Raw genomic sequence first — 141,689 nt, forward strand, 5'->3', positions numbered from 1 at the left:
TGGCTATTACCTGAACAGCACCTGTGGACTTCATCTTCTCTTGTCATTTACACACGCAACACACACGGGTGCGCGCGCGTCACGCGCACTCTCCGCGGACTCGGGATCGCATTGTGCTGAGTTGACCGGATAGCTCCTTGTTCATGTAGGTTCGGCGGCTTAAATGGGAGCACCTCACACGTTTGGACGACTTGCACCTTCCCTTCAGTAACTTTGATGGGGACTTGGATATTAAGCAGGGAAAATGCCTGTGATGAAGGGATTATTAGCGCCGCAGAACACGTTTCTGGACACTATAGCAACACGGTTTGATGGCACTCGTAAGTTTGCTTTTAATGATTTTTAAACCCTAAAATCTTTTCAGCATCTATAATAGTTTTTTTTTTTTTTTTTTTTTTTTTTTTTTTAAGTTTTCGGTGAGCTTGTCTCCACTGGTTTGTGAAGAGCTTGGCAAAGCAGACTGCAGCCTATTTCTCGATCACTGAGTAAACAGCCTAAAATCTGTAAAATAAATCCAATAACGAATAGAAGCCTCTTGGTTTATCGTCTTTGATGCGAATGGCCTTTCAATTAAATGTATCACATCAGGGCACCACATATCGTTTGTTTTCTCCTGAGATGAACTTTAAGGTAACTCCACACTCTTTGATGTCTTCGGAGCAGACAGCGAAAGGGGGCCGGAGAAGCTCCCACGGCAGCAATTAGCAGGCTGAGGCTGTCGCTGTCCGCGGTGCTGAAAGCTCAGCGCCACAGGCAGCGATGAAGGGTTAACCGTGCGCTCAGGCTCCCACCCGCACGCCGCACATTTAACCGACTTGTTCACAAGTTGCAGCCTGTGTCGTCTATTTGATCCATATATTTGTGAAGACACCTGAATAAATCCAACTTTTTTTCCCCCTTAGCTGTCCGCACGTCATTTTTCCCTGAGGTTAACCTTTATTATCTCTGCTCCTTGGCAGACAAGTCCTCCCGCCGGTCTGCGACCAGCAGTCGCATTTATCAAAATTAATTGGTCGGCGGCGGCATTACAGCAAGTCTTTCCCTGGGCAGAGGCGCACACGGGCATTTCTAAACGACAACTTTTGTCTGAACTCTCGCCTCTTATCTTAGAGGTCTTCTTTCTCATAATGAACAGTCTGTACTGCTCTTGGAAGATTCTTGGAAATCAGCAGCTGATGTTTACTCCTATCCTCTAGGCCTGTCTCTCTTTCTTTCTCGCTGGCAGCCATACACATCCGTGGACATGCATTTTTGCAATGATTTCCTTGGTTTAAAGTCATGCCATTGCTCTTTGTTTCAGATATCAGAAGGGATGCAACTAATGAAGATTTATCGATTTATCAGCAGATAATTTTCACGATTCGCCAGAGAACAGTGAAAAATGCCCAAAATGTGATGTCATTAAATGTTTGGTTTTCACAGTCCAAAGCCTGAAGATATTCAGTTCATACAGTTAAGATGAGGAAAAGCAACACATTGTCACATTTGAGAAGCTGAAACAAAATGATACTTTTTTTTTTTTTTTTGGCATCTTGGCATTGATTATCAAAATATTTGTAATCAAATTTCTATGCATCAGCAAACCAGTTAATCAACTAGTCATTTCAGCTCTATTCAGTGTGTTATAGTGCTCCTAATTAGAGGGGGCTGGTATATAGTATACTGAGTTTTTAGGGAATCAGTACTGTATATTGTAATTAGTCAGACACACACAAACAGGACCTTTTGTGTAATTATTGGTGTCTAAAAATAACCCCAAAAAAATGCCACCACAACCTTTGTAAATACTTCTGCCTGTGGAATATTTAGTCCTTATCATAGATCTTGATCCTGATATTAATACATTCTGCATTTAGAGGCTGACTCCAGCCCTTAACTCGCCACCTGACCCCACTCACACCCTCCTGACTGGGACATTCTACATTTTATCCAGTATGTTCATCCCACTCAGAGAGGCACTATAATAGCCACAGACATGCATCCTTATTTCAGTCCCTCCATCCACTGGTCGAGCACCACTGTACAAGCAGGAACAGGCTATATGTCGAGTGGCAACAAACCCCCAGCTGCCTGGGCAGGAGCTCTGTTCTAACGCAAAGCAATTGGAGTGCTGATGCCTGGCACAAGTGGCTTGTCTTTGAGCTGTGAGGTGGAGGAAATTAACACTGATTTTGAACTGCACGGTGGGGCAGACTGGAAGCAGCAGAGCTTGACGGGACAAATTGGGTCTGATGGCCTGGCCGGGAGCAAATATAAAGGAAGTGCTAGATTCACTGCTGTGTGATTCCCTTTGACGTCACCCAAAGCCGGGGGGGGAGGGAGGGGGTCGGACCTGGAAATAGTGTTTGATAAATAAATGGATGAAAGTGAAAGGAGGCGAGTCTCTGCCTTGATCTGATTTGTACTCAGAGAAAAGTTTGATGCAGTGGCGGGAAGTAATTAAGTACATTTACTGCAGTCAAGTACAATTTTGAGTTAGTTGTACTTCATTAGAGTATTTAAATTTTGTACTCCTTTATTCTTCTACTCCAGTACATTTCAGAGGGAAGTTTTGTACTTTTTACTCTGCTGCATTTGTTTTATAAATTTAAATTACTTTGCAGATTCAAATTAATAACATAAAATATAATAAATACAATGTATTATTATGTAAATTTTGACGTTTATTATGGATAAAGAGAAAACTTTATTGATCCCTGAGGGGAAATTCACAAGCTACCCAGCAGTATATAAAGTAATTAAAGTCAGCACCACAGCTGCAGCATTAAAGTGGTGAACACATTAATGCGTGAACTCATTCATCATTCTGAAACGGGCTGCACTGCATAATGGGCACTTTTACTTTTGGTACTTTGGCTATATCTTGATGCAAATACTTTTGCATGTTTACTTAAGTGAAATACTGAATGCAGGATGAGGAAGAAAATAGAGCATCCCACAGCTCACAGCTCAGCTGATGACGTTTCAAAAGACCAGCAGTGTTTGTGTGTTTCACTGTGCGTTTTGTCGACTTGGCTGACAGATAAACACCTCTGATCACTGCGGTGGGATCGGTGTGTTCCTGTTTGCCCCACACTGTAACTGAAATAACAGAATCTGTACTCTGCACTGTGAGGACTGTGTGAGAGCGCTGTAACACCTCCTGTCATCACTACAACACAGTGTCATCCAGACGACTGATCTAACCACCTGTCCATCACTGGAGTGCTGCTCATTACAGTCACACTTTGTCACTTGTGACATAGTGTAGTAATGTGAAACATATTAACATTTTTTTAGCTGCAACTAATTATTATTTTCATTATTATTTATTTAATTATTTGGTACTGAAAATATCAGAAAATAGTGAACGAAAACTCCCATTGCAATTTTCCAAAGCTCAATATGACTTATTCAGATTCCTTGTTTTGTTCAACCAACAGTCAAAAACCCAAAGATATTTAGTTTGATATCATAGGAAAGAGGAAAACAGCAAATTGTTAAAACTTTTTGTCGTTTTAGTTTAAAAAGTCACTTAAACAAGCGATCAAATATCAAAATATATGCTTACTTATCAAGTAATCGACTAACAGTTGAAGCTTTTTTTGAGAAAGACAGCATATATTACAACACATTTAAAGTGAACGTGTTGTCATTTTGCTAAAATCAGTTGGAATTAAAAGTATATCAGTTCATTCAAACATAAATTCAGAGTAAATTTTGTAATTGGCCTTCTGTAGAGCTGGCCATATCCCTGGAGTGCAGCTAAATGTACCCATATGTTCTCTGGATAGCAAACTGTCGCCTAATACTTCTGAACTGAAGTCACTGCTGCAGTCACCAGAATACTTGCTGACTTGACTTTCTGTCAACCAATGATGGCCTTCATTGGGGAGATGAAGACAGTATTGAGCTGTCCTTCTGCCAAATTAAGCAGACGGTTTGGTGGTGCTGCTGTAGCAGAGGGCTGTGTACAGTCTCCCAGTGTGTGCTGCGTGCTCCCCATCCTGCTCCCACTCTTCCAGATAGCTATTTTCTCGCTCTCAACACACACTAGTTCCACCTCCACTAGGCAGGTAATTACTGTCACGATCACTGATGCCAAGAGCTGGAACAGCTGTGTGTTGAGTCAGTATGTTTAAGTGTATATGTGAATGAAAGAAGGGGAGAGAGAGAGGGAGAGAGACAAAGGATCTGTGTAAAGACAGTGGAGGAAGAGAGTAGAGCAAGAAGAAAAAGTGTGCAGCATTTACAGCACTTTGCTGGTTTGTGTCACATAACTTTATGTGTGTGTGAGTGTGTAGCTCTGTGTGTGTGTGTGTGTGCTCAGCTGTCTCCGTCTTGGAGCATAAGGGTAGTAAAGCAGAAGTTTCCTCTCCACTGATTAACTTTCTTTAAATGCAGCAGCACATCTAATTATGCTGTTAAAAAGTGGCGGTGGGATCCCACATCGTGATCACCACTTGCTGCCAGGTGAATGTGTAAAAACCCATCCGGGTATAGCGCACAATAGAAGAGGCTGTCGCTTTTAGCTCCTGCTGTCTCAGAGAAGACAGAGCTTATAGTGTTACAGTCCTATATGGCTCAGCCTTAGCAACCTTATGACCCACAGGAAGATTCAGGGAGCTAATTACCGAGTATTTAAAGCCCACAGACCACATGCTGACGCACATCAATAAGGTTTATTAAAGCAGAGATAACATGGAGTATTTATTGCGATCAGCCAGGATGCCATACAGATGCCAAACATCAGCAATTCTTTCATTTTTCTTAATAGACGCTCAGTACGTTGTTATTTTACCATTTGATTATGATAAGTTGTGAAAAGGCAGGATTTATGTTGTTCTCGCCGAAGGAATGACTGTCAGAGAAGTAATGAGTGCATTTATGAGACTGTGAGGGAGTAATCAATCATCATTGACTGTAGTGCTGCAGGGTGCAGAGGGGGCACTCACTTACTGCCAGTTGATTGGCACTGCTGTTCCCATTTTCTCCAAAGCCCACTTAATATCGAGGCTGTTTTGTTTTAGGGTAAAAGTAAACAGAAGGCATGGAGCCATGCTGTATGCTAGTCAACAGTGTAGAATAAAGAGGGCCTGTTTTTCACAAAGTTGTATGGTTTGGTGATGTAGTGACTGCTTGCAGGGCTGCTTAAACTACAGCTCGTGAGCTAATCAGCAACCTGTCAGTGGTGGACAGTAACTAAGTACTTTTACTCAAGTACCAGCTTACTTAAGTGCAGTTTTCAAGTAATTGTATTTTACTTGAGTTTGCAAATTTGTGCTATTTTATACCTTTGATCCACTAGATTTATACTTTTTATGCCACTAAATTTATTTTAAAACTTCAGTAACTAGTTACTTTGCAGATTCACATCATTAATGCAAAATACAATCAACAAAGTCTGATACATGATACATTATTGACTGCTAAGATATATCATTTTATATATAGGGGGAGAAGGGTCCAAGGGGAAATCCAAGCCTTTACTCACAAGGTAGACTGGCAGGACGAGGGCTGGCAGGCACCTGAGCACAGAGGACAGGGCAAATCAGAGAGGCAGGTGACAGACAGATAAAAAGGCAAAAGGATAACTTGACTGATCACTGTGTTACCACATAGGTGAGCAGACGGTTGGGAGACCTGTGCTTATATACTGCTTATATATACTGTAGTTGATGAGGCTTGATTGAATGATTGAAGTCAGATGTGCTGAGGAGAGGAGGCGGCCCGGGCCAGACCTGTCAGCCACACCCTGCAGTTAAACACATACATGCACAGAACAGACAGGGACAGGCACGAGACAGGAGGAGAGGGAAACACAGGGGGACACCAGGCGAACAGGGAGGACACCTGCAGATCACGACGTTACAAGCCTGTATCAGGAAAGTCACAGCTGGTCAAAGGGTAGAGTGAAGCGAGCTGGCTTCCCTGATATCTATAGATAATGTGTTTCAGAGCTTTGGGGCGTAATTTTCTTTCAGCTGTTGCTGGAAACCTCCAATAAACCAGCAGCTGATGATCGCAGTGTTCTTGGAGGCAAATAGTAGACAAAGGAGTCAGTGATGTAGCTTGGTCCAAGCCCATTAAGGGCTTTGTATTCATCGGCAAGACAAAGAGGAGGACTTTAAAATCAATCCTGAATGTTACAGGAAGCCAGTGCAGAGCAGCTAAAACTGGACTGATGTGCTCTCCCCTCTTGGTTGTGGTTAACAGCCGAGCTGCAGAGTTTTGAATGAGCTCAAGTCTGTCAGTGTTTTTTTTTAACCCTTCTAACCCTTTTTTTTGGGGGAGGCTAGTAAATAATGTGTTAAAGTCATCGAGTCAGCTTGAAATAAAGACATTGATTTCTAAATGGCTGTACTTTGCCTGTGTCTCTAAGGTGGAACTATGAAGTGTTCGTCACCTTGCTGATGTGGAGTGTGAACCTTAGATCTGAATCTAGGGTAACACCTATATTTGTATCCTCAGATTTAATCCAGGGAGTTAATTTCTCCAGGTTATTATATAGCATTTCTCTTTTTGTTTCAGGGCCACAGAGTTGGATTATCGCTCATCCATTTATTTATTGCAAAAAGAAAATGAGTAATGGAGTCTAAAGCTGCAGCATCATTTGATTCAGCAGAGATGCGTCACCGTACATCTATGGAAACATAGATTATACTCTGATGACTCTGAAGTGATGAGATGAAACTTGCCTTTAGTGTTTACCAGAGGTTTCGGCTGAAAATGGCTGCCTGCTTCTCCACTATATACACTTATGTGCCTCAAGACGACATGTTGGAACTTGTATTAATCAGAAACGGGCTGTTTCCTAAAAAATCACTTCCACGTCTTGTTAAAAGAAGCAAGATTCTCATTGTCTCCGTCCTCATTCACTGTAAACCAACATAGCTCGAGGCATCGGCTGAGTGTGGAAAATGTAAATGAGTGTTTTGCATTAATTGCATTCCAGCAGTATCCTCTGGCTTTAACAAGGTGTTGACAAAGTATTCAGTTGAGACTACACAGCCAGCATCATCCGTAGCCTACAGTCTCAGCAGGCAAACGCTGTCCTCGCTGTAAGGTCACTAGACTTGATTATTACTGTGCACTTAAAGGAGGCGAGTACTTCGGCTATTCCACCGAACTTCTGGGACTTCTGCATGCGAGCCTCCCCATCACCGTGGACGTTCTGCCTTGTTAAACCGCCTAATTAGCAAGATTCCTCCCCTAATCACCGTCTCTAATGGCCTGTCCAAAACGATCGACAAACGGGGGTTTCACCGGCGGAAGCCTGGGCCAAGTCGCTCATTTTTAGACTTAATTAATTTTTCAAATGAGGGGACCGGGTTTTGGGAGACAGATAGAGCGAATATGACAGAAATTTTGAGGAAGCAGAAAGGAATGCAGACAATGGAGGGTGAGACAGATACTGACCAAGAGAGATAGAGGGAAGAAAGCAGGGAGGCGGGGTTGCAAATTACAGGAACGTAATGACTGGTGTAATGTTTCAGCTGGTGAGCGCCTGGAGGACTGTATGATAAAGAGCCACAGAAGTGATTAAGCCTGTGGATTTGTCTAATGATTTTCTCTCTTCAGTGATATGGTGTGAGAGGATTACCGCTGTTGGAGCGGCTGTGTGGGTCTGTGCACGCGCGTCCTGCTTGTGTGCGCGCACATGCTCTGACTTGACCACAAAGTGCGAATAACTGACGAACCTGCAATTCTTCGATGCAATGCAGGAACTTCGGTTTGTGACAAAAGTCTCGTACTCCCATGTGTCGATGAGATTCGGCATCCATGGCTTAGATTGTAACCTTGGTTGCTATGGTGTGTGTCCGCGGTTGCTATGGGAACTCTGGAGTGACTTTTTTGGAGTTATGCGACGGCTCTGTGGCAGTTTCTCACAGGCTCTCATGAATTCGGGCAAAGGGGGGTGAGGAGGTCTTTCCATCCGTCTCTCCTCTTCCCCGCCAATTTTTACCACTCTCCATCTCCATCTTTCATCATTCCATCTCTCCCAGCTCCATCTCACTTACTTTCAACTTTTCACATCACCCCATCGCCCTCTGTCCCTTTGCACACCCTCATCCGTCTGCCTCGGTATATTTCTCAGCCTCCCCTTCACTTCCCCTTACCTTTCCACATCCCCCCTCATCTTTCACTTTCTCACCTGCTGTGCCATCCATCTCTTTCTCTCCCTGCTGTGCCTCTCTGTTGGTCCCTGCTCCCTCTCTCTCTCCCTCTCCACATCTCCATTGCTTCCTCACACTTTCTCAGCCATCATATGGATTGTTGTGCCGTAAATAGCTCAGGGGTTACTCCGGTTGGTGTCACAGGGCTGTCGAGGAGCTGGCGAATGTGCATACGGAGCATTTTTGAGTGTGTTCAAAACCAAAAATCTGGGGCAAAGCAGTGTGTGCACGAGGTACCACGAACACACACTCACCTCTTCTCCACCTCTTCATTTGTTTAGGAGAGCTGCAATTTGTGGCTTAGATTTTTCTTCTGACCCACCTTGTAGCACATAAAGCAAGTAAATTCCACCAAGTCTTCCAACGTGAAGCACATAACAGGTCTGTGTTTTTAAAAATGACCCGTGTGAGTGTTTTCTAAATGGTGCTCCTGTTGTTGGGATGAGTCCACAGCCACGCTATCAGCTCTGTGAGGCTTTACAGTGGTGCTTTGAGTAAAATGCTAACACGCTCATATGGCAATGTTTAGCAGGTGTAATGTTGCCATATTCTCCAGCTCAGTTTAGCATTTCATTTGCCAATTAGCACCAAGCATAAAGTACAACTGAGGCTGATGAGAACAGCACAACATTACATTTGGTCATTAAGCATTGGGGAAAGTTAAATTTTGACCTGATTTTGGCAAGACGATGACCATAGTTCTCACTATTCATCTGAATTTATCAGAGGGATTCATTCTCTGGGGACCATGAGTGTCCTTACAAAATTTCCAGCCAATCCTCATTAGATTGTTCATTTGATATTACTGATAAAACACACAAATCTCCAAACCACTGAAAAGAAAGCATTGTGAGAGGAGGAAACAGCTGTCTTATGCTGGTGTTTTGATGGTGTAATTACGCTTGAAAGTATCTTTTATTAATAGCTCACATATGCTTTACAAATCATTCGTTCACCAACAATTACGAGGCACTTATCTGATGTTTATTGCATAAGAAGGCTCAGTAACATCTTTCTTCTTGCTCTCTTTCATCTCTCCCTGCCCTCTTTCCCATCCCTCCCTCTCTTTCTATGTCTCTGTCTTTCCTCCTCCGCTACCCCTCTTCTCCGTGTCCCTGTGGGGTTTCTCCAGCAGCTGTCATGCAGTAGTGAGAGCATGAGGGGAGATGATCTATGGGCTTCTACACCAGAGCAATTAGCCAAAAGAAATTCAGAATGGAGAGAGAGATACAGTGGAGAAATGGGAGGTGATGGAGGAAAGATGATGATGAGTAAAACAAAAAAAAAATGAACAAAGGAAAGAGATAAAGGGGGAGGTGGTGGAGTGGTGCAAAATGGTGAGATGTAATCTGAAAAGAGCTCAGAGGGAGAGATGATTCAAACTTTTCCTCTTGCTGAGATTTAGGGTGCAGAGGAAAGATAGTAAAGGTAGACAGATGATACTCTGGCAGAGGTGATGGGGAAGATGGTGAATGAGGGCGAGGAGTGAAGGACATAAATGGAACGGAGAGGGGCAGTCTGGTGGAATTTCAAGGGTAGAGAGGAGATGAAGAGTAATTAGGCAGAGAGATCCAAAATGGGGGGGGGGCATAAAGAACAGCTGGGAGGAAATGAAAGAAGGGAACGAGAGGAGGTGAAAAGACGGGAACGGGAAGGATGAAGTAAAAGATATAGGTAAAGAAAATGGTAATTCTGCTCTGTGCCAACCTTTTTTGCTCATTGCTTACTGCTTCCAGTGTATCCTATTGTGAAACAATAAGCCTTAAAGTGAGAACAATGTATTTTGATTATGTATCCATTAGTTCAGGCTGCTTACGTTTAATAGGTTGTCCAATCTGCATGACAAAACTGGATATATACTGTATGTGCTCATCACCTTGCCTTTCCTCCATGCACACATGCAGACTGTCAGTATATCTGTCACTTCTACCAATACAAAGTAATCCACAGTCAAACACAACATAGTGTGTGTTTCACTGTAAACATTCATTTTCTGTCAGCACCATCCTCTCGAGCCCTGGGAGCTGCCACCAGACAGGCTGCAGGCCTTCGCTGCAGCTCCCTGAGAGGCCAGCAGTCCTGTCGGTCTCTCTCTTGCTTACCCCGAGCCCGAGGGGCCTGGCGTCTGACAGCCGGTCCCAACGCCGAGGCCAGCTCTGACCATCTGTCTGGGCCACGCAGTCAGAGTATTACAGCTGACATGACACTCACACTCGATGTGTTTTTATCTTTCGTGATCGGGTATCACTGTCGCTTCTTTCTGTTGTTAAAGCATAATTCCAGTTTATTACAACTTCAGCATTAGATACGGAGATTGTATTGTTTTGAACATGGTATTAAAGATTTTTTGCTGTTTTATTTTTGTGAGGGAGAAATGCTCTTTACATGTGTATTATTTACAATCTCAGCATGGCGGTCGGAGTTACACTTTGTGCAGGAAGTCATCCAATAAAAGCAACCTTTTTGTGGCCGTGTGCTCCATTAAGTTTCAGTTTTGGCCCTCCAGCGGAAAAGGTTTTGGAGGCCCTGCTTTAGAGGATGAGTGTGGTGACATCATTCCTTCATTTTGACAAACATGAGCACTGTAGATTATTTAGAGTGGAACCTGAATACATTGCCCTGCTGCTGTAGATACTCACTAGAGCACCAAATCTGCTTCTGAAAATAGTCCCCAACACCTATCCTATTTACTCCTGTGTGAGTAAGGTTTGCTACAAACCACAGTGCCCAGCTCTTTTTAAGAAATGACTGAGTATTAGTAATGGAAGTACGTCTTCAGGAACCAATGCGCTTTGTCAAATATGTTGATGAAAAGTCCCCCATTCCTGACAGGGACGTGAATCACATTTTTTTTAGCGAGAGCCAGCAAGCATGCAGAAGCAATTGTTGATCACTGAATGGAATCATAGAAAAGGAACATGCTGCTTATTCCTCTAGAGGGACGTGTACAAGGGTTTCGCTCTCTGCCGTCGTATTCCCAGTTCAAATCCGAGCTGGTTCCCTTCAACAAAGCCTGATGTACAACATAAAACAATTAAATATTGAGGGTGCTGGAAAAAGGAACTATTGATGCAGAAAATTGATATTTGTAATGAAGTATGATTGAAACAAGTCGTTTTGAAGGATGTCTCAAGCAATGATTATAAACAAGCTCATGCCGCTTTGTGTGCTCATGTATCAGAGTGTGTGGCTTAATGTGTGCGTGACTCATTCATTTTCTGTAATTATACTAATGTCTCAAAACGTATTGGGAATAATTTACTAATGCTAAACGTACCTTTTAATGTGTGTGCATGTGAGTGTGTTATTATGCGACTTCGGGGCGAGTTTGAGCAGGTTTGACTGCTTATCAAATTACAGCAGAAGTGCACACACCGACATCCGCGCTCGCACATTATAGAATGCCAAATTGTATAATGGGCATTGTACTGTAAACATTATCTGTCTATCAGCACAGCTCAGCATCACTGTATGCTACGCCGGCACTGTGGGTGTTTGCCTGTGTGGATCGGTGTGTGTGTTTGTGTGCTATAATAGATGGATTCAGGTATAAACAGCTGGTCCTCTTCAACCGGGTATTTAGAGCCTGACACAAATAGGATAATTAATTTTGATAGACTTCATCAGTAATGTGCTGTGTTTCAGCTCCTGTTTTCACTGTAATCCCTCCAGCACATTCCCCACTGATTCTCTACCAACATTTCTCCTTAACACATAACCCCCCCCCCTTTACTGCAACTCTCACCAAAAGTATTATGAATTCAGGGTCAGTTTTTTGACACTAGGAAATGAGTTTCAAGTGTAGGAATCCATGGCTCTTCAGCTTGCAGATAAATCAGTCATTTATTGAGGTAAATGACCTTCATGCTGCAGCCCACACAGGCCTTCATCTGCAGTACATGAGCTGTGTGAGGATCCCATCAGCTTTTGTATCCGTGTGTTAAAAGTCACATTTTAGCCCCGGTGGCCACTGAGACTGATTCAGTGAAACGGGCAGAGGGGCCACTCCTTGACCAGTTGAATTTGCTTTCATTTTTATCATCTGAAGTTTCAAAAGCTGTGAGCTGAGAGGTTAAAGCACCGGTCTGTGGAGTGTTGGCGGCGCAATGTCCAAGCTGAGATGGCTAAATCTCACCTGGGATCTGTAGTCATAATGTCCTGCTTCGACTGGCCCTTATCAACATTTACAACAGCAATGGATCAAATGACTGGTGTAATGAGGAAGGTGTTTCTCATACTGACCAACCCACAGAGAGCAATCACCCGTCTCTGCTCTTCACCTCTGCTTCATAGAGTTGAAGAATCTTTCAGTTCGACTTTTTTCGTTTCACTCTGTGGTTCACTCTCTCCACTCTCATCAGCTTCACAACATACACAACTATTAGCTAAAATGTCAGCGAAGGCAATGCGTATGTCGCTGTTGTGTTTACCGCTTGATGTGCTGCTCCCAAGAGGCCAAAAAAAAAAAGAAAAAAATAGCAGGTGCCATGCTTAGTCAGTTGTAGATTCTTTGTAGTCTTTGTAATGTTAATTACTATTATGAGTGTTAATTAATGATGTTTAGATTTTACTTTGCCAGACATTTGTAGTATTATGGATCTGTGTGTGTTGGAACTGGGGCCTCCAGGGATTCTTGAATGAGCAAAATAATTAGCAAAAAAAATAAAAATATATAGTTTGGTCTGTGGGGAGTTTTTGCCTAGAATTAGAAAAAACAGATTGTTTGTGTTTAACAGTTTAACAGTGGAAGTTTAACAATGTATGTCCTATCCTATAAGAGGAGCTGAAAATTGAGCTAAGCTAGGCTAAACTTGCTGCTCATTATACCTTTGAACTCTCTGCAGCGGCATCAGAAAACATCCAGCAGATTCTCCAAGTCTGGGTCTGCATGAAAAATACTTCTACCATAATCCCCTCGAGAATAACGCCATCAGCATCAGCTCTTTGTCCTCCTCTCACCTTGCCTCTTCCTCCCCTTTTTCCTACAGACAGCAACTTCATCCTGGCAAATGCACAGGTGTCGAAGGGCTTCCCCATCGTCTACTGCTCCGATGGCTTCTGTGAGCTCACGGGCTTCTCCCGGGCCGAGGTCATGCAGAAGAGCTGCGCCTGTAAGTTCCTGTACGGACCAGAGACCAGCGAAAGCATCATCCTCAGCATTGACGACGCCCTGGAGGAGCGCAAGGAGTTTAAGGACGAGATCATGTTCTACAAAAAGACAGGTAAGCACAGTTGTGTTTATGTCTGAGTTGTTTGTTCTATTGTTGTCATATTCTATCCTTGATTTTGGAGCTCTTTTGTGCTCATGCCTCTTCACTTTACTGTAAAACACACACTCTGTGCCCTCCTCTACCATTTACCAATTAAGTGTTGGAACCAAGGCAAGTAGACAAGCACAGAAAGCCATTAGAGAGTGCACAGACAGAGTGATTACCATGTGGGACTATATTATCATAAATGGATGGCAATTCTCTATCTATTTCTGAAGAAGCCACATTTAAATTGGCATAGATGGACCTATGGATAGATGAAGTAACGGGCGGGTTAGTAGATGTATAGGTTTTTTTTTTATTGGTCCATTCTCATTAAAAGGTGATTAAACAAAGCAATCAGTCACAGAAGTCCCACAGTTATTATTTAACACTGAGACGCATTAAACTTTCATAGCCGTCAGCTAGCGACTCTTTAACCCTGTCTCCTTCAATTACACTGAGCCCAGCATCTAGCTGCGGTGCAGTATGGTTTGGTGTATGCCTTGCTGATTAGCCAGCTGGCCAGTGAACAAAACGGAGTTGAAAATAATGAGCACATCTAGGCATCAGTGGATACATGCTTGCTGTGATGTGGGATGGTGCCATGCACCCCTGCATGGTTATTGCAGAGTTTTCTTCCATGCTTCATCTTCTTGCAGGAGATTCTGCTCTGTGAATAAACACTTTTTTTTTTTTTTTTTTTTTTGATTAAGGTTGGTAACATTTGTGTTTGGTGGTGAACTTCTCTGCTGCAGCTCCATCACAAATCGAGAGAAATCAGGTTTTTGTTATATCAGCACTGCAGACTTTGTCCTTTTCACACAACTGTAAGGACTGAAGAGTTCATTCCTGGCCTTGGAAATATGTTGAATATAATGAAACAGCCTCGCTAATAGCTCCATTTAGTAGCTGTTCTATAGCTTTTGATCACTTCATTCTTGATCTTTTTGACCCTTCAATCTGAGCTTTTGAGCCAACACAGACTAGAAATATTTAACATACAACTGGGCAAACCTCTCGTCTTATAATCAGACTGTGCCAATTCATTTTACTTCACTTTACTTTGCTTGACTCTGTATTCATTTTTGCTAATTCTTTGTTGGGAGGTGGTATATTTTGATTCATTTTGCCCTAACCCTTAATGTTTTTCTCACATCAATCAAAGAAAAACGTTGATTTAAGTATTGGGTTTTTTTTTCTTCTGAAAGTCAATCTGTACAGTGGCTCAGTTTGCCTGGGTCCAGACCTTTGAGTCCACCTGTCATGAGCTGATAGTTCTGCCTGAAGTGGTACCTAATGGTACCACTTCATATAGCTCAATAGGCACGAGACAAAATCTATTTAAATTGCAGGAGAAGAAATTGAAGATATGGGTGAGTTTCAGGTCTTGAACCATGTTAGTGACTCATCTGTGGTGTGTGCTATCAAAAGCTCCAATACAGCTGCTAAATGGACCTTGTGATGCGACTGTTTTGTCAACATTCATAAGGATTGTTTATTATGTATCATGGTACGTGCATGTGTCAGACGTTGTGCCGCTTTTCTATATTTTTCCTTTGATTTATGAAGCAGCTTTAGTAGGCTAGATGACTCAGTGCAGTTTGCATAGGCACAGCCTTGCTAATACCATCACAGATGTGACTGCCTACGCCACTCTGTCTCTCGCTTTGTTGTCTTTTCTGTCACACCCCTCAATCTCCTTTTCCCTTCTGTTCTCTCTCACTTTCCTTTTGTTACCTTTCATCTCCTTCTGCCTCTCTCATTTTCTTTTCTCCCACCCCTTTTAGCATTACCACATAGCACTGTTTGTGCCAGTTTGTCTGTCTCCCATGCTTATCCTTCTTTTTCCTCCTTCCCCGCAACACAGCCTTTTTATATTGTCTCATCCCTCTCTTTCCGTCTGTCACAGCAGTGTCCTGAAACTAAACGTAGCTGATTGACTCGGTTTGTCCTCCGTCTGTCAGCCTGAGAAAAAAGAAAGCTGCGTGTTCGCAATCAGGAACGCTGCTTCTCTCACTGTGCGCTTGATAGTGCTGCCTTGTCTCGCAGCCATGCAGATATTCACACACATGCAGAGACAAAAACACTGTGATTGAGTCATCACCATGCGAGGACGATTTGGTGAGTGGGAGTGATGGGAGGGAACTCCATGGGAAATCCCTCTTAATCAGCAATTCATTTGTAGTCACTGAATAGAGAAGAATGAAAGGTAGACCATGTCCTCTGCTCTGAAGATGTTCATCTTGACAAAATGTGCAACAAAACCCCAAAATCCTTTTAGCCTCTGGTTAAATGTAGAAATTTGTGGGAGTGCTCAAAAAACGCTCATTCTCCCTTTGATGAAAAACATCAGACAAACACTTGATTTTCAAATAAGGAATTGATTAAATAATCAGAGAGGAGGAAAGAAGAGGAAAACATAAAATCTGAAAAATACCCCGGTGTCTAATAAAACTGACAGCAAAACAATACACCAGTGGCACAGTCGTGCATAGGCCACAGCATGATGTGGATTAGACTAAATTTGATGTGATTGATTAATTAACAATAATAAGACTGAAACCCCTGTGATGCTCCAAGGCCTTGTTCAGGCTGTACAGACTTTTAGCATATCCAGGTTGTATTCAGATTGATTTTAGAAAGTGTGGACCGCACAAAAAGCACAAAATGTGATTTTTTCCCATGGATCCAAGCCACATTTGGAAGTGATTCGAAATGCCAATCCAACTGATTTCTACGTGACACTCAACAACAACGACTTCAAATTCGGTGATGGAAGTGCATCAGACTAGCTGAGCATAATCCATGCTGCTACCAGCAGAGCAGTATGGAGGACAACACCCAACCTGACAGCGTGTGACAGGGCGAGATGATGGATCTCTATTTTTTATGCCTCTGCATTGGAAAGCCGTGTCGCCAGTATCCGTAGTTACCAACGCCTACATTGTTACCACAGACACCCATGCAGATAAGCTGCTGATGATGGACACACAAATCTGATCACTTGCAAAAAAACAGTTTATACAGTCTGTCTTAAAGGTCTGATCTGAGAAACAAATGTGATTCGCCTGCAGTCTGAATGTAGTAGTAGTATTACATAACAACTACAACTGAGACTGATGGGAATTCAGTCAAACTACTGACACGTCAAACTGATATGGAGAAGAAGAAAATTGCCTGTTCAGTGTACAGATCCAGCACATACAGAGCAACATTAGCGTCATGTTTCTGGCCACGTGGTGAATGTAAATTGGATATTCAATCTGCTTTTAGCTCTATTTGGGCTTCCACCAACTTCTGAAAAGATTATCTGCTAAAAGTTCTGCCATGTTCACCAGCTAGGAAGCAACTAGCTAATGGAAACAAGGTCGAAGAGAACAGTGAGACTGATCCAAAGCAAAGAGCTGAAAGGAGCGAAAATGCCCCATAGTGCAGAGTGGAGGTGATAATTATGTGTGGGTTCATCATTTTAAGTGATCTTTTTCACATACACCTGGTCATTTAATTCATTATTAATATAAACATATTGATTATTACAACTTAAAGTATTAAATACAAAAAACTGATGGTGCATCTACAGAATGACGCAGTACATTTGGCCATTTTCTAAACTAATCAATAATCAGTGTCCTGTAAGGACTTTTTGATAAATCAAGATTATGAAAGTGATACAATTGTCAGCATGAGCACACTATCAGTGGTGCAGCACACATGCTGACCTGCAGTTCCTCTGAAAAGCAATCTATTTAGCAGGGGATGGGACCTCAGAGATGGGTTCATCTCTTGCTGTGCCTGGGGAACAGCGACTTGGTCTATTTAAAGGCTCTGTTTCTCCAGAGGGATTTCCAACTGTAGATAGCCTTACTAATAAGTCTGGGATTCTGTGAAACTGTTGCTCTACACACCCACCCCCTGACACACACGCTGGTTATACACACACACGACATAAATCCAGTCTGAGTGTAATCAGAGATGCTTTATGAAATTGTTAATAAGAGTGTTTTCCCTTTCAGCGGTGCTGTTCTGGTGCCTGCTGGACATTGTGCCAATTAAGAACGAGAAAGGAGATGTGGTTCTCTTTCTGGCTTCATTTAAGGACATCACCGACACTAAAGCCAAAGCCATCCAAGAGGACAAGAAGGAAGGTCAGTGTGTGTCTGTACGTGGGAGGTGTGTTGTTATTGTTGTTGTTGGATGGATTCTAATGGTTCCCTAACAAGAGAAGGAAATATCCAGTGATTATATAAAGCTCTCAAATGTTTACTATTTGTTTAGCATGTGGATTTTGCTAACGCTAAGGCCAGATGCGAGGATTGCACAAGAAACACTCAATTCAGGTCCAAAAGTTCCAGCGTTTACTTGAGAGCTTGAGGCCAAAAAACAAATCAGGCAGGGGTCATACACCAGCAAACACTCGGAAACAACAAGGTAGCTATATGGCTGGAAAGATACTCTGCAAAGAGAACTAAAATAGTCTGGTACACAGGTAGTGAACAGCTAGGAGTAGAGGTACTGACTGGATAATAGAGAACAGGTGAGAAGTAAAACTGGTGGAGAACTGAACAATGGCTCCAAGTAAAATGAACTGGAATGCAAGAAAGTAAGTAAAACAGGAGATGAAGTCAACTAGAGTCCATGGGAGTCATCACATGGTCCCGCTCTCATATGCACTCATTATGGATCTGATTCTTTCCAGAATTAAGGACTTCTCCTGTCTATAGTGTGTGCAAAGGAGGTGTTGGAGAGTTCCACTCGAGCAGTACCAACCGTCTGGCTAGTAGGGCGACAACGGCTAGAAAGGCTTCCTCCAGGGAAGAGAGGGGTCATTCCTGTTACTGTTACTGTTACTGTTACTTGACAGCTCAGTTCAGTAGGAACTTGACATTTGTGCTCAGTAATAATAGGTTTGTGGTGTTTCTCAAGCCATTCATGTCTCCTTGGAATTACATTTATATACAACTGATTTGTTTTGCCAAAAACGTTTTAAGGGAAATGTAATTGCTTTTTCAAGTAATGAAAGTCCTTCATTTTCATACCACACATAGATGGTAAGCGGTCAGGGTGGGTGGTGGTGGGGTCGGGTTTAATCAACAAAACCTCAGGTTTTTTGTTGATAAAGAAATTCTTTTCCTAAATTTTTACCAAAGTGCTTTGAGTGCCTCAACATAACCATAAAAACATGAATGACGCTTAGGCTGCTATATAAAACGATGTTGTATTGAATGAGCAGATATTGAAAGAAAACATAATAACATAGGTAACTTCCTGTATGAACATTTTTTAATATGGCAGATATGTTCAATAAAATAATTCCCTCTTTCCACTGATAAAAATGTATTAATTAAGTAAGGTGACATTAAATGGCTTTCAAACTGTGTTTGTCCTTGGAAAGTATTTGTATATAAACATGATTTTTAAAACAGGGTTATTCAAAATCTACAGCATCATGAAGCATGATAAGCCAAAATAGCTAAATTAAATAAAATATCCAGGTTAATATATATATATTCTCCACAACTCCTAAGCTAAAGTTAAAAGCAGGCCACAAAACAAGAGAGACGGTCAGTGTGTGTGCGCACATGTGTATCTGTGAAGTCAGCAAACTGACTTTTCTGATCTCAGGCCTGCCTTCCCTGGATTTGCCTAATTACTCTCATTAGTGTAAATAAGGGAGAACAGGAAGCTGAAAGCAAAGTTATTTTTGCCCACTTAATGAAATGCTTTTCATAGAGGAAGAAAGAGGCTGATGCAGCATGCATTCAGACAGACACTAACACCTCACTGTAATGGCTTTGGGTCTGCCAGTTACTTTAAATGAGTATATGCCTGTGAAGTCTTAAAAAAAGTTTGCATTTTGATGCCGTTGTACAAAGGGGTGTGTTTGTTTTGAGTTGGTAACGAAGTTCAGTCTGAAGTAAACTTGGTTTGCGTAGCACCAAAGTTAAATAGAGCATAGAAAGAATGAAACAAAATCAATTAATAAATCATTAAAGGCGCTTAAAAAGAGAAATATGAACAGACTGTACACACACAGACGCTATGACATCATTGGGGCATTTCCATTCACGCTGGGGAAGCCTTTCAAGGACGGACGAACGCCTCGTATGTGACCCCGTTAGCTCTCTGTCGGAACAATGTGGTCTGTGTGCAAAGGAGGGAAACACAGTCTCTGGTGTCATCAGTCTCCTCTTTCTTCACACCCCCCGTTTTCTCTCCCCACCTCCTCTATTTTCTCCTTTTTTCCGTCACGGCTAAACTCTCACTCCCAGCATTGTTTCTTGCTTTCCCTCATCCCTTCTCTCTCTCCCCATCACCTCTATATCTCATCTGTTCCAGCTGCTTTTGCAGCATCTATCCATTCCCACCTCCCCTATCTGCCCTACATGCCTTCGCCCTCCCCCTTTATACACAATACCCCTCCCTGCCTATACTCCCCCTGTACCCACACAAGAATGGCTATAGAAGCGGAGGGAAATTCATTAGATCTAAAAATAAGCATGTCTCTGTCTCTGTGCTCCTGCCGTGTCGCGTCCCCCAAGGCTGCACCACGTTATGGATGGCCCTGTCTGTTCTCCTCGTCTGGGGGTCCACACACACACACACTCACAACACACACACACCACAGAATGCACACACTTTCCAAATGACACTCAAAAGCAGTTATCACGTCTATTCTCCAGCTTTGTTATTGCCATTATCCCCCTCAAGCCAATCTGGCCTTAGTCCTTTCCTGTGAGTTCACAGCAGAGAGATCAGAGCTCAGAAACCCAGCAGTAATAAAGTGCCTTCTCCTGTTACCCAACTCCTTGCTCTGAACTCATCACTCCTGCACTATCTACTTTCTATCTGCTACTTCTATACACTTAGAGGAAACACACACGCCAGTGAGTGCACACACAAAACCGCTCCGGCTGCAATCGACCACAAAAAAAAATCTTGCACACTAGGCCCATACTTAACCGCCTCTTTGCCCCAGCCTCCACTTATCAAAGCTGAAAATTGCTCTCTTTTGCTGGAGATAGTGTTTACACAATAAGACATCATCAACCAATATTTATTTCTCAATAATGCGAAACCAAAACAGGTAACACATGTTCTTTGACATTTACAAATGCAGTAAATAGACAGTAAATAGCCTTTTCCCCCACTTCACTCAGAAATTGTGCAATTTGCTCAGAAATGACACATTCTTCCTGTTACATATTCATGTTTTCCTATTCAGGACAGAATATTATGTATTTCATCAAGCATAATAACTGATTCAGTCATCAGGAGTTAACCTTGGGGGGTAAAGTATTGTAGAGGGGATGTGTGCTAACTTTTGTGTTTGTGTGTTTACAGAGCGACGGCGCGGCAGGGTGAAAACAGGCTCTCCATTCAGCTCAGCACGCCTGCGGAGCAGTACGGTGCTCTACCACATCTCTGGTCACCTCCACAGCAGAGAGAAGAGCAAGATTAAACTGAACAAGGTATCAGCAGACACTTCAAACCGTGGGTTAGGATGTAACACCATGAAGGATCATTCAAATGTGGGTGGGGGTGGACTGTTGTATGGGAAGATTGCTGCTGTTATTATCTACTGGGAAAAAAAAAAAAAAATCAAAGGGCAGGGAGCTGAGGAGAAATATTGTGTGTAAGTGGAGAAGAGGTCTCCAGTTACAAAAAAAAAACCAAAAAAAAAAAACCTCCCCAATAAACAACATGTTGTATTGGCTGATGCTCTTTATTGTCGCACCAAATGATCCAAACTCATTGAATCACAAGCTGCTTTGTCAAAAATGTTTGCAGTTCATAAGCTTACACAACTTTTCAACACATAATGCAGCTAGAAACCAGGTCTATGAGGGTGGTGAACTTGTACAAAAACAGTACATTTGTGGGATTTTATTTGACAATCAACCTGGAGATCCTCTATATAAAGAAAGCTGGTTGATGTTCTTTAAATATTTTGTGTTCTAGCCTCACCTTGGTTTAGCCTTGGGTGCATAGACTTTCTTCACTGTGCATAGAAACTCCATGATAGATTGGATGTAATAAGTTGTTGCGACCGTCTCACTTCTGTTTTTCATATCCTGTCCTGTCCAGAACGTGTTTGGGGATCTGCCTGCTCTGCCAGAGTACAAGGTAGCGGACGCAAAGAAGTCCAAATTCATCTTACTTCACTACAGCACATTCAAAGCCGGTTGGGATTGGCTGATTCTGCTTGCCACATTCTACGTTGCTGTGACGGTGCCCTACAATGTGTGCTTCATCGGTGATGATGATGACCTGACCCGCAGCACAACTGTCAGTGATATCGCAGTGGAGATACTGTTTATCATAGGTCAGTTGCAGAATTGGACTACACTCTTTATAACCTATTCATGCAAATATGAAAACTTGAGACTTAATAATAACCAGCCTTTACAGTAACCAAACCCCCAAATCTGTTTTTATTTCCACTTTCCTGCCAGATATTGTTTTTAATTTCCGCACAAGTTATGTCAGCAAGTCGGGCCAAGTGATCTTTGACGCTCGGCAGATCTGCATCCATTACCTGACCACGTGGTTCATCATCGACCTGGTGGCTGCGCTGCCCTTTGACCTGCTCTACGCCTTCAAAGTCAGCGTGGTGAGTAGACATCAGGTTGTCACTTGTGCTACTGACCTCTAAGAAATCTTAACTCAAAAAACAACTTTTAACGCTGAAATGAAAACATTCGATCCAAACAGTATTTTATATTCAGTAGATTCAATTGTCAGAAAACATGAAAGAAATACACTGAAAAGAAGCAGGGAGGGAAGAAAGCAATAGTAACCAAAGAAATGTAGGTAGAAATGTAAAAGTTAATGGAAGATGACTTTGAATACTAAAAATCTCATGATTAATGGATTGCCCCGTAGCAGTGACCCATTCTCGAATCCTGTCAGCACATTGGTGCGTTGCAAAGTGCAACTCCTCCGGCACATTTGACATTTCATAAGAATAGATTGCATGGAGTGTTTCCAGCACTGCTCCAGCACCTCTTTGATTCTGCGTATTGATTTCACATACTGAGAAAACAATCAAACCTGTATCATTAAAACCTTTTTCTCTTCTGCTTGAGTCAAACACATGGCCCCCTTAAGACTAGCTAAATGGAGGAAGACACAGAGACGTGGAGCAATTAGGTCGACGTTCTTGTCTTGTCCCTGGATGAATGATGCCACACGATTGAAGCAGTACACTATAGGGAGGCTCTGATTGTTTGCTTATGGATGTTTTTGCTTTTTGGCCTCTAATTTAGAGAAAGAGATGCTTTGACTGTGCTTTATGCTGCTGTTTGCGCTCACACCGCTGTAATGTGAGTCCATAGCATATACAAAACAATGTGGCCCGAGCTCTTAAATAGTCCTCATCTATAGGTGGAGCAACAGGAAATCGGATGAGTCAGCTGGAGTTCAGAGCTTACAGAAAGAGAAGAAATAGAAGAAAATGACAGATAAAAGGAGAAAGTGTTGTTTACTAAGGGCAGAGTGAGAAAGAAAAAGAAAAAGGCCAAAAACTTGTGAGATGGAGCAAGAGGGGTGGTCACAAAAGAGAGCGGGAGCAAAAACAGAGCAGATCTTGTCTTTTTATACTATACCGTAAGGAGAGGGTTGGGTGAGCAGTGACAGGCTGCTTCAGGCAAAGGTGCCTATTTGGTTCCAGACTCTATTAATGGAAATACCACACGGTCCCAGTAGGTCGGGATTTGGGTGTGGGGCTACTGGGCCACAAGTTCCCCCCGCTGCCGCCAGGGACAGTGGGAATGGCCGGTAATTGCTCAGCTTTCTGTGCGATGTCCCCTCTAAGGACGGAGCATTCAGACTGATGTCCCCTTTGAGGACAGGCGCCATCTTTCACCACAATGAGCCAAGGGGCCTCAGCAGTGTCCCCCTCTGGCATTCTCCTTTCTTTTTGTTTTTGTCATAAATCTCTGTCATTTCTGCTTTTTTGGTGTTTTTTACGGCCTGTCAAGTAATCCCATTTCACCCCGACTTTCTTTTTTTTTTATGGTTGTTCATATGATCACCCCATCTCTATGTATTGACTATCACTTGTTTTTTGTGTTTTGAGGAAGTTTAAGAGACCTGAAGTAGTTTTTCTTTCAGGAATGACATTGCTGAAAAACAAAAAAGATTGATTCAATAGCGATCTGTGAACAGACGTACGTTCATTGCAATTCATATTTACTTGTAAAACTCAAACTGTGTTAAACTTAAGTTTCTCTCATATTTTTAGGAGGTTAATATCTAGAATCATCTACACAAATTGCTCAGCAGTAAGATATAGAAATGTCTTTACACCAAGGCCAAAGACAGCAATTTCTTATTAACTGTCATAACAGCTCCAGTTATTAAAAAAGGTCCTATGGATATGTATCCTGGGCCTGGAGGCTCCGTTGGTATTGGAGCACAGCCTGATACTGCTGCATCAATGAAATAAATAACAATAAACCTGGCTGGTCAAACTGTTGTGACTGGCTTGGAGCACTAAAGGCGTGGCTGCAGGGGGAGAAATAATGAGTATTTCTGTAAAGTTTTAGTCTCATGTGCACACTGCCTTGAAAAGGACAGGGGGGATAAAAAAAAAAAAGCAATCAAGCAGCTAAATGTAAATTTCATACCTGACGAGCAGAAATGCAAATGCGAGTGGCAGCTGAGAGATGGTAGTGACAGAAGGAAAACTTGAAGGAGGAAGTGGCAGGAGGTGTGTATGCATTGTGTCAGGTACATTACATTGCTTACTGCTCATGCTGCTGGAGGAGAATCGGATGTGGCACAGCCTGCTCTTTCCATAGGTGGGTTATGTGAGGGGGGTTGGCGATAGATGGTGGAAAGGAGATGGAGCTTCTCCCCAGGGCACGGTAGGAAGCTTCATTACCTCTCGTGCTGCACCAGTTCTCTATTTCTCACAGCAAGAGTGTGGAAAAACCTCCATAAAACACAGTGGAGACACATGCAGGGGCAGCTCCGATAAGGACTGACCACACATCTCCTCCTCTTAGCTTGGTTCAAACACTCTGATTGTGTAATTCTCTCGCACACGCACACACACACACACACACACACACACACACAAACATTTTCTCTCTCCTCTTCATTATTCCTTTGCTGCCTATCCCACATCCTCCCTCTTCCTCCCTCTATTTATTTCAGTTATTACGTTAAAGGTTTTCTATAGGATTTCTGTCCCACTTTCTCAGTCCTCAGTCAACCTGCCACCCCACACACACACACCCCTACACACACACACACACACGACACACAAAAACACTTGTAACATACATCCTCATAGAAAGGTTACAAATATCCTGCATGTACTACATTTTTCTAAATAATAATTGGTTAGCATATACAGTGCGTGTGTGTGTGTGTGTGTGTGTGTGTGTGTGTGTGTGTGTGTGTGTGTGTGTGTGGATGCATGTGTGTCTATCTCCAGTGGGGATACACAGTGACAAGGCCCTAAATGATAGACTGTTGCACAATGGATGACATTCACATCACATCCACATGGCTGTGGGAAAGGTGTGACAGGGAGCTCAACACTGCACATGAACATCGGTCAAAGGAAAGCAGAAATGTTGTGACAAAAGCAGTTTCATTAGTTAAAGAGTAACAGAACAAAGCACAGAGTGGGAGAAAAAAACTGGAGGTGAAAAACGCTGTTTGGCGATGGTGAGGAATAAAAAAGAAAACAAACACACCTGTGAGCGAGCGCCTGATTGCTGTAATCGGCAATTTTATATTCAAGGATCCTTCATCAGGAAATATTCATATAGATCATATTGTTGATGAAGCGTTTGTCAAGTTCTAATTATAGAATATGAGAGCGTTTGAGCAGCCTCTAATGTTGGAGAGGATGTGAAGCATGGTTAAGAGCTTTCCATCACTTCAGGCAGAGCTACTTCTGCAATTGTGTGTGTATTAAGCTGGTTTATCAATCCTCCCATGAGATTAACTGTCTGTAAACGAGAGACGGCTACAGTCTGCTCCTCGCTTTCATAGTTTCTGTTTGGCTCTCTTTATATCTGTGTCTGTCTCTCTGACCTTGCCCTCAGCAGAACACTGGCACATCTCAGGAAATGAAAAGGAGGTTATGCAGTTGTGGCACTTGATCACTGCTTAGCAAGGAATTAAATATGTTTTCTTCAGGTGTTGTAGTCATGGAGAGGGTGCTGGTAAGGGAATGGCCTTCATCAAAAAACCTACATGACTTAGATCACTTCGCTATCTAAAAAGACATCCACATCTTTGTCCCCAGGTGTCCGTGGTCCACCTGCTGAAAACAGTACGTCTGCTCCGTTTGCTGCGGCTGCTGCAGAAGATGGACCGCTACTCTCAGCACAGCACCGTGGTCCTGACGCTGCTGATGTCCATGTTCGCCCTGCTGGCGCACTGGATGGCCTGCATCTGGTACATTATCGGCAAGATGGAGATGGAGGCCAATGCCTACAACTGGGATATCGGTGAGTAAAGGAAAATGGCGCCATGCAGTGTACCCTCAAATCCAAAAACATCTCCTGGCTCAGATGTTGTTGATGTTTTGAAAGCAAATGGAAGACTGTAGAAAGATCTCTAACATCGTTCTATCCAGCTTTCTGGAGCAGCTACTGGCCACTGTAACTAACCAGGAGACGCTATTTACTAAATGCCATGCCTTTAGTATGATGAGATCACTGCTGGCTTTCCCGAGAGACGCTTGAATTTATTATGACACCAAATTTTGACATTTACAATCAATGCAACTGCAAGCCCTATATGCACCAATCAGCCACAAGATTAAAACCACCTGCCTAATAGTGTGTAGGTCCCCCTTGTGCCACCAGAACAGCTCTGACCTGTCGAGGCATGGACACCAGACCTCTGAGGGCTGTCCTGTGATATCTGGCACTGAGATGTTGGCGGCAGGGTCCTGTGGGTTCCGAGGTGGGGCCTGCTGGATCAGACTTGTTCCAGCACGTCCTGCAGATACTGGATCTGATTGAGATCTGGGGAATTTGGGGGACCAGTCAGCGCCTTGAACGCTTTGTCACCTTCCTTGGGTCATTCCTGAATGGAATGGCGTATTGTCCTGCTGGGGGAGGCTGCTGCCATCTGGGAGTGCCATCGATTGGGTGAATTTCTGTCTGGATAGCAACCACATGAATGCCAGGACCCAAGATTTCCCAGCAAAACTGTATTGTAACAAGATGACCGATGTTATTCACCTCACCTGTCAGTGGTTTTAATGTTGTGGCTTGAATTGGAATCTAGTCGCTGAGAATATAAAAAAATACAAAGGTGAATGGTGCTAAGGTCTGTTTCCACAAACACGGACTAGAAGAATCAAACTTCACAGAGTGTAAAAAGCAACAACAGCTGTGTTCAGCATGAGAGCACGAGAATAAAGCCTCAGTCCTCAAAGAAATACATCAGGAGTATGAATCAAAGTGACCACCACATACCTGCTGATGCGGTGAGAGCTGAGTGGTATGAGAAGATGGTGTCAACTGTCTAACATGATGCTAAAGCAATGAGGGTAGATACGGTAGCATGGACCATCGTTGGGACAGACGAAACCAATTGAGGCTTTAAATCCATAAAAATTAGACATTCTATAGAGAGGAGGAACTTGAGCTCAGTCCAGCAGGTGTGGCAGTAGATCTGAAATGGATATTCTTAGCATGACGTACAGACCGTCGTGTTCTGGATGCACATGTAATTGTTTTTTTTTTCTTTTGTCGAGTTGTGAGGCTGAATGAAGAGTTTTCATTTCATCGCCACTTTTAAACCTGAAGAAGCCATTGTCCAACTTTGTCAAAGCTCTCACTAAATCAATAGAAAGCAAACACTTTCATGGACAGAATAAATGGTTTATGGATTGCGGCTCAGAATAAAGGCTTTAAGGCTAAAATGTTGTTTTTTTATTTATCATTTGGCATTCCCAAAAAAAAAAAAGTAATTTCTCATGTTGGTCAGATAAATCCCATATATGTTTTGCTCTTTTGTGTTCAGATTTAACTTGTGCGTCATCATAACTGCCACATTGTGTGTTGGGCTTGGTAAACATGTCAGGACTCTGGTGCACGGCAGTTTCATTCCTTATTATTTCCAAATCAACTGCACTTCTAAAAAGCTATTGATTCATGAAACGTGCAGGGATTTTTATGACCAGATATTCATCCTTAGACCTGTTTTTCATCATGGACCACATACCTGTATAGGTTTTCCAGCTATTAATCCAGGTATTTATATACAACTCAGGATTAAAAACCATGAAGAACACAGACATATAGGCAAGTATAGATGCATTGCTTGGTGTTAAAGCACTGTAGTAATACAGTATGACATCATATATTAATTGAAAAGTCAATACATGTGGCTTTGACACACATACAGTAATATGTAGGGAGGTCTTTGCTAATGACTGTCATATGGATAAATCATATTATTTGTCATCTTATGAAGTAGGTGTTTCTGTCTGTGTCTCTTAATATTTCAGTAAATGGCTAAAAAAATCACTTTTATGATTTCCTCATTGATTTTATTGACTTCTGAAACTGTTGTAAAATATATATTGAATGCAAAGTGTGAGCTACATCAGGTGTGTGTGTGTGTGTGTGTGTGTGTGTGTGTGTGTGTGTGTGTGTGTGTGCGTGTGCGTGTGCGCGCGTGCATGCGCGTGCATGCGCGCTTGCATGCATGCACTCGTGCGTGCTGTAAAACTGACTGGGCGAATGGCATGATTCTTCTCGTAATTCCCCCTCAGCCTCCAGGTCCCACATATAATGAGGCCCCCTGGGCTGATCTCTGGTCAGTATCGATGAGCTGCACTACTTGCAATTACCTTGCTCGAGTGTCTTCCTAACTGGTTTCGGGTCAGCATCGACTGGGTCATGACAACAATGTAGATTTCTCTTCACCAATTACTGCATTTCAGTGTCATAAAATAACTGGTCAGTGCATGAGGCAGGATTAATGTGTTGTGTCCTAATTATGCGTTTTTGATGCTGAACCGAGTGTTGAAGTCCAGCAACTCTGAGGGGCTTCCATCCAATTACCATTCATCAGTGTCTGCAGGAGGCTCTCCTGGGATCAGCTGCATGTCTCCACTCTGTCCAGGGATCATTTCTGGTTCCCAAGCATCTGATCTGCTTGTACCGTTAAATCCATTGTTCTGGATGTAGCATGGATGAAAAAGCTCTGCTTACCACAGTTTCCAGAACCAGGAAACACTGCTGTCAGCTTTGTCTGCATCTACATGCTTCACTGCACTGAGATTTGAGATGTCCACTGCTGCTCATTGTATCAAAAGGAAAAAACAATCTAATCACATGGTTTACTTGATAACAAGTTAACCTTTGGGACTGCTGGTCAACGGTTTGTAGTAAGGCTCATTTTCATTCTTTAACTAATTACTGTAGATACTGCTCTGGACAGATAAGGTTTCTTGAAAATTATTCTAGTTTGCCTCTTAATGACCATGCTGTTGTGACAGATGGAGCAGGCTAATGTTATCATCTTGGAATGAAGTGCATTAGTTGCTAGCTCTAACCATCCATTTGTCCTTCCATCCATCTTTAAAAACAGGATGGCTCCATGAGCTGGGGAAGCGTCTGGAGTTGCCATCCTATGCCATAGGGGGCGCGAACGGGACTGGCAGCGGCCTCTCTATCCGCAGCGTCTACGTCGCCTCACTCTACTTCACCCTCAGCAGTCTGACCAGCGTGGGCTTCGGCAACGTGTCGGCCAACACTGACACCGAGAAGATCTTCTCTATTTGCGTCATGCTTATAGGAGGTACACAGGACACACACTTCAGTGATCACGTGGATGCTAAGTTTTCTAAAACTTAGTCCACATGTGATTTGGGAATGACTGGATTTTTAGCATGATTATATTTACTTGTATTTAAAGGACAAATGTAGCCAAAGAAAACACACATGCACACAGTTTGAATCCAGTGGCACGTGTGATGTGAATTAAACAGACCTTTGCAAGATGGTCTGGTCCTGTTTAAACTGGATCGTTACATGAGGTTTGGTTTTGGGGGGATGAAGAGAGGTCACCATGGCAGGGTTTCCCCTGAGGACACTCCCCACTCTGGTTCAGCTAAATGTTAAATGTCTCTGGCTGCCTGGGGGCAGTCACAGATGTGCACCCCCATGCATGCGTCCCCTGTGTGTTGACGCAAAATGAAAGCTAACACATAGCGCCTGTTGATATTTATAGCATAGCATACGTCAAATGTTGTGGAAGGAAGTGGACTATTGGCTCATTAGAATGATCTGATGTTTACTCTGCCATACATTTTAAACTATGAATGACTGCATGCCTAAAAAGAATAATTTGATCGGAATAAACAATCGCTCATGTCATCAGTTTTGAATGCTGTGACTTGAGCCAGTGGCCTGGCAGTCACACTCGACATATGGTCTATGTTCAGTGCATTCATGTCGGGACGTGTGTGACACACCTGCAGCACAGCTGGAAGCTGAATCAGATAATAGAGAATACAGTATCTGTGGGCGTATAAATGGCAGGTACCTGTCATACCAATCAAATTGGCTCTTCTCAGTCCTGACGCTGATGTTCCTGTCTGGGAGGTGCGAGACATGAATGGAAATAAAATATTTAGCTGGTTGACTGGTTTCTTTATCACGGAAATGGACAACTTCCAAAAAGAATCATGTTTAAACATATTTACAGGGCAGAAATATTTAATGTTGTTATCCAAACAGGGCCACATGCATGGCCAGTATGTATGGCCACATTTGTTGAATTTTTCTGGTGAGATGAAAGCATTTTTCTGTGCTCATGAAAAGTTGACTGTCTAGAGATACATGATTCTCAAAGGACAAAGATGCCACAAACATATGACGATCTCACAGAATTTGATGCTGTAGCTTAAATTATCCAACAGTATATGAAGTAGTAAAATGAGCACAATCCTAAACATCTGCTGTAATAGCAGTAATATGCAATATACACATAAATGTACATTGCACAACAGACACATTAAAAATATACTCCAAAAACATTAAATATAATAGTTAAACACTGACAGTGACCATTTCACTGCGCAATGTGTAATTTCAAGTCAATTTTGTTTTTCATCAATATAACGTGGAGGCCATCATACAGCCTATTACACTTGTGCAAGCAGGTAGACACGAAAACAGAGGATAAGACCCAAAAAGCAAATCAAGGAGCAGCCAAGAATCAAAAGTCCAAAGATCTGGCAAGGCCGGGGAAAACATGGCAAAGATTCAAAAGTACCAGGAGAACGAAACGCCAGGGAACAGGCTGGAAGAGTTGTCACATGCTACAAAGATGGACTAGCGCTGAATGAGGGAAACACACACACAATGAGAAGGGAGGATGACGAGGGACTGGTGAACCCAATCAGGGCAGGGCAGACAGTCAACCAGGAGGAAACACAGTGGAAGGAAGTTCTGCAGACTACAAGCATAACACACTAACAGGAGTCTGTGGGATTTTGTCGAGATCTGTTTGGATTTAAAGACATGAGATCTAACAGAACATGACTGAGCAGGCAGGTGGTCTGAGTGCAAATCCCAGTCATACCAGTAATGTTGCACTGCACTCGTGACTGTTGCTGAAACAACCCCTGCTGCTCCTCTCCCCACACAGTTTAAAAAGCTTATGCTATTAAAATAGCTTCCAAAAAGTTTTCCTATTTAGGTTCTGTGTCTTGACAATCCCTTTACTCTATTTCAGTCATGTTTTGCTCCATTATGTCTTCCCTCTCCCTCACCCCCTCCTCTACTCTCCCTCTTTATACCTGCAGCACTGATGCATGCCCTGGTCTTTGGTAATGTGACAGCCATTATCCAGAGGATGTATTCACGCTGGTCCCAGTACCACACCAGAACCAAAGACCTTAAGGACTTCATACGCGTCCATCATCTGCCACAGAGCCTCAAGCAACGAATGCTGGAGTATTTTCAGACAACCTGGTCAGTCAACAACGGCATCGACTGTAACGAGGTACCACGAACGCACATGCACCCGAGATGGTTCAAATCCTTGTCCTCCTTTTTCAGTTAACCAATCTTTTTGACACCCGACATCACAGCATGTAGGGATCAATAACACATTTGAAAGGTCACATACTTCTCACTCATCACGTATCATCCACGTTCAAACTCATCATAAGTGTGATCGATACGACATGAGCCTTCACATTCTAAGAGTGTGATGTTTTCCTCGCCACCGACTGACAAGGACAGGACAGAGGACAAGAATGAAAAATGAAGACGTCACTTCTCTGTCTCACATGGTCATTTGTGGATGACAGGATACTTTTTAACCTTTAGATTCGCAGATTTTAAACCCTTGCGGACCCTTTTTTTTCGATTGCTTGTAGTACTTGAAGTCAGACTTGTGACATGATTGCAGGAGCATGTCAATTCACATGAAGCTGGGACAACAGGACATCCCACTTAGTCTAAGACAGTGGCAAATGCGGTTTAATACTATAGGTCACAGTAGCCTGCAGCTCTTATCTAACAGCCCACTGTGGCTCCTTCTTGTTACATCACCTCCTGCAATACTTCAAACTGATCTGCTGTCAAAAAAATGCAGAAAATGACCGTTGAGGTGCTTTGTGGATGCATTTTTGGTGAAGGATAGTAGTAAGTGCAAAGCTTGCTGACAAACTTGTGCCTACTTCATAATTAAAGTCAGCTCGTCTTTGCCAGTTAAATGCTTTTAATGTGAAGCTGCACCAAGAGGAAATGTTTGGTTTGTATTAGCAGTAACTTGATACAGCATTTTTGGCAGGAATGTCAAGACCGGCACCCAGTTTGTAATACTTCAAATTTATAGATATTACAACACTGTCATCAGTGGGTCAGATCTTGAGTATTTATTTCCATTTTTAGCTACTGTGTACCTCCATGTCACTACATTTCAGAGCAATAGTGTACTTTTTACTGCAACACATTTGTTTGCTTTTAGTTACTCGTTACTTTGCAAATTGCGAAATGCAAGAACATTAAACTATCCGGCAGTATATAATGTACAACTCCACATTGACTTACCACAAAATTAAAACATACTGATACTTTTCTTTAAGGACACAGAGGATTTGAATGTTATGGTGGCACTTATTGCCGGTTGTGCCAGACAGAAAGGTCTGCTAAAAGCCAGATATTGACACATTTAGCGATACAAAGGAGCATAAACTGAACAATGATAACAGGTGGTGACAGAGCGATGTTTGCAAATGTGGCATGAGAACAGCTTAGAGACAACAAACAGAAAGAGGAGGGCTAGCAACAAGCCCGGGGAAACAAAGGCAACCAGTTAGCAGTCTAATAGCAGCTCGTCCCTTCAGGCTGCGAATGCCTGCGAGACAGCTGTCAGAGCCCCGACCAGCGCTTAGATGGAGTGATGAATCCCAGACAGATGAATTATAGATGGGCCTGTTGATTAAAGTCAGCCTGGCACTGACGACTCATTGATGGACTCGGCGATCCCCTGATCTTCGTCTTGACAAGGAGACAGACAGATAGATGACATGCAATGTTTTGACTTTTTTTTGTGATATGGATTTTTCCACATCATATTTTGTAGTTTGTGTTATGTGTGTACTGTGTATATTGTGTGGATTTTACAGGAGCCTATTAGAAGTGTTGGTGATTCGTAGTGTTTTTCACATAAACATGTTTATTCTGAAGACGTATGGAGTTAATATCAGTGTTCTGGGCTTCTTCTTTGCCTTCTCCTTAGATGTACTGTATATTCATCATCGCACGAAGAAAACCAATCATGCTGTTTTTCTTTCGTTTTTATATATACTCGTATATCAAGTGTCCTGGAAGGGGCAAGTTTCTAAAGGCTTTTGGAAGAGGTTTTCCGTTTTGAATTAAGGGTCTAAGGATATAGGGTGTCTTGTGTTGTGCAGATTGTAAAACCCTCTGAGGCAAACTATTGATTTGGGCTGTGTAAATAAACTTAGCTTGACTTGACACTGATGCTTCCTATAGTGCAATACCTTAAGAATCAAAGCAAAGGCAACCAAGGCTGGAAATGTAATCAGCTGCAGCATGGTTGTATTTTCACAGCTGTCATGCCTCTCCTCCCTCTTGCCTGCCGTCTCTGTCTCATTCTCTGCCCCTCTGCATCCCATCATCTTCACAGCTGCTGAAGGACTTCCCGGACGAGCTGCGATCCGACATCACCATGCACCTTAACAAGGAGATCCTGGAGCTGTCGCTGTTTGCCTCCGCCAGTCGTGGCTGCCTACGCTCTCTGTCGCTGCACATCAAGACCTCCTTCTGCGCTCCCGGAGAGTACCTCCTCCGACAGGGTGATGCTCTCCAGGCCATCTTCTTTGTCTGCTCGGGGTCCATGGAGGTGCTGAAAGATGGCATGGTGCTGGCCATCCTGGGTACGTTAATGGATGGAGGGAATGGAGGGGAGGAGGAGGAGTGGGGTGTGGAAGAAGGAGCAAGAATCCCTCTCTGCCATCATTATAATTTTACAAAGACAAAACTCCCAGCAGCAAGCTTCATAATAAAGCTCTGTGCGGCTCATTGTGTTAAAGCTGGTATGGTAAATGAGCCCACTGTGTAGAAATAAGAGCATTACAATGTCCTAAAGGCTGCAGCTCATTCTCAGAACCTATTCTTATTAAACTCCAATAAAGTCAACTCTAGTTACATGCCATTTTTTCAACAATATGTTCTAGCAGTGAGAGCCAAATAAGGACTTATCTGCAGCTGTGCATGCAAACTTCTTAGTTTCCAAAGCTTTGCCTGCTGTTGGATGATAGAATGGTCTTAATAATTACAGGCTGGCCCAGTAACGGTGAGCAGAGCTGTCAGACAGGCATCAAAACAGACACAATCATTTAGCCACTGCTGTGTGTGTTATATGATACACCATGAATCCATTCAGAGCAACACAGGATCATCCAAGTCCACAGTCTAGTGATGTCCAGCTGAATATGCTCAAGTCTGTTCTACAGCATTGTCATTCAGTCCTGTCCACTTTAATCTGTGTTGTTCAATTCAGTCCAGCCCATTTCATCAGTCCATTTCACTGGAATTAGGTAATTTCAGTCCCCTCTAGTCTAGGCCAGTTTAGTGTTGTCCTGTCCAGTCCATGGTAGGTATAGTTGAAATCAGTCTTTACGTGACAGCCAGGGCCAAATTGTCATATCAGCTGCCAGCACTGACTTCTGTTCATTCTACAAGAGTAATAGGAAACCTAAAAGGTGTATTTCTCTGAAATCAGACATTCCAAAAAGAAATAAAATAATAAAAATGTAGTGATGCTAAAATAGAATTTGGCTTCTCATTAATGGAGGAATGAGGTTCCAAAACAGTTGCTAAAGCTGCAATTCAGCTCAAACTAAGAAAAGATATTTATTTATTCATACAATTCTAATAGTCATCATTTTTATAGAGTGTTTTGCTGTTAACGCAGTAGGAGTCATTACATGAAGTTCTAATGAAAGGAAAAATAGACATATATATATAAAAATGATGCGTAAGTCTTCTCCTCCAGTGCGTTCCTAATCGCCGGGTTTGCCAGCTAGATGGCAACAGATGATCCGTGGACTCCTGAAACTAATAGCAACCGAACGCATATTTTATTAAAATAGTGCCATATCACGGAACATCAAATTGGAGCGCAAAGTCATTTTTTCCAAATTGGAGCGCAAAGTCATTTTTTCTCGATTTTATCATGAACTACTACTATTGCACTGGCTTCAATTAAAAGACTTTATATGCCCCCCTAATTCTGATGCAGATCGGATCTAAACAGTTTGCAGATTACAAAAATTCCTCTCGTAAAGGAATAATTTGACATTTTGGGACATCTGTTCGCTTTCTTGCTGAGAGTTAGATGAGAGAGATCAATGCCACTTTCATGCACGTGTGGTAAACATGAAGCCAGCAGCTGGTTGGCTTAGCAGCAGCTAGCAAGCAGGTGGAAACAGCTAGCCTGGCTCTGTCCAAAGTCTGCCTAAAGCTCACTAATTAATGATTATAGCTCATTTATTTGGCTGATTTCTGTTTAATGTCTGTGCAACTGGCCAAGGAATAGTATTGTCCTGTAAAACCACAGCTTGTTGGGATTACACTTTATTTATTATGTATATTCCTTGAAATGACAAATATATATTGGCAGAAGTATGTTGCCAGTACTTTTCCAGATATTACTGTTCTCATCTTCATTAAACAGTTAGTTGCAAAGATTTTTTTGCAACATATTAAACACTATTGAAACTCACCATCACGACCTTATTTCATTACCTCTGTACAGACCTCCACCTGCTTTTGAATGGTGGCGAATTTCCCACCCAAAAACTTTCACACAATTCGTGTGAAGGTTTGCAGCTGTAGTGAAAAGCACCACAGATATCACACATGGGTCTTGGTGCCGAATGAATCTGAAATATGATGAAATATGATGAACAACCCTCAGTCTAAGTGTATTCTCAGCTCTGCACATCTGCTGTGTAACAGAACCTCTTGTCCTGAGTGACCTTCATGGCTTTTGCTATCTGACCTTCATGACACAGAGTTATAGACCAATCTGGCACAAGTGCGTGTGTGTGCCAGGAAAAGTGTATGTGTGTGTGTGTGGGTGTGTGTGTGTGTGTGTGTGTGTGTGTGTGTGTGTGTCTGTGTGTGTCTGTGTGTGTCTGTGTGTGTCCAAGTGAGTCAGCGAAAGCTGAGAGAAAGATCTGAGTCTGAAACTCCATCCATCACTTTGTCTCTTTTGTTACGGTCCTTACAATCTTCATCTTGATCTCTGTTACCTTGTTTGTGTATGTGAGTGTGTGTGTGTGTGTTTGTGTTTGTGTTTGTGTTTGTGTGTGTTTGCGTGTGTGTGTGTGTACAAACTGTGCCTACCTGTTTGTCTCAGCACCTGCATGCAGGCGCTCCTGTTGAAAAAAAATATTGTTTGTGTTTGGGCGTGTGTGTGTATGTGTGTGTGTATGAAGTAGGAGGAATTGTTTACTGGTGTACAGAGCGGTGTGTGTGTGGGTGGGTGCATATGTGTGTGTGTGTGTGTGTGTGTGTGTGTGTGTAGGATTGACAGGCAGAGAGCATTGTCTCTGTGCTCGCCTGCTGACTGTGCAGAAGGTCAGGCTGACATTGAGTGTCTGATGAAGGAGAAAAAAGCTTCTCTTCCTCTCTTCCTGTTTCTGTCTCTATGTGTTGGTGTCCCCCCCCCCCCCCCCTCCTTGTCACAGTACAAGTCCATAGCCACAGCTCAGTACCACATAATAGAGAGTGGGTGAGCGCGAGGGAGGCCATGTTGAGAGACATGAGACAGAGGCAGTGAGAGGATGAGGAGGAATATCTGACACAAATGAAACAAAAGTCAGAAGTCAGGACTGAGGGGAAGCAAAGAGGAGGCAGAGAGAGTGTGAAAAAAAGAGGAGGGGAGCAGAGCTAGAAAAAGGAGGCAAGTAACAGAGTAAATACAGAGTGAGAGAGAGAGCAGAGCAGGAAGGGATGAGAGAAACAGGAAGAATGAAAGGAATGAAAGAAAGAGAAGAAAGACAAAAGTGTGGAAGGAAAACAGTGATGAAGAAAGGAAGAACAGAAGGAAGGATAACAGAGTAAAGATGAAAAGTAGGAAATAAAACAAGGAAGCAAAGGAAACATATGGTTAAAGCAAAGGAAGGAGTAAAATGGAACAAGAAAGGAAGAGAAGGAAATAGGGAGGAGGGGAAACAGAAACGTCAGTGAGTAAATAAGGAAGGGAGAAAAAATTAAGAGAGACAGATCGCAAGGATATGGGGGGAAGAAAGAAAAGGAAGATAGGAAAGGAAAACACAAAGGGATGGATGTGGGAGGGAAGGAAAGAAAAGGGAAAAAAGGAGGGATACACAGAGTAAAGAAGAAGAGAGCAAGGAGAAGAGAAAGGAGGTGGAAGTGGCAAGATGGAAGGAAAAGATGAAAGAAGGTAGGAAATGGGCATGGGAGAAAGATGGAAAGAAGGAAAGAAAGGGGAAAGAAAGAATGAAAATAGAGTTAACAATTGAAGAAAAAGAAGAAAGGAGGAAAAGAAGGAATACAGAGAGGAAGGAAGGAAAGAAAATGGATAGAGAGGGGAAGAGAAAAAAAAATGAGGCAGGAACGGGAGAGAGAACAGAGAGGACAAGGAGGAGAAGGAGGCAGACAGAAGGAAACAGGACAAAGACAAAGGGTTTGATGCAGCAGCGCCAGGAGTGAGAAATCTAGAAAGAGAGAGGGAGAGAGAAGCAATGACTGAAGTGAGGAGTGGACTGAGAGACAGCAGGAGAGGAGGGAGGGGGGATAAGAACAGTCACGACTGCCGCTCCATCAGCCTCGGTGTAATTGAGCAGCATTCACAGTTCACAACGACCATAATGAATATTTTATCACTGTTTAAGGGGCATTAGCACTAACGAGGTACTTAGTTTTGTCCTGTATGTATCAAGAGAACAGGGAACTTGCTGTGACCATTCAAACAGTGAAATTTACTAAAAGCAATGAGACTCATTATATTTTTATAAATAATAATCATAGACTGTAAACAGTGATTTCTCTTCAGTCACGGTCTTCTTAGCCCTGGTCTTATTTTGTTTTTAAGGTCGTATCTAGTGATTTGCTCTCCAACAACACCTCTTGAGTTTCACCTCTTTTGCATGATCAAGTTCTCACTCTGTTGTCTCACTCGTCAGTGCATTTATGTGCGGTGCTGTGCTTTAATTACCAACATCATCTGACAGGTCAGCGGCAACAGTTTAATAAGCAGACGTTAATGTAAAAACGGAATTAAAAATCTTGCTGTCAGCTGTTTATTTCCTCGCTGTTCTTTATTGTATTATATGCTGAAAAGAGCTGCAAGAAGTTGATGAAGAAGAAGTTTTGGTTGCCAGCAGCCTCATTTTACCAAAAGCCTTAATTACAGTGACCTTAAATGATGCTGCCGTGACAGCTTTGATGCTCAGTTATGGCTCCTCGTGGTCCTCGTTCAGAGAAATAGACTCAGAAGTCAAAAGATAACTGAATTAACACTGGTACCATTTGCTGGTGTTTATCCTCCTTTTGCATGACCAACATTGTAGTGGACTGTAAAAATCCTTCATTACTGTCATTTATAATAGCAAAGGATTCATGAGGCATTGTCAGAAGGCCAGGTACAGAACAGCACCTCTGGAGATGATCTTAGAGACACATCTGCATCATGCTGCTCCAAAACTCTCTCCAACCTGAGTGCTCTCTCAGAAACTCTTTAATAAATGGAAGATCTGAAACATGTTGCAGAGACTCCACAGATTCATGCATCCTCGACCCCTTTTAGCAGAGAATAAACACTATGTTCTGGCCCTTATTCTGACCTACCTTGTCCATGTCTTTTTCTGAGCAGGCAAAGGCGACCTGATCGGGGCGAACCTGTCCTTGGATGACCGAGTGATAAAAACCAATGCGGATGTGAAAGCCCTGACCTACTGCGACCTGCAGTGTATTAACCTGAAGGGGCTGTACGAGGTGTTGGACCTCTACCCTGAATATTCACACCACTTCGTCCAGGACATCCAGCAGGACCTCACATACAACTTGAGGGAGGGACATGAAACACACGTGAGTCCAAGTGTACCGTCTCTGCTGGGTGTCATTACAGTATGACTGAGGCTCATTGATTTTAGCACATTTTCAACCACAAATACACAGATTTTTTTTTTTTTTTAAAAGGAGCGAACTGGTTGATTTTCACCTTGATTTCACGTCTCATTGTTCCTAAAAGTTCTTATGTTTCATGCTGCAACAATCACTGAAGTTTACATTAATGAGGTCCTCTTGTAATGTTGACCAAAAAAAAAGCTTCAACTAATAAAAAGTGAAAATTGAAACATAAATGAGGTCTCCTGAAGAAATAAAAGTCAGGTTTTCTAATCAGATTTTCAGTCAAATCATTAACTTTTTGGTCCAATCTTCTCTTAATAATCTACATAACAGTTCCTGATTTTTTTTCGTATTGGGGAAAAAAACAGAAATTAATGAGGCCTAAGAATAACACACAGCAGTGCAGCGCGTGCTGAGCACTTTGTACACACTTGCCAATTTCTCAGGATTATGAATCAAAGTACTGTAATGATGTGTGAGAATGAGTGATGGGTTGAGTGAGAGGAGAAGGGGAGGCAGGAAAGGATGGAGATGGGAACATAAGAAATGGACCTCATGCTTTAAGATAAGAAGACTGTACGTGTGTGTGTGTGTGTGTGTGTGTGTGTGTGTGTGTGTGTGAGAGAGAGAGAGAGAGAGAGAGAGAGAGAGAGAGAGAAATATCCAGGGCACTTGGAGGAGCTCTGCTGCTGTAATTACAGTCAGGTGTTTCTGTCTCTCCAGCCCAAACACCACTGGCCCACTTACACACACACACACACTCACACACACACACACAACCTGCCGTGGGGCTTTTAGGTGAAGCTAATATGAAGAGGGGCAGCCCAAATCTCAGGACTGAGAGGAGTTAAGATGAAGACAGGAGGAAGGAGTGAGGAGGCTGTGTTTGTGGCTGGGAGGTTGAGATCACTGTTTGGATATTACTGGACTGTCTGTGAGTACAACACAGTAGTGTCCATGAGTTGAGGTCACTTATTTTTTACTCAGTGGATCACTGCAAGCTGTAGAGTCATTTATTATATCCTTCTGTCCACTTGGTAAAGAAATAAACTGCTGAACATTGTGAAACAGCTCCTGCAATTTAAAACAGAGAGAAGAAAGGTCACATCTTGATTGCTCTGTCCTGCAGTTCATTTACTTTATATTGTCGCCCTGGCTCTCTTCCAGGTTAAGGCCAGACTGTCTACAACAGCTCTAGATACTCAGGTAACAGACCACACACACTCACAAACACTGATTGATGGTTTAACCGCTTTGAGACAGGTGCCATCGACTCAAAACGTGTCGATCACCCTCACCTTGTCGGTTGGTACCAGACCACGTTTTAATCAACCCGCGATTGAAAATAATAATGAAATTCAAATTAACGTTCAACCTCAGATCAATTTTTCTGTCCCTATGAAAAGTCTGCAGGGCCACATGGCAGTGGACCTCCAACACTGATAATGGACTCAGTCACTCTTTTAGTCTTAATGATTCTTATAATGAGTTAGCAGTCATTAAATCACAGCTGCTCCATAGCAGAGGGAGATGAAGTACTCTGCGTGTTCGCAGCCTGTCCTTTGAATGTTGAGAATCTGCACAAATAACACAAATATAATCATCTGTAGTCAGATATTCGCAGACCAATCAATGCAGCTGTCGGAGCCATTAACCCCACTCTGGGTCTCCTCTGAGAGAGCTGGGTCACAGGCCGCTGATCAATAGGTTACGGTGGACCTTATTTCTGTTACAGCCTGATTGTATCCTCGTCTTATGGTTGATCAGCGTCCAGGAGTGCAGATCCTTGACAAAAGGGGACACAGGTTTATTAAGACTGATGTCAGAGTTCATTGGTGTTGCCTTCATTATTCTGCAGGTCACCATTTCAGCCTAAAATGTTGATCTGGGGATTTTTTCTCATCCTTGTCACTCATAAATCCTGCTGAGTGGTCTGCTCCTTGCAATTAGAAGTCATTAGTGCATCTATGTGTGGAAAATGCCTCTGTGTGCTTCAGGGTCATGGAATCAACTGTACAAACACAGCTCAGCATCCTCAGAAGAAGCAGAAAAATGAGGCAGAATTGGTATTTTCTTTAAAAAAAAAGGAGGCATTTAACTTTGACGTCATCGAGCCTGATGCTCCAGATGACTCAAATCAATATGAATAGATTTTAATTTCATATCAGCTCTCTGCTTTATGTCATTTCCAAAAGTTCTCAAAGTATCCACACTCAGAGGTTGGATTTCAAAATGAACTCAAATCACAGGCGATGGATATTTGGCTCTCTGCGTGTGTTTTATTCTTTCCTTTTATCTCCAGTCAGGGGTGGGAAGGAATGGACGGGTGGTTCAGGGATATCCGCCCATCATCGAGGCACAGGAGGAACATGAGGAAGATGAGGATGAGGAAGAAGACGAGGCCACGTCTGTACTTCTGTCATCGGAGCGGAACCAGCCGGTGGACCTCAGGGACACGGCTGGGAAGTCTCCACTGAGCCGACCCAGCCAGAAGACCACGGGACAGAGCTCCAGGAGGTCTCGGAGGAAGATCCAGGAAATTACTCTCACCACGTTAGACCCTTCCAACCTCAGCCCCAGGTGAATTTGACTGCCAGTGATTTCCCTGCATGTGTAGGCCTGTGTTTCTGTGACTCTGTGTTATATCTATTTTTGTCGTTCTTTAGCAAAGGAAGTAACAGCTAGCTTAGCCAGTGTAGAGGTGCTGGTAAGGAGGCTAGCTGTTTCCCTCTGTTTCCAGTCTTTATGCTAAGCTAAGCTAAGAGGCCTCTGGCTACAGCTTTATATTTACAGCAGTGCAGACATGAGTGTGGTATCATGTGTGTATCAGGCAAATACACACATTTCCCAAAATGTTAAACTATACCTTTAAGGTCATGAAAGCACAATATTCAAACAATATGACAATATAAAATACTCATGCTTTTAATTGATAATATTGTTTATAAGTAACACTTAATAATTTTTACATTATCAGTAACAATCTACACACACACTCTGGTTTCTCTGCAGGATAGTGGACGGTACTGAAGACAGTGAGGGGACAGAGAGTTCCCTGGCCTTCTCTTTCTCTACCAGCCAAAATTGTCCTGTCAACGAACCAACCAGTGCCTCAGCATCTGCCACAGGTCCTCCCATCCTGCAGCACACAGCCATTTACCTCTCAAATATGACTGAATACCATTTACAGTCCCTGAAACTTCCCACATCCTGGTGAAGTGAAAAATGTTCCCATCCAAATCCCTGCAGCACTGTTGAGTGTAATGGCGGTGATTAATGTGAATTCACATTTTCTGTCAACGCCTGAAGTATTTATCCGCTGCCTTGTTGCAGTAACTGCTGGATGTAAATTTGTAGTTCTTATTCAGCACTTGAAGTGACTTGTAATTTGTGTCACAGATATGCTGCAGATCAGCACAGCAGAGCTAGCAGCTAAAGCAGAGGAGACCAGAGGACAACTGCAACGCCTTGACCAGCAGGTAGGACTCTGTGTGTGTGTGTGTGTGTGTGTGTGTGTGAGAGAGAGAGAGAGAGAGAGAGAGAGAGAGAGAGAGAGAAAGAGAGAAACAGAGAGAGAGAGAAAAATAGAGACACAGACAGGTCGGCTCAGGTAAGCATGAGCAGCATAGGATGGGTGAAAAGATGAGAGAAGTGTTGAAGTAAGAAGCTAAAAAATAAAGGGCCAAAAAACTGTGACTTCTGTTTTACGGCAGGACACAGTCGACCAATAATCTGAAGTCATTTCAGTCAAACTTATTTGTGTGCGGTATTATACTCACAAAGTAGTGCAGTACTACAGGTTGTGCAGGCAAAATACTGCACATTGTTGGCAATTAGTTTTTATAACATATGAAAATTAATCACAAAATCAAACTACAGTTTTTATTTTTCAATCTTCATTTTATTCTCATCTTTTTTTGTGCATGTTGATCTAATCACAGTGTTTAATGATGTCTGTATCGCCTCGTCATCGTCTCATTTAAATTGTGGAAAAAAGGTTGTTGACGAACATATTTTGTCTTACTTTGCGTTATGGAAATTAACACTAATACAGTATCATGTCTGGCTGTTTTGTAGCCTTCAGTGGTCATTGTTCAGCTTTGAAAGAATCAGTTCACACACACACGTACACACACACAGCCTCTCGTGCTGCATCCTATGGTTTTGATTGGCGGGTGGCTAAATTGACATTAGACTTTTGGCAGGTGAGGAGGAGGAGTGTTTGCTTCCTCCTGCTAAGCCTCAGTCTGTATCCGGGGATGAGCAGACAGAGGCACTGAGAAAAAGAGACACGGAGATAAAAAGACCGTAAATGGAGAGGAAAGGGGGAAAAGGCAGATACCTTTATGAGTAGAAACAAAAAGGATATCAAATGAAAGGGATGACAAAAGGGAGTGTGAAAGGCAATGGCACAACGCCGTCACAGTTATACACACTGGCGCTGCTGTCCTTTCTGTGTCTCTGTGGGTTACCGGTGTCTGACAGGAAGTCTCTCAGCATGGTCTTGTAGGTTGTTAATCCTCACTTGGATCCAACCACACAGATCACCACAGGAGATGAAAAGGGGGTGTTGGTTTAAACCCTGTCTGCTCTCTGCACAAACACAAATACAAATGACGAGTGAGGGCGTTGTGTGTTACATATGCATGCTGCATAGTTTGAAAACGGATTTATTTGCAAAAAAAAAAAAAAAAAAGGTTTCATGTCGTGGAAAAGGCACCTGTTCAGTGCTCAGTCTCTAACATGCAGACTTGCTGCCAGTCCTCTGTATGCATGACTGTGGTCAATCCATGCACATTTCCTAATCCACAGAAAACAAGCTGATCCACTCACTGTTCACACACTTGTGAAAACCAACAAAAAATGCATGCACATGCAAATGTTCAAATTTGTTGCTTGGCAACATCACTTTTCTTACTAAACAGCTACAACCTTTCCCATTCTTTCAGTCAAAATCAATGAGCAAGGGCCCTTTGAGACCTGTGTCTGTGCTTGTGAATAAAAAAAGCACACAATCTGCAACTGGAAATGTGACACAATAAACAAGCCGAATTTCTTTGCTGATTCTGACATGAACCACACGAAGTGACACAAATGGCTTAATGAACAATAAATTGCGCGAACACAGTAATAAACCACCTTTGCCTCACCCTGTGACCTCTTAGCTTTACCCTTTAACCTTTAGCCTTAATGCTATATCTATGCCAGTGAAGGGTTTATTCTAGTGGGAGCTGAATAAGGTATTAATAGTTAAAGAGAGGCCTGACATGGTGACCTTTGTCCCGTGTTTTGGAAGTTATAAAGTACATCTATACAGGAGAGACACACAGTCTGAGTAATTGCACTTATAAGAACGAGGCAAAAAACATGTGACAGCAGGATACACTCATACAGTTCACCACAAATACACTTGAGAATGAGACACGGGTAAACACACACTGCACAGCAGTAGTGACCTACTTTATTAAATGAAAAAGAAACAAAATCAAATACTGAAAGCTCCAAGCAAGTATAAAACAGATTTTTTAAACAGTACAAAGACTTAAAAGTAGCAGTAATTGATTTCTTTTGTCCATGTGGAGGTAGTGGAACAAGCTGTCAACACAACATTTATGTATTATCTATTCACACATCTAAAGACACTGAACAACATTAATGTTGATTTGTTTCTGGCCACCTGACAAATGTAACTCAAATATTCACTTTCCCTTTTGCTCTCAAAGCCAAAATATTCTGGCTCTTTAGCCTGCTAAATGCTCCAGTACTGTTTAGCAACCAGCTAGTAGCTAACCTTTTCTGTCTAGTGCTGATCGGGTAGTTCGCAGTAGTTCATCTCGGTTTCCACAATGGAAATTTGGCCAGGAAAGCTGCTTGCATGTGAGTTGCAGTAACCAAGTAAGTCTTAGCACCGTTACTTAGACGGTATCTTGACTGTTGCCACATTGAGAGCTCATTTTGCCAGTTCTGCTTTTGAACGATCTGATTCATAAATGTCACAAACCCCTTTTTTTTTAAATCATTTGGTATTTTGACACCAGAACATTGATAAAAACAAATAGTTTGAGGAACACCAGCAAGTTGAGTGTATTAGACAGGCTGTGATATTGTCAGCTTTGTTATTTATATCAAACACAAATGTAACCAAATATAAATAATCCTTCAAACTGAAATTAAGTATATATGCATCATACTGTGTATGTGTTACATCAAGTCAAACACCATGCAAAGAAAGACAAAGTGCATTACTTATTGCATGATCAACCAGGCAGCCCAGTGGGCAACCAAGCTTTTAGAGTGATCCGATGACTCAGTTGTTGCTTCATATAGTTGATTCCTACATTAATGCATTGTGCTACTAAGTTAGCATAAGCACTGGATGATCTAATGATGCTCTTACTGATTTATCTGTGCCGAACACGTACACCTGTAGCTGCAGTGGTTTCTGGTCGTCCATGGCTGCTGGTTTTATCTGACCATGTTGACAGACGATTGGCTCTGAGGTGGGAGTACTGGAATCATGTTGACACCGTGTCAGATTGGACTGTCCTGTAGCTCTCAGCTTTTTCTATTTTTATCAGAGCCAGAGTTTAGACTCTGGCTTTTATCAGCCACTGCAGAGAGGAAGAGAGATGATAGAATTGTGAGAGAGGGAGAGAGAATATTTTGCTCTGTTAATGCTGTTGTCAGGAACGAAGTGTGGTAGATCAAAGTTAAACAACTGCATTGTGAAAGGATAGCAAAAATGTTCTGAGAAATGCAATTAGTTGTACATTTGGACTATTGACTGATGAGTCAGACAAATATTCAAATACACATATGTGCATTTAACTGAGAGAGGGAGAGGAAGCTCCTGGCCTTATTTAGTCTGTCGTGATCACAGTATATTCATGGACTCTGCCCAATCACCGCTTGACGTGTTCACATTGGAGCACCACTGGAGCAGCTCCCACCTGGAGCTGCGTGTCCTGCTGAGGGCTGATGTGCATCCAGTAGCACTGATGTGCGTGATTGGCCTGATGAATGGTCAGGAGTGCTTTGACTGGCAGAAGCAGATGGCATGTTGGCAGGTCTTCATGGTCGTGCCCTCTGTGGACACGCTACGTGCAGAGAGCAACTAATCACCAGCCCCCACCTCACCCCTCATCAGTGTAATGACCAATTATAGCAGCACGATGTTACATGCAAAACTCCATGCTGGCAGGAGATGGAAATATTTTGACCCAAATTGAGTGACCTGAAAATGCTGAACTCATAATGATGTACCGTATAACCTGGGCCTTTTTGTTCCTGGGAATCAGTTTCCTAGAAAGTTGTTTTTATTACATAAGCATATGGCAGCAACTCCACTTTGAGAGTTAGAGGCATGGAGACCAGAGGTTTGGACACCAGAGGTAATGACAGAATCAAATGCCCCAAGCAACAAGAGGCAACAACATCAAAAGAATTAGACTACTGATGGTCGTACCTTCATTGTGTTTTAAGGAAGCCAAGTGTGCTGATACCTGTTGCTGTGTTTTTATAATGTACTAGCCCATATTTCTTGAAGTTGTAATTCTGATATTTGTCCTGGTTGATTTGTGGACACCTGTGAGGTAGTTTTTGGTGTGAGTAGTTTTCCACACAGCAGCAGGGCACAATAAAGTTGGTTATCTTGTTAAGTAGCTGGAGGTGCGAAGCCTTTCATCTGAAACTCTTCATCTAACAGCTCACTGTGATTGCTCCTCCTTGTTCCATTACTCCTGTGGTTAATGGCTGCATTTATACAGCTCTTTCATCTGAAGCACTTTTCCCTCTCAGTCACCCATTCACACACACTCACGCACTGATGGCAGCGAACTACAATACAAGGTGCTGGTCAGAACATTGGGAGCAATTTGGGGTTAAGTGTCTTGCCCAAGGACACTTCAACATGTGGATTGATGGAGCAAGGGATTGAACCGCCAGCCCTTGCCAAAATTAAATGTAATCCACTCTCCGAAAAATCCCCACATCTTGTTTTACAGATGCATTTATGATGAATGATCACCGTTAGGAAGGGGGCGTGAACCATGGTTCCCTCAATGAGATAAAATTGTGCTAAACAACATGCACATGCAATCCATTTCCTCTCAATCTCTTGCATATAGGTAGGCAAACTATTTCAACTAAAGATTGTTTGTGTTTGTGTTTGTGTTTGTGTTTGTGTTTGTGTTTGAAGGTGAGCACCCTTGGAAGGGAAGTGGCCGACCTTGGAAGGGTCATGAAGAGAATGGCCCAACTGATGGAGACCCTCATGTCATCAGTGCCACAACCAACAGTGGTCTGCCCCACGCATTACTCCCCAGCACACCACACATTCCACACACCCCATCCTAACCCCCCTCAGTCTTACCCTCCACCATCCTCTTCTCAGACTGTCTCCATCTGGATGGACACACCCATGTCATTGCCCTCTTCTCCGATCATTATCCATCAGCAACATGGTGCGCTGTGCCACAAGGACTCCCAAACGCATAGACCCCAGGACCTCCAGCTGGGGCACCCTGCAATACCCAGTTCATCTTTGCCTCCAACTCCAAACTCATCATCCCTTCAATTACAGCAGTCCATCGTTGCAGAGTCTCACCTGCCTTCCTCATCCCTCAGCTCACCAGAGATTTCCCACTACAAAGATGACTCCATCAGGTCAAGGGTACACAGTTCCCCCCTGCAAGATGGGGGAGATGAAGGCCCTCATCAGACCTCTGGGCGTTCTCCACCAACTGGACTTGGGGGGAACTATCACAACCCACCCAAGGGTTTGTAGCAGTGCTCCATCTGAACTCTCCTGGACTTTTACCAGGATATATTTTGGGATATGTTCCTGAAGATTAAACTAATCAGCAGGGGCCCCCCATATCATTGGCGGACATTTGCAGGGATGCAATTCTAATTCTTTTTGTTTTAAAGGCACGTGTTTAAAAATCATGTTGCATGAAAACCAGTACAGAAGGGATAGGTGTGTTAGCTTTACCTTATAGAAATGTAGTGATGTTAGACAGGATGTAGAGGCTTGGGACAGTCGTGGAGCTGAATGATCTCTGCGGCTTTCTGGGCACAGCTCACCCCCAACCCACTACCCTCCCCACCTTGAGGCGGGATTGTGCCATAATGGAGGACAAGATGGATACAAAGGAGAGAGAGTTTTTTCTGTCTTCTCTTTTTTTTATTTTTGCTCCTGGCTAGTTTCAGGTTGGCTGGACTGGTTGGAGGAAGAGAAAGCATCATGTGGAGTGGTGGAGGTGGGCTTTGGAGACAAGGGGAGGAAGAGAGGGGGGCGTTAATGTCCTTCCCCCAACTCCATATCTCGGCGATTTCTTCTCCTTTTAACCCTTCTTTCCTTGCTCACTCAACCCATGCCTGATGCTCTGGATTGCGTGGACCAGTGCGTGGCTGGTTGGACTGGGAGCACAGAATAGTGTGAGATGGGATGTATTGTGCTCTTTACAGCTGGCCCTCAGGGAAGGGGAGGTGGAGGGTGGAGGAAGCTGGTCGTGGAGGTGGTGGGGGGGAATATTATGCCTCCGGCAGCACAGTCCCTGCTGTCGTCTGTCACACTGAGCGCAGGGACTCTATCTCCCTCTCTGTTTCTCTTTTCCAGTGTTTCTCTCCACACACCTACCACTGTCTCTCTCCCTCCTTCTTTCTCTTGCTCTCTGCATGCCTTTCCGAGCCTTTTGAGTAGTGCCTGTAGACACACATTAACATGCTGCATGTCACCCTGTTGAAATCCAGCTTGCCATTTATCTATCTATTTAAAGGAAACACGGTTCAATCTTTTAACAGCTGAACCTGGCATTTACTGATGCATATTTATTGGACATCGGCTCAGTTTAAACAACTGGGTAATTTTAGGCACAAGGTAGTCACCCCTGTTGAGAAGTGGCCCGGAGCAAAGCGCCAATACTAAATTGGTTCACGATCCACAATGTAGGCCATTTCCCTGATCGTTACCCAGCGTTATCAGCTCTGATATCCATTTTCTCAGCCGTTCAGAGCGAAGGCAATATCCCCACATAAAAGCACAATAAGGAAATAAAGACGCTTTTATATTACTATGAATGTATCATTACTAAAGATGTATTTTTTTACCTCAAAGAATGCAAGAGTGTGGGATAACAGTAACAATGCTACTGTATATGAGGTTATGGCAGTGCTATTTGCTGGTACCAGCCAATGCAATCTTAAACCAGGAAAAAGGTCCTAACTCTCGTCCCGACAGATCTACTGTTCTCTTTGGAATTCTTGTAGATTTGACTCTGCTTCTCTGCAAATGGAATGTACTGTAATCAAACATCTTTTTTCCCATAACATTTTGATAATTATTAGATACAAAAAAACAACTGTTATGCTAATAAACAACAAATATGACTGTTATGTCGTGGCCTTTTGTTTTGTGCAACATTGGAAAAGCTGGAAAGAGGTTATTAGAGGTCATCACAACCAGGAAACCAGGAAATCCAACTTTTTCTCTTTTCCAAACCACATATAAAGTATATTATATTATTATAATCCATGTGTGCAACACATTAATTGATAGAAGTTCAAGGTCATGATTTAGCTCAGTTTTTTTGTTTTGGAAGTCAAAGTGGCATCTTAACAGTCTTAAATCAATGGGTGAGTGCATAATGTCCCTGGATTACAGCAAAAGCAGATACAAATTATACAATTCCACACCAAAAGGCTACAACCATGTAAGCAGCTCCATGAGGCTGTAAGCATGATGATGCTTTGAGCTACATCAGCATGCTAACATGCTCAAAATGACAATTTTAACATGCTGATATTTAGCAGGTGTAATATTCACCATGGTTGCTGTTTTAGTTTAGCATGTTAGCATGATAAGATATGATAATTAGCACCCAACACTAAGTACAGCTGAGAATGATTGGAATGTCATTTATGGAAACATTTCATAGTACAGGATAAATAAAATATTGGACCTGATGACAATGGCAGTGGAAAAGTTTAGGGATCGCCAAAGTTATTAGAATTCATGGTGAGGGGGGCTTGAACATGTTTTATGGAAATCCATCCAATAGCTGCTGAGATATTTCATTCTGGACCAACTGACAGACTGACATTATCGTCCCTAGACCACACTGCTAGCATGGAAACACACGCAGATCATCATCAGCATTATGGATTTTTTGACGTGATAAAAAACGTAGACATCTTGAAGAATCTAAGACTGCTTACTGCCCACAATATAGCTTGTCGTATGGTCCATACAATCAAAGATGCTGACGGAGGAAAAGTTGCAAAATTTGTGAATTATATGAGCGTGTTCCACATCATGTTGTGTAACAAACTTACATTTGTGTCATTGATTTGCAGCTGACGTGTTGCTGAACCACTTTTGGACTCTGACACCAACACAAAAACACACACAAACACACAAAGTTAATAACGCCAGATCTCTGTCATGCACCAGTGTTGCTTGTCCACACTATGTTTATAATAGTGTGTGTTTGTTTTGTGTATGCGCGTGTGTGTTGGCCTTTCATAAGCTGCTGCTACGCTTCATCTGTGGTGAAAGCACGGCCATCGTCATGTCCCACTGGTGACTCGGGCAGGGGGTGAAAACTGAGCAATGTGTGCTGTGGATCACATTGACACATCTGTCATAGGTCCAGCTGCTCTCACCTGGTGAGGTGCTGCTCCGCTGTGTGTGTGTTTGTCTGTGTGAGGAAGTGGAGTGGGTGGACTACATGCATGCACATGAGATATACTTTATGGGTTTATCATGGAGGTACAACTGTGTCAAGGTGTGTGTGTGTGCATGGGGGGATGTGTGTTTATTAATGTGTGCATGTGTGTGCATGATTTTGAGGGTGCAGTGATGTGAAAATGAAGACATGCATGTCATCAAAATATTCGCCACGTAGACAATTTCTTGTGTGTTTTACTGAGAAGGGACTTGCAGGTGGGTGGGGGTGTGTTTGCTCAGAGCATGATTATATGTGTATTTAACAGCGCCTCCAGCACATCTGTGGGAATGCTGTTATTTAGCCTGGGGTCTTGAAGACCCATCCATATTTAATGGTGTTCAGACAATCCCATCCTGGCTGTTTATGCATCGCTTTATCCACCTGCTAGCAAACTCATCTTTTATTCACTGCTTCCCACAAGCTGTCATTAACAAACTGAGGCCCATCTGCCTTCCTCCTTTGCACCCTTAGTTTCCTCTTTCCCACCACTTATGATTTTTGATTAAAGTTGGGTCTGAATCAGCGGGATGGAGAGGACGGTAGAGCAGACATGGAAATGCGGCAAAGTGCAACATAAATGCTAAAAGGAGAACAAGATTAAAAGCTGTTGATGTATGAACATTAATGTTTACACATAACGTGCATTTAACTCTGTGTTTCATATTCCTTCTGTTGCTGTGCGTCTGTTTAATCCACTCTTTTCACATTGTTTAATGATGGCCCTGACCCAAATACAGCAACTATTCATCCCCGTTCAGTCTTTTCATCTGAACACACACATACGCACATGCACAAACACACGCAAACACATTCACTCTTCCATTCAAATGAGCACTTTATCCCAATGAAAAGAACCTCTTCACTCGTCCCTCGCAGATTTCAGTACTGAAAAGGACCACCGCTGTCCAGAAATTCTCTCTCAGGTAATAAAAATCTGTCCATTTCTCTCCTTTCATCTTCCAGTCATGACGGAGATATGCTGAAATCTGCCAGCTGTGGTGCTTCCATTCAGCCCTCACTGAGATCTGATAGGCTGCTTGCTAAAGAAAAGAGGCCGAGCTGTGTGCTGAACCAAGGACACATTATGTTTGTGCTCCAATGTGTGTGGCCCGACTTGGTTCGTGCGCGGTTCTGGTTATGTGTACGTTCAAATATATTGAGTGTCTGTTTGCAGGCAGTGTATGAGAGCACACACACGTGAAACACAGAGAAAGATCCACATGGTGGCTTAACATTTATCTGTTCCACTCTGGGTGAGACGGCGACAGCTGTTGCACATCCAAATAGTTCTATTTGCATTGTTGTAAAGCAGGAAGGGAGGAGGGAAGCTTGCAGGACATCTTGTGTGTTTGATAAATGAGTCTGAGTTGCTCCCCTGGGTGCTGCGGTACAAGTGGTGGTGGTGCTGGTGGTGGTGGTGGGCGGGGTGGCAGAACAATATGCATGTCAGAAGTGGAGATTAATGGTGGTTTCTTCTCTAAGAAGTGGAGGTCTGGCTATGCCCATCAAGCGAGGCCACGGAACGGCCGCTAAATTACCTCTATTGTTGGTCACCTGTCAGAGAGTAGTCTGGCATTTTAAAGCAGCAGATAGGAGGATCGTCACCATGTAAAGCTCTTGCTAAAAAGATGTCTTCCATTGTGTTGATGCAACACTGATACAAGGGCCCTTGTTGAAAAGTCTGGACTAAAGTGCTCACTCATTTATTGAAGAAGAGAGAAGGCATTGGTCTGAACGTGGACTCCTGGCACCACTGAACACTGTGAGACGGCTGTACATGACGTACCTTTCCAGTCTGTTGTGTGATGCAGCGGTTTTCTATGATAATTAGCCAAAGATTGACATTACAAAATGAACCAATGGCTTTTCTTTTAATCGACCTAATCAGAGTCTGCTACAAACCATGAAACTATCTGTAGGCCTCGGTCCTAGGTCTGTTTTGGCAGGTCCACATATTTATGAATCACTTAAAATGTCACACTCAGTCTATGTCAGATTAATGTTTGCCCACAGTGGTGTTCAGTGTTGGAAGCAAGTCCAAATCCGACCCATGTCGGACAAAAATAATAATTGAACAAGAGAAAGAGAGACAGAACTGTTCCATCACAAAAGGAGAGGGTTTAATTTCATTTCCTCCTTGCTGATTAGCCACACTTTTACCATTTTGACCTATCTCTTAGGGACACCAACAGTTCCATACATTTTTCTGTGTTAATTCTGCTGTCCGTGTTTTTGCTTTTCATTGTGAGGCAGAGAAGCCATAAGAGGGCTGTATGGGTGATAAAGTGGTAAAAATAAAGGTGACACATTCAACTTTTGGTCCTTTGCCAGACTAGTTTATGTAACATCTCTCTGTGTGGAAGTGAAATCTCCAAATGTTGAAGTAAAATTGTGCACATCTTGCATGCTTGTTAAATCCAGTATGACCATAGCTTAGCCTGTCAGTCAGTTGTGTGATGCCATTGAAGGGCCTCTGGTTTGAGCGCAGCACACAGCAGCAATCACAGCACTGTTCACTTAGGGCTTGTAAGCTTTGTTTATGCTTGACATGTGGTTCACGCGTTAAACAATAAATGTTCTCCCTAATGTTAATGTGATAAATGACAAAGACAGAACCACGTAAGATGATTATTTAATGAAATGTCTTTGTCAAGTCATCTTACAGCATGACCTGGAAGACCGGTTTTCAAGTATTTGATGTGTTACACAAATATAGGTATCACTAAAACACTCAATTTAAACGGCGCCTTTATAAAGTCTTTGTGTCACCAGGAACTTTCTAAACAAGGCATTCAAAAGCCGTTTTTGTCCCTGACCCTAATTGCTGCTGCAAGCCAAGTTTTTGTCACATTTTAACGCAGTTAATCTTTGCTCAGTGTCAGTGCCGGCTCCTGAGGCTCATCCACATAGGCCTAATTGCACAACAAGCACATTAGGAATCACTGGAAACAAAAGCGTTTGTTCGCAGAAGACCCAAGGCTCTTTAAAGCGCGCACAGTAAGTACAGCCACCTCCGTCCTTGGTGAAATGGCCCCATGGATCTTCATAAAGATGCCCCAGCTTCCTGCGCCACAGCAGCTCACATCCATCTGAGTCTCCCAGAAGACGTGTGTGTGTGTGCATGTGTGCATTTTTGTTGGGTGGCTGGTGAGGATGTGACATGTCCAGTGGCGATCAGCATTTGATGGCAGTGTTCGCCGTATTTATCACACCCACCTCATGGAGATGAGATGGAAGATGGTCGCGATGGGAGACACAGGGGAGGGGAGGGCATGCAAAAGGTCATATGCAGCAATGGAGAAGGAGAACAGCTTGTGGAGAGGAGGTAGAACAGTAGAAGAAGAGTCTCAGGAGAAGGAGCTTTTGAACACAGACAGAAGGAGATATTTGCAACAAAATCAGTGGAGAGTTAAAACAAACTGGATACTGACACATATTCAGATGGAGCTTTTCTTATTTAATGTTTTATCTTATGTGGTGATTGTGACATATGTTTGGACCCCTTAAAAACAAGACATTTCAAGGGGTTTATATCTTTAAATTTATTCAAACATAGTCAGATAAAAACAACAGCTCTGATGACTGTAAAAGTTTGACTTAATTTCCTTCTAATTCCTCCCAGTTGTGTAAGAAATTCACAAATTATCATTCAGAACATTTGTCACGAAGTCTTAGCCAGATGCCAGTCTTCAATGGAATTTAATGTCTGCCAGTAAATAAGTGTTGGACAACAGCTCCATCAGATGCCATTTAACTATCATTTTATATTACCTCTCTGTATTACAGTAAAGGGTGCTGCTTTATTAGCATGTTCAGCTTCACTGGTTATTGCTGAGAGACTTACAGAGACCTCTGTGGTTGACTCATTTTACATCCTCTACTGGGACATTTTCACACGTCTTATCATATCCTGCAATATAAAGTGACACCAGAGATCCCCATAGGTTGCAGTATTTCGAATAAAATATCATGAAACAGGCAGTAGCAGGAGTTTCCAACAGGGGTGTCAGCGCTACAGTCTCAGGTCCTTTTTCACTTTCATTTCCTCTCTCTCTTCACAGGTCCTTTGTGTTAGCCTGGATGCACAATGGTGCTGACAGGTGGGACAGGTCTGATGCACGAATTATAGGCTAGTCTGCTCTCTGCAAATATAAGAAGTCTGAGCATTTTTTTTTTCTTTTGTTCAGACACAATTACACAACATAATAGAGAAAAGGATGAAGTGATAACCCTCCCCTTTGTCACAAACTGGGCTTGCACATATTATGACGATGATAAAATATGGACCATGACCATTGTAATTACATATACACATATACATACATATATACTATATACTACATACTGTGTGTGTGTGTGTGTGTGTGTGTGTGTGTGTGTGTGTGTGTTTCCTTTACAAAAAGCAGTTCATAAACAAAGAAATGCGTGCGTCATCTCCAATCACACATATAGAGAATTATGAAAATGCATTGTATTTAAACATGATGTGGGGTCTGAGAGACTCCCATCAGAAATGTTTAGTCACTTTCTTCAGCAGACTTATGAAACATATAATTGATGCAAAATTATGCATACAAGTAATTCTCATAAATTAGTAAAAGTCATTAAATATCAAAGTGGTAAAACTGTTAAAAATTTTGAGCTGTCAAAGAACATTAGGCTCAAATTGTCAGACACGTCGCTGGCTTTGTCGTTTCGTTTCGTATGTGTTTGTACCAATATTAACATAGACTCTTTTATGTCATGCAGTCTTCTGGGCAAAACTGTCTTGCTTTGCAGCGTGAAAGTAGCCATACAATGAGCGTGTGACCTCTGAAGACCCAAAGTAGAGAGATGTAGCTCCTCTTTCACAACAGCTCAGCAGCCTATAGTTATGTAACCGAGAGAAGACATTCTAATCGAAAACACGTTGACCATCCAAGTGTTTGACCTATGCCCTGAAGCTGCAGACATACCATATGATCCTTTATATTGAAAAGATGCTGTGTACTTGACTGGGCTAAGTACACCATGGGTTAAGAAGAGCATTACTGTGGCAGGGTGTAGGCGGTTATGAGCGTTCAATGCTTGGGGGTGAGGAGAGAGTCAGGGTCCTTCCCTGTATGCCAGTTGCCATCCTAACCTTGGGCTTACGGTTTAAGTATAACCTTCAGTTAGAATTGAGCTGTGAATTATAGTAGATACTTGGACACAAGAACACAGTAGACAGGAGTCTGGCCACTCTAGACCGCATCCACTCTTCTCAGTCACATCAGGACATTACTGCCACATGCTAGACTTACTGTGCAACATACTTATTTAGCTCCAAGCCACAGAAAGTTTAGATGAGAACATCTTCATAAAAAGTCAATTAAGAAAATCACATGGTGAGGTCATTCATGTGGAACAATATCAAAGTGATCATCTGGGAGTTTAGAAAAGATTATGAAGGCAGGTGGCTCCCTCTGCTGTTGACAGCTGATAAGGAATGAACATGTACCTGGTAAATAAGAGTGCAATGATTTCAAACACATTAAGAAAGAAAAAAACATTTAAGAATATTACAATTTTGGGGTTGTTAATGACTGATTCATCAGTGCTTATTCAAACTCTGATTGGTTTGCTCGCACAGGTGTTCCCACCTCTCTGGACTGTGTGAGTGTGTGCAGACTGCTGCTCTCTCCTGTTCTGTTGCACTTGAGGTTTCCACAGAGGATGATTTGATATGTCACTGTAGGAAAAGTACAGATCTAGTACTAAACGTAAGTAGTAAAACTCAGTCCAGTATTGCTGGCTCACTGTCACACTACCATGGCTGACTGGGACACTTGAACAGAACAGAGCCATCCTGAATGTTATTGGTGACCCCTGTGCTTTTTCCTACTATGACAAGTCAAAATGTGAATGAAAAGCAGACGTGTAAGAGGCAGAATAAGTGAAAACACCTGGGAGTGGTACCATGTTTCCACAGAAATGGGCCTTTTCCAAACTGCTGCCACAATGGCACTCTTGTTTTAACTGTCTTAAAAGATTTCCCTTAATTTTAATACGGCACCCCAAAGCATGAAAAACAGACCTAGACCAAAAGAACACACATGTATAAGTCTATATTTAGGTCTTTCATATAATCACTGTCCTCAGATTTAAATTCATAGATCATCTAGTCATCTAGTTTGTTGCACATGTATGTTTGTGCCTGATCCCAATCTACCTACCCTAGTGTGAAATTACCCTGTTTTTTATCTGAACTTTAAGACAGAGGAAGTGTGAACTGGTGATGTAGAACATGAAGTTTCACTGCAGAAGAAATCTGACTAAAATCTGCTGTAGGCCAAGGAAATTTGGGGGGGAAGTACTGACAATGAAACAGGAGGGATAACATATATAAAGATTTTTGGTTCATTTTTGGTTGTGATTATGTCGGCTGAATACTTTGACCTTTCAGAATAAAACAACAACATTTACGCATGAATTAATCAAATCATTTACTGCAGTAAAAAATCATTTGAGATCATTTTCTCTACACCTTTTTCACACTGCGTATGATTAAATGCACATTAATTAACAAGACAATAATAGATATTCCTAAAAAAGCTATTTTAAATAAAGACTTTATTCCACATAATCATACCTTGTTTCTTATCATTTTAGACAATCTGTTATTTAATTGTATTTGCAATCCTTAAAACAGGAACAAAACAGCTGAGTGGCAAAGTGGAGCAAAAAAATGAAACATTGTGTATTTTCCTGCACCATTTCACTACTGTATGCTACCCTGCATAGTGCCTGGATTTACAGCCTGCAAATCCGGTCGCTTGCTCCGTGCACTCAGGCACCTTTAGGAGCTACCAGTTGCTCAAAATGCCACTGTTGTCTGGGGTGATGGGTGCAGGGGCGCAGGAAGAGTCCTCCTGTTTTGGTGTTGACTTCTCTCGGGCTGCTTTGCGGGAGCCCTCCCTCCTTTACAGCCTCCAGACACAACTGGGACTGCTGGTGAACAAGCTGACCGCTCAGCTGGAGCATAAAACAGACACACAGAGACAGCTGAATGCCCACCGTGACCATGTGGATGTATTCAGATACACAACAAAAAGAGTTTAATTCTCTGCCTTGCCTTTACGAACTTCCACCGGAGTCTGCTGAGGGTCGGTCGCTGTGTGGGGCATGGAGATAAGACAGCCCTCTCTGCCCTGACATCCAAACACAAAGCCCCCATGGGACCCCACCGCACTTCGAACTCAGTGTTTAGATCGCAGTGCTGCGATGACAAGAGAGATCATCTTTGCCGCTGTGTGTTACCTGTCTTTCTTCAACTTTCACAACTGGTGTGATGTTTACCTGGCTGCCCGTCCCGCTGCACGGTGCTATGTTCATGGCCCCATCCTGCACTCCCTGCCCTCGAGGGTAGTCTGCACAGCTGCCAGTGCCGACATTATACAGCTTCAAACAAGCACAAATGGGACACATCAGTCTGTCATGTCCATCAGGGAGCAGTAGTAGTGTGTGTGTGTGTGTGTGTGTGTGTGTGTGTGTGTGTGTGTGTACTGTTCTGAACGAGAGGAGGAAAGCTGATACATGGCAACAAAACTCATACATGTATCCTCCCTCCATGAGACATGCATTTATCTTGGACACACATTTAACATTGCAGGAGAATAAAGGGGGCCAGGCAACGTCATCTTGTCTGAGTTCACATCCAGGTTGGACCTGTCTGACAGATGCCCTGTGCCATCAGACAGGTGGCAGTGTCTAAAATACAACATCTGCTCTCCAACGCCCACATTAAACCGGGGGTGCTAAGTGAAATGAACGATAAAGCAGTGAGCTTAGTGCCAAAGTGGCTTGGCCTGAATACATGCAGCACCTGCGACATTTTGTTTTTATCCCCAATGGGAAAGGCTGGTTATACCAAAGATGGCATGGATTTAAACCAGCATGTGGATTTCCCAGCTTCTGAATATGCTGGATAAAAATGACAAGGTAGTTCAAGAGCTGGCACGATCTTCTCTGCTCCCGGATCTTAGAAAACATTAGAGTTTGGATGGACTGGCTGCATTTGAAAGAATTTTATGTCCAAACTTAAGCATCCCTGGAGTGGGCGTGCAGTCTGACTCTGACACTGTGAGGGTCTCAGAGGACGTTATAACTGACCATCCATCAAGGCAACAGCCGCACACGGTGGACGCAGCCTCCTGCTAAGACCTACAGCTGCCTGGCAAACTCTTATAGATTTATTCCAACATCAATAACAAGAGCAGCAACACTGTACTAGACTAAAACTTCAGGGAAAACTTGCACATAATCCCTCTGCTGATGATTCTGTGTCTCACTCATTCCTCAACATCGCTGCACTCAATGAGGACATTGTCACATTGACAGTAGAAGCCAGACCACAAGCCCACCAGACTCAACTTCTCTATGTGGTCTCCTGCTTAGATCCCTCACTGTTTGCATCACACCACAGAACAGGTTGCTGAAACTATATTACACACCTTGAATGACTGTTATTCTTACAAAGGACTGTACAAAGCACGTCAGGACAGAATAGTGGACATGATAAGAAAGGACTTATCAAACCACTTTCCAGCCTCGATGAGATTATACAAGCATTCCTGTGTCACAGCTTCCATGTTCCTTCCCAGCACTCGTAGCCCAGATACTTTTCACATCTTTCTGCCAATACACCAGATGTTGTAGTGGTCAATGAAGTGTCCGGGTCAGTGTCTGTTTTAGAGGTGGCCTGCGTCTCTGACTCTAGCCAAGAGGAAGCCGATATAACCAAGGCCATACCAATCACTTCTTCATACCATCTCAGGGCTGAGTTATAGGCGCAAACTTGTTTTCGGATTTGGCCTTTATGCTCAGAGGTTGGGCTTAAGAGGGCGTTAAACTTCAGCTTGGGATGCCAAAATACTTTGCATTAATTGGTAGCCATCATATATGGTGGAGGCACTGTGCGTGTATGTGTGCGTGTGTGTGTGTGTGTGCTACCTCGCCTGACAGTGCAGGTCTGTCCTGGGGGATGTAAAGTTGTGGATAAACTGTCATCAGGTACCAGTGGAAGTTCCTACATCCCAGACTCCTCTTTAGCCGCAGACGCTCTGTGATGTTTGGGCTCTCAGACTGCACAAAAGAAAGAACAATTATGTCATTAGAGGGTTTTTTTTTTTTTTTTTTTGTATTTGGTACATTCATAAACCAGTCTCTTGACCAAATCCAAAAAACCAAACATACATACCTGCCTGATGAAATGAGCAAGTGTGTCTCTCCGATAGAAGATCTTCCTGTATGCATCCATCCAGGTGTCTGCAATCCGGATCTTGTTCCTCTGAAGCAGCTCCTGGTCTGGGAACTGGTAGGGTATGTGGTGACGGTCTAGGTGAGCCACACGGGAACAGGGAACCACCTCCATGGAACCCCCACATGACCACACCTAGGACAACAGCACAGCTTTATCAAGGGCTTTGATTCTCTTAACTAACATCGTAAGAAAACATGACAAGTAAAACTATACTTTGCACGCTGCACATATTATCTTTTGTCATGCTGCATTTTAATCTTTCACAGAACATGCTACACTTCAACAATATGCATTTTAATGGTCACAGGAAAACAAGCGGTCAAGGAACATTTTCCTCTCTTACTTGTGCGTTTGTCAAATTGCCCAGACATTCCCAAACCACTATTCAACCTGAGACTCCCATTTGCAAAAGTTATCATGTCCCAGCACAGCATTCCTGAGGCCCTGACAGAAGGCAAGTGAATCACTCTGAGGATGAAAAACAAAAGCAATCTGTCTTCCCTCCTGTGCTGTGTGGGCAGGTTAATTATTGGAGGATTTGGATGGAAAGTTGATCATAAAAATGCTTGCATTACTCTGATTGACAGCTCAATTTGTTCCTCCCCCCACAGCAGCATCCCCGGGTCATAGGCTCCCACACTGTGAAAGAAGTGTCTGTCGATGGCCACAACTCCGCCTCCTAATGCTGGGCTCCTGTCACAGACAGAATCAGAATCACTTTACTGTCCAAGAACAAACACAGGAATTTGTCTCCGTGTCAGTGGAGCAGAGAGACATAAGTAACTGAGTATTACAGTCACCGTTAACAAAGACAGATGGACAGCACACAGTCCAGAGCTTATGAGCCTTTACAACAAATCAAAGCTAACTCACATCCTACCAATAATATATTATTACGAGCTTAGAGCAAGCAAAGAGATTTTTTACTTCTTTTTTTTTTTAAGAATGTGTTTTATGGGCCTATAAAGAGGTTGAACCACACAGTGTTTCACAAGAAAACTGCAACAATGGAGAAAATATCTGAAAAGTGAACGACTTTTATGTACTTAATATATAGTTGTTGTTTTTCTCATCCTGTCTAACTTGTTTATCATCTTATGGTCCTTCAGGATTATCTTGCAAACCGTTGGAGGGCCGAAACCTCGAGACAGGAAACATTAGCCAATTCATACATTTCTCTCATTTGCTGCACTTTTCTACATGCAGAATATCAATTCTGCACCCAAAAACATAGAAATAAAAGCAATTTTGATCAGTGCTTCCTCTTGGGCTTCACTCAACATTGCTCCAAGAAACACTCAACTTTTTTTTAGACATAAACTCGTGCCATGAAAACTCACCGCAGAGCTTGAACAGCAGAGTCTGGATCCTTATCCTGCAGCTGAGGGTTAGATTCCCAGTAGAAGTCAAGCCTCCAGTCGAACACTCCCCTAACTGGCCACTGGGTGGCATTGTACTGAAAGGTCTGCCAGTCTATCACATCCATGATGGGGGAAACCACTCTGGTCCTGCATGGAGACACCACGTTCATCCAAAAAGTCATTTTTATACTCAAATGTGAGTGTTTTTCACTGACTTTCATCGAGTGGGCTGATGCAAAGTGAGGCTGATGTTATGAATGAGAAATATGTTCCTGTCAGTCAGAGATTTGGATGAATAAAGACATTTAAAATTCTTCCATGGCTACATTCTCACTTATTATTCAACTTCTGTTTGCAGTGAGATTGGCAGTGAGAAAAAGACAAATGTTTCCTCGTCAGTGTGTGTTTCAGGCTCATCTCACAGAGGCCAGGTTTAGAGAAACACGCTGTCCTCTGTTGGGGTCTGTTCTGGGTCACATATGTTATTTGAAATATTTTTTCCGAGAGGCCGAGTGTGATGTGATGCTCAGAGGAAATGGAATGAAGAGATTAAAGGGGGAAGAAGGAGAGCGAGAAATGGGAGAGGGGTCAAACATGTGGCCAAGAGTCCTGAGTGGTTGCAGATTCCAGGTCTGAGAGTTCAGCCTAATTACCTAGTCTAATTAGAGCCACGCTGCAGGCAGCCTGAGACACAAGACTAGAGCCAAATCATGAGCTGAGCTTTGGATACACACACGGCACATGTATCCCCTGCCTGACTAATGAGGCAGGACAACTGATAACTCTCAACCCTCCATCTTCTCGCTTCTCTCAAGTGGTTCTGTCAAACAGCAGAACAAGACAGACAAACGAGCAGAAATCTAGTGCAGCGGTCCGCAACCTTTTTTGCGCCACGGACCGCTTTCACGTAAAGCAATAACTTGCCGGACAGGCACAGAAACGGATAAAAACAAATTATTGAAAATACAACTCACCCTTACCCTGAATGTAGCTGTTGTAATTAGTGGGAGCCCTGCGCTCGTTTCTCTTCAAAGACAAAGCTTCATTGCCTCATTTGTCGCCACATATTACGCAGAGCGGGCTTGGTGCGTGAGAGTCACCTGAAGCGATAAACCCGTATTGTAAGCAGGACTGCTGATATTGTCTCTTAAACGCAGCTTTCTTTTTCTTGGAAGTTGTAGGTTCTTCTTCTTCTGTCTCATCATTCGGCCTTTTCCCCGTTCCGAGGAAGCTCTCCAAACACGTTTGTTCTTACTCATTTTTGCAAACTTGTGGGCTTACTGTCTTACTACCGTATAACGTGACCGATACGAGCGGCTTGACGTGTACAGAGGCACAGGCGGATACACCTGATTTTCAAAATAAAACATCTTTCAGACTCTGATGATCAATAAAATCTTTTTTGTTCAGTCTCTCTGTGCGGCCCGGTTCCAAATGGCCCCGGTGGTGGGGGACCGCTGCTCTAACGCATTATTTACCGCACTGACTTCCTGTTACTGTTACCATTATCAGTGTGTGTGTGTGTGTGTGTGTGTGTGTGTGTGTGTGTGTGTGTTTGACATGTGTAAGGAGGCACAGGCGGATGCACCTGATTTTCAAAAGAAAACTTCTTTCAGACTGATGATCAATAAAATCTTTTCTGGTTGGGGACCGCTGATATAGAGCGCAGCTGCTCGTTTGAGTGTTTTCCAAACCAAATGTTAATGTAGATGTTAATTACTCTTCATTATAAAGCTCTGGCCATCTTACATTTTACACTTTTGGATTTGACCAAGAGAGCAATTTACATTGGCTGTGATTTTACTGGAATTGTTTAATTTCAAAGCATTTGTCCTGCTCTTCATTATTCTTGCAGAGTATTACCTGTCCTGGGCCACTCTCTCCAGCAGTGGTTCCAGCCAGCCCCTCTGGCATTCACAGTGGGAGTCCATGAACACCAGTACCTCCCCCGCAGCTCTGGCAGCACCCAGAGCACGGCACCCCCCAACGCCCAGGCGTCTGGTGCTGCGAATCAAACGCACCCCGTCCAGATGAGACACATACTCACTTAGCACACTCTTCAGATGACCTGAGAGGTGAACAGAGACAGAGGCACTATGGTCATGCATGGGTCAAGTGGATGGATGGATGTGGACAGACAGGGAGACTAACCTTGCTGGCTCAGGTCGTCCACCAGCAGAACCTCCTGCAGAAACTGCTTGGGTGCCGTGTCCAGCACGCTGTGCACGGTGCGCAGCAGCGTGGACCAAGCCTCGTCATGAAAACAGATAACAACACTGGCCGACGGGAGCGACTCGCTGTACTTCTCCCGCAAACACCTGTTGTTACAGACAAATTCGCACTGTCATTAACTTTCAACCTATCTTTATACCAAAGAAGTTCGTTCCAGCGCAAACGTTTTGGTTTATCTTTTCAGTCGTGCGCTTTGGCCACTGGGCACTCACTCTGGATGGCGCGCCTCAGGCAGCCTACGATGTAGTGATATCCTCTCGCTGACCACCTCGTTGAAACCGTACTTCTCCACCGCGGATAGCTCCGCATCCCTCTCCGCACCCTCCAGGTTTAGCCGCACTGCTTTCCCCATTTCACCGTGCGTCGGAGGCGCAGTGGCTCGGGTGTCCTTATTTGCACCGGGCAGAAGCACCTTGTAACTCCCCTTCTTCTGCGGTGGGGTCTTGGTGCCCTGCGTCGATGGCACGAACAAAAGCTCGTCCTCTTGCAGAGATTTTAGCGGGGAGAGATCGACGCCGAGCTCTAATGCAGGGTCCCGGGACTCCACGATGACCTCCAGGTCCGGCGCACTGGCAATCCGCTGGAGGGGGCGACGGGGAGGGCCAGGTTTCTGGTGACTTTGTTCTTGGTTTCGGTTAAAGAGGTCCGAGAATGCCAGAGTGAGCAGGGTGAACCCGAGGAGCAGCAGCCAGAGGCACAGCATCGTCCTCCGAGTCCGGCCAGCTGTAGCTCTGCCCCACAGCCTCATGATGAAGAGTGGCTCGGCGCTCACAAGTTAACCCAGCGCTGTCTTGACTTCCCCATTTCTGAACTTTGACTCAACTTTGAAGTGGATTGCATTTCACTAAAGTCAGATCCTGCAGGGTAATCCAAAATGCAGAAAATGAAATAAATGGCCCACGAGTCTCCTGAAGCGCAGCGCCACATCCATGGAGCACCAGACCTGGACACGATTGACAGACAAGGCAGGTTCAGGACAAACGCTTAACTTCTACATGGTGGAGGTGCGCAGACTTTGTCTCCCATCCAGCTCATCCCGCGGTCCTAAAGCCCGAGCAAATCTGAGCTCACACACAACGGCTTCAGGGTGCACCTGACACATCCACCTGCTCCTACACCTGTTCGATCAGTAGATTCTCAAAGCAACTTCATCAGTTCAGATGATAACAGGGACTAAAACATCTATTCAGACAAGCCCTAATATTCAAACAGAGAAGAATATTCAAACAGTAGAGTAGACGGACCTTTTTGTTGAGTGTTACATCAGCAGAATGAGTCTATTTGACGTTTAGGACGTCTTTGGGACTCAGTAGTCAGTTTTAATATCATGTGGTACCAATATTCCTGTCGTGACTCCGAAAAGTTATTGCAAGGATTTTAATAGAGATGGCAACATGTCTGTTTCCACCACAAACAACAGTGATATATAAATAATCTCACATTGCAGTGGAATGAGACAGAGATTTCACATTTCATCCAGTTTGTGTGTGAGAGTCGGCCCCGGTGCGTCACACATCAAAGATGCTCTCACCGGCCAGCTGGCGGCGGGCCCCGCAGTCCCATGACCGTCTGCCGGTGCCGGGAAGCGGGGCGGTCGCAGCTTCGATCTCCCCGGTTCTCCGAGGAGATCTTGGCAGTCGAAGCAGCTGTTTTCAACTGAGTGGAGACAAAGATTTTCGTCAGTCCCAGTTTGAGGTTGTTGGATTTTTTTTCTTCTTCGTTTTTTGTGGAAAGTGCAAATTGCATAGTTCTGTTCTGTCATAAACTTGTTTTCCCTACTGTATCACACTGCAAATGAATTAAGCACAGCCTACATTGTAAGTGGCACCAGAATTAGATCATAAAAAAAGAAGTTGAAGGAAAAATGCCTGAAAGCCATGTAAGGATTTCGAGGGAGAATGCCTAATAATTTCCTAACACGTTTTCCAAGTGACCTCAGGGGTGATATTTCTTTTTTGGTGGTGGCCAGCAGGAGGTCAGACCATACCCAATTTTTCTTCACCACATCACTAGAAATGAAGTCCTCCTGCGTCAGCCTGCTTTACAAGCTCTGCTCTGTGTTGTGGCTGACTGCAGCTGTGACTTCGCAGTGCAGCCAGTGGAGCTTTGAAGCCAGTTCGTCCACAGCCAGAAGCCAGTTCCCGTGTCCTGGTGGTAGTGTTGACTGTCTTGCGGCCCTCATTTTTGAGTGAATTGGTGGGATTAGCAGCTCCATGCCACCCTCCCCTTGTAACCATAGACACTCACCTCCCCTCGCAGGATGACAGGGCAGAATGGCTTCTGATGGTTGTGATTACAGTTTACAGATGAGGGAGGGGGACACCTGGAGAGACTGATTGAGAAGTTGAAAGCGCGAATGAGGACTTCAGAGGACAAGAAGAGCAACAAGATGACAGTGTTGCAAAGAGGGTGGAAATGAAAGAGTCAGATCAGAAAGACAGAGAGAGTTAGAGGTGACCGGCTCCTGATGAAGGTGCGGGTACTGAGTGTACAGGACCCTCATGTGAGGAGGACCCACAAAGATACTGGAATGAATAGCTGTGGAAGCAGAGAGGGGCCCTCAGAGAAGCCTTTATGCAAGGTCCAGAATTATGTGCAATGTCCCTGCTGCTGTGTTCTCGTGGGAATATGTTTATAAGCTTCAAGATTGAAAAGGAAAGACGGTCTTCATGTATTTCCAGCACTGCACAGTGAACACTCCCATATGTTCCATCCAGCGGCCAAAACACACTCTGAATTGGAGTTTCCACTGCCAGCACATTTGCAGACACACGCATAAACACCAAAAGAACATAGACACACACACATTTGCACACACTCACTCACACAAACACACTAAAGGTCCAGGTCCAGGGTCCAGTCCACATTCTCGGGAATGTTCCTGCATTCCACCATCTGACTAGAAGCCAGAGCTGTAAATGAGAAGTCACGACAAGTACTCGCATGCATCGTTCCCTCACATAACACACAGACACAGGGAGAGGGGGGGGGGAGCAAAGAAGGACAGAGCGAGAGAGAGAGAGAGAGAGAGAGAGAGAGAGAGAGGAGCAAAGAAGGACAGAGAGAGAGAAAAAGAAAAGTGACTATTGGCTGCACAGCACATATCTGGCTTGTTGTTCATTCATTCTTCTGTTTTGCAGTGATGTCTGGAGTCTTCTGTCTGGGCTGGAAGAGAGGAGAGATAAAACAATTATTTGATTAATGCAGAAGTCGATCAACAGAACATTAATCTTCAGCAGTTTTGACAATCTATTCAAGTCTTTCTTTAAAGTAAAAGTGCCAGAAATTAATTGGTTCCATCTCCTCAGCTGTGCATATTCACTGGTTTTTGTTGTCTCCTATTCTCAACTTCAATGACCTAAAGAGGTCAGCTCCGACTCTGGGAGACTGTGAATGACATTCTGCACTATTTCTGCCATATGACAGACCAGAAGAATCATTTATTAATGAAGGAAATAAACAGCATGTAATTGATAGTGAAAATGATTGTTGGCCGTACTCATATATATACAAGGATTGCACTGATTGATTCATGTGTTGTCTTTTAATGGTTTGTCAGTTTTATTTAGTTATATTATGAAAATAATGTGCAATAATATGTTATTTAGCTTTAGCTTTGTCAACAATGCCAATAAAGCTGACTTGATGTGTGTGTGTGTGTGTGTGTGTGTGTGTGTGAGAGAGAGAGAGAGAGAGAGAGAGAGAGAGAGAGAGAGAGAGAGAGAGACTGTGCCTGTGTGTGTTTGGGAACCAGATCTTGGAGGGGCCCCAACAGCGTCTCCAGTTTCACAACATGTGGAGCTGCGGAGTGGTGCTGCCCTCTACTGGAGGATGAGCAGTATTGATGTTCACAGACGCTTCCTCTACATGTCATTTTAGGAAGAAAAAAAAATCCACCAACGAGATTTCTTCCGGAGCTTTCGGTCACATCCCGCTGCCTCCATCAGGACGGTGTTTGAAAACGACGACTCCAGCTCAAAATGATGCATCCACTCATATTTCAGTTATTCCCATTACAATGATAGCATGTGATCATTTATGAACCAGTTTAATAACTTGTGCATTGTTCCCCATTAGCCCTTAATGAAGCACAAATGTAAGTCTCTTAGACCCCGCGATGAAAACACTGCAGTGTGGTTTCACAGCTGATTTATAAAGAGCTGGACTTGATTGTTCTGCGCATGGGGACGAAGCTTCAAGTAATAATTTCAGTGGCTTATCATCTGTAATCACGAAGCCCTGGAGACACAGAAACCATGACGATCATCATCTTTAGCTCTGAATAGAACCTTTTCCTGGGTGAAACTGTCAAACCTTGGCATTATATTACTGATCAGAGGATCAGAATTCAGTCTGAGCTGTATATTAAACTGCTACCTGCTGTTTGAAAGTTTTAAAAGCTTTTGTTTCTCTATGGATTTATTATTAAATCAGTAAAATACATTTGCCTTTACCTCCACTCACCTCCGCAGCATCCCCCAATACTGTGCGCACTCTGTGAAATTTCAACTTTAATTACCTGTAAATTAAATATCGCGATGCTTTGTTCAGAACTATCCCACAAGAGAAGTTCTTCTGAAGTTCTTTCAGAGTTTTCTCTGTGTTGCAGGATCGATGAGGGGGAAAAAAAATAGCCTTGACTTCTGAACAGAAATGTGAAAAGTTTAAACTGTGAGAGCCCTTTGATGCCGTTTCCAAACTGTCCTTGTGACAACGGAGGAGACGGCAGAATAATGTCTATCACATGCTGGATTGCTGTAAAGCAACACGACTCTGCCGCACATCACACGCCTTCCTTCTGCTTTTGCGGGTGCAGCTGTGGCGCAACCTTCTCGGACCTCACATCGCCGTGCGGAGCGTGTCACCGTGACACAGCTGGATGGCACCGATGTCATGCGCTCAGCTGCCACACGTGAGGCTTCAGGTGATCAGCTGGTCATCGAAATAAATAAGACACAATTAAACTGCATATCGAGGCTGTAGCAAATCTGTCAGTATTAGATTTAATCATTTAGGCACGTTGCCAATATGAGTTCGCCCCTATATTTGAACATTTTTCTCAGGCAGAGATGTTGATCAAAATGAGCCTTTTTTTTCTTTTTTTCTCTTTTTTTTTTTTTTTAAATAATGACAAGATGTTATTGCATATAAAACGGTTTTTATATGGGGATAAAATGGGACAATATCTATTTTAAGTCCAGCAAGTTTCAGAATGAAATCCTCTAAATTGAGGACAAAGATGTCAAGGACAAAGCCTAAATTTTCAAAAATAAAAGCATCGAGAGAAATTTGTTGTTTACAAAAGACATTCAAACATGATGAGATTGTCAAAATCGGCAAATGATTAATGAGTGATCAAATAAACAGGTAAACATGAGAGGTGATCATGTAGCCATGTTATGGCATGCAGTCCACATTGTAAGAACTGCTTCGATTAAAAAGCATTATTCACTTCTTCTCGGGGCGGAAGGTGCGTGCGCATGTCCGCGCGCAGCAGACTAATGAGGGAAGAGGTGCGTCTTGTTAGGAAACATCACATGTTTGTGCGCTCAGAGGCCCCAGATTCAATTACTGAGCTTGGGGAGAAGCAGGGTGAAGCACTGAGAGCTGGACGAGCAGAGAGAAGGACGAGCTGCGGCGGTGAAGACATCAGCTGTTCTGGGGTCTGCTTTGGCACTTCTCTGAAAACACATCGAGCACTTGTTTTTCCTGCTGAGCGGTGGAAATGGAAGCTTTGCGGTGTGTTTTTCTCCTGGTTTGTGCCTGCTTTGCGTATCAAGCTGAAGGACGCAAAAGTAAGTGTTGCTGCTTTAAAGTTGGAGTCAGCTGATCTGCAGTGATAATACAGGATTTGAACAATAAGATCTGACTCAGAAATATGAAGAAACTCACCATGTGTTTACAAAATGTGCTACTTAAATTTAAATATTCACACTGAAGTCGCAGAAATGATTTCATCTTGTGTGTTTGACTTGACATGGCTGTGGCGCAGGAGTTATTAGGTGTGAAATAGACTTTTGATATTCGATATTTGTCTCAGTTTCTGTAAAGCCTGTCCTGTCATCAGCTGTACACTCAGAGTCTCATGAGCTTAATTAAGGCGTGCGCCCTGGCTGCTGGTCTCCGGTCAGACTTCATTCCCAAAACAGAAACTTAAATTATTATTTATTTCACATCTATTAAAACAGAACAAATCTTAACCCTTTACTGTCATGTCTAGCTGGGTGAGTCCAAAGCCTCAAACAATTCAGAAATATATTTTTATCACACGTTATTCATATGAAAACAACAAAAGTCATTTTCATTTTTTTTTTCCTACGCATTTATTTGAAAATGTGTGTGTTTGTCGTGACATGAGCTGATTATCGGCATCCACGTGCTAAGACAAAGATATCAGGATAATTTTTCCTTTAATCAAATCACATCGATGGAATTTGTTGTTTTCTTCATCATCCATGTTGAAATATGTCAGTCACGCGAAAGTCTAAATGAGGCCAGGAAATTCCTTCAAGATAATAATAAATATGGCAGAATTTTTTCACAGAACTGATATTTTTTCTCTTTGGTGTGTCAGTCAGAGGGAGCTTTTGGTAAAATGTTTGATTCAAAACTGCTGTCAAGAGAAAACCTGATCTTAAAATTATTACTCAGAAACCTGATCCTCAAAAGGATTCCCAGGGGTTAATTCAAGGACTCCAAAGTCAGATGATTTCTTTCCAGATGGGCTTCATAGATTCATAAGTTAATTTTCTACACTGCACATCAGCTGACACCACAGAGGGCTTCCATGTCGTGATCAATAAAAGGTTTAATGACAAAATGAGAAATCCATTGTTCCAAAGCCATGACTGATACCGTGGTTGCAGACGTGGAATACTTGTGAGATCATAAAGAGTGTTTGCAAAGTAAACCTCTGTTAAGAAGAAAATTTGCTTGAATTATAACAAATGAAGAAATTCAGAGATTTTCTGTAACTTTTTACAAAAGAAAGGTAAGAACACGTCTCTAAATGTCTCTCTCTCAGCATCCATCAACAACCCTGATGATTTTAAGGGGTCTGGGAGTCTTCAAATGTGCTTTGTTACCTCTCTCTCTCCAGCATTCGGTGACATGTTCCCCCACAAGCATGCAGCAGCAGGGAAGTTGCCATTTCCAATTCCACCAATCCCAGGCTGGGATCCTGACACCAACCCATGGAATGATTACCTCTACCCCCCACTCAACCCCACAAACCTAAAAGAGCTCATGCACCACAGAGGTCAGTAAAGTCATCTCTTTTCCTCTGAGTTCGTGTTCTTCCTATTTTGAGTTATTCATCTGATTCATCCATTTTTCAGCAGGTAAACCAAAGGTTCGTCTGACCAGCGACAGTCCGGCTCTCAACGGCTCTTGCGTCTCCTTCACCGCGAAGCTGGAGTACCCTCCATGCCAGAAGGAGAATGCCAGGGGGGACCTTGTATGGGATGAGCACTGTGAGGATGGTATGGAGCTGGAGGCCTCAGGTGCTGCCGAAAAGCCCGCCCAGGCCACGCCCCCAAACATATGACATCATTGTCTGCCACAAAACACCACTGCAGCATGTTAGACAGCCAAACTACACCACACATGCAAGAAAATCACAGGAGTGTTGTAATAATAAATAGTTACACAGGCACACTTCAAACTGAATCTTTTTACATGCAGGAGCAATATTAGCATTTGGAGTTGTGTATCAGTCCAACTGGTGAGCATGAGTCCAATATTCACTCTCTGCTTTGGTCTCCACCAACTCCAGAGGGAAACATCTGGCTGTTTGGTTGCTAAATGCTCCATCAGCTACTTGTTAACTTTGTCTGCTGTTTGGTGCTGAGCAGGTAGCGCACAGCGAGTTTATCAAAGATATCTTCCTGTGAACAGCTGCCTGCTGCTGCTAGAAAGGGTGCCAGCTGAACCAAAGCAATTAAGCTGCAGGTGGTAAAACCAAAACAATTAGTTGGAAGAGGCTGAAATGGTCTTGGTGATATATAAATAGTAAGTAGTGCAGCTTTATTGGATTTTATTTTTTAAATAACACAACTTTTTCCTTCACCCTCTTCTGAGCAGCCAATGGACAGGTGCATTCAGGGTACGTGTACAACTGGACTTCCTGGTTGGACGACTATGGCTTTGGAAAGTGTACGGACAAACAGAAATGCAACATGTTCCCCGATGGGAAACCCTTCCCTCAGAGCAATGACTGGAGACGCAAGAGCTATGTCTACGTGTGGCACACGATGGGTGAGCACGCACAGGTTTACAGATTTTCACATGTGCAGACGCAAAAGCTAAATGAACTGTTTTCCTCTCCGCTCATCTTCTTTGTTTCTTCCAGGCCAGTACTACGAGACATGCGACGGCTCCTCCTCCAGCGTGACCATCAACACCACCAACATCCCTCTGGGGGCGGAGGTCATGGAGGTCATGGTCTACAGGAAGCGTGAGCGCAGGAAGTACAGCCCCCTCACCACCGACAACACCGTCTTCTACGTCACAGGTGGAGACAAACTCACATGTTCAGCTTCTACAAGTTTATTTGTCGGCAGCCAAAAAGACGAACACCAGGAGAAACCGAGAGAGTGAATTATTTATGACTCCCGTGCTCACTTTCTCTTAGATAAAATCCCACTGGCAGTCAACATCTCCCAGAAGGCTGCGGTCAACCAGTCTGAGAACGTTTTCTTCCGTGGGGAGGACGTGGTCTTCAAAGTCCAGCTCCATGACCCAAGTGGCTACCTCAAAACCGCTGCCGCCATTGACTACATCTGGGACTTCAGGGATGGCAACCAGCTGGTCACACACCGCGATGTGACCACACACACCTACAGCAGGCTGGGGAGAATGAATGTGAAGCTGGTGGTGGAGGCAGCGTTCCCTATCGAGTGCCCACCCACTGCTGCCACCCCGACTCAGAGGAGCCCCACGCCACCACCTCCCACCGGTACTGAACAGAGACACTTGGATATATATGCATGATGCTATCACCTGTTACCACTGAACCTGTTTACCTGTGGAATGTTCCAAACAGGTGTTTTTGGAGCATTCCACAACTTTCCCAGTCTTTAGTTGCTCCTGTCCCAACTTGTTTGAAACATGCTGCTGCCATCAAATTCAGAATAAGCAGATATTTACAAAAATCAATGAAGTTGATGAGATAAAAAACTATATTTGAGCTGTTTTCAACTGAGTATATGTCAAAAGGATTCTGTTGTATTTAATTTTAAAATATTTAATTTTTACACAGCGTCCCAACTTCTTTGGAATCAGAGTTGTAGTAACAGCAATATCGCCGCTCATAAAACAAGCTGCTGTTGAATTTTTACATGTAATTTTTTAATGCTCCTTCACCTCCATTTTATTGACGTGGGACCAGACATCTCAGGGAAACTTAACTAAAATCTTGGACAAATAAAGACAAAACTATCTGCATGGTTCTTACCACCAGAGGGACGTTAGCATTAGCACTGCTAACCTCAGGCAGGGCACTGGATGCTGTCACCCAGCTAGTCCTGAAGTGTTATCTCTCAAAACTACATGTGTCATAACTGTATTCCTGCATCTCGTCCTCCAGAGGTTCCCACTCACGCTGTTACTGTCAAAGTGGAGACCACACCGGGTGAGTTCAACAGCTAACCGTGTGTGTGTTTATGTGTATTTAAGAGAGACGGAAGAAGTGCATGCACCTGAGCAGGAGCCTGTTAATTATTCATGAATACTTGAAACACTTGCATACACACATTCTTCTCCAGTGAGACCACATCTAACCACTTGTTTCCTGTTTCAGCACCACCCAGCACCACCAGCAAACCCCCCCCCTCGTTATCGACCATTGCCATGACATCAGGCCTGCCCACCACGGAGCCCCTTCCCCCTACTGTTGCCAGTATGAGCCCAGAGTCCAACCCCACCACCCTGACCTGGCTCAGAACCAGGCGCCTCAACAGCAACGAGTGCTTCCGCTACGCCTATGGGACCTTCATGGGCAACATCACCATTATTGGTAGGTGGGATGCTGCAGTTTCCTTTTCATTATGGAGGCTGATGACAAAAGTATAACCTGTCACTACTTTGATGAACCTGGGGCATTAGTTATTTATTTATTTTTAGCCACACTAGTGGCATGGCTCCAGGAATGGTAATGTCTCTTGGTTGGTCCAGCACTTAAATATCTCAACAACTATTGGATGGATTGAAACTTTGTACAGATATTTATGTTGCTCAGAGGATGAAACCTCATGACTTCAGTAACTTTTCCTCTTGAGCCATCACAAGGTTGATATTTGTGGTTTTCAGTGAAATGTCTTGACAGCTATTGGAGGAAACTATGTACGGACATTGTTTTCCCTCGGGATGAATTTTAATCGCTTTGGTGACCCACTTATTTTTCTTCTTGCACCATCATCAAGTCAAAATATTTATTTGGCCAGTATTTTGGATAATGAACAAATACCTGCAAAACGAGTGACTTTGCATCATCCTCAGCTGTACTTTGTGTTTATTGGTAATCAGATGTGCACACACATGCGCACACGCTAAACTCAGATGGGGAGCATTATACCAGCTAAACATCAGCATGATAGCATAGACGCTAAATTCAATGCAGCTTCTACACGGTCTCACAGAGCCACTAGTCACTGTTATGTTCATATATGTCTACCCATCCAAAATATAAGTGGAACTCTGATTCCTTCTTTTTCATTTTAATTTTCAAGTATACAAGCAGACAGCATAGAGAGGAGACAAGTGACTCTGCTGTCCAGCTGTTAAAGGAAAGTCTGCTCCACTGAGCAGAACAGAGCTGCAGTCAGTGCTTGATCATGTGAAACCAGCCTTTAGTGATTTTTGCACAAATCAAATGTAAAAAAAAACAACAACAACAAAGAATTCAATTTCCTGTTCATATTTTTATATGATGGAAGGACTATAATTTTAGATCAAAATTGTTAATCCTTATTCTTATGGTTCAGTTTTTTCCCTCTAAAAACCTGTCAAACACACACACACACACACACACCACCTTCCACTAAAAACCATTGAGCTTCACCATTTTAATGTAATGAGAAGATGATTACATATCTAAAACCAGCTCCATTCATCTATTTTCTCCACAGAGCCCAAGCATGCACTGAACAGTCAGCCAAGCAGTCGCATTGTGGATGTGTCGGCTTCCAGAGTGACCAACACTGACATCAACTTCCTGGTGAAGTGTCTGGGAAGGTCAGTATTTACATATATATTCATGTTAAAACACTTATATTTGGGGTTTTCTTGACTGCTCTTGGGTGAAATTCAAAATTGTGTCTCCAAAGGACAGTTTTTTTTTCTCAGTAATAGCATGTAGAATATACCGTAACCAAATAAATTAATACAACACAGAGACTAATGCCTTTCAGCTAAATGGCAATTAATTAATGTATAATTTTTTAATCATCAGAACTATGGTGATATGAAATAGCAGTCAATGTTTAACAATCATGATAAAAAGTAGAAAATTCAAAATGTATTATTTATTATCTAATCAAGTCATAACATAAATCAAACTACTGTAATGGTTATTCTTATAATTTGCTTTTTGGCTTAAGAACAAAATGTCTTCATCACTGGTGGTTTATGTGTAGAGCTGTGGTCCATCTGTGAATGACTTTAAAACCTTCCAGTCCCAGCACATGTAATTTGCTTATTTGTTATGTTAAAAAAAATAAATAATAATAATAATAATAAGGTTTCAGACAAAGAAAAGGTTTGCTAATTTCATTTAACCCTTCATCCTTCCACCCCTCACCCTCAGCATCCCCACGTCAGCCTGCACCATTGTGTCAGACCCCAGCTGTACTCAGGTGCGTGACATTATGTGCAACGATGTGCCGCCATTGTCAGCGTGTGAAGTGCATCTCAGGCGAACGTTTCTGGAGCCGGGCACCTACTGCGTCAACATCACCCTGGAGGACTCCAACAGCCTGGCCCTGACCAGCACCACTGTCACCATCAACAAGTCCCAGGACGCACCTGGTCGGTTATTCTTATCTAATGTGCATGTTCACAAACGATTTTTTTGTAGCTTTTTTTAAATAAGGTCTTATTATGTATCAATTGTCTTTAACTAGCATCCTTGCAGAAAGTGGACAAAATGACGTTCTCTGTCTGTCTGTCCCTGCAGTGTCCAAGAAGTCTCATGCTGCAGAGGTGGTGCTCTCCTCCACTGCTGTGCTGGTGGCTGCCTTTGCATTCATTGCCTATCTGGTCTGCAAGTGAGTAGTACTAACATCCAGCTGTATTGACAGTATCTGCTGCAGCACGGGGACATGGACACACTGCTAATAATGTGCTACTGCCTAGTCTCATTTCTTGATTGCTCTTTCTTTAGATATGACATTATTTTCACCATTTCCCACCAAATATTTCCCTCACTTCCATCCTCCTATCTCACATCTCCCTTTTCCCTCTCCCCAAGGCGTTACAGGGTGTACCATCCCATCCGTAGATCAATGGTGGAGGACGCCAGCGGCCAGGCCGGGATGGGAGGTCGCATGGTCCGTCTGAGGGAGGCACTCTTCCCCTCCAGTGAGGAGAGCCATCACCTGCTGACTGAGAGGCGCCCCCTGTAGGCTCTCCTGAGCTATACTGAAGCATTTCTGCCCTCAATGGCAGAAATATTGAAAAATTCTGATTGACATATGCGAATCTAAGCATAACATCAGTCATATAAATAAAAGTAAAAATAGCAGGAATATGTTCATTTCTGTAGAGAAATATCAGTGAATCATAATAGTCTTGTTTGTGTTTTAATTTGGTTGTTATGAGTGTTGGCTACAGCAAAGGGCTAATGCTACAACAGCATGACCGAGGCACTGCTCAGCTTGATCTCCGTACCCTGGTTCATCATTGGATAAAGTAGTTGCTAGAAGATTAATTGGGTTCAGGCTAGAGCTGTTTTTTAATCCAAGGAAAGATTTTGTGCAAATTTTGTGCCAAGCACTGCTTTTCAACACTGTGTCTTACGTTGTAATAATAATAATGATCATCCTTGAGATGGCTTTCCGGTACAGAATTGATTGTACCTGTGACGTGTGCATGCTCTTTCTCAGCTGAGTGAATTAAAAGTGCAAGTCTAATTTGTAAGACCCAAAAACTAATTCAAAGAATTCACTTGGACCTTGACACAAGGACTCTAATAAAGGATTGTGAACTAACCGCTCATCTTTTGACGACATTCAAATATTGTCTGTATGTCTTTACAATAAGTCCGCGACCAGCCTGCAGAACAAATGACCAGTGATTCAGTGAAAGTGAAAAACTTCAACTTTTGCCACGTTCTTCCTAATCTTAAATCAAGGTTGAACAGTTGAAAGCCTTCAACAGCAACACCTCCACCACAGCAAGATAACTTCCCTGCAGCCTAACTGTGAGATTCAAGTATTGTACACCCTCAATTCTTAGCAGGATTTTATTATGTAGCATGTTCACACACACACAAAAAAAAAAAAAAAAAAAAAGGCTGATTTATGCAATGCACAAAGAGGAAAGCTGGAGAAAAAAAAGAAGCTTATTCTGGACGGTGGTCAAACAGCTCCAGGATCAGTTCAGAAAACTGAAAATAAAATTTGGAGAAACATTCTGCTGCCTCTCTGTGAAGTTTAATTGGCCGTGCTATTTTGGAGGCACAGTCCAATTCCTTTGCACTGCTCCACTTCCTGTTGGTATTCTTATGAATGACGCTTGTTTAACACAAATTGATTCTAACTGCAAAAGTATGCTATAAAGAATAGAATGGGTTTTTGGACATAGTTATTGCCAGTATAACATATTTCCAATCCATAATATGAATTCAAGGTAATTTTAGCAAGTTAAAGGGAGGTTGCTACTTGTCCTTCCTTGTGGTGGAACTAATATTAAAACATGATGCAAGTAATTTTTCCATTTCTTTAGTCAATGGTGCAGAAAGATTTCACACCATAACTTAAAACATGACCCTGATGTGAGGTCAACCAACCAACCCAGACTTTTTACTAAATTGAGTGAGCCGGTGACAGATTGTATGTGTGAAATCTGGTTTTACCATCAACCAAGAACAGCACCGTCCTCCTGGTTTGTGCCATAAAACAATCTACCTGCATACATTCAATCCAGTAGATTTCCTGAAAAAAAAAAAGGACAAAAGGACAAACACAATTTCATTATTTTTTTTTATTTAGAGGCATTTGACAAGTGGAGCTGTGTGTGAAGGGGAGGTGAAGGGGCACAAGCATGGTTGCAGAGAGGGGGAGGAGGGAATATCATGCTGAAGTTAGATCACTTTTTCCAAAAAACTCAGAGACCCAGTCCCTCATATCTGTCTCATACCAAGAGGATGTTCCACGTTACACAGCCAAGAAATGCTAACAGAAGAAAATAGCTACCAAATCAGCGAGTGTGTGTAGCATCTGTGAAAGACAAAAGGGGGGAAAAAAAAAGACAGGACTTGTATCTATTTTGAAGTCTTACAAATCAGAAACAAAAAAAGGCAGGCCCTTTTAGAAAAAAAAAAGAAAAAAGAAAATAATGAATTTTCTCATTTAACTATTGAATGCAAAAATCAAACACGTGATTTGACCTTTTTTCACAAAAAAACCCAAGCAAAAGTTCAAATACATGTAAGCCACACCACCAAAATTAGAAAGCAGAAAGAAAGAACCATCATTTGAGGATTTCAATTAAGCCAAAAAGAGTATATATAAAACACTGGCAAAAGAAAATATTTTTGATCAGTTTCAATTATTCTCTCAATTCTAAATAGTACATGATTTTTAGTTTAAGTTGGGGAAGCATGGGGAGGCATAAAGGAAGCGGGGGGTGGAGGGGGGGGGCTAACAATTCTAACAAATAGAAGAATGCCTCTACTTCAAATACGTGTCTAAAGAGGTAGATCAAAACAAACTGCGGCGGAGGGGGAAGGGGTGGGGAGGGTTGTTTGGCAGGGAATCAGGAGGTGTCGGGGATAATTTTAAGTATCACTTGTGCCCCTCAGTTAAAGCGCGGTGTTAGGGTGGCACGCCCATGTAGAAAGAAGTGTTCTGGGGGACTGAGGTATCGGTGCGCGCTGGCGCTCAGTGGGGGCAGGGCGGGGTGCCTAGTGCCACAACAACCCCCCACCCCCTCAGCTGAGGTAGACGGCGTTCTACTGTGGAAGCATGGATACACTTGAGCACTTTTTTTTTTTTCCTTTTTTTTTTTTTTTTTATACCACAATCAACATATTTACATTCGGCATGAAGAGACAAATGAAATAAATCTAAGTTTTGGATTCCTTTCCTCTTTTCTCACCCTCAGTCAAGGTTCATTCAGTATGTTGTGTGCCTTTTCGGGCTTGTCTTCCCTGTGTGAACAACAAATTGAAACATCAAGTTACATTTGTGGGTTTACAGAGAATGTCTTCTGTTTAAATCATTTTCCTATAGCGCAAAAAAAAACAACAACCTATGGGTCTATCAGTGTGACTCCCCCTACCCTCACCATGCAGTGAACGACGTTAACATTGACTTGATGGCCTCGCTACAAGGGCCATTCCGGACTGACAAAGCTTGCTCTATGAAAAATAAACCTAGCCGGGCTTGGACCTTGCTGAGACACCATCGTTAAAGAAGGTGGCAGATGGTCGGGGAACAGAACAGACAAAAAACAGATGCTTTGCTGACTCTAGGGCAGCAAGAGGGAGGACGTTACAGTCCACACTGCACTGCCCTGACCACAGCCCTCCTACGAAGGCAAAGAGGAAATTTCTTTTTTGACAAATTAAAGTACCATTACCAATAAACGATGTCAATCCCAAAACTAAATGGCATTGCTGCAATTATGTACGGTTGGCATTATTTGCATGTCTTAGTTGTCTTGTTTTTTTTTTTTCTTCTTCATTTTTTCTTTTTTTTTTTTTGTTTTGTTTTTCAGAAGATGGTGGACCCTCAGGGGAAAAACTGAGGCGATATTCTCTCGATACTCCTGTCAGCCGCCAGCTGAGGGGGCGCCAACTCTTGCTCTGGGGCTGCTATGTACAAATAGACTTTATGTACAGGGTCATCTTAAGTCACACATACACATGAACAATGCCGCCTAAAGCACCAGAGTTGAAGGCAAGGTCAGTTGGCAGCTGACCAAATTTTAAATTTTCTTAAAAAAATAAAAATGTTCAAAGACTATCAGCTTTATAAAGTATACAAAATACCACAAAAGCAAAATAAAAAAAAGAAAGGAACATTTTTTCATATATATATAATCATTTTCTTCTCTTCTGAGGTACTAGATCCTGAGGTAGTTAAGTAAAATGCATATTAAATTGGTTTTCCTGGGCAGCAGCAGTTCGGCACCATTTTCCCTAAGTGTCAGTCATGGCGCTGCCCTCACCTCTAAATATATATTCATCTATGTATATAGGTCTATCTATAAAATGCATCCAAATTTATAAAATGCCACTATCATTACAAGGGCAGGACGCCCAATATAATCCACCCTTTCAGGGGTCCTGTCCTGAAACAACAATCTTTCCCCTAAACATGGCCCACCCAATCTGAGCCAACCCTCCCCCAAAATAAACCTCTCTGTTGGTCCGACCAGGACCTTGATAGCAATGCCTTTTCCTTTCCACAGAAAATTCATGAGAAAGCTTCATCAACCAATTAAACACTTAAAAAAAGGGGGCAAAAAAGAGGGGGGGAAAAAAACCCACTAAATCTGAAATCAACCAAAACATCTTGTCAGGTTTGAAGTACCACACCAAAGAGGTGATAGGAGGGGGATCCTTATTTCTTCTTTGTGTTTATAGTGTTTAAAAAAAAAAAAAAAAAAAAAAGTCAACACACCCGTGCTGGGGAGGAGGAGAGCGGTCGAGGGGTGCGTACATGTGAGGGCAGGTGACATTGTAGCGAGCCCTCAGAAGTACATTCTCACAGAGATGCAGAGAGGTGAGGTGGGTGGAGGTTAAGCCACACTTAAAAGTTCAAGTAAGACAAGGAGGGGTGGATGTTTGGTTGGGTTCTGATAACCTTTGACCCCTGAGATGAGCATTACGACCCCTTGTCTTCTTTTTCTTCTTCTCCCCCTGGACTCCGCTGCATCTGTCCGTCCGTCGAGTCTTCGGGCAGATTCGGTCACCATTCCTCCAGGTCCACTGGATCTTCACTTCCTGCGGGGCAGTGGAGGTTGGGCTCCAGAGGGGGGCTTAGGTTGCTGCTGCCTCCTCACCTGGGCCAGGATTTCCTGAATCTTCCTCTGGGCCAGCTATAGGATGTGAGAAAATGGGAAGATCAGATCACAGCACAAAGGAATGAAGCCATACTCAGTAGCCATTTCTACCTGCAAACCAGGCGGCAAGTACCTGACTGTAAGACTCCACGGAGATGAGGAGAGACACTCCGTAAGTCATGTGCTTCTGGAGAAATCAGACTTTTGCCTTCCTGAGGTACTTAACATGTTTATCTTCTTTGTAGAAACCCACCTGGCATGCAAAGAAGTGTCCGCTGATCTTGACTATAACCTGGTCATTCTCATCAGGCGTCTGGTCCCGGGGCACCACCACTTCTGCACAGGTCAGATTCTGCAGCTCGTTTACCTGCAGCCACAATACAGAGACCAAACAAAATTTCAAGATTGAAAGTTTTTTCAGTTGTTACGACAAACTTCACGTTTGCAATGCTCTCGCTTGGGTCTGTTCAGCTCGCGCAGTGATAAATGGATTAATGCTCGTTTACCGTTTTTCCACCCTTCCCGATGACTCGTCCAGCAGCAAAGGAAGGAACCTTGATATGAGCCTCCAGCTTCACCTCTTCTTTGGGTCCGAAGAAATTCTCTTCCTTCAGCTTCCCAAAGATGCGACACTGAGCCTGAGTACAGATTATTCACGTTGCATTTAGAAAGTGGGACATTTTTCCCAGAAAACGAGCAAATGTACAGCAGAAAAAACACATTTCTCTGCTGGCCGTAAAGAGCCACTTACATACTAATAAAACCTGTAAATGAAACAAGAAATGACTGACTGCAAAATAAATGCAAGACCTGCCAAACAGCTGTTGCCATCAAATTTAACTACATGGCTCCGTTCTTTTATTTCTCTATTTTATGTGTTTATATGGCTGTGACGAGGTACAACACCTTAAACTGAGCCTCTGGTGGTCCAACGATGATGACCATCCTCTGCTTGGCATCCATTCCTTCTGCAGGGGCAATCTGAAGGAGGGCAGACAGCCAGCATTTAAAATAAAAAAATAAAAAATGGCAACCTTCACTTACGCTTCCAATTCCTATCAGTCACTCAACAAATAGACAGCTGGCATCGACACGTCATCATTGAGATTCAGAACTTCACCTCCTGTCTGTCACTCACCTTGATTGAGGCTCCGGCAAAGTGTGACAGCTGTTTGATGTGTTGACCCTGTTTTCCAATGATGGCTCCCACTGCAAGCGCTGGGATGAACAGGTGAACCGTCTCCGACTCTGGGTGTCCCTGCTGGGTACAGACGCGTTAGTGCTACTGTGACCGGCAGATCACACAGACAGTACCTGCCGACCACCTGCTCAGGTCCGGCCACCGATGCTTATGGAAATGCAGACGGTGGGTCTAGCAAAAGCTGTTCGGCTCTTGAAGCTACACTGGAGCTCATCCCCTCCACTTGAGAACAACAAACAGCTGGTCAGAACAGATATCGTCCTCTGTTTAATTCTGTTGTCAAAGGCCACAACCTGAGTTTGCCACATGCATCAGCCAGATAATGCCATCTGAGAAAAAAAAAACAATCAGGTGGAAACATGGTATCTGGGTATGAAGTTCATGTTTTTGCCAGCACACTCCACAATAGAGGAGTGTGTCATCAGAGATTGCCGTGCTCCTGATGCCTTGTTGTGAACACATGTTTTACAGTGTGCCATTGACTTCAGCAGGTGGTTGCATCGTCAAAGAGGAACAACAAGTAGCCCTGTTGATTTTGGATCGAGCCCAATATTCCAGGCAGTGTGTCAGGTGAGCGCACACTAACAACCTGCTCTGGCAGCCTCCAAACCTGGACAAGGGCTTTTCTGTGCAGACGATGCTTTACCCGGTCGAAAAAAAAAAATCTTCCTTAAAAACTGCAAATGCAGCTTGTTTGGCAGAGATGACACCGTAAAACATCTGGTGACACTGCGATAACTACGACATGGAGCAAAGCTACCGTTTCCCTCCATGCACCAGGTTAACTGCTGCACACAGATTAGAGCCTGACTGAAAGGTTAAAGATCAAGGGGGCAAACTGGGGAAGAACTTCGATGTAGCAAACCCTGTCCCCCTAATCCTGCAGCGAGCAGCCACAAGCCGTGCAAAGCACTTTGGGGCGGGTGACTTACAGCAAGGGGCTGGCTGCTCGCCGACAGCATAGAAGCCCAAAATGGCCCTTCACCCCCATAAGGACTGCACTAAAGGAAAAAAGAAACATGAAACTGAGTTGCTACAGACTAAATGTCTGCTTTTGTTTTCATGAATTCTCATCAGCCTGACCCAAGAGCTGCAGAATATCGAGTTTAACATGAAAACACAGCCAGTCCTGGCTTTGAAATGGTAGGGTTATGGAGCAAACCACTGCCCTTCATGTGTCAAGGAGACGGTCACTTACTCCAAATGATGAGCATCCACCGTGGGCTCCAGGAGGAGGGACACTGGACATGGAGGGACCCATGCCTGGTGCGCCACTGGGGAACAAACCCAAAGCGTTCAGATTCAAGCCTGGAATCAGGTTGGACTGGAGCTGGAGAGAAAAGAGCATTGCGATTAACACAATACACATCACAAGATGTATTTATCTCCTTGTAGCCAGCATGCACATTGTGCAGTAAGCTTTATTTTCCACATGCAGTTCTCATGTATCCAAAGCTGTAGTCTGAATATTCCTGCTTTTTTTAGTAATCTGACATATCAAGAAATACATTCATGTCCTTCAGGTTTAAAGCATTAAGGCAAACCTGGTTGACACATTATAACCCTGCTGGAAAACCGTCTCTGAAGGTTTTTCAGAGCGTGTGAATTTATTTATATGACTGATTCGCGATGTGAACGAGCTGCTATGGAAGCTGCGTTTCCAGATCACTGTTGTGCAAGTCAAAACCATTATCTGATTCACTTCCTACAAACAGCAGTGTCTGTTATTTTTCTTATTTTTTACGTTAACTTAGTCACAGTAATCGTCTACTTACGTTCATAGCAGCCATGTCACTCTCATACGACTCCCTGATCTTCTTCATCACCTCCTCCTCGGCTCTTGCGCACGCCTCGAGGGAGCCCTTCACCGTGATGGTCCGCTCTGGGTTGTACAGGGTCAAGTCCTGGAGACTGGACAGAGCAGTGTAGTAATGCTGACACCTTGGCAAATGCTACACCATTAAGTAGGCAGCCCAAGTGGCACTTTTTTTTCTTTTTTGAATGGGCTCTTACGGTGAAATTGTGATCTTGGTCCCCGTATCCATCTCGATTTTCTTCAGGTTGCGTCCTTCCTTACCAATCAATCTTCCTACAAAGTTGTTGTGTGCAAGTATCTTCAGTGGGATCTCTTCAGTACTACATAAGACAGACATGCGCAGATAGATGCTCGTCAGCCGTGACTTAACGTTCAGATCAGACGTTAAATCACTGGACATCTGCGTGAGTTTAACAAAATGAGCGTGTCTTGTCTTACACTATATTCTGTTGCTGTCTTTACTCACAATTTTGTGTCGATGGCTTCCTTCTGCATGATCTCCATGATGGTCGCACAAGCGTTCGAACAGCCGTCAGGCGTGGAGTGAATTGTGATGGGCTTCTCTGCTGCGCCTGCGTTTTCTTTCCGATGGATGTCAATCCTAGAACAACAGGGAGGGCGAGGCAAACTTACTTGTATGGCAGCTTTCGACAACAAGGCAGTTCAGAGTGCTTTACACGAGACAAAAGCCATGATATAGAAGACAGAAGAAATACAAGGCCACATACACCAATGGAATTTACAAGGATTAAGACAAAGTAAAACAGACGATTGAAACAAGCTAAGGCAGAATAAGACCTTTAACTGAAGATGTGAATACGGCTTTTTAAGTGAATAAAATTCTTCTTTTAAATCAGGGTGTAAGACATTTCTCAGGGTTTGTTCCAGATATGTGGTGCACAGAAACGGAATGCTGCTTTTCCAGATGTTGTTTGAGTCTGGGGGCAGCGATCAGAGCTGCCCCTGAGATCTGCATGGTTCCTAACGTACCAGCAGCTCAGACATATTTCAGCCCGAAACCATTCAGTGGTTAATAAACCAACAGCAGACTTATTAAGTCAGTTCTTTGGATCACATCAGGCCAGTTCACAGCTCTTCACACTGGCTTCCTCTTTGTCACTTTGCTGGTCTCAGTGAGCAGCAGCGCACTGAATCAGCTGCAGCTGTCCGATTCACTTTTTAGAGAGACCTGTGAGAACAGTAGCCGAGCCTACTGAAGATAAACGCACCGACAAGTTTTTCTAAATCCGGCTGAGACCCAAGTCCTTTAAGTCTTGATGTATTCTTAAAAGGTGATAGTTGGCTGATGTTGTAACTGTATTATTGTGGATATAAAACTCTAGTCCATGACACCATTTCTGGCTTGATCTGTGGACTTAATGTTAAGGACTGAAGCTCAACACTGACTTATTATTGTTTGCATAGCAAACCACTGATCTGTTAAATGCGCTTACTCAATGCCTGTCATCTGTTGGTATTGTTACATAATTCAGTGTCATCTGCATTATTATGGTAAGATATTTTGTTGTTTTCCATAATCTGCAGTAGCGGGAGCACGTTTGTGTTGAACACAAGAGGCCTGAGAAGGGAGCCTTGGAGAACTCCAAGCTCTGACACGTTACTACCAATCCACACAAAATAGTCCCTACTTTTCAAGTAGGATTCAAACTAAATTGGCTCTGTGCTGGAAAGTCCCTGCATCTCTAGTAATATGATGTGGGTGACCATTTCGAACACAGCAGGGAGACAGAATAATACGAACACTGAAACACTGAACTTTTCAGTGATTTCACATAATGAGGTTTGATATGGGCCTATAATTGTTCTTTAGTGAGTTATTTAGATCGTTCTTTTTAAAAGTTAAAAGCTTAATAACTGCAGTTTTCAGAGCCTGTGGGAAATAGCCTGAGTACAGAGGTGTTGAATATTTGCAGAATATCTGCTCACATGCAGTAAAATTTAAAAAGGCAAGGCAGCAAGAGGAGGATTTCAAATGCAGTTTCTTCCATTGTTGTATGGTTGATGAAAAAATGGATTTTAAGAAGATGCATCCTATACCTGACATGGACAGGAGCTCATCTAATTTTTTGAAGTTTGTCAGTGACACAGTAAGCAAATTCGCTTCATTTCGTGCCTAAAGGGGTCAGAGGTTACTGACACTGGTCTGTCAGTCAGTTACAGGAGCAAGTAAGTTAAATTATTATTTTTGTCAATTACGTCAGAGAAGGACTGCCATGCATTTCTCTTTTCTACATCAGAGGTAAAGTCTCTTTAGAAATGCCACTTTGAACATGAATATTTGTTTTCCACCATCAGCATTCAGCTTTAACACTTTTTGGAATTTTTACCATCATCACATCTCTCCAAGGTCTTTTTATTCTTACCATGGATTACTGTTACCTTAGTGTGAGTAAAGGATGATGATATTTGATAGAAAAAAAAAAAAAAAAACAGCCCACTTTCTTTTTTTTTTCTATTAACACTGGAAGTCAACGGTACAGGCAAAGGACAGCACACTCACTGGCAACGTTCAGCATAATTCCTGACCTCTGTGTACGTACTTTGAGTGGGTCTGTTTGGTGATGTTGCGGATTGTAGCACCCTCCTTGCCGATAATTGCCCCTACAAACTGCGTGGGAACCAGCAGGCGCAGTGGGATGTCTGACTGCACTTTGGGCCGGGCGCCCAGCCCTGGAGAGCCGGAACGAGGGGGACCACGGGTGTTAAAGCCTCTCCTGCCCCCTGCTGAAGGACCCTCTGGTGCAGCTGTCTCATCTGGGATATAGGACACTTTCAAGGCATAGTTTTCCATCATTGATCCATTCAGCTTCTCCATCGCCCTGGGGAGCACACAGAGTTGTCTGTCTCAAACTCTTGACCACCACCACCACTGAGTGTGTATGATTTAAGAGCTCAGACTGGAACTGGAGCGAATCGCTCTGACTGCCACAACAAATTCCTGTTGAGGCAGTCAACACAAGCTTCACGTCTGATTTCTTTCCCATCACCTCATCAATGGGAGAATCCAAGGAGTGCGGACATTAAAACAGAATCAAGAGGCTTCGGTCCAAATTGATGAGGTTCGCGTCTCAAATAATGTCCACAAGGGACAAGGAGGCAAGACCTCCTTAGACGCCCAACATCCTGAAGCACAGTGGCCAACCATCACATCTCAAGAGCTATATTCACTCCAACCTCAACACAGCATTCACACCTAATACATGTCAGCCCCGTCAGCCTCAAGGACTTATTTTTGTAGTGAAACAGTCTACTATGCCTGGTGACTTGTACAACCACCCGTGCAGGCAGCAACATTGCAGTACGATTCATGTACACCAGGGGGCACCAGATGGCTAATTTAACCCCCCTCCCACGCCAACACACATGCACGCACGTGTACGCACACACACACACATACACATATACACACACACATATACACACACACACACACACACACACACCCTTCCTCTCCTCATCACTACATGTCAAATTAAACTGGACTGGTTTGTGGAAGGAGGAAATCAGGTGCACTGCAAGAACACGAGAGAGAGGAAGGTGATGTAGTTTCCCGTAGAGAATGCAGGATAAAGTGAAAAACTCGAGCAGATCCACGTCACAGACATCATGACAGATGAGCTGGAGGTTAATGATGTGAATACACTGCATGTAAGCGTGTGTGTGCGTGCACTCACAGCCTGGCCTGGTCCTTGGCTGCATATCGAACGTTGACTACCGCAGTCTCTGTGTCAGTGTTTACTGTAGGAGAACACACAGCAGAGTCAATTCACACATGTTCACAGACAGTGACACTTTACCACTGTGGGCTACTTTTACATGATTCAACAATTACAAAACTATTAGTTTGGAAATTGCACAATGATTATTATTTCATTTAAACATTAAACCAAATGGAATACTGTACGGCTGCAACATAAAAACAATTCTGAACGCAGAATAAAAGGTGTGTTTTCAGTCAAGGTGACAGAATTATATTTTGAACAAACCGCAACACAAAGCTTAAACAAGTGTGTTTTTACCTTGTTCACAGCTCTCTACTGCACCATACTGAGCAAGCATACCATCCAAAACCTGAGAGAAAGAAAAGCCATGATTACTCAGAGACTTTGACCAGAACCTGTTAGTGAACAGAAGCGATCTACGAGAACCAGCCCAACTCAGTGCAAGGAAACACTCCATTAATTCCAAACCCCAGAGTTCAGTGGTGAGTTATGTGGATAAATTTGCTGCCTTCTTGTAAAAGCCTGTCTAACTCAAATTATGACTCTCCCCCTTATGGCTCTTGCATGGAGCCCCAGTTGCTGAGCGGGTTTTATAACATTTTAAAGGCTTTATTTCTAAAGTCCCTATGTATTCCATATAAAACAACCCTTTCTGAAAAAGAAAAATAATAATAATAATAATTATGTTAGATTTACAAGCATCCGCTATTCATCTAACAACATATATAGGTTTTATTTTTTTTGGACATCATTTCAGAAGAACAAATCCATGAAGCTATGGGTGCTTTAACTTGTTGGACTTGGTTTTTTAAATATTAGTAAAATGATTAAATCCATTTTTTAAATCCCTGCATGCTGGACTCATACATTAAAAAAAAAATAAAAAATGTTGCTTTAATAGAAAATGAATCCAAGAGAAAGCCACACTACGCTGGCCACCTGCCCAAATCTGGAGACCACAGGATTTCAATTCATAGATGTGATCAAATGTGGGCGAGAGGGGGAGCGAGGGTTCTAAGCTAAGCTAAGACATCCGACCATGCTCAGTCGAACGCAAGGCCACACCCCCAAGAGCTCAACCCCACTTTCTAGCCAACAAGAGTGCGTCCCTGCCCCCCCACTCCGCCAACCCACCAACCAAGCAACCTCCCGCCTCCCTGCCATCTCCACTCCTCATCATTGGCTGCTCCAGCTCTGATATGAGTTCCCTGAAGCCAAGAGTTGCTGACTGCCGGCTGGATCCGCTGCCTGTCCATCTACAGAGCCTAGCCAATGGGAATCCAGGCCATTCAGGAAAGGGTGGGGTACATTCCAGCAGGAAGCAGTGGCTGGGGGAGGGGTGTGAGTTCATGCTACATATTCTGTGAATCAGTGCACATGGAAGGGAAGGGGAAACAGTCCAGGCCCACCCACCCACTACAGCTTGTGAACATGCCAATACTATCGCCACTATTCTCTCGCTGTAGGGATACACACACACGCACGCACACACACACCATGACCCATTGTCTTATCTACCTGATAAGATACATACAAGGCCTTTGCATCAAAAGATTCCTTTCAATTCAGTTCCTCCATTCTTCCAACCCATCCCCCCTCAGAGGGAGAAACCTCCATGTCACCTTTTGCAAAAGCAAACAGCTCGCTCGCTACATACTAGGAACATGGGTGGATCTGGAGCTGCAGTTGAGGGACATGCGTAGGCAAAGCGAGCCCACCATTACAAAACGCCGAGCCTGTCCGTAGCCATTTGATCACAGTGAGTGAATCAGGCTGAAATCTAAAGCCATGCATTCACCTTACAATTTAGAATTATACTGGAATTGTGCAATTCAATAAAACAATTCTGATTAGGCTTACACTGTCAGCACATTGAAGTGAACAGTGCAAGCACACGCTAACAGCTAAACCTCTGCAGAGGGGAAAAAAAACTAAACAAAAAGGTCACGTAAAGCTGTGTAACTGGCACATGGAAGTTCACAGTGAGATCTCGAGTTTGACACAAATGATTTCTGAATAAAAGCTTCAGTGAAATTTGTCAGACAACTTTGAAATGTTGAAATTAAACTAAACATAAAATTTACGAGTGTCCAGCAGATCAGCATGTGCTCAAGGTGGAAGTGAAGCTCACACTGAGAAGATTTTAAATTAAATGCTTACCACATGCAGAGAAAGACATGCAATGCATGGAGACACACACACACACACACACACACACACACACACACACACACACACACACACACACACACGACTGTTGCTCAACACTTCACTAATCAGGCAGTGGCCTTGAAATCTGACCACGTTACAGCAGACCGTTTCTATTGATATCATCCATTTTTACATGACATGTTTTTGCCCTTTAACCCTTTAGGGAAAACAAGCGATTATACTTGAGATCTAAAAAAAAAAAAAAAAGACCTTGGGTGTCATTTTTTCAGCTTCACCTCAGTTTAAAACCTCTAAAAAAAAAAAACTAAAAAACCAAACATGCAGTGTACTCATCTGAGCTCCAGTTGTGCAACGGAGGCCAGTTTTGCATGATCAATTCAAACATGGCTTTCTTAAGAATTTGTGGGTGTATTTTTGCCTAAAATACCAAAGGTTCACTCCCAGGCTTCATCCCAGCATCGAGTCAAATAATTCATGCAGTCACCTATGTCGGAATAGTTGTGTGTGCTATTCAAACTCATTTTTGAGCAGATTAACAGCAAGTCATGAATTTAATGTGGGACCTCTGTCTAACCTGCATGTATATGAAGGTGGTACCAGACACATGAGTGACATAAACCACCTGTTTTAGGTTAACTGACCTCTATCACATTCAGCTGTACTATATTTCATTTCTTAGGAGTTTTTTTACTGTATTGTGTGAACAGTGTGAGGAGCATGAATTAATCTGAGGTGTAGTTTGTGCTGGTGTTTATAGATTGTGTTATTGTCTTACAAACTGACTATAAAAACGCTCTATTTTATGCTCTTGGACACCTCCAACTATGCCGTTAAATGAAAGATTAATTCAATCACTCAGAACTTAAGTTAAAACTTGATAAGCTTCAAACATTCAGCATTTCTTGCATGGCTGCTGTATTGGATTGCATTAAATTGTACAGGAGCCGGTTTTATTCCCTCTGCCCTCTACATGTGAAGGAGACACTAATAATATACTCAAATCACCACATTTCCAGACTGAATGTGCGGCCGTAAAACACAAAAACCAACAACACAAAGTCCTGAAGAACCAAATTGACTTTAAAAAAAAAAAATAAAAAATAGCCCATGAACCATATAAGGATGTAAGATTTGCTCAGTGGAGTTGGCCAGGGGGGGCCATGTCAAACCCCATGCCTGCTGCATGAACGTTTCACAACCCCTCAGACAATACACTCCGTTTATTTTTATTTCATTTCCACATGAGTTTTTTTTTTTTTTTTTTGCAAGGAAACATGTGGCGTGAAAAGGCACATGTGATCAGTGTTGAAGGACACCATGACAGAACAATTAAGTCACGTTTCCCATTGAAGCACATCAGATGCCGTGCAGCCCAAGAATCAATCAACAACACGCTTTTTCAAAATGTTTTAAAAACCTGCCTAGCAAGTAGCCAACACACGGAGCCACGTGATGCTCAAAAAGATCGTGTAACTGCTTAAAGTGTCCTCGCGTGCGTGACGCTGCCTCATCAACCTGGAGATCCCACATCTGTGACGCACTGAATCCTTCTAAAGTCCTCAAATGTCTTTGTTTCGTAAACCATGACCATCTTTCCTCGCTTCCCCAATCTGCTGTGGGGCTAAATTGTACAAATTCAACCATCCAATCTTCATTATCAAATTTCCAGTGGTATTTGCAATCATTTCTGCTCTACCAATCACAGTTCTACCCACTGGTCGGTGCGTTACACTGGCCTGAGCTGCAGCCTTGTTCAAACGAATCATCAAGTGCTTGCTCAATTGAAACCCAAAAAGGGAGGCAAGGTGACTCCAGAGGCCACTAAATGAGAGCCCAGTCGGGCTGCCCGATGGTGCCCCGCCCTGGAAGCAGTTAGCAGCCTGTTAGCACTCACCTCCCACTGCATGTGAGGCGGGATGTTCCTGATCTGCAGCTTACAGCTCCTGGAGAGAGAACAAGGGAGGAAGAGGGTGGGGGATGGATAAAGGAGGAGGGAGAGAAAAGAAATTGATGAAGGTAGATGGGAAGAGAGATGGGAGAGGAGAGGGGGAGAAAGACGGAGAAAGACAGTTAGTAGCCGACAATACCAAGGGCACAATGATACAAATGACAGAAAGGGGGTCTTATTTAAAAACTGAGAAAAACCAGCAGTTCTTTATTCCCTCCACCATCTAGTGACACAGACCAGGAGTGAAGAAGCTGCGGATATGACTTCTGCTTTAATTCCATTCCCAACCCAGCAGGTGCACCGAGACACCCGGGGTAAAAAGTGGGAGGAAGTGATGGAGAAAAAGCGGGTAAAGGGGTGATTTGGAATCTCCACTGGGTGGCCTAAATGGAGTTGAGGGTGCTCAAAATAAAAATTAAGCTAAAAGCGCACCACGCCCATTGTGCCAAATCACCAATTGTGTCACACAGAGTGCGAAGAACGAGATGGGGGAGAGAAACAGGAGAAGTGAAGCGGCAGAAAGGAGTAGGAGGAGGGAAGAAAAAAAAAAAAAAAACAGGATTGAAAAGACAAAGATATGCTATACAAGAATGTCTTGTCTACACTCTGAGTCAACTGTGTGGCCTGTAGCATTGCATCAATAGGATTCAACCGCTGCAAGACTCATATCCACTCTTTTCAACCAATATAGACACTTATCCAGGAGCATCCAGCTGTTGTATCAAAAAAAACAAAAACAAAAAAAAGGAGGGGGCAGGAGGAGGTGGTGCAGGTGCCAAACAGAAACCAAAGGGAATCTCCGCTAGCAGCGTCACACTAAATGGGAAGCAAAAAAAAAAAAATTTGCGTGCTTGTACGTGGAGAGTGTGCACACAAGCAGAAGCAAGTGGAGAGTAGCAGTTACAATGGTGCTGCTGTGCTCCGTCACTAGAAACAACCAGGACAGACATCCCCAATTCATCCCTTTAGCTTGAAGGTTCGCTGATTTAGTTACAGTTTGTGTACAGCAGCATGAGTATACTGGCAATGCGTGGAGGTCATGCAGACAATGGAACTAGTGCATCAATGAGTCACAGAGTTTCACAAGTGTCTGCGTGCATGTGGACGTTGTATAAAAATGCGAGGGGAGTGCAGGCCACTCCAAAGTCCCCTGCCTGTTGACACGCGCAAACCTAAAGGAACAAAATGTACACATGGCTTGGGAGCTGAAGCATGAACGCACACACAATCTGGAAACACAGACCCTGACCCCGACCCATTTCCACACCAGCCTCGCACTCGCTCCGCACATACCTGATACATATGCAGCATGTGCAGCTAATTTAAGTGTTGGTTTGTGGACTCAGTTTTCTGCCTTCTGTGTAAAAACTTTAAGGTAAAGAGTCACACTACACACACACACACACACACACGTCTCCTGTTCTTTTCCTCGAGCTTCACTGAGCTGTTAAATGACGTCTAAAATGCAGCTCATCTACTTGCTCCACTGCTAATGGCCTTTTTTGTAATCTGTGTAGAAGATAACACCTTACAACATGCAGCATTTACAAACTCACTCTTTACACCATGAACTCAAATGTAAGAAAAAAACATATGCAACAAAAGTCACTTAAAAAAAAAAAAAAATTACACACAAGCACATCTCCGCAGTGGAACGTACTGCACATGTGCAACAAGGGCCGCAGGAGTTGAAATTCCACAGTTTAGCCACTACGACCATAATCAAGCCAAAAGCACTTCAACAACATATTTAATTTGGGACATTAGGAAACTACTTAATTCTAAACGGGCAAATGGTAAAGAAAATTCCCAAATAACTTCCAAGAAGAATTCCAGCCCTTTCCGGCCCACTGTGCCATTCCTGGCTGATCCGGCCCCCTCTCCCCACACATTCTGTATGCTCTGCATTGCGGTGGGAACGCCAAGCGAAATGTGCAAATGCACCAAGCACTTCCAGTCGGATTAACCTATAGCTCCACACAGAAGAAGTCAGCCAGGGTATGGGGTGGGGTGGGGGTTGGAGGGGGGGGTGGGTGGTGGTATACATTCCCTAGTCCCAGCCTTTGATTTGGGGAGGGGGGGGAGGTGTGTGTGAGTGGGGTGTGGTGTTGCGGGGGGGGTGGGGGGGCGACTAGCCCTGTTTCAAGCAAGGGTAACAAGGGCCCTCTCTGCCCTGTGGGGGTGGGGCCCTGTTGCCATGGACACGGACAAGTCCACTGACAGGAACATGTAGAGCGGGGTTAAAAGTGGGAGGGAAGGAGGGGAGGGCCAGGAGTGACTGGGGTTGGCTTGTCATGTGATGGCCAGGAGGAGGCCGGGCTCCTTATTTACTTTTAAAATGGACCAATATTCTACATGTTCGCCCCCTTCTTTCGCCGCTCAGCTGAGACCTACAGGCCTGCACCGTGAACACGCCAGTGGCTGTGGACACGTATGCATGCATCATGAGCCTCCACCACACCTGCATTCATCTTCCCCTTCTTTATCGCCCAGCCTGACTGAAGCAGTCTACGTCAGCACCATCAGGGACGGTGTGGGACACACGAGATCTGTGCTCAACGCCCATCCACAGCCATTGACTATTCAGTATGCAGAGGTTCTGAATGACTGAACTCCACGCAGTCTGGTTTCCGCTGCCCTCTCACAGGCCTTATATGCACACTGTGCACCCAATAAGCTACATTCAACACTTGCGTTTGGATAGATTGGTTTGGAATTCCCTCAGAGAATTCCAATGAGTTGAATATCAACAGTTAGAAATGACTCAACTTCTGCAAAAGACTAATACACATTTGTCTCTCTCTCCACACCACACAGAAAATACTGTTTATATTATATTTCTATATATATATATTCAAAAAAAGAGAAAGCAAAAAAAAAAATACAATGAGATTCAGATTCGAGCCTAGGAGGAGGGAGAGTTAAGGAACCTTTGCCTGCAGTCTGGGTAAAACAAGGGGCCACATTCATAATTCTCTGGCACCCCAAGTCTCCGTCCCAAATCCCCGTTTTTGCAGGTGGGGCCCCACAGTGACCCCATGACCCAGAATTCTTGTAATAAGAGCCAGGAGCCATTTCTACAAACACCACTGGTACGATTTACACCATTGTCTCAATTTAAACATGTTTCTTGAATGCTTGGTTTATTTATTTTTTAAGCCTGTATATTTAAAAAAAAGACAGTGGGGCTGAAACTTGACACCACTCACTGAGAACAATTGCTGTGTTATACATGTTGTAAAATAAGTCAAAGCTGTCCACGTTTAATGTCCGTTTCCCTGTCGCTCTCACTGACACACACACACACACACACACACACACACACACACACACACACACACACACACACACAGGCACACACACACTTGGGGCCACCCCTCCTTCAGCCATGCCACTTTCTCTCTTTCTGTACATGTGACTAAGCGGGTATGTGCATGTGGGAAAGGGCAAGCTACATTTATTTTGTTTAATTTATCCATAACCGGAGCACAACCTGAACCAGGAAGTCAAGTCAGAGTGTACACAATAATGACACTTCTGCAGCTCAGTTTGCCCCCATAATTAAGAATAAAAATAAATATTTGATTTTTTTTTTAAATGCTTGATAACTGTTAGCATAAATACATTTTATGTGGCTAAGCTGCACCAACAAGCCATTCGATGCACATTTGTAAAAAGCTCGGTCAAAAGTGAAAATACAACTGGCATTTTTAACAGCTGTAGCAAATAAGGCTGTTTCAACTGAAATGCAAATACACCTGTAAGATTCTGATTAGTGCTCCATTTCCTATTGTACAATTTGCATGGCTCCTCAGAATAAATTAAAAAATAAAAAATAAGAGCACGAGACATTGTCAAGACCGTGTGGGTGTCATCTTTAAATGCCAGATTACAGAAAAAATAAAAAATTAAAAAAAAAGAAAGGCAGCACAGAATGTTTTTAGAAGTCAAAGCAAAGTGAAATGTAAATGTCCATAAGATGGCTTAAAGGTTGGATCACTATGAAAAGAATACAATGCATCTGAGGGCAGGACGTTTCCAGCTAGCTGCATTTTGCTGTGTTATGTTGCTAATGCAGACAGTATATTTTCAGGAGTCACTCTTCAACGCAGCAGATGTCTTGCTAATGCACTGGAGAGAATTTCTGTGGGCTTTTGGCCACAACCATGACAAATTCAGGAGCGTATATCAAAACTGCTGGATTACATGATGCATTCTGGCCAATGTGAAACGCCACACTCCACAGCATGTCACCCAGTTCTGCGTGCGTGAACCCCAAACTGCAGCCACCACACCTTCATCCGTCTGCTACAGCACTTCCCCTTCCTGACGGGTTCAAAGGTTAAGCCATGGTGATTGGCCGAGCCCCCAGTTGATATTTGCAGGTTGGAATGCAAAGAGGGGCCCCAGTGTACAAGTGTGTTGTGTGTCTATGCCCAGAATACTGTTCCCATTGACTGCTGCTGTGTTCCATGTTGTAAAGGGAGGGCACGTTTTTACTTTTTTGAAGTGTGGCTGAAACTCGACTCTGTTTGCTGCCATAGCCAACACAGCAGGCTGCACTAAAAAGACAGAGCAACGTCACCAGTTTTTCGTGATCAGGAAAAATCTGGAGGAAGGTCTCGGGATTTTGACGCCAAATTCCCGTGTAGCTCACCTGGTTTATTTATCCAAGCTACAATTCAGAGCAGCAGCCCTCCCAGCTGCCAGGCAAAGCGTGTATGACCTTCATGTGGAAAATACATTTCACGTCAAGATGTCAGAAAATTCCCTGCTTGACCCACGTTCACATCGAGGCACTTTCTAACTCAATGCAAGCCACGTATAATAGTTTACAAGCCTCCATGTTTCACCTCGTCTTTTTCTGATTTCTAACGTGGCCTGTTACTTTGCGTAAAGCAGCAGATCATTCAAACTTTAGGGAGACCAAACCATGCATATTACGGGCAAATCCTCATAGAAATCCTTTCACCAATTACCAAACAACAGCAATTTAATTAAATTGAAGAAAAGGGATTAATTACGAGCGAATGGCGTCACCAGCAAAAAATACGCACACAACGCCATAAAGCACTATTTTACGCCCTCAGCACAGATAGCGTAGACCCCACAGAAAATATTTATGGTACACTTTATGGGACCCGTCCACTGAAACACGACAGCCCAGTGTGCCTACGGGGGTCTAACTCTGAAACTAAGGTTTTCCGTGACTTGGGCCCCAAACCTCCCATTCCACTCGCGTTTGGGAGTCCATCTCATGCAACAGCAGCACAATGTGTGCAGAGGAGGGCGGAAGCGCAGGGCAGGCAGAAATGACGGGCAGATCCTTCTCAAATGGACGACTCCACAAGGCCTGTACGCCTCAAATCCAGCCTGCACTGCTCTCTGCACACATTTCAACCAGCACACGCCAGGCTTTCACTAATCGCCCTGAGGTTGGAGCTCCAATACTATCAAGGACTGTACGTACACACACACTGAAAAATAAAAAAGCCCAGTGGATGGGCGAAGGAGAAAATGCAGCCATGTGCTGGTTAAACCCAATATGCACGACGGTTTTAGGAGCACCCCACAGTCATGGCGAGAGGAGGGAGTACACCACCATACGCCCCTTTCATTTGACCCCAGAGCATTCAGGAAAAAAGACACCTCATTTAAGCAAAATGAAAATACTCACACCACTGAATTAGCACTGCTCAGCTGCAACACAAACGCATATTTCCGGCAAATGTCACTTGGTTTTTAAAAAGGCTCCTTCTAGATAATAACTAGATGAATTTTAAAAAAAAGAAAAGAAAAGAAAAGCTCCCACGAGTTGAACCAAGCCCTGTGTAATAAAACTCGACCTACCTTAGACGTTTAGGGACCGAGTGCTCCACTTCGAGAACTTTCCCATGAAGTTCAACTTTACCTAAAAAAATACAAATAATACAAAATTCAGCTAGTCATTTCAATAATCATTTGACCTACTAAAAACAGGCCTCCTTCCCTACTCTGGGACGTGGAATTATGGTTGCTGTTTACTACTCATTTTACGCAGGGGACTGAAAATCTAAGCAGGCGTGTGTACACATACATCGTCCTGGATATTTTCAGCACAAGTGTGATATTAGCAGCACATATTGCTCAAAGAGCGCGAGGCACTAATAGCACGAGGACGCAAATGAGCCAGACACGAGCCCAAATTCGTAAAATTGCACGAGTTCAGCTCAATTGTTACGTGGTCTACGTGAGCAGGCCCAACTTTAACAGAATCACAAACTAGCAGACGAGGTGGAGGATACACAAAAGGCAAATGGTCGTGTGGCTCTGTTAGTTGGCCTACATTTGACCAACACAATTAAACCACCTGGTGTGTCAGCATGGGCGAAATGGCTTCACAATGTAGCCACTGGAGAAGGCCTACAGTTTGAAAGCTGGACAGGAGTGCAAGTTCAAAATTGAAACTGGTTTAAAAGCAGCAACACGCCACGGCCTCTCTGCTCCCAATCGTGCCAAAGTGGGCTGTGATAGAGCCCACAATAAGGCTCACTTCACGGCGTCCACAGCCCCCGTTGCCTGTGCGCCCCACTGCCCTGAACGGCACGTAACCTGCGTTAGGAAAGCCTTGTTCTCATCCTCATGATTTGTGTTTACTCGACCATTTTACCAAGCCGGGCTCAGTGAAATTACACGAGCACAATTCCACTCAAAGCCGGGGCAGCGATTTGTCTGAGCCCACGGTGTCAAAAGGCCAAGTAAAGGTTGTGTGAGAGAAAGAAATGCTTGGATACACCCCCACCCTACAGGGCTGAACTAACGGCGATCTTCACACAATTGCAGCAGCTCGTGCGTCTTTCCAAATAACACTTGAAAAAAAATTGAACACACTGAATATCTCACCTGAAAGAATATCGATGGCCCTCATTGCAGCCTTCTCGTCCGGGCAATCCACAAACGCATAGCCAGTTTTGACAAGAAATGGACCACTGTGCGGAATCTTCCACTGCTCAAAGATAGTTTCGAAGTCCTCCTCGCTCGCCTCGGCGCTCACGTTGCCAATGTATAGCTTATTCATGTTCTGCGCCGAAAAGGGACAATCTTTACGCTGAGGGAGAGATAGTTATTTGCTCTCACGGATGTGCAGTGTTTGGAGTAGCCTAAATCGCCTTTACTACTACGGAGTGGCTGTGGCGTGCTTCCCGGTCGTTTCAAGCCACAGATAGATTTAAACTGGCAGCCTCGCAGCGCGTTTTGCTCTCCCCTCGCCCCTCTGACTCTATCGCGCAATAAATAAATGCTCAATTATTAATCTCGTGTCTCCAAACGATGGCGGGCTGGGTGAAAAGGAGGAGAAACTACTTTGTGTCTTCCTCCAAACCCCCTTGGCAAAGAGACAGAGAATGTCACACACGGTAAGGCTGGCGCCCGCCTCTAAGTCTAGAGCCTAGAATAAGAAGAAGAAGAAGGGGGAGAGAAAAAAATCCGCTGCTATTCCGGCTTTTTTGAATGAGCCACGTGTTCAAACTACAAATCAGCCCACACGTGAGGAATCCCAATTGCTCAATTAAGTGTTTGGGATTGGGGAAAATTGCACGGGAATCTGGGGTGGGGACAGCAGAGGGGAGTGGAGAGAAAAAAGGAGGGGAAGACTGGATTGGCGTTGGGAAAAAACCTGGCGAGCTATGTGCGTAAAGGGATTCCGTGAGAACCCAGTGTATCTTTACTAGAATCACATTCGTGTGCCTTTCTCTGCAAAGCCTCGATTCTCATTGGCCGGTTGAGGAATAGTAAAACGGCAGTGCGCTCACGCACGCCCATGTCAGGGAGACGCTGATACTGCGGGGGCTTGTGCGCACGGTTGTGCTAAGTGCGCCGCACTGATGACAGGAGGAGGGAAAGGGGGTGGGGCCATTCATAAATGATGTTGCACTATATTGTTAAATTGCATACTGGACACATTTAATTTGACGAATCTTGACTGGGGAGGGCCCTGCGCCGCCGCTTGGGCCCTCGCGCAATATGGGAATGACACGTAATGCTATCCACATGACGGCATCCATCTTCTCCCACTAGAGTGGAGCCATGCCCACGCTGATCCACAACTCAAAGTCCAGCAGCAGGCCCGACTTGGCCGTGGACACGCAAAATGGCATCGAGGGGTTGTCTTTGGGCGCCATGAGCGCTGCCACGCCACTTGTTTTTTCAACTTTCAGGCCGTCTGACTCAAGAGGAAGGCCTCGGCCATGTGGAGCGGATGCACATGGCGAATCCTCTCTGCTATACCTCCGCCATGGACTTGCATTTACTGAAAGAGGGAGGGGTCTCCTACACTGAAATGCCCCTAGCGTCCTATGTAACGCACAGCCCAATGCAATCACGTGTGCAATACATGTCTAAAATATTACACAACTACCAATTAGATCTTTTGGAAAGCATAGGTAGAGGCCGATAGTTTAGGCGTAGGTCATTCTGCAGACAATGGCCGTGTTTACAGAGCTGGTGGCTGGTTAAATTCAGACCTGTTGATGGCTCAGAGGTCCATATGTCACAGCAGGACTTTTTCAACAGCAAGGACCCCAAACTGAAAATTTACAGGCAGTGCAAGCCTTATGTGCAGATCAGAAGTGGAAAGGGAAACACAAGAATATAATTTCTTAAAGCGTCATTTTTCTTAAAGACTTCTGGTGCAGTCCTGGGTGCAACTGAAGTAGATTTTATTGTAAATCAATCAATCTATCTATCTATCTATCTATCTATCCTGCCAGTTCATTAGGTAAACATGGCTAAAGCTTATGCAGTCCAATACAATAAATCCTGCAATGCATTCTACCGTCATGAAGGTCATCATGCTCTGGTTCTGTTAACACGACTTTAGCGAGGTGCTGATTCAACATTGTGGACATTTTGGAGGCTGCACTTTGTCCCGCTGTTGAACCGTAATGTGTTATACTGAGTGATGACCTTAAAGTTGAATCTCTCTGAAAAGCAAAAAGCAGAACATTATGAAGTCCCAAAAGGAAGAATTCATTGTAGTACTGTTGCAGCAGACTGCACTAGTTTTAGATGTGTGTACCTAATAAACTGAATAGAGTGTAGAGTATCTTATATATCTATAATATATTCAACAAGCAGCATCTTCAGACTGAGGGCTCAGACAACACAAGTGTTTACATGTGCTCAACACACATGTGCACAGTATAATTTGAGATATGAGGTCTACTGGATCATGTCAGACCTTTTTTTTCTGAATCATGTGTGGGCATACTTAAGGGCATCTTTTAATTCCTGTAATTATGTTATATGAGTTGTCTTATATGAGTTGAGTGGCAAATTTTAAACTAAGTATGAGCTGCAGCCGAGTGTAACAACGTAAACTATTAAAAAGTTACATAACAGCAATACCCTCAATTTCATTTTCCCTGTAAGTGCATGTTTTTTTTTTTATTGCAACCTGCATATAGTATTTGTTATTTAGCCTTTAAACAGATGGATTTTGAAAAAGTTGGTTGAACTGTATTTCAGCAGGGGGAATACAAAGTGTTGGAAAAGTTAAGGTGGGTGTAACCTCTGCTGTAGCCCTGCAATTGCCCGTGCAAAGAGCCATGCTTTGAGCTGAAATGATAGTACTGTGTCCCTGCAGTGTTTGCTAATGAATAGGCCTAGGTGTGCATGCTCATGTAAAGCAGGTTACAAAGGCAGTGTTGGTTTAGTGGGCCCTTCAGCCACAGGCTCAGACTGGGGCCATGGCTGTCTCAGTGGGTTTACTCCTCTGCTGCTGAACAAACACACACAGCGCTCTGATTGGTCGGGAGAGCTGTCCAATCAGGGGGCCGAGGACCCGCTCCGTACTACTGCTGCTGGCTCGGCCTCAACGCGCTCATTCATTGGCTCCTCGGCTCCACTATTCTATATGAATCAGCGCGCCAATTATGCATTTCTCCCCATGTTTCCTCTGCTGGGCTTTGTCACAAGCCATAAAGATGTAACGAAACACGAGCCGGTGGCCAAATCCGCGGCACTTTTTATGGCTGTTCTCGACTTTTCAGGAAGTTTAGGCTGTGTTTACATGCACGGGCCACTCATTTAAATGGGTGAAATGAAAAGAGAATAAAAGAGAGCGCCTAAAATTCGCCTTTATGGCGCTTCCTACTCACTTTTAATCGTCTTATAATTTGTTTCAACTTTCAACTCCCGAAAAGTTTCTTAGTAACTCCTCACTCAGTGGTTAGGTCCATATATTCTTTCTGTATGGACCAATATAAGGGATTTATTAAACCTGGGCGCTTTCCGTTGGCCTAGTTAGGCTCATACAATTTTTTATAACCTACTTTATTCGGCTTTAATGATTTCCACTGCGGGGGGAATAACGAAAGGCGCACGCAGGCGCTCGGTGTGAATGCGCCTTAAAGATGGCACATGTGCGTAATGAACATATAGAGCCGGCAGTCATGTGAGCGTCGCCTGCCTTTTGGTCGCTGGAAATGAAGTGATGCATGGCCGCAGCCTGTCTGCGTGTGTGGCTGCCGGCTCCGCAGGAGGAGTAGTGAATGTATCGCTGAGGAATGTACAGAAAGTCTCCCCGCCCCCAGTTTGCAGGACTCCTCGGCTATGGACAAATTCCATAGGGGCAAACTGACATAAAGTTTCAGACCAGGCTGCATCCTATGTGGGAAGACTGCTGCGGTTAATGCCAGTGCAGGAAAAAGAACTTAGAAAATCGATCTGGTTAAACATAGTCTGGGATATTTCTAGAGAGAAGGAGAAGAGGAGAGGTAGATTGTTTAAGTAAAACGCAGCTTATAGCCCAACTTTGAGCTGCTGGCCTCACTCCAAGATGTAGATAGTCTACGTCGCCCAGCGCAAGGCTCTTTTCACAAACCCCTTTAGGCTACACTGAATCAAGGGATTCTGTTTTCCGGTGAGATTGCTTCATTTTTTTATTTATTGTCAGGCGATTCGGATCTTTTACAATGTTTTCTTTGCACTTGAGTTGTAAGCATTAAATCCACTGGCTGACCGCTGCGGACAGAGTCAGGGAACACTGGTGAACGCCATGTTGAGGAGAATCTGGAGCCTTACAGTAACATGAAGTGATGGAAACAATGTCCCTGTCGAGGATCATGCAAGTGTCTTTTTTGTTTTTGGAGGGGGGTGTCCACGCATATGTATCCTCTTGGCATTAAGAGGTTTCGTGCAGGATCCAAAAAACAGGAAAAACCAGCTTTCTCCACAGATTCTCCTGTGGGGTGACACCCTTCATCTCATTAGAAAATGGCGGTTTGTGCCCCTTCAGAACACATCATGCCAAGGAACATTTCTGGGGGTTTTTTAGCAGTAAATAACGAGTTAATGCTGGCTGGTAAAGTATTAAAATGGCAAATATATTCAAGCTCATATCTTGGTTGTTTTTAAAATAATCACACTGCAGAAGAAACGTGTTTTGTTCCCACGCTTTCTCGTTACTTTCACTTTTTTTTCTCCCCCCTCCAAGCAAAAGTCAAATTTGGGGATTTTTTTAATGGAAAAGTTACCTTAAAGTGGACCAGCAGCCACAGAAAAGATTCTTAAAATGTGAGGGAATTTTTTAGAGAAATAACTGCTCTCTTGTTTTGTTGAAAACATCTAAAAAAAAAAAAAAAAAGCTGTTCACAGCAGCCAAACGACGCACCGTCACTGTTGTTTTGTTGTGGCAACAGCTCTGCTGCCTCTCAAATGAAATATTTCTTTAATTGAGAGGAATTAGATAAAATTCTACACACACTATTTCACACACTGCACGGTGCGGGACAGGAAAAATCCTGCAATTCTTATTTGTCTCCATTCTCATTATTTCTACAAAAATGTAGTTTTTGGAACAAACATCTGTTGATTGTTGTATTTTTTTGGTCATCTTTAGATGAGTGCATTTTTTATTGTTGAGTGTGTGATCAGATGAACACACGTTCATGCAGCACAAAAAAGTCTGATGGAAGTGGGTGTTTGCAGGCACAGGCGCATGAATATTTGCAGACTTTGTCACACATTGCAGCTCTGCTGTATGGCCATGCTTTAGCATGTAGCTGTGTGTGTCTTATAGGGAGACTTCAGCTCTGCCTGCTGTTGTTTACTGCTTTGAGCACCTTGATTGATTAGCTGCACTGTGATCTGGTGTTGAGAAAATCTCTCTTGAATCAACTCAAAAGCAATCAATTCCTTCAATATCCTGTTTTGGAAAAGAAGAGAGGCTCATGGTTTGCTGTGCTTTAGGTGTTCACACTTGAAATTTTACATTAGATTATGCTTATTGCTAAATAAAGTGCATGATTTGTTGAGTGTGGAATAGAGGACACTGTGTATTCTCTCAGGTGGAAATTCTTGTTTAAAATATAGCTGTTATTTACTGCATATAAATATTGACTTGAGGTAAAAGTGTTGGAGGTAATCATCCATCAACTTAATGATTTTGGTCATTAATTTCAGTAAAGAAATCCACTTTATTTGATGTGGATATAACAAGGTTTTTCAGACTTTTTCAATTGTTATTGTTGGGTAAATTCAGTTTTCCGCCATCTGTGAAAATCTGAAATATGCATAAAAGCAAACATTAATCGCAAACTTCAAACAGTTTTTAAATTAATGATGATTTTTTTTTTTTATCATGATACAAACTAGCCTATAGTTTAAAAAAAATTAAAAATAAACAATAAAAACACATTTCTGGCTCAGTAAAGAAATGTTTGGTAGTTGAATTTTGGCAAATGTCTTTTAAATATAAACAGAAAAATACATCAAACCTCCAAAAATGTCATTTTCAGAAAACATTTTCCACTGACGAAGATGAGGAACTTAAAAAAAAGGGGGAAAAAAAGGCCAAATTAAAATGACAGAAAGAGTCAGGTGACAACTGTATCATCAAGAACTCTGATAAGTAAGATAATCGGCTTGTGCAGATGTAACAGCAAACAGTTGTTAGTGTTTGTTGTTCCAAGTGGAGCCTCATGTTTACTGCTCAGATGTGAACAGCTCCAGAGGAGGGGAATTTAAGCCTTCACCCCCCACCGGCCATCCTCCCTTCAAACCATATAGGAAACATGAACATGCTGCCTGTTAGACTTTGATCAGAACGTGTGTGAGTGTGATTCCCAGCTTTCTTCTGCCGCTCAAATGAGGTTGAAGCTATGTGCTCTAAAAACTCAAGCTACATGGTGAAATGATGGAAAACAGAGAAAAGATGGAGGTGGTGTATTTTCTATAGAATCACAATGCGCTGTGTGTGGCCCCTGAGTGCAGCAATGATTTCTCTCTTTTTCCTTTTTTTGTGAACTAGGTGTGGACTGCTCCCTCTAAGCAAATCATTTCAATTACTCTTAATAATAACGTCCTTTGTCTGAACCAGGAAATAACAGAGTGTCTGTCTCTCTGAATATTTGAGCCCAAGTTCTATAGGTGAGACGGCTGCTGTATGGAATCCCATCTGCTCATTCTGTCCCCTACTGGTCAACCTGTTGGTAGATGTCCCCCCGCCATGACACCTGTGTCACTGTGCAATATCAGTAAAGGAAAAGAAATTCATGGATCGCGACACAACCTCATGTCGCCATAAAATCAAGGAAATTATCTGCATTTTCTCCAGTTTGTAGCTCTTCTCCACAATGTGAAACTGCTGCAAAGTAACTAGTTGTTCAGTTAACTTGTTTTATTAGACAAACATAACACAAGGAAAATGTTTGAGGGGATACCAGAAATTGAGTTTGACTTTTCTAAAATGAAAATGAGCACAAAATGTGTAAGAAAGCCATCTGACAGTAGCTTTGATTGTTAAATCTTTATTGATAAAGACCTCATACTTTGACCCTTGTATCCTTCCAGCCAGAGGCTACGTTGGAACTTTGGGATTTATCTCTGAATGAACGCCTAACTCGGAGAGGCCCCATGACAAGTCAGCAGTGGCAGTTAACCCCATTCGAAAGAAGGGCCTTATTATTAGGGCCAAGGGCTAGAAATAAAGAGCCCTCCATTCCTTCAGGTTTACTCTTGTGAATAGCCAATCAATTTCCAGATCTCGTTTGCCCTGGCTGTGTCAAATATCTAAACCTGGGTCTTATTAGGAGCAAAAACTGATCATGTTGTGTTGATGCAATTCAAAGTTTTGTTTAAAGCAGGAAACTGTGACCTTGTCTCTGTAGACTTTTGTGTTTTCATAATGCAAACCGTACATTTGGTTAGTTTCAATAAGGAAGCGCCCTTGTGATGTCATTCAGATACATATAGTGAAGACATTACTTGGTAATGAATTTTGAGCAAAACAAGCCCTTTTGTTATAGTAAATATGTATAGAAATACCTCTGAACAAGTGACAGAATACTCATCTCATAGTCTGTTTTCTCACATGTGAACTTTGTATGTTATGTCATGAAACCCACCCAATAAAACCTTGCTAAAAGTCCAACTTTGCATTGCTTTCATTGGTGTAGCCTGAATGAGAGTAAACTCGACTTTTTGGAGACTCTATTGTGGTTCCAGAGAGTGGCTCCAGATCAACTACTTTAAATTTGTGTGAACATAAACTTATCATGCACGTCTTGGCGCTGGTCTTGTTCTGTGAAACACTCCCAGCTTGTTTTCCCACCTCACCCACTCAACTTAAAGTATTAACTCCCACCTATACAACTAAAGCTCAACTTCAATTTCATGCACATTAAGTCAGAAAAACACATTACAAATGTTGGAGTTCTCATATTTATATTTCCATACAAAGAAACAACAATAAAAAAAGTAATACATGTTAATACAACTCTCTGGAGAAACTCGACAAAAAAAAAAACAAACGTGACTGAATGTAAGCAGAGAACCAACCACTGACTGCTGGAAACACTTCTTTTTACAGCCCAATTTACCTGCTACTTACCAGTAAGCTCAGTTAGTACTATCTAACACTGGATGAATCTTTTGAGTGCACACTTACATTTACTCACTTAATACAGGCTGTAAAATTAAGTGTCACCATCATTTACGACAACCTACTTTTCTTTCCCCTTCATGACAAGAACCATGTTGACAGTGATCAGTGCAACAACCCTCGTTAACCATCACTTGACAGAAAACAGGTACCGTTGCTGCAGAAAATTAGGAGGGAAGGATGCAAGTCCAAGAATGAAGTGACAGTAAGCATTAGTCGCCCAGTTCTTTGCTCACACTCAACACGGACGCGTCAAAGTGCCTAAAAAATTAAGACATCTATTGCATGTAAACTAGAACGATCTCAAAACTTAAGAGTTCTGTTGATATGGACATGCTAATTCAAAATGTTCCCCTCAGGAACACCTTGATGAATCACACACCATCAATTATTGGAGGGAGGCTGAATGTTGGAAGGAGCAACTTAGTATCGCCCTGCAAAAAGAAGACAGGACATCAGCATTAGTCCAGTTGTAAGTACATCAGTAAGACAAATCAATCCGCTTTCACTCGTGATCGAGGTGCAGAAATCTGTCTGAATATGCATACTCGCAGCGGTCTGATTTCACGTCTGAAGATGATACAATAGATGCAGTTAGTCAAGCTTTCTATTGTATGCATTTCTTTTCACACTTACGTGGGCTGTAGGAGCGAGACCGTGAGCGAGACCTGTATCGACTGTAGTAGGGTGATGGAGAGCGCCTGCGACTGCAAAGAGACAAAGAAAACTTAATACATTTTCTCCCACGTAACAGTGCCACACGGACTTTAGACTCACAAATTATTACTCACCTATATCTATAGTCATACTCATCATATCTGTCATAGCGGTCATAGCCGCCGCGGTCATAGTATGAGTCTCTCCCCCTCCTGCTGCTACCACTGCCACCGCCACCCCCACCACCATTGCTGTTGAAATGAGAACAAGGCCGTGACTCCCAGCCGTCTTATCTCTTGAAAACCACAGCACCACATCAACACCAAAATAAACTGATACAAATCACAAACTGATTTCACAATTAGATACAAAAACGCAATATTGCAACGTCTCAATTTGAGTGTTTTTCCACTCCTGATGGCTCAGATGCACATTTGTTGCTTTTAGGGATTTCAACCATGTGATGAATATCCGATGCCACACAATAAGTTAGGGAAATTGCTATGCTAGATTTGACATGTGTGTTGATCTTACTGAGTTGGTCGGCCCATGTAAATTCCTGGTGTGGGGGTATGGGGACGTTTGGTAATGGAATAATCCACTCTGATGCGCCTCCCGTCCAGCTCCATGCCATTGGCTCGCTCCATTGCCTGGGGAGCACAAGAAGCAGGAGAAAACAAAAGATGTTATCAGACTAATGAAAGCTTTTTGGTCAAACTGATTTAATTCACACAGCCCACCTACATTACACACTGTAAACCCCTTGCTATGGAATGCATGGCTGCAGGATAAGGGACTTTGCGGCAAGGCAGACACCTAGTGGTGTACTCATGTAATCACACTGAAATAAAAAAAAAAGTGAGAGTGGCATTATCTGAAGGGAAAGACCTCTGAACCACCATGTACTACTATGAAAACAAAGTGCCAAACCATATGGAGCCGCTAATGACCATGCATGGAGCCAGAGTTATGGTTTAAAATATGGTGCCCAAGGGCAAAAATCAATGCAAAGGCTCCTTCATGACAATAAGCTTTACTCCCGGTTCTGAACACCTACCGCCATGCCACTTGTCATATATTTTACACTATATCAAAAGACAGAACCCAAATACGTCATCGAAACCTAAGCAGAAGATCACTGGCTATCTGACTGATAAATAAAACCACAAACTCTTCCCATACCTCTTTGGAATCCTCAAGTCTCTCGAAGTAAACGAAGGCAAAGCCACGAGAGCGACCCGTGCGCTGGTCGTACACCACATTGACCCCTGCCAGAGGACCATAGCGTGAAAACACCTCCCTCAGGTCACGCTCTGTGGTGTACAGGCTCAAGCCAAACACCCCCAGACATGTGCTGGGATCAGGGTTCGCCTGGAAGGGTCAACAATAAGGGTCAGAGTTGCTCCATCTAATGCTTTGCATACAAGATCCATTTACTGGATTTAGTATGCAAAACATGTGCCTTCATGCACATGGCGGCATTTTACATGCAACACTCAAGCATAGGGAAGAATAATGCACCAAAAAATATACTGAATCCATTTACTACTTTTAATAACCTCCTTATTTATATATTGGTTGCTTCTAGGGCTGTACCAAATGTAATTTTTTTTTTACATTCAAAGCTTCTATTGAAGTTCTCAAACAAAGCTTTGAATGCCTGTCATATTTTATGTCAGTATCCCAAAAAAGGGGAAAAAAAAAAAAAGCTGAATGAAGCCTAGCTGTCAGATCCAGGGGCTACGTCTATAATTATGAATGACGTTCAGCCTCAATATAATTTAAATGAGTTACATATAAATTCACCCCCCACATAACTGTCATGAACTGAAAAATTTGCTATAGAGACCAATGCAGGTGCATGCCACCCTTTGTGTGCAGCTCACATCTGAGGCAGTTATGGAGTTAATGCTAAAAAGGTAAGAAACTACACACATTTTATACAATGAGATACCAAAACCATGCCCTACAAGCATCTCCAGTTGTACCACTTCAACAGTAAATGCTCAGCGGATAAACGATGACAGCTTTAATAACCCCTTCAACAGCTTTCAAAAAAAGTGCCCCGGGGACTTTTATACATCGTCCAACGCCCATTTGCTTGCTTTGAAAATCTGACTTAAGTCCTGCTTTGCATGATCACATAGACCTTGCGCAGCAGCAGTGCACTATAAACACTACTGAGATTACACACACGGTGGACCGCAGTGCTGCAAAAAAAAAAACAAACCGTTTTATTTATTGCTACCTGCCCTGATTTATGTCTACACGGCAATGATTCCTTGTATAAACATTGTTGGTTTTTTTTTTTCCCCAGACACGTCTGAGCGTGCATTTTCCCACAGCAGTTTGAATAAATCATTAAAGGCTTCCTTGCATAAGTATCAGTCTAAGTTTTAGAATGCACCTAAGAAGTTTACATATTTACTGTATTTACTAAAATGCATGAAAACTGCACGCGCGCACACACACACACACAAAATCATCCACATATATGTATTTATATAAGAAAATGAACATATAGCAATTTAAATAATGATAACATGCTTTTTTAAGTATTGATAAGCAGGCTAATGCACATTGTGCGACCAGTGTAACAAAATTTTATTCTATGGGTGATCCAATGCACATTGCATCAAAATCAGTGTAATATGCCACTGGCTGCAAATCAGCCCCATTATCTGAATATGTCATGTTCTAGTTGATCTCCACCATGTGACATTTACCCTTTTATCCCTCATCCAGTCTGAATGAATGAATGAATGACCTTTATTGACGTTATACTCAAATGCAATTACATTTTGCTTATTTCATATTATACTGGGAGCAGCTCTTTTGATCACCACACACAAGATTACATTGCTTTTGCCCAAAATATGTTAGAACGTCCACATACCCTAACATCTGCATCACCACCATGACTGTATGCTTCTTTTGTCAAGTCATGGCTCTGTTGATATAATGAAAAGGAGGGCAAGGTTAATAAAAAAGGGGTTATTAAATGTCATTTCAAAGTGGTTTCCCACAGTATTAAAAACAATTGTGTGAAAAATGACACTACCTTACAAACAAAGGAGAAATTCAGCAGCCCTTAACATTAAACTCTTACAGGAATCATATGCTTGGAATGATGTTTTTAATGATCCAATTCAAATCCATATCAAAACATTGTATATGCACTGTGTTTATCACATTCAAATCATTTTTTCTTGCTATAGCCACTGTGATTTTTTCTAAATAAAAAGACAGAATGCAGAAATAATGAGATTTAACATGGACACAACAGTTTTGAGGAGATGAGCCTGATGATTGCGAAACCATGTAGCAGTTGTAAGTCCAAGTTTCCAAATCCAAGTCTTCTTATATGTAAAATCCAGCATTTTTTATTTATCTATTTTTAACTTACAGACTTCTCCTCCCAAAACATACTGAGCCTGCCTTTGACTTGATTTTGTACTCAATCTGTTAAGTAACAGGTGTTACAGTTTACACATTGTCCTCACTAATTACAAAGATCTGCAATAAGACAATCTCCCCAAAACTCTGAATAATCTGTTCAACATGTCTGTACTAACACCTTATAAATGTGCGTGGCATACACAAAGTGTCACTTTGTTGAGCTGCTACAGCCTATTGTACTTTGCTCTATCTTCAGATCTCATCACACTCACCCTGCTGCCAGTGTGTCGGTGCCGGTTCGACATAGGGGATGTGCTCTGGCTTCTCCTACGGCGGTACTCAGGGCTGTAGGAACGAGAGCGGGACTTCCTCCGATGGGAATAGGAACGAGAGCGTGAACGGCTATAGCGGCGGTGTGAGTGCCGCCTAGAACGAGACCTGAAAAGGATGCAGAAGATGCACTGAGTTTACTGGTACAAAAGAGATGAGAAAAGTATAGATGACAACCAGCGACGGACAAGAGAAAGAGAAGGAAACATCACCGCATTTGGGAGCTGAGGGAGATATTTCAGCCTCTGATGAGCATGTATTTGTTTTTAATATGATGTGATCACAACATCACAAAGGCTATAATAAAATGGCAACAACATACCTAGATTTTGATCGAGAGTGGGATCTGGACTCAGAGCGTTTGGAGGCCCGGGATGGGCTCGGGGAGCCGGACCTGCTCTCCGACTTGACCCGAGCTGGACTCCCACGATCCGATTTAGATGGGGAGCGTGACCCCTATTGCCACAGCAGCATGTTAACAAATTTCTCATGGACGAAGACATTTATTTCTTTATGCAGAAAAACAATCAAGCACAGAGTAGTGGGATGTGGTAGAGTATGCTGAACACATACAGTACACATGTCTAAAATGCACAGCTTATATACTGTGGAGGAAAAGGTTAGTAATCTTATACTTTCAATTAATAAATATGTGGTCTACAATGTTGCTTATCATTAACAAATCAAATGTACATGACAGGTTTATTTCCATGTGCACCCGGTCATTAGGGGAAAAAAAATAAAACATGCATTTCATGTTACATAAAGGGAGCATGGTAAAAAAAGACATTTGAGACACAAACAGTACATTTACTTAACCTAGGGACACATTCATTCTTCCAGATTCTTTACACGCTACTCCCTTCTCTCAGGATTTCTATCCTTCTTCGTTCTTCTTTTTTCAGTTTTCTCATTTTCTGATTCCAGGTCAGTTTTTCTCTCTTCACCCAAACTGAAACCAGTTTCATTTTAGCCATTTTACTGCAAGCGCTTCTATCTCACACCATTCTTCCGTCACATTTCCTCCCTCTCCACTAGTATGTTCTGCTCTGTACATGTTTTCATTAGCCTTCTTTTATCTTGAAATTTTTCTTCATCATTCTTGGATAAAACTCTTCAAATCCTTCACGATCAATAACCTTAATGAAAAAAGAACATTCAATAAAATTAAAAATCATTGGTTTGAGGAAAGAGGAGAATATCTTAAATGAAATGAAAGGAAACACTGAATGCAGTACAATTACATTGTTGCTACATTAAGTTTTAATATTTCAGAAATTATGTAAATGGTAAAAATGTACAACAATTTAAGCTACATGGTAACATATAAAGAGCTTAGATATTAAGATGTAGCAATGCTTCACTTAGCTAAATAAGAGGGTGAAAGCAGGGAAGGAAGAGATGCTTAGGACTTAAGTTACCATTAATTGAATCAAATTCTACATCAGGTAAACAAAAAGGTTGCCCAAATTAACAATGGCTGCAGCAAATCCGCACAAAAAAGACGATATACATAACATTACGTCGTAGATAGCCCGTAACTAATTCCATAAGCGAATGAGTCAGGAGCTATACACTCAAGCGACAAGTCAAATTGAAAACAATCGGCAAGTATTAGGGTTTAACGTTAACCTGGGTGATCATAAAGACAGCGACTGTTTAAGAGTCGTTGACTTGCTAACAGAGCGGGAAACGCTCATGTACGAAATACTTCGGTGGACACTGTTGGCTTGAGGCAAAGCCAAAACACTCCTCTGCCTCTTTGTGACACATGTCACGTAACTTTAGCCAACAAAGCAAGTAAAGCTAACGATAAGCTCTGAACTTGACGTTAGCTCAAATGTAGCTGCTACATTAGCTCGCATTAGCGTTAGTGCTGAATTTGCCTACAGCGTTCTCTATCGGCAGCCACGCAGAAGGAAAAGAAAGAAAGGGAGATATTTGCGATCGTTCGATGTAACTACTTACCCGTCCTTCGTAATTTCCATCCTCAATGTCACTCATAGTTCAGTATAGCTAAAACAACCGAGTATTTTGACAGAAATACACTGCAATGAGGTTTCACAGTGTCTTACTGTGGCCAGCTACTAGCTAGAAGATGGCGTGTAAGGTGGGTGGTATGTTTATGTGCTGCGGAATCTGACGTCATGTCCCGCCTTGTCCTCCACGCCCCCTTCATGCAAAAGCTTGAAGCACTTGAACGTCTCTTAACACTGACTGTTAAGTTTTTCTTTAAATAATGTGCCCCATCTTCGGAGGCAGGAGGAGAACTGAGACACTTCCAATAAAAGTAGCAATGCCACAGAATAAAACTCACTTCGTTACAAGTAAAAATGCAATCAAAATCTTCAAAAGTAAAATTACTGCACCCATGATACAGAATGCCTCTAGTCAAGTGTTTTAGTTATTATGTACTGCATGTTATTGAAATAATATAAATGGCACATTATTCTCTAAGCAGCATTTAAATGTTGAAGTTGGTTGAGATGGAGCTAATTTTAACCACTCTTCACTATTCGGCAGCTTAGTCTTCAAGAATGGATCACATTTCATTAGCTGACAATTTCCATGTATGTAAAAGCTCTTATCAGCCGTCATGTGAATGTACTGGAGGAGGAGGAAAAAACAGCATACAATGGAAACACTCAAGTAAAAGTACCTCAAAGTTGCACTTTAGTACACCTCTGTCGGCAGGAAGACATGACTTAGCTATAACATTGAGTAGAAACCTTCCTCAGGGTTTTGCAGGGGTCAGTAGTGCCTGAATGAACTGAAAACTCATCTTTATACATTCAGTTATGAATACAAAAATCTGTCAGAAAATTAGAAGCAAACAAAACTTGGTTTTATTGTCTTGTGAGGCACATAATGTCAAAACTAAGATCTCCTGACTGGCATGTTTTTAAGATCACATTTAATGTGTGGGGACTGGGCTGAGCATCTGATAAAAAAATTGATTTAAGTGGGGTGAGAGTAATTTTTCCATGAGGTCAATATATTAGTAAAGCTATCTCACAGCAGCTGACTGGCTCACTATCTTTTCTACTTAAGCATTATGAAGTGAAGAACATTTATGGCATCACTCAAAGTTAACACAGTCAAACCTCAGTTCGATTTTTCAATCTAGCGGCCTTCATGTACAGTTAAGTATGTGATGTCTGAGCAACACCACAAAGCAATTTTTGGCCTCATATTTTAGTGTGCCACCCACATTGACTTTGCCTCATAATCCCAGTATTTCCCATCTTTTTCGCTGCAGTCTTCATGTTCATGAGCATAACGATGAGCAAATTCAAAATCTTCTTTCTCTGCGCAGGACAGGGTGTTTCTCAGTATTATAGAAACCACACTCAGGACCAGCACTGGAAGAATGATTATTTCAGAGCCTTACATCCACCCCCCTAAAATATCCTTCCAGTCAAAGTTGGATGAGCCCAGTATTTTTAGAAAATCTCTAGAGTCACAGTGCAACATGAACCCTGAACATGTGTAAGTAGTATGCAAGTCATCTTAACAGCAATACAGGGCTAAAGACTGACTACACAGTACATTCAATGTGCTCCACACCCAAATAAAAACATTTCTCAACAGAGGGCAAGGGACCCATTGGATTTCAACCAAGACAAAGCACACACACACACTCATGTTTACAGTGGCAAACAGGCATCATCCCATCATATTCTGCATAAAAATAAAACTGCCTTGCAGCAAGTATGAATACACATTTATACTCCCTTCAGATGGAGTGCAAATAACATTCTTTGGATTATCTCTTACAGGTGAACTGTACAATTCAATGATCCTCAAAACTATACGTGTGCCCTAATAAGAATCTTTTTCGGTATAGTATTTAACAACTGAACCAGCCAAAAATGATGAAATGTAGTTATCGGCTACACAGCTATACAAGCTGTCCTAACTATCAACTACTACTGTTTAATTCAGCATCTTGATATGTTGAAGCAGTATTGTAAAATAGTTTATATGGTTGGTACGGGAGCATTTTCTGCAATTTTTCTGATAGGAGCTTGTGAGAATCAGGTTCAGTTCCATGTGTTTATACCTCTCTGCATTAGCTTTAACAGTCACAAGGTTCAAATATGGCATTATAAAAATGCTAAAATTTAAGCCAAATGAAATCAACAATGCAAATATAAAAAATGTGCTGGATAGCCTTGGTAAAAAATAAATAAATATCAGCATATGATAGGACAGATCATAAAGAAGTCCTCCTTCTTCCCTCTGAGTAGGCTGAACATTTACAAGAAGCATCCCAAATTTGAAGTTTCTGGATGTCCATAAGTCTCACTATTGCTTTACACTTGATGTTGCTACATCAGTGAAAAATGCTTGAAAAGTGTGATGTGCTAAAAAAAGAAAATCAATACATCTATGTATTGACTATGCTCCTTGATGTGGCTGAGGCCTATTAGGGATATGTGGATGAAGGCGAGACGTCCCTGGGTGGCTGCCAGGTGTCTCCTGCTTTGAGGATTTCGGTAGGGCAGCCGCAGCAGAGGCAAGCACTCCCCCTGCTGTGTGGGAGGTGTTAGTGGAGGAGGCATTCACCACCAACTCAATTTTGCCCTCTAGTTTGACCAGCCGTGACAGAATGTCATCCAGTAACACAGCTATAGTCCTCTTCAGATCAGCTGTGTGCAAAGGGAAGAGGAGGAAGGAAAACAATTGAGAATGCTTTTTCATAACTACAAAACACAGAATGCAGGAGGGATCAAATATTTTTATATATTTATTTATGTGCAGGAAAGAGAGTGGTAACCCCATGTATTGCATAGCATTCTTGATTTCTTAACTGCTTACCATAACCAGCCATGGAGGTTCCCTGCGGCCCACCTGGTGCATTCTGGTTCTCCTCTGTCAGCACCTTGACGTATCGCCGGCTGAGCTCTAGGATCTGCTCACGCAGTTCGGCACTGCTCTGATGGCGAGGCTGCTGCACAGTGTAGCGCAGCAACATAAGTCCCCAAGCCAGGCCGAATACCAGCAGCAGCACACTCAGCTTCTGGGACATGTTCCTCCGCAGGAGTGCACCCAGCATGGTACTGTGGGTGGCGAAGGGGAGAGAGCTCAAGAGGCTCGGTCTGAGGCTGAAGGTCCCTTTCTGAATGCTGACCAGTAATTATATAGAGTGATGGTTTGTAGATTACTGCAGGGAAATTCTCTTATCTGCTGTCGGTATCCACAGAGGAGTCAGAGGTAAAAGTCCACTACAAAGCATACATGAAGTGGATTCAGTGCCTCACTGTCCCAAAGTTAACTCTAGCAGGACGCGTGCTTGCCTGATATCCATACAGCTTAGTAAGTTTCTCTAACCACTAAAGCATCCTGCCCCTCCTAAAAGGAGGTGATAGAATTGAGCAACAGCAGAGGCCAGGAAATGGAACCAGAAAAAATCAGATGCTCACAGACACCGGTAGTCAGGGGTTGTTGGGGAGGTGCTTTGGTTGTAAGATGTCTAACTCCAAATAGGTACCAATGCAGACTAGGCGTTCAGGCAGGGGATCCAGAGACATTGTTGACTGTGTTGGAGAAATATACAGAGATGGACAAAAAAGATAAAATTAACAAAAAGAGAGGAACAAAAAAAAAACATTCACTATTGTCAGCTCTTAGAGACTCTTTTGTGATGCTTCCATTTTCATTGTGCAGTGCTGCAATGTCTGAAATTGGGGAAAAGAGGTTTACGGTATACCAAAGACCACTTCAAAAGTTATTCCTGTAGCTGTCCTGTGTTAATTCATATTGAGCTCTTAGCCCTGTTGAAATTTGTGGTTTTTACTCATAATGACATAACAAAGTGTGGATTTTTGGGTGGATGAATGCAGACATTTTGCAACAGATGCACAAACACCACTGCATGTGTTGGATGAAGAACAAAATCCACCTCATCATTACTGGCAAAGAACTGGTGGCTACATCAAAGTGGCTTCAGACTTTTTAGCTATTATTTAAGCCAGACTTTGGGTCAGGGTGCATGTATCATAGCCCACTCATCAACAAATGTTTTTTTTTCAGCCCTCTTAGCCCAGAAACCTGATTACCAGTTTAGATTTCATGGGACCCACTTTGCAGGTCCAGATAGGGATGAACAGAAATGGACGGAAGCAGAGAGGGCATTCATTCTCTAATCCCTCCACCACAAAAGCTTATTTTGACTGACAAATAGCCAGTGAGTGCACCATGCACATGCACAGGAAATTAGACTTCGTTTCTCGTTTCTCACTTTTCACAATTTTGTCACCGAGTTCATTCTCTGCGCCCTCTCTTGGGTGTGGGAGTGTCACTCTCTATTGAGGTCAGAGAGGGGGCAGTGACTGAGGGAATAAATTATGAAAAGAAAGGTAACAGAATCTGTTTAGCAATGTTTCTCATTCTCTACCCCCCCTACACACACACTAACACACACACACAAACATGTCCTTCATATGACCTGGGTGCTACTATTTATCAGCAGGCAACTAGAGGTGAAAAATGTAGACGCATCATGAAAGTAACAGTTGAAACCATTAGTAAAGCTCTGCTACCCGCTGTAGGTATTGCAACTTTTAGCTTCCGGTCTCAAAAAGCAGCTGAAAAATGTTGTAATCGTCATGTTATGAACTTGAAATGTGGAAAATCCTGGAAGCCTGTGTCAAATTGTGTTTTAGCTATCTTTAATTTTAGATGTTAGCCAAAGTGCTGTACATTTAAAAGAAAATAAACAAACAAACAAAAAAAACAGACAAGCACACACACACGCACACACACACACACACACACACACACACACACACACACACACACACAGGGATCTTATGCACAATCAAGCAAAGCTAATATTTCAGGCTGGAGGCAAAACGTTATGTGGAAGGTGCCTGTTTACAGATAAGGGTCAGCTATTCCATCCCCAGGGCAGAAACCAATAAACCTCTAGGCTTGTATTCTGTGCCTTCCATATGTCAGTCAACAGATCATATCCATCTTACTTAATCAAAGCGTTGACACTTGATGACAGCCACAAGAGGCTTTGGTATTTGGATACTGTCATGTCAGGCTATTCAGCAAGCCTGATCATTGTTCTGTGGCACCATTTAGACTATGGCTTCAGACAATGAATGTTCCAGTTGATTAGGGGGCTGTTTAAATATAGCGTACCTAAGGGGATGATTGACAGTGATAAGGCACATTGTAGTCAAAATACCTAATCTAGAGGTTATACATTGACCACCACAACTGGCTCATGGGATTGGACAGCTTCTAGGCTCACCCACTGGCCTCCGGAGCATAAACTAGTAACGGAAACGTCAAAAATGTTAGGCTGGAAGATGTATATGATATATAAAGACTTGCAGTTGGTGTTGTGCATGATATGATAGTCCAACAACATAACCATAAACACAGAGTCCCTGCACAAATCACAGCTTGTTGACCCGCTGAACTTCAGATTCTGATTACACAATGTCAAGTTAGAGATGTCCGTGAAAAGTAAACAGACCACCACTTCATCGACCACGGATGACAAATGAAAGCTGCACTAATTTCAGATACTTAGTTTAGAGACTTTTGCACCTAAAAATGATTTTTAAAATAATCGTTGGCGGCCACTCAGGCTCAGTTGTAGCTGTTTCCAACTCCAACAACATCTCTCGTTTGCCCGACATGTTAGTTCGACAATGCTAAAACTTGACGGTAAACAATAACGCAAAATATCACCTGTCCATGTAGTAAATTCCATGACAAACAGATAATTTACCTCAGTGTGTTGTCTCTGAAGCTACCCTGAGGTTGAAACAAGCGTTAACGGTGTCCGGAAAGGCAGGGACACGGCGCAGAAGAGCTCCAGCTGCTACCTCTGGCTGACACTGAATGATGCTTGTTGTTTGGCTACCCCGGGCTGTCGTTGTTGTCGCTGGGAGAAGTGTCTCGAGCTGGCCGCTGTCTGTACTACAAAAGTTAGCAGCCAAGCTTCTTGTAGAGGTGTGTGCGCACTCTGGGCGTCATTTCGGCTTCTCGCCCCAGAGTCTCGAAAAGCCGAAGTCGGTAGCTACAATTTCTGGCATGCAATTGTGCTGACTGTCATGGTTCCCCTGAACGTCAAGTGCGTGCGTCATTGCCACGGCATTATGGGAAATGTATTCATACTGCTCCTTCGCTCACACTTTTACACGAGAGAGAAAAATGGGAGGAGGGGTAGTAATATTACGTGCATGTAACAGTTAGGTTACAGGGTCTTCATTAAAACAATAAAAGCAGTTTATATAACACTAAAGAAACATTAGCCACGAAGCTTGCGGAAACAGTGTTCAGGGTGTTAGCTAAGCTACATGAGTTAGCTGCTAGCTGTTAGTTTGGATACGCTCACTATTCTGATGTTGTTCTCCTCTCTCTCTCTCTCTCTCTCTCTCTCTCTCTCTCTCTCTCTCTCTCTCTCTGTGTGTGTGTGTGTGTGTGTGTGCGCGTGCGTGCGTGTGCGTGTTTGCAGTTCACTTTGTGACCGTTAGAGGGACATCTCGGCAACAACCATTGCCCTGGCAACCTAAAAGCTGGTGGTAAACAGTATAGCTGTTGTGGTGTGCAAGACAAAAAGCACACAGCTATCAATTTGGGATTTTTGACAATGGAGACAATATGTCTAGATAAATCAGCTCTAGAAGCAGTGGATGACTACTGGGAGTACAGAAGGTTTGTCTGTCTGATTTTATCTCCTGACCGTAGCTCACCTGGGAACAAGCCATCAGCATGAGACAACTAAAGCTAAGTTAATTATAACTAACTGTTACAGAGGATGTAATGGCGAAAGTACAAAACAAGTCATGCACTAACACTATAACCCTTTTGTTACAGGCAGGCCGTCATTGTGTTGTATAGAAATTTATGATGACAACATCTGGCTTGTATTGGTGGTGTGTCTTTTCAAGGATTGTCGGTGATGATGATGGAGGAAAGCTGTTCACCCCAGAGCAATACGAGGAGTACAAGAGGAAGGTGCTCCCTCAGCGACTGAAAAACAGGCTGTATGTGAGCTTTGGGGTCCCAGGAGGGATCGACTGCAAACTCATTGGCCCTGAGACCCAGTGCTTCTGTACACATAGGTAGTACATGACTAAATGATGCATGAAATCATCCTGTCCTGCAGCACTCCACCACATGAATAGATGCACATAAATCAACACATTTAGGAGTAATGAACTTTTATTCAGGTACAAGCAACATAAGACCGACTTTGAAGTGGTTCCCTCTGAGCGACCCCTCGCCCTACCATGCCAGGTCAGAGGATGTCATTGTCCTGCCTACCAGTATGTTCCCCAGGTCGGGCCAAACCCTGTTCGCTGCAGGTGTAAACACTTACCACAGGATCACAGTGAAGCTGCTGGCCACTTGTGCAGAAAGTGTGAGTCTCAAATCGTTCTAGCCCAAATGAACTCTGGCATCTTAGCCAGATGGAATCATATTCATTCATTCAACCTTTATTTTATCTGGGAATTACAATTAGGTAGAGGCCTGATTTAAAATAAACTGCAGCTGAGTTAAAAATGGCGATACATACAGTAAATGTTCAAAATGATTTTCACCTCTTTCCTGATATCTCATTTTTCAGGCAGCACCTGTTCTGGCTTCCAGAGTCCCTACACCTGTGGGTGTGGCCAGCCCAGCGCTGCCCACCAGACTCTAGTGAGTAGAGCCAAACATCAAACAGGTCCCTACTGTAAAAAAATTAAATTAATCAGACGACTGCTCGACATACTGTCGGTTTACAATATTACTACACACATCCTCAGACATAAAGTTGCATGCTTCACATAATTTGAGCTGAAACTCAGTTGTTTTCATGGCAGGTTGAGACAAAAACAGAGAGGGAGGCACGCGGTCAGCCCACAGGCAGGGATGTCCCTTATGCCGCCATGGGAGGGCTGACAGGGTTCAGCTCCTTGTTGGATGGTTACCTCGCTTTGGAACTAAGTGGCTCAGGTGAGCACCAGATATGCATGTGACAATTAAATCTATGTCTGCAATGGAAAGCTGCAGCAGAAGGATCCATTTTTACATTTGTGTATGTGAGAGGTGAGTCTGGAACATTCCATGCATTTGTAGAGTCACACATCAGCTCCCAGCAAGTATGACTACATGCTGCTTTTCAGCATTCTTTGATTCATGGAGGAAGGGTTTTGGTGATCCAGCCTTTTTGGAAGCACTGCACTAAAGGTGAAGAAAGTTCCTTTAAGAGACAGGTGAGGGCAGCAAAGAGCAGCACAACATCTGCATTGAATCAGCATGTCTGCAGGAAAAGGATCTGTTGAGGTGAAGAGTTTATAGTAAAAACAGCATATGCACCTCTTAGATTTCATCTATCTCTCACCCAGACTGAGTTTGTGTCAGAGCTGTGGTGGACGAAACATGAATTGAGATAAACTTCTTTTAAGACATATATTCATTATGTGGGATGATGACAGTGATTGAACATAGGTTCTTTACTGATTTACATCATCGCTTCATGAAGTCATTGAGTTGTAATGTTGCAGTGGAATGGAAATGTTTGGTAACACTGAGATGCACAAAGGGAAGAAATGTTCAGCATGCCAAGTTAAATTTGCAAATGATATCAGACCAATCACGGCTTGTGCAGTTCTCGAGAAGTCATTTTCACTTCCCCTGAAAACCATGGAAATTTAATTAAAGATTGAATGCGCAACAGTAATGTGATTTTTTAATTCATTTATGAGTACTTAATTATGTATGTTTTAATAAGCTGTTGACTGATTACTCCACACTTTCATGTTTACTTTGCACACACTGTGGTGCTGTCGTTAAGAGTTTGAAATCTCACGCTCAAATATCACATGCTACTGTTAGGTACAACATCAGATGGTATGTAGCCATCATAACTTTTTTCAACTTATCACTTAATGTATGGTTTTATTCTTAATTTGGAATAAAGAATCTTTGTCTTCTTCTTTATTTATGATAACGATTGTGATGGCAGATGAATGCATTTTATAAAATATAAGCAAACACCACGTGTGTTTCAGCTCCTGGTAGAGTTAATTCACCCTACACAGACTTGAAATAAGTTCTGTACCTGTGAGTTCACGACATCCACCGCTGCACCTGTCACATTTGATTTACATAATCTCTGCTGCATCTTTTTCAGATCAAGACAGAGAAGATGGCTCTCAGCAGAGGTGCTCGGCATCAAGGCTCAAAGAAGCGCCGACTAAAGCATCCAGCTCTTATCCACTGTAAGAGAGACTGTCCATTAAATATTGGACGACTCATATTCATCAAATAAATCCCGAATATCTTCTGCTCTGAGACCGTTACTCTTGTCCAAAGCCAAAAACCTTTCGATTGTTTCACAGCCAAACTATCCGTCTTTGTTAGTGTTGTGACACTTTAATATGATCTATCATCAATCACAGTAGCGATTAAATCCCACGTCCACTGAACAATTAACTGACATTACATTGATCCAGTGAGAGGTTTGAGTGTGGGGAGCCTTTTGTAGAGTTGTTATGCTGATCCAGATTTCTACATTTGACAGTTTTCTGTTCACTTTAAAGACAAAACCTGAGCAGATCACCCAGACCTAAGATCAAATGATGGTGGATTCATCACATTTGGAAATAAAACATGGTTAAGAAATCTTATCTGTTCATTTTCTGTGTTGTTTCTGGCCACATTTTGAGCTGCAAAAATACCATGCATTAACCCACGTGTATCTCAGAGCACCTAGTCATTTCTAATATGAAATTCCTCACAGTCATATTTAATGCCCGAACCAACCAACACTACTTTTATTTCTTTCTGTTTTCTAGCAATGCCTCGTGTTTCCCTCTCGATACACGTTCCGTAAACTGGTCACTTCACACATCTGAGGTTTGTGTGATTGATGTTCCCTTATTGAGAGAAAGCCGCCCACTCAACATGTCACCAAAATAACACCGGAGCCGTGGAGCTACGTGCTCAGTGACGAGCGCCGTTTTTAATTTGCAGATAGATGTACTGTCTCCGATTGATTAATCCCATTCCTCACGGCAGATCAGCGGTGATGAGAGCTGATTTAATCCACGCAGTGAATGGAGATTGAAGCAGGGTTTGTTTTCTCCACCGACGGCCCACTTTCCAGCATCTTTCGCCGAGAAATAAATTTAATGGGGATCAAAATGAGGATTCACTCCCACTCACACTGACTGCGAGGATGGCAAGTCAAACTGGAACAGCATCCACACTGGTGCTGGTCAGTGCATCTCAAGTCACCTGTGTCATAATGTAAGCATTATCTGAGGGAACTGTGTGTGTGTATGTGTGTGTGCGTGTATGTGTGTGTGTTAGTGAGCTGAACAGGTGGTCTTGAGGGAAAGGAAGTGGGGCTATGCCTGAGGGATTGCATGGATGCACCTGGGTCTCTGTAACCGAGTGCTGATGAGGAAGCGAGTGGAAGGGATGCCATCTGAGAGCTGGCACTTCAGATTCAGTGTGTGTCTACGATGACGACAGTATCATGTTGCCACAAGATAAAGTATGTACACACACTTAACGCTCATGTTTCCCCTTTACCACTCAGAAGAGTCATGTTGACTGCTAGAATCAAGCATCCTTAATAAAAAAAACATTTGATTTGTTTCCGCTGCTTACTCCTGGACATTTTTTTAACAGAGAAAAACCCAATTAATTTAATAGTAAAGGCCTGACACATTAGTGTGGCACAATCACAGATTAGGATAATTGCCTCTCCATAGCAACCCCTGTTTAGGACGCTTCAGGTAATTTTCTTTGGCCGTTGGTTGAAGTGAATGACTACTACGCTTCCCTTATCCCCATGGAAACCACGCCCAGCTTGACTGACAGATCTACCACTACAAATCAGGACACGAGCACAGAAGATTAAATTGGCAATTACTGCGCAAGGAACCACTTAATTACCCCAGTGACAGTTGCGGTAAGCAGACACTTAAGGCAGTGTGTGGAGACGAAGAACACACTCACCTAATTTCCCCATAGACTGAGGCAGAGGTAACAAAAACTCAGGGGCACAGAGACACAACAGACTGACAGGTAACTGTCAGCCAGACACGACTCCAAGGGAAAATACTGCTTGAAATAGAATTGCCAAAAGGCAAAGAACAGACAGGAACACTTGTTAGCGACTTCACTGACAGTGCAGTACACTGTATACATGTACTGTAAATACCTGGGATGTGAAAGCTGAAACAAATACCCTGTGAGCCTGTGAAATCTGTTGGCCTCATCGTCAATGAGTCAAGTGGTGCAGCTAACCCTTTGCTTTTATTCCTAGGCCTATTAGGCCTATTCCTAGGATATAGAGAGCTCATTCTAAGGTAACGAAAACACAACGATTCTTATTTTCAGGCGATTATACACTTAAGAAAACATAGTTAGGGATATTACATTCCAAACCTGCCAATAGATCCCCCTAAATCCTGCCAAACTGGCCATTTAAAACAATCAAAATGCAGTAAAACTGTGAAAAATGTGTGTTTATTTTAATTTTGGTTCATTTACCAAAAGAAAATGTTGTTTTCTCGTTTTGTTCTTCTCTCAAAATGCTGTCAGGGCTTCATTTCCATACCAAAATCTGTTAATTTTTTGTATGTGGGAGAGTGCCCTCAAAACTTCTTACCTGGTTTTAGTTTTGTCACCTTTTTCAGCACTAGTTTGCAGCTCTGAATTTGTACCAGAGGACATGCAGATAAAACATGATCAATCCCACAGTAACAAAATACTTTTTCCAAATGTGAATATTTAATTGTTTTTACTTAAGATCTGATCTACCGTCCCAGCAGCTTTCTGTGGCAGCCAAACTTTGTATCGGCTTTTCATTAAAAATGAGACCTCCGAGCTATTTTCAAACATCGTCAGCTCAGATTTTCACTGTTTCATGAGACTATCTTTCCTGCATCCTTTGATACTGAGAAGAATCAGCCTGATTTTCTATTTAGGAGAGATCTCACTCACACAAAGTAAAGCCTGTTCAGATTCTAAGAAGAACAAAAAACCCATTATAACATCTTAAAGTGAAGCACATTCCTGTGTATGACTTTGACACACTGGACGTGTGTGTGTGTGTGTGTGTGTGTGTGTGTGTGTGTGTGTGTGTGTGTGTGTGTGTGTGTTGCCTCTCTTTTGTGGTAGAAAACAGCGGGGACCTGACAGTGCAGGGACTTCATAGAGGCTCTGCTTCGATCACCTCCTGTGTCGACACACTCGGGGAGGAGGAACAGACTGTATGTCGTGAGAAATGCATTTTGCTTTTTCACAAAGTGTAGTGATAACGAACAGAGAGGGGTGTTGTATAGCTGGTTTAAATCAAGAGTAATGTCTGACTGACAAACGTGTGTTTAAACATATGCACACCCACACACGTATACACACATCCTTCATAATAATTGTAAGTTGAGCTAGCCTGATTGTCAACTGTCATCATATGTCATCTCGCCACCTCTAAAATTTGCTTCACCCTCCGTCTAAGCACACGGTAAAAAGCTCCGGAACAAAACAAACAAGATGTAACATGTTAGTCAGTGAGCTTTAGTGGTGCTGGTAGGCAGATTTTGTTACCTTTGGACAGAGCCAAGCTGACTGTTTCCTTGTTTCCAATCTTTGTGTAAGTTTAGCTAACTAACTGCTGGCTGTAGCTTTATATTTAACAGATATGAACGTGGAATTGATCTTCTCATTTAGTCCTCAACAAGAATATTCCCCAAAACTATTCCTTTAAAAGTCTTTAAACCTTTTTGCCCTGGCTATTATGTTAATGCCATAAAATTATGTTCATAAATCCAGATTAGGGTTAATTATCCCTCGTGACTCAGCCCCAGTTTGGCCCTCGTCTTCGTTGGAGGAGTTTTAAACACAATACAATCGCTGATCGGTAAAGCATTACTACATTTAGCCAGAACCATAGCTTACATCGCTATTCATAAAAACAATTCTGCACTTATTAAAATGTATCTGCGGTCGCTGCTTCAGTGTGAGAGTGTAGTATGCTCAGTGTGTGTAACAGCTTGTGCTCACAGAAATTCAGCTTTCAGCTACCTAAATAACAACATTAAATCTGGAAATGCCTTTAATTTGAGGAGTAACTATTTAGACACACTCAATGGCTGATTGACAGCCATGTGGAAAAACTGATTCTTTCATGAATGCAGCGCACTCTTGAGAACTGACGTTTTGGACCGCATTTTAATGCATTAGCTGGACTGCTTAAATCACACATTTCCCCTCCATTACCAGGCTCCTCGTTGGTGAAGCCTGCATCTAGCATGGTGTCTAATACGCTGGTAATACATTAAACCTGGCTGCTCCAGTGGTTATCACATTTACTCTCCACACCTACAGCATGCTAAATGGCTGAAAAGGTGCACTCAGAAGTGTGCTCAGCAGACATTAAAATATTAAACATTGGCATTGTGACAGCCTTCTTCATTTGTGCTGCGTGTCTTGTGTTTAAATACACAAATTACCTCATAAACACAAGGACTTCTTAAAGGATTATGGTTTAGTAGATGTTATTTAACTAACACATTTAGACACACATCCACCGTAACCTCTAAGGATAGTCAGCCATTTAACACTGACTTTGTAGTTCAGAATTGTATTTATAGTACATAGTAATCTCTTATTGAGGAGAAGGTTATCAGCTTAAAATGTCCTCAACTCATTAGATTCATTCAACAAAAGAAATGCAAAAAGAATGCATCCTATTGCAAGAAAGATGACTGAATTCAGACATAAAATATATTTAATGTGAATACAGAGCACTTTATGTAAGCTTGAATGTATGTTTATGAATATTTAACGTCTTTGAGGTTCAACAAACACGCAGACAGCCAGACACAACCGTGACACATCGAGACTGCTGTGGTCACAGCAGTTATTAAACTAAAGTTTAGTGGCCTTTGACGTGGTTACAGCTTTTCGTAATATCAAGGCTCAGGACTCTGACCTGCACACCTGAGCCGAACCGCCCCGTCACAGCGCCCAGCTTGACCTTCTGTTCATCTGTCAATCAAAAGACTTTATATGACGTTTCTCTTGACATGACACTTGTGTTGCTTTCGCCCTGGGAGCAGATGTGGCAGAGACACAATTACACACACACACACACACATACACACTGAGATGAGAGGTGAAGACAGGTAAATTAAAACACTGCGATTTTATGTGGTGACTGTTAAAATCAGTGGGGCTTAATTCAAACGATAGAACAACATGTGAGAGAACGACAAAGGACATCATTTCTTGTTATTTCCTCATTGAGCAGTTGTCAGTATTGTACTTACTCTGAACTGAAAGTGGAGAAAAGCTTGTGTTCTCTGGGATGTTATATGGTTCTGTAATTGCTTTCAAAGGCTGTCAATTAATGTCAGCGCCAGAACAAAGAAGACAAATTTGGGGACATGCTTCTTTAAAGGGCTGATAACGGCTCAGAGAAGTGGATGGCAGAAATGATAGTTCTTTGGTGGTAGACCAGTTCGGTAAAAGCAAGCCAATTATTGTTAAGGCATTTATGCAAATTACACTGAATCAGTAATAAAATCTAAACTAGATTTTTTTTTCTACTTGACATCAACACAACATAGCTCAACAAAATCAGACTTCAATAAAAAAAACTCCAATATGAACCTAATAGCAGCACCTCTTTACTTCACCCTCAGTGTGAAGCTGCAGCCCACGTAGCCAAACAGGGAGCTGCTGATGTCCTATCTAAGTAATAGTAGTGCTTGCTTACCAGAAGTAACAGATTGTCACCATAGCACAATAGTGGAGTCAAAAGCAGCAATTTAGATGTCAGACTTGTGCGTAAAAGTGGCGTAATAGCCAAGAAAGCACCAAAGCTGAACGAGATTTTGCCTCTTTTTTTTTTTTTCCATTCGTCCTCTCAGTCCGTTTGCATGCAGCCGCCTGATAGAGAAGATACAGGCAGGCTGCATGTCAGTATTTCCTTTAACGGTTGTACACACTGTAGATTTGAAAAGTGTGATTCACAGCAACGGAAAATTACAGGCCTTTTCATCTTAACAAATCTCGGGAGAGAACTTATTGTCCAAACCAGGAGGCTGATGAGAGGAGGGGAAAACAAATTTGCATTTAAACAGCTTGCTCTCTAAAAGACTCGTTCTCCGCCGAAATGATTTCTGATAACGACAAGCCAAGCTCCAAGAAATTCTCTTATACGGCATGCAGCGAAAGGTGCAACATTTAGGGAATATGTCATTGTGCATAAATTGTGAGTATTTTGATCGACTTAATTAAAAACCAGAACAGTATTGGAGATGAGTGGTACCTATCTTTCTAATAGCACTGATATTATTATTGCTGATGTTGATCAGAATGAATGAATATGTTCCCCCTGAAGCCCATTCACCCTGTCACGTTGCCATTTGTCTCCTCCTAAGCTGGAGAACAGTGTGCTCATCCTCCTTTGCACTGCACAGATATCCAGCAGGTTTCTTCCAAAATCTGACCTGGTTGTCAGAGTCATTATAATTATAGAACATGTTGTAAATATTTAATGAATAGATTACTGACTGAGACTGATACCACCTCAAGCATGGACTAATCCACTGTATGTGCAGTGATAGTTTAACTGAGATTAAAGGTGCAAACAAGCAAAGAAGACATCTTAGAACTGCATGGTCATATTTGGATTTTGTTGATTACCTTTTATCACTGTTTATTGTTTTCACATTTTTCACTTTATATATATGTTTATATATATATTCACATTAATTAATGAAGTTACCTGTATCACCCTTCATAAACTGCATTAATGTTTAACAGGCTGTTTAAAGGTGTGTGACCTCTGGTGGGAAGGATGCACGCTGTGTAAAAACCTAAGATGCATCCCTAAAGACACGGATTTGTCTGTGTGTGTTTCTTAATCCACTGCCTGACAAGCATTTGGTTTAGAATCCATCCACTATGTTTTAAACATTTCGTTCCACCTAAGATTGAATCGGGAATAAACTGGAATTAATGCCGCTTTGGTAAACATGGTTTTGTCAGGCAATTTTCACTTCTCAGTTTTTAGCCATGCTTTTGTCAGCTCCAGAATGAACAATTATTGGATGGATTGCATTGAAATTATGTACAGACATTCAGGTTCCCCAGAGGATGAATCCTACTGCCTTTGGTGATCATTTGGCCTTTCCTGTTAGCACCATAAATGCATAATAAACATCATAATCTGTCTGTTAACATAGGCATGTTAATTTTAGTCACCTAATGCTAAATAGTAGCATTAGTAGCACAGCCTTACAAAGCTGCTAGCATGACTGAAGACTCCTTGTGTTGTGTTTTCTTAGCTGAATGCAAGCCAGTGTAGCCTCTTCTATTTTGGCCCATCTGCTTCAAGGATCCATGATTTCAGAGGAGGCAAATTCGGTCAGATCTTAAGGCGTCACCTGAGTCTAAGACCCTGGAGCTGGTGCATCTATCCCTGATGATCATATTGAGTTTAAAGTCACTTCTTATTTTTAAGCAAACACTAACTGACCTCTCAACTTTGTCCATGTGCTTTATACATCTGCTTCATTCAAATGTCAGACACTTCAACATTCACATGTGGGCTCAAGCTGTGTACTTAAAAACGGTGTTACACCTATTGAAGTGAGTCAGAGTGTGTGTGTGTGTGTGTGTGTGTGTGTGTGTGTGTGTGTGTGTATGTCTCCTGAAGAGGACTATAAGTTCTAATTCCTGCCTGCGAACGTAGGGATTCGGTCATGACTTTGCGCTCCATGTTCTCTCACTTGTGTCTCATTCCTCGTCTCCCTCTTAGCATCCTGTGTTATACAAAAAGCCCTTAACACATCCTCTGCAGCAACTTAAAAAGCAGCACTGCTGAAGAATACTGATTTTTATAGATTATATGGCTGCGAGCTGATATACAAAAGGATTATGAATGGGAGGTAAATGAAGCACTTAGTGATACAGATTCATTTGAAGTGCTATTTGGGTTTTCTTATTAAGTGGGTTTCTTGGAGATTGGGCTCTTCTTTGACTGACATGTCTCGATATTCACATTTAGGCCTTTTGTTCACATTGAGTGTCCCAGTCTCTCTTCCCATCCGATGGAGTGAAATGCAAAATGAAATTAGTGGACTGATTCAGTCAAACAGCGTGTCAAAAAAGGGTTCCTGTACATGGCAGTCTGTTAGAGATCTTTTTATTCCTGATCACCCGAGGCGTCGTCATTGCTTCTTTTGGTAAGGAGGCCGCCTGCAGAAGACTCACTTGAAGTTCACCCACAGTGTTACATTACTGCCATTCTTTTGTGACATCAGATGGGATTATTGATCTCATTATGCAGAAGAATCACTACTTGATTATGAAATAATTCATCATCTTCTTCCTCATAGAGAAGCCGCATAAACACCAAAACATCACACTCAGCGTGTGTGTCCCAATCTGTTTGACAGTGTGTGTTTGAATGCAACAGTTATTAAGGGGGTGCATATGTGCCAAGTTTGTGTGTGTGTGTGTGTGTGTAGTGCCTGTTTATGCACACACACCTGCATTTGAGACATAGAACATGATTTGTTTTACATTGATAACACGGGAAGTTGGTTCAGTATTATTTCTAAAGGGAATATTGTGTATCTGATGCTCAACAGTGACTTTGTAGTGAATTTATTAGACTCTCTCTTATGTTATTGATTCCATATCCATATAGGGTTCCTTTAGGGACACTTGTCTTATTTGGTTAGTATCCTAAAACGTAATGTTAGTGGTAGGATTGGCCACATTCTTAAAAACACACACACACACACACAAAAAAAACACTTCACCCCTAATCCCGCTTGGTCCAACAGGGTTTATTAACTCGCTCTATTTTTAGTCTACATTGTTGTTTTACATCTTTTAAATGAATGCAAACAGCTCTCATGAAAAACTCACTAATGACAGCATCACCACTGACGTTCACATGAAGAAAGGCAGAGACTTGCGCTTAACGGAGCGCAGCTCTGACGCGTTTTTTTGCTGCAGCGCCTCCTGCGCACACGGATATAAAACCCAGCGCGCACCAAGGGACCAGAAGAGCAGAAGAGACGCTACAGGACAGCGTGCCAACCTCCCCTGACCCTCTGGGAAATGTGAGTATCTTAACATCTGATTCACAGAAACCTTGACATGAAATTATGAAACTTATCCAAAGTCTCTCGACATGACTTTTGATCATTGTCTGCTGGTTATGCAGCTGCTAAAGTCCTGCTATTGGAAATCTATCACTAATGTTTGCATGATTTTTACTCCGACCAATTATAAATCCATTATTAAGGCGATGCCTTTAAGCAGAGCAGTGATTAATCTCAGCTCAGTAAAAAGTAAAACTCTATTTAAAAACAGAAAATGGACATTTAAAACACAGTGGGACAAGTGATGTGACAGTTTTTCCTTTGCTCTCTCAGATGCATCCTAACTTGGTGAGCTGGCTGGGGACTCTGGGGTTCCTGCTATGGGCGCTGCTCTGCCTGGGCGCCCTGACGGAGGGATACCCGGTGAAGCCGGAGAACCCCGGGGAGGATGCCCCGGCGGAAGAGCTGGCCAAGTACTACTCAGCCCTGAGACACTACATCAACCTCATCACAAGACAGAGGTAGGCGGACTAATTACACCTTTCTGCAAGACTAAAACAGAATAGAGAGCTTGTTGTTAATAAGCTGGAGTTCGTTTGGTATCAACTTTGCAGCAGGTTTTCTCTTCAAATGTCTGGATTGGTAATGTGTGTCCACTTGCTTATAGCTTCCCCACATTATTCTATTATACTTAATTCTATTCTTTTCCAGTCCAATAAATTTGTAACCACTGAAAATAATGAGACAACTGCTATGAGATAAAACATGCCTCTAAATTTAGTGGAGCGTCAGTATATTTGTTCAGTTTTCTCCCATATATTCCTAAATACTGTGCATGTTCCCAGTTCTGCTTAGGAGGATTTTAATTTTTGGTGCATTGCGTAGCGTCATGGCTGGAAGCGCTCAGGTTCCACAAAATAATATATTTAACGTGAAAAAATATTTTCTTCTGTTTCTCTTCCGTCGTCCACCTAGTCAACAATTTTAGGAAACTTCCCTCAACACTTGGCATTTTCTGGTATTGTCTTGACATTGTGATCTGATAATAAAGCATAGAAACTTGACCTCAGGCAAACAAAACAGCGAGTTTATCCGTAAGTCCACCTAAAGTTTTGCCTGTTCCCAATGAAACAGTGCAGGTCTGCATGGCTGCAGCTCTTCACACCTCATCACTAGGCAGGGGACACCTGCTGCCCATTTACCACCTGTAGAAAAAAAAAAAAACCTGAGGAGAAATGACTGCCACGGCCAGCGTGCCATGTCAAATCACACAGTTTTTAGCTTTCTGCTGAGCGTCAGGGGCTCGGATGTAGCTGCAGGCGTGTAACCACCCAGGGGGACAAGCGTGCCGACACGGCTTATCATCTGAGAGACAGAAAAGGAAATATGACCTCCTGCGATGCAACTCCTGCCTGCCCCTGCAGGGTCTCGCTCTGACTGTGTGCAGACTTCACTGGGCTTATAATTGGACATATGACATGAGGACATGCAGAGCAATAGGTTCAGCTATTTATTTCACTGCGCTAAATTCAGCCATGGTCTCTCTTTTTCTCTGTGATGTTTGACAACCAAAAGGTCCAAGTTGGTGCTAAGCCCTTTAAATTCCCCCTCAGCAGGATAATTCATCATCACCACTGCTGTCTCTTTGTGTGTCCCAGGTATGGAAAGAGGTCCAGTCCTGAGATGCTGGACACACTGGTCTCAGAGCTGCTGTTGAAGGAAAGCACAGACACGCTTCCACAGTCAAGGTGCGTGTTGAGACTGTGAGTGTAAGAGCTCCACGCTGCTGTAACCCTCACAGGAAGCTGTTGCTGACCTTTGCTTCTCTCTCTCACCAGATATGACCCATCATTGTGGTGATGCTGTCATCGGTGTTGGCGTCCACCTCACTGCTGTCCCACCGCTGCCGACATTCTGACCTCTGTACATCCGTCACGCCATACCCTCCTACACCAAATGACCACCCTGCCTCTGCCCCTTTAACCTCTCTGAGCTGCCATGTATATTCTATTCAACCCCTCCTCCTTAGCCATGAGCTACAGTCACGACTGCTTATAGTATGTGCCATAAAACTGTAAATAGTTTATTCAGAGTTATCATCTGTGAACCATAGAAGTAAAAATGGGGGGAGGGCATGTTGATTGTATTGTATAATTGTGCTATTAAAGATTAATTGTTTGAAGAAATGTATTTGAATGACTTTTGATTTGAAACAAGCTGCAGTCAGGGCATTAATTCAACGAAACCTGCCAAAGTCATCTGTTATTTTTGTGCAAAATGAGAGAGAATTTAAGAAGGAAAATGGAGCAATGACAGACAGCTGACATCTTATTATAAAGTCTGTGTGATTAATAATTTTATATGGGTCAGCCAGTTGTCAGATTAGAGAGAACATTGGTCCTAAATGCTCCCCTGATGTGAAAATGTCTTTAACAACTGGTCTCCTGGCACATCAGCCACTGTTTTCTTCATGTCTCCTCTTCATGATGAGATCAAGTTTGGACTTGCTGTGCCACACCTCGCCTCCCAGCCGAAATCTATGACTGCACCACCTAATGCAGCTCTGTGTCTCTGGATAATGGGGCGAGTGCACGAAAAGTACATTTAAATTGGGTCAAACCAGCATGAACGGTCCAGTAAAAGCTTATATGGTCAGAAAACGTCAATTTGAATCTGCCAATTGGGTAGCTAATGGCGCTCTCTTGTGGCCATAAGGATAAGTACCTGCTCTGAAACTAAATGAAGGGAGAAATGGCATTTCCAGGAGCATTATTGCAATTATACGAGTGGGTAGTCTACCACAACCTGACATCGAATCAGCCCGCAGAGCACAAATCAAGCGGCTAAGAGCCGCTGCAGACACACAGTCTGCAATGGAAGCGAGAGAGGCAAACCCAAAGGACGAAAACACGTTGAGAGGGGAGCCTAATGAGCTCCTGGTAGGCTCTTCATGTGGAAAAAGTGGAACATGTAGGCCTTTTCAGCCAATGGTGAAACAGAAAGCTAACACCTGGTCATTGCCCGACACCTCTCTACCTCTCCCAGCGAAAGGCTTGGTGTCTTTATGTGGCAGATAAATGAAAAATGAAACAGGGCACTTACATGGAGGTCTAGTATAACTTTTTAGGCTGCTGTGGGACCTATCGTTTTGTCCTAAATCCCCAATTACTCTGGAAATGTGGACATTTAATCGCATGAATTGGGTTAGCTTGACCGTTAGCACTGCTGCTATCGTTGCATTAGCTGACCATTGCTTCGAGTGTCAATACGTTAATGGGACATTTAACATTATACAGTACTAATTTACTCTCAGCTTAATGTAACTCAAGAGGGAATTTTGAGTGGCCATTTGCCTACTTCAAAAGTCTCTTGGTGTTCGCATTAATATGGCTCTGTGTAACTATATTTGCTGTCAAAACGCATAAATAATCATACTTTTAAAAATGTAAGCTATAGTTTTATGATAGCTTTTTCTGATAGCTTCAGACTGTGAAAGAAGCCTACAGCATCCTGGTTAGGCCTCTACTTTTCTGTGCTGGGGTTCATATATAGTCTACGGGACACATTTTAAATTACGATGTGAATGAACGAGTGTGAGACATTGTGCCATGAAGAAAACACTATATGCTACAATGTAATCACTCAGAATGGGTTGTCCCTCAGCTGTGATTGGTCGGCGGTGTATGACGCCAACTGAGGAGGCGGGGCGTGCCCGTTTGATTGGCGTCGTGTTCTCTGGTAGTCTGCTGCGGGACCAGGACAGACAGCTGAGGGGGGCCTGAATGTCCAACCGGGACAGTCGGTGGACTACCGCGAACTCGCACGCACGATTCACAGGTAAGTGGTGGCTCGCGATCATCTTTGTGATGTGAAGATTTTGAATTCATTCACCCCCCAGGTACCCAAATAGGAGACAAAGACACTTTACCGTGTTTGAGGTGCAGTAGAGTTTGACAGAAGGGGAGGTTTGTCCCCCATAGATCCCGCTCCTGCTGTGAGAGCAGGCTTTATTCAGACACATACCGGTCCGCGTTGGGCGTCTATTGTGGAATCGGACGCGTCCTTTCCCTTTTCCTGCATAACACGAGGAAGGATACGGCGGGTGGGTTGTAGTCGTAAGTGTGCGCTCGCCACAATGGCTCGGATGGATAGCAAAAAATGGCCGCACGTGTGGCGAGATCGGTGTGAACGTACAGCTGTCTGGTCAGCCGAAACGGGGCAAGCGTTTTGGCACGGATCTGGCGCACGGTTCAAGCGCACGCGTGTGGCGCACGGATGTGGCCATGCGTCAGAACCGAGGCGTCGATCCATGACTGGGAAGACATGAGGGAAGAGCTGCAGGTTCTAGTGCGGACAGGATGAGGAGGCTGGAACACGCCACCGTCCCGAAATGACACACTGCAACATCTACCAGCAAAGGGTGGTGAGCTGGAGGGAAGACACACAGTGCGCTTGTACCATAACCAGTCATACACAGTAATACTGCACCAGGAAGAACATTGTGTTGTCTAGAAAAACTTTGGAAACAATTATCAAACAAAGCTGTGTTTGTATTGAGCTGCTCCTGACTGAAAACGGAGAAGGGGACCGGTGGCTTGGCACACGCTGGCAGACGGGAGGCGCAGCCAGACGGTCCTATTGATTTTTATTTTTTGTCCTCCGCTGAGATGTACGAGTGCGCCATCTAATAATAATGCACTAACGCAATGTCACGGCCGCTTTATGTGAGCACTTACTAGAAACATAAAACCGCTCATATGTATCACAGACAGACTGTGCAGCTCTCAATGAATCTTGGGACTTCCTAGCTCGGGGGAGCACGGGGTCACTTGGCAAGGTTTATAAGCTGTTTAGTCTGGCACGTGATGGGGGAAGCCCATGCACATACGCAACATCCTTGGGGATCCTTCATGGGAGGGGCAATATAGGCCACTAGACCACTGAGTGGGGTAGCATGGATCTTGTTGCATGGAAACTTGAGTTTATGAGTCTTTCTCTCTTCCTTTCAGCCTTATAATAAGCCCTAATCAGATTTGTTGAATCTAATAGGAGGAAGAAAATGAGGAAGGGAAGGAGACAGAGACAGTTTAGTGCATTAGAGTAAATCTGCAGTGCCAGGGTGAGGATATCCAGTAAAGCTTTGAGTCAGGATCCAGGATGACCTTTATTGTTCTGCTGAAGTTAGTGGAATAAGGCACCAAGTTGGGCCACTCAGCCCTCATATGTATATTCCTTCCCGTCATCGGGGCGGAGGAAAACATGAATTTCAAGTTAAACACATGCCCTCAATGTTGGAGCGCATGAGAGTTGTCAGTGAGTCATTCACAGACCAAATCCAACGCTCAGAAGCTTCTACTCCTCCATTATTAATACACAGCCATGGGGGAGATGGTACAGAAAAAAGGAGGAAGGGGTAGAGTAAGAGAGAGATAGAGAAAGGGATGCACACACACACATACACACACACACACACACACGCATGCACGCACGCGCACACACACACAGACTGGAGTGACTCAAACCTTCCAGCTATGAACAACACATGTATCACTGGGTTGTTATCTACACACCTACAATCAACCCTCCCTGTCCTGAACCTCCCTGCAGTTGACACATAACTGACCCCATAACAGCTTCCATGGACTAACTGCATCTCCGTCAAGAAAATGCACAACTAAATGACTAATCTATATACAGAGAGGAGCGTTATTTTGGAAAGAGGAAGCAAGTTAAGTCAAATGTCTTGTTCTTGCTTGAGCATATAGTGCAGATTCACCAGATTTCATCCGTTACTGAGGTCTTAAAGGGGCATCCCACTGCAGATAAACGATGCTGTTATTCATGGAGCACGAGGCAGCTTGGTTTGTCTTTCATTGCCTGAATAAAGACAGAACTGTTGAATCTGTGGTCTAACACTGATGACAATGGGAAAAGTGACAAAATAAGAATGTGTGTGAGGCAACCAACAAATTTTCTGCTGAAAACTGATCTGCAATGAGATGAGGCTGTACTGTACATACAACACTGAAAAATATGAGTGAGAAATAGGCAAACGCGTGGGGTAAATGCTTATCTCTCTTCTCGCAGCCCATTTTCAAACTTTGCAGTCATGTTAAGTGCTGTTGCATCACTTGCGCCCCCCCCCCCCATCCTTTTCCTTAATATTAATGATCAGTAGTAGGAGGCTGGGAAGGGAGAGCGACTGAGAGGAAGCAGGCACGGCCATGTGGCAGGTTAGATTAACTTACGGGCTGCTCATTATTGAGATCACTGCACGCTCAGTGCCGAAGGGTTTTGACGAGCTGCGGACGGCCGTGTAATTATATCATCCCAAGCTGCGTGGCAAAGCACGGACATCTGGTAACATCACCAAGAAGGAGAACGATGTTGTTTCTGTCTACGAGGGGAAAGTGCAGTGATGCAACAATTGATGCCTTTGCGTTAAACGGTGGTAATTTTAGAGTGCAGTGTCAGGTGAAGTGTAGAGACAAGCATGAATCAACAGAGAGCTGCATTCTCATCAGCTTTGGAGACATTTTCAATACACAGTAGCATCAGCGGCTGTGATAACGGAGTGATAACTGGTTAGAAAACATGTTTATGGTAAATATTCTGCAGATATTGATCTGCTAAGATGGCCATCTTGGGGGTAGCAGTGTAATCCTCTTATTGAGCGGCTGTGTTAGCACATGGAGTGACCTACATAGGGTTTGTCTGGAGGCAGAGGGTGATGGGTGCGAGGCAGGACAGGATGGGGTTGGTTGTAGCAGGGGGGTGGTTATATGAATAGCCAGTCATTACACCGACACACATGCACACACACGGGTCCACAAATACACACTTCCTTGAATATCTTGTGCCCCTCAAGCACTCATGATCATACTGGTGTCACACAGTGGGAGCGCTGTGGTTCAGTGCTCAGGGAAGTTTACTAATTGCTCTCTGCTACCCCTGGAGTCAGCCAATGAAGAGACATGAGGGCTCCCAGGCAGGACAGAGGCTCACCAGCCTCTTTTGTGATTCTCAAGTCACTGAGAGGAACGGAGAGCGACGGCTGCTCTGAGGGCCCTGCGCCTCCGGCTCTGTGGAGCACAGGAGGGCAAAGAGTAAGTTTTCATCAGCCAGAGAATAGAGATGAAGAGAGTTTATAGACAAGGGTTGAATGGTTTCTCCAGGATGAATGCTTCATGGGCTTGACTCTGTGTGTGTGTTTTGTGTTTCATGACCCCGGGGGTTGTAGCACCGTGCTGCATCTGAGACTATAAATTCACAAAATGCGCTCACTGAGACTGAGGTGGAGTGAGATTTCCTGCTAGCGTGACTAGAAGCAGAGGAATTAAAACCACACAGCCTGCTGATGTTTGTCTGTGCTTTTAATAGCGTGCATATGCGCGCGCACACACGCGTTTACATGTGTAAGACAGCAGCGATGTTTTGTGCAAAAAAACAAACCCTCTGATCCGTCCATAATCCCCCTTCCATGAGCTGTCCATCATCTGAGTGCCTGGCAACCAGGGGGCACTCAGAGGACTTTTGTTTGACTCGTCCTTTCCTACGCACCAGCCAATGGCAGCCGGGATCGCACATGACACACTTCCTGTGATTTTTTTTTTTCCTCTGTCCCAAGAGGAGGCAAGAGAAGCACACAGCGATGGTGATAAAAGGACACCGGGGGAGCGCTGAGTCCAGTGCATGCTCAGGGTTTAAATCGATGATAGAAAGATCGACTTCAGCCATGAAAAATGGAATTGCGTGTTGTAACCCAGTTCCTAGTCCTTGAGATGACCTGACTCTTGCATGCAAATAAGTGCGTAACACAAACTCTCCGCCATCTATTTTATGTAGAGCATGTTCCCAGAAAGCACTCATGTATAGATCATCATTTGGAGCAATTATCACAAGAAGAACCACAGCTACCTGGACGTTTCCAGACACCGTGAACCACCTTTAAAGGTGTTTGCATTCCACGATCACTTCCACTGCCCTTTTCCCTCTCAAGACTTTCTCATCTGTTCCTTCTCCTTTTCTTATCCCCCAAAGACTTGAGAGGCTTTTCCCACAGCTCTATCTAATCTCTGAGGATTCTTCTCTCTTTCTCCTCTCCTTCGGGACTCTAAATGCGCCTTTTATCTCTTCCTTATTCTCCTGCTCTGAATCTCTTCTCTGATTCCTCTGAAGTTCTCTCACCCCCTCTGCCCGCTTTTATACTCTAAAATCAAGTTGTACCCTTCCCATCTTTATTCTGCTCAGAGTTTCACCTCCTCTGTTTGCGCCTCCCTCCCTGCTCGGACCTTTGATTGGCCCGGCTCCTGCTCCGTGGTGCGGATGATTTGACGTGGAACCGCGGCGGCGGCTTTGCTTCCATTAACATTCTTCCGAGGGATATCTTTCACTTCCAATAAACGTGCCGAGCCTGATTGTAATCTGCGTTGCGTAATGACTCGACCTCTCACTCTCTTCCTCTCTCTTCCTCTCTCTTTCTTTCACACAATGAAGGACCAATTAGCTCTAGCATGATGGGTGAAAAGACCCCAGTACAGTAAAAAGGGATAATGGCAAGCCAGTGATGAGCAGACTTCCTCTGAGTGTTGTAATCACCTTGTAAATGTTTTGGCACTTGAACGCAGATCGTTTCCAGTCGAGACTGAGTTGGTATGACCCAGACTAGAGAGGAGCTTAAGGTCTAAAGTTAAGTGGACAGTGTGATCTCCTCCTGAGTGCGTCTGAGAATGGAAACGAACAAGGAGAAATATTCAGGATTTGAGTGAGCAGGTAGATTTTTATGGAACAATCCAGCCACCACACTGTCCTCCCTCTGCTCGGGGGAAGAGAAAGAGGCTGAACGAAGTGAAGAATGGAAGAGTGATAATCTATTGTTTCGCTGGTGATTGCAGGCATCGGTTATTTGTAATCACATCATTTCATTGTGTTTTTTGCTGGCTTGCATTTTCCAATGGGCCATTTCACAATGGCTATTCAGAGCAGCATGAATGGATTTAGTGCTGCCAGGCACTGCGGTTCTATTAGATGATGTTTTCAACGTCGTACAGTGGGGTTGGGATTGTTGCAGTCCTTTCTGTTCACAGTGACAGTTGGTTATGAATAAAAACTGTAGTAGAAGAAGTGAAGACATTACGTTGGAAACACTGGTTTAGCCCTGATGCAGATACCAAGATACCAGTACTTGCTAGAAATATTAATTCTGATTGGTTGAGCACAATCCCAACTTTCACAGTGTTCATCATCAGGCTTTTCAGCCAGCACCTACAATGTTATAAATATATCTTTGACAAGCCAGTGTCAGCGAATGATATTAATCCTCTATTATTCAGCTCTAGTTCTACGTGATACACATATAAAAGGTGTGGGTTAATGCGTTTGCTTGAGATGGCAAGTGAAAGTGAGAGGAGTATCTTTGTGGGGATGAATGCGTACTGCTTTGTCATTACTTTTAGAGAATAGTGGCCATTTACTACGTTGAAGGCACGGCGCCAGCTGATGATGCAGGCATCCTTGAATAGCCGAGGACAATGAATCGTCCTGGATGACTCCGTGTATCGCTCTGAGCGAACAACGGCCTCAGTAGAGCAGACGAGACTGCGGCTGACATAGATAGATGAAACAGATAATCCACAGGGGAAAAAAGAAGGAGTCATTGAGTGTGTGTGAGGGATAAGCACAAGTATGTATCTGACTGCTTAAGCAAGGGTGTGTGAGGAATGATGAAACGCGAGTAGGACTGAATATTCATGCCTCATAAGGACGAGTCTCGTGAACTTTGACACATCTGTCTTCCTCTCTGTCTCTCTTCACAGTTGACTGATGAGCAGCCAGTAGGACTGGGGTTGGGCTACACCGACTAGCACAGGTAAACACAACCTCCTCCCCTCCTCCTCCTCAGTACTGACACACTGGAGGCGTTTTGGGAAAATGTTTTTTGACATGATTTTGTCAGTTCAGTGGGAGGACTGCCAGACTTTGAGGCAAAGATGTGCTGATCACTGCTCCGAAACACAACTTTTAAGGAAGCAGCTGTTTTTTTTCCGCATGTGTTGATATGTCCATGTGGATATCAAGGTTCATGATATTACTTAAAGAGCCCTGCTAATATTCATCTATAACTGTAAATCAGAAGCTTCAGGTTTTATATTACAGAGATCTGTATATATTCATTGACATCAGCTCTCATCTTCTGACCCTTAACGGGGGAACAATTAGAGGAAAGTCATACGTGTGATCAAAGAATGTGTGAAAATGTGAGTCATTTATCAGTGTAACACTGTAATGATATGACTTCTTTTCACACTTTGGTCAGGGGCAGCAGTTGCTAAAGGCCATTTCAGCAGACCATCATAGCGTACATGTGTAAACCATTGCCAAAGCAGGCTGTGTGTCATACTGTTCGGCATGTAGAGATGTTTGAACGCTGGATACGGTGAGAAGAGGAGAGGGAGATTCTGTAATCCCGTGCTTTCGTGGCCGGATTAAAATCTCATGTCCCGGGGTTGGGGGAGGGGTTGGCTTGGGTGGAGGGAGAGGCGGG

At 43.1% G+C, this 141,689-nt stretch overlaps 9 protein-coding genes across 16 annotated transcripts in view; 5 read left to right on the forward strand and 4 right to left on the reverse strand.

The window, feature by feature from the left end:
• Window positions 1-244: 244 nt before the first annotated feature.
• kcnh8 (potassium voltage-gated channel, subfamily H (eag-related), member 8) lies at window positions 245-49,430 on the forward strand. Its single transcript, XM_076755298.1, has 16 exons — window positions 245-320; window positions 13,145-13,378; window positions 17,422-17,553; window positions 20,750-20,877; window positions 21,494-21,731; window positions 21,862-22,019; window positions 25,674-25,878; window positions 28,982-29,191; window positions 31,203-31,402; window positions 33,560-33,809; window positions 38,780-38,994; window positions 40,204-40,242; window positions 41,339-41,616; window positions 42,049-42,164; window positions 42,436-42,515; window positions 47,234-49,430. Exons 1-16 carry the CDS (start codon window positions 245-247, stop codon window positions 47,819-47,821), a joined length of 3,147 nt encoding a protein of 1,048 aa, XP_076611413.1. The 3' UTR covers window positions 47,822-49,430.
• A 7,991-nt stretch (window positions 49,431-57,421) lies between these two features.
• On the reverse strand, window positions 57,422-64,391 carry LOC143335564 (polypeptide N-acetylgalactosaminyltransferase 15-like). The gene is made up of 10 exons (XM_076755092.1): window positions 63,851-64,391; window positions 63,558-63,724; window positions 63,270-63,474; window positions 61,386-61,553; window positions 60,621-60,738; window positions 59,983-60,177; window positions 59,736-59,867; window positions 58,083-58,184; window positions 57,859-58,002; window positions 57,422-57,758 (listed from the first exon to the last, which is right to left on the reverse strand). Exons 1-10 carry the CDS (start codon window positions 64,384-64,386, stop codon window positions 57,573-57,575), a joined length of 1,953 nt encoding a protein of 650 aa, XP_076611207.1. The 5' UTR covers window positions 64,387-64,391; the 3' UTR covers window positions 57,422-57,572.
• Window positions 64,392-69,181: 4,790 nt separating this feature from the next.
• gpnmb (glycoprotein (transmembrane) nmb) lies at window positions 69,182-76,862 on the forward strand. 4 transcript variants are annotated; one of them, XM_076754762.1, is made up of 12 exons: window positions 69,182-69,433; window positions 70,738-70,896; window positions 70,979-71,119; window positions 71,721-71,894; window positions 71,989-72,150; window positions 72,271-72,594; window positions 73,225-73,269; window positions 73,438-73,653; window positions 74,765-74,870; window positions 75,442-75,662; window positions 75,811-75,901; window positions 76,105-76,862. In XM_076754762.1, the coding sequence occupies exons 1-12, from the start codon at window positions 69,364-69,366 to the stop codon at window positions 76,256-76,258; spliced, it is 1,863 nt and encodes a 620-aa protein (XP_076610877.1). In that variant the 5' UTR covers window positions 69,182-69,363; the 3' UTR covers window positions 76,259-76,862. The 4 variants fall into 4 exon arrangements, with proteins under 4 accessions (XP_076610877.1, XP_076610874.1, XP_076610876.1 ...); XM_076754759.1 differs by having other exon boundaries at window positions 69,257-69,433; window positions 70,976-71,140; XM_076754761.1 differs by having other exon boundaries at window positions 69,257-69,433; window positions 70,976-71,119.
• Window positions 76,863-77,822: 960 nt separating this feature from the next.
• igf2bp3 (insulin-like growth factor 2 mRNA binding protein 3) lies at window positions 77,823-99,084 on the reverse strand. Of its 2 annotated transcripts, none has more exons than XM_076753708.1 (15): window positions 98,627-99,084; window positions 97,595-97,655; window positions 91,691-91,739; window positions 87,922-87,973; window positions 87,577-87,640; window positions 86,443-86,721; window positions 84,348-84,482; window positions 84,079-84,201; window positions 83,841-83,976; window positions 83,264-83,395; window positions 82,003-82,122; window positions 81,771-81,845; window positions 81,371-81,502; window positions 81,118-81,231; window positions 77,823-80,900 (listed from the first exon to the last, which is right to left on the reverse strand). In XM_076753708.1, the coding sequence occupies exons 1-15, from the start codon at window positions 98,799-98,801 to the stop codon at window positions 80,799-80,801; spliced, it is 1,749 nt and encodes a 582-aa protein (XP_076609823.1). In that variant the 5' UTR covers window positions 98,802-99,084; the 3' UTR covers window positions 77,823-80,798. The 2 variants fall into 2 exon arrangements, with proteins under 2 accessions (XP_076609823.1, XP_076609822.1); XM_076753707.1 differs by having other exon boundaries at window positions 82,003-82,125.
• A 7,346-nt stretch (window positions 99,085-106,430) lies between these two features.
• Window positions 106,431-113,175, reverse strand: tra2a (transformer 2 alpha homolog). Of its 2 annotated transcripts, XM_076754192.1 has the most exons (9): window positions 113,019-113,175; window positions 111,373-111,506; window positions 110,993-111,158; window positions 110,218-110,271; window positions 108,504-108,692; window positions 107,856-107,971; window positions 107,456-107,572; window positions 107,301-107,371; window positions 106,431-107,098 (listed from the first exon to the last, which is right to left on the reverse strand). In XM_076754192.1, exons 1-9 carry the CDS (start codon window positions 113,052-113,054, stop codon window positions 107,088-107,090), a joined length of 894 nt encoding a protein of 297 aa, XP_076610307.1. In that variant the 5' UTR covers window positions 113,055-113,175; the 3' UTR covers window positions 106,431-107,087. The 2 variants fall into 2 exon arrangements, with proteins under 2 accessions (XP_076610307.1, XP_076610308.1); XM_076754193.1 differs by lacking the exon at window positions 110,218-110,271.
• Window positions 113,176-113,701: 526 nt separating this feature from the next.
• On the reverse strand, window positions 113,702-119,140 carry ccdc126 (coiled-coil domain containing 126). 2 transcript variants are annotated; one of them, XM_076754194.1, is made up of 3 exons: window positions 118,804-119,140; window positions 115,872-116,590; window positions 113,702-115,702 (listed from the first exon to the last, which is right to left on the reverse strand). In XM_076754194.1, the coding sequence occupies exons 2-3, from the start codon at window positions 116,107-116,109 to the stop codon at window positions 115,452-115,454; spliced, it is 489 nt and encodes a 162-aa protein (XP_076610309.1). In that variant the 5' UTR covers window positions 116,110-116,590; window positions 118,804-119,140; the 3' UTR covers window positions 113,702-115,451. The 2 variants fall into 2 exon arrangements, with proteins under 2 accessions (XP_076610309.1, XP_076610311.1); XM_076754196.1 differs by lacking the exon at window positions 118,804-119,140 and having other exon boundaries at window positions 113,876-115,702; window positions 115,872-116,113; window positions 116,477-116,592.
• Window positions 119,141-119,603: 463 nt separating this feature from the next.
• Window positions 119,604-122,555, forward strand: fam221a (family with sequence similarity 221 member A). Its single transcript, XM_076755267.1, has 6 exons — window positions 119,604-119,732; window positions 119,969-120,142; window positions 120,251-120,441; window positions 120,649-120,722; window positions 120,887-121,019; window positions 122,200-122,555. The coding sequence occupies exons 1-6, from the start codon at window positions 119,668-119,670 to the stop codon at window positions 122,289-122,291; spliced, it is 729 nt and encodes a 242-aa protein (XP_076611382.1). The 5' UTR covers window positions 119,604-119,667; the 3' UTR covers window positions 122,292-122,555.
• An 8,502-nt stretch (window positions 122,556-131,057) lies between these two features.
• npy (neuropeptide Y) lies at window positions 131,058-133,336 on the forward strand. The gene is made up of 4 exons (XM_076755371.1): window positions 131,058-131,164; window positions 131,480-131,667; window positions 132,805-132,894; window positions 132,985-133,336. The coding sequence occupies exons 2-4, from the start codon at window positions 131,480-131,482 to the stop codon at window positions 133,004-133,006; spliced, it is 300 nt and encodes a 99-aa protein (XP_076611486.1). The 5' UTR covers window positions 131,058-131,164; the 3' UTR covers window positions 133,007-133,336.
• Window positions 133,337-134,851: 1,515 nt separating this feature from the next.
• The window catches only part of pals2b (protein associated with LIN7 2, MAGUK p55 family member b), a 19,516-nt gene continuing 12,678 nt past the window's right edge, over window positions 134,852-141,689 (forward strand). For both annotated transcript variants that reach the window (XM_076754996.1, XM_076754997.1), the window contains exons 1-2: window positions 134,852-134,983; window positions 140,962-141,014. The gene's annotated coding sequence lies outside the window, so the exon portion shown is untranslated. The remainder of the gene's footprint in view (window positions 134,984-140,961; window positions 141,015-141,689) is intronic.

The sequence above is a fragment of the Chaetodon auriga genome, chromosome 17 (assembly GCF_051107435.1).
Source record: "Chaetodon auriga isolate fChaAug3 chromosome 17, fChaAug3.hap1, whole genome shotgun sequence".
NCBI lineage: Eukaryota > Metazoa > Chordata > Actinopteri > Chaetodontiformes > Chaetodontidae > Chaetodon > Chaetodon auriga.

Excerpts from the sequence above, each read along its gene's own strand:
- kcnh8 (XM_076755298.1), top strand. The coding sequence starts at position 245 with ATGCCTGTGATGAAGGGATTATTAGCGCCGCAGAACACGTTTCTGGAC. Across the intron at positions 17,554-20,749 it reads CCAAGAGGACAAGAAGGAAG|AGCGACGGCGCGGCAGGGTG; the intron begins GTCAGTGTGTGT and ends GTGTGTTTACAG. Across the intron at positions 33,810-38,779 it reads CATGGTGCTGGCCATCCTGG|GCAAAGGCGACCTGATCGGG; the intron begins GTACGTTAATGG and ends TTTTCTGAGCAG.
- LOC143335564 (XM_076755092.1), bottom strand. The coding sequence starts at position 64,386 with ATGAGGCTGTGGGGCAGAGCTACAGCTGGCCGGACTCGGAGGACGATG. Across the intron at positions 61,554-63,269 it reads GAGAGAGTGGCCCAGGACAG|GACCAGAGTGGTTTCCCCCA; the intron begins GTAATACTCTGC and ends GTCTCCATGCAG. Across the intron at positions 59,868-59,982 it reads TTGCTCATTTCATCAGGCAG|TCTGAGAGCCCAAACATCAC; the intron begins GTATGTATGTTT and ends TCTTTTGTGCAG.
- gpnmb (XM_076754759.1), top strand. The coding sequence starts at position 69,364 with ATGGAAGCTTTGCGGTGTGTTTTTCTCCTGGTTTGTGCCTGCTTTGCG. Across the intron at positions 70,897-70,975 it reads AGAGCTCATGCACCACAGAG|CAGGTAAACCAAAGGTTCGT; the intron begins GTCAGTAAAGTC and ends TCCATTTTTCAG. Across the intron at positions 72,595-73,224 it reads CACGCCACCACCTCCCACCG|AGGTTCCCACTCACGCTGTT; the intron begins GTACTGAACAGA and ends CTCGTCCTCCAG.
- igf2bp3 (XM_076753707.1), bottom strand. The coding sequence starts at position 98,801 with ATGAATAAGCTATACATTGGCAACGTGAGCGCCGAGGCGAGCGAGGAG. Across the intron at positions 84,202-84,347 it reads GAAGCCATCGACACAAAATT|TACTGAAGAGATCCCACTGA; the intron begins GTGAGTAAAGAC and ends TGTCTTATGTAG. Across the intron at positions 81,846-82,002 it reads TTGCCGGAGCCTCAATCAAG|ATTGCCCCTGCAGAAGGAAT; the intron begins GTGAGTGACAGA and ends GCCCTCCTTCAG.
- tra2a (XM_076754192.1), bottom strand. The coding sequence starts at position 113,054 with ATGAGTGACATTGAGGATGGAAATTACGAAGGACGG. Across the intron at positions 111,507-113,018 it reads ATGGAAATTACGAAGGACGG|GGGTCACGCTCCCCATCTAA; the intron begins GTAAGTAGTTAC and ends CTGTGGCAATAG. Across the intron at positions 108,693-110,217 it reads GTGGTGATGCAGATGTTAGG|GCGAACCCTGATCCCAGCAC; the intron begins GTATGTGGACGT and ends TGACCCTTCCAG.
- ccdc126 (XM_076754194.1), bottom strand. The coding sequence starts at position 116,109 with ATGCTGGGTGCACTCCTGCGGAGGAACATGTCCCAGAAGCTGAGTGTG. Across the intron at positions 115,703-115,871 it reads AACCTCCATGGCTGGTTATG|CTGATCTGAAGAGGACTATA; the intron begins GTAAGCAGTTAA and ends CTTTGCACACAG.
- fam221a (XM_076755267.1), top strand. The coding sequence starts at position 119,668 with ATGGAGACAATATGTCTAGATAAATCAGCTCTAGAAGCAGTGGATGAC. Across the intron at positions 120,723-120,886 it reads GCGCTGCCCACCAGACTCTA|GTTGAGACAAAAACAGAGAG; the intron begins GTGAGTAGAGCC and ends TTTTCATGGCAG. Across the intron at positions 121,020-122,199 it reads TTTGGAACTAAGTGGCTCAG|ATCAAGACAGAGAAGATGGC; the intron begins GTGAGCACCAGA and ends CATCTTTTTCAG.
- npy (XM_076755371.1), top strand. The coding sequence starts at position 131,480 with ATGCATCCTAACTTGGTGAGCTGGCTGGGGACTCTGGGGTTCCTGCTA. Across the intron at positions 131,668-132,804 it reads AACCTCATCACAAGACAGAG|GTATGGAAAGAGGTCCAGTC; the intron begins GTAGGCGGACTA and ends TGTGTGTCCCAG. Across the intron at positions 132,895-132,984 it reads GACACGCTTCCACAGTCAAG|ATATGACCCATCATTGTGGT; the intron begins GTGCGTGTTGAG and ends CTCTCTCACCAG.